This window comes from Callorhinus ursinus, unplaced genomic scaffold (genome assembly GCF_003265705.2).
Source record: "Callorhinus ursinus isolate GAN/ISIS: 27379988/994484 unplaced genomic scaffold, GSC_fseal_2.0 scaffold78, whole genome shotgun sequence".
Classification (NCBI taxonomy): Eukaryota; Metazoa; Chordata; class Mammalia; order Carnivora; family Otariidae; genus Callorhinus; species Callorhinus ursinus.
Genome location: NW_027397140.1, coordinates 2,396,383 through 2,540,561, shown reverse-complemented (window position 1 = coordinate 2,540,561; position 144,179 = coordinate 2,396,383). Strand labels below are relative to the sequence as shown.

Genomic DNA, 144,179 nt, shown 5'->3' with positions numbered 1-144,179 from the left:
TCATTCCTTAATTTCTCTTTCTGCTGTTTCATTATTGGTGTATAGAAACACAACAGATTTCTGTACAATGATTTTGTATCCTGTGACTTTACTGAATTTGTGTATTAATTCTAGCAGTTTTTTTGTGGATTCTTTCTGGTTTTCTATGTAGAGTATCATGTCATCTGCAAATAGTGAAACTGTTACTTCTTCTTTACTGATTTGGATGCCTTTTATTTCTTTTTGTTGTCTGATTGCTATGGCTAGAACTTCCAGTACTATGTTAAATAACAATGGTATATTCCCTCTAAACCCACTTTGTTGAGGGTTTTGATCAATGAACGGATGTTGTACTTTGTCAAATGCTTTTTCTTCATCATATGTTTCTTATCCTTTCTTTTATTAATGTAGTATATTCAAAAGGATACATGTACCCTGATGTTTATAGCAGTGTTATCTACAATAGCCAAATTATGGAAACTGTTCAAGTGTCCATTGGTAGATTGATGGATAAAGAAGATATACATATATATAAAATATATTAAATATACACCATATATATAAATATATACGGAGTTTGTGTGTGTATATATTTTATATATATACTTATATATAATAGAATATTATTTAACCATAAAAAAGAGTGAAATCTTGCCATTTGCAATGACATGGATGAGCTAGAGGGTATTACACTAAGCAAAATAAGTCAGAGAAAAACAAAACCATATGATTTCACTCATGTGTGGAATTTAAGAAACAAAACAAATGAACAAAAGGAAATAAAACAAAGAGAGAGGCAAACCAAGGAGCTGACTCTTAACTATAGAGAACCAACTGATAGTTACCGGGGGAGAGGTATGTGGGGGGGAAAGTTAAATAGTTGATGGGGATTAAGGAGTACACTTGTTGCAATGAGCACTGGATTTGTATGGAAATGTTGAATCACTATTTTGTACACCTGAAACTAATGTTACACTGTATGTTAACTAAATGGAATTTATTTATTTTATTTTTATTTAAATTCAATTATCCCATATATAGTACATCATTAGTTTTTGGTTTAGTGTTCAGTGATTCATGAATTTAAATAAAAACCTTAAAAAATATGGCAGTGACCTTTTAAATCTCCTGGAAATTACTTCAGCCAGAGGAACCGGGATTTGAAACAATAACGGCACTGCAAAAGCCATGGCCTCTACTTCCTCATTGGCACCTCTGTGATCAGAGTGGCAATCAAGATCAGAGTACATACCCTCAATTTTTGTAGGACACAGTGCTTTTTGCCCATCATGGCTCTTGCAAGCTATGTGCAAGCTACTACTGTAACATGCACATCTGCCCGCCATGTGGCTGAGGGATGGGAGATGAAGGCTGTTACTGTGCTAAGAGCTGGATTGACCAAAATTAACCAATATAGCAACCAAGTTTTTCCTTGGAAATTGCAAGTCTTCAATCGACTCCAAAATTCCAAAATAGTTACATCAGACAGATTCTGTCAGTTCAATTGTGTATATGCAAAGAAAGATTTCTGGTACTTCCTACTCTGTCATCCTCCCAGAATCTTCTTCCCTTAACTGAATCTTTTAGAATCAATTCTCAAGTCACATACATGCACACAATCCTGTTGGCATGTTGATGGAGATTGCATTGAATTCTAAAGTACTTCGGATAGAATTACTCTTTTACAATGTTGAGTCTTCTAACCTATAAACATGGTTTATTCCTATACTTTTTATGTCTTTTAAAATTTACATGAGTAATATTTTATAACTTCTATATGAAGTCTTTACACATCTTCTGCTATGTTGATTATTGGATATTGGAAAAAGAATTTTCCTTGTGAATTTTGTTTTTTAAATTGTATTGCTGGAATATGGTAATGAAAGTTAGTTTTGTCTTTTATTTGACAAATTTTTAAACACATTTATAAATTATAATAATTTATATTTAGATGCTTTGGATTTTCTATGGACATATAAATAATGACAGTTTTATTTCTTATTTTCTAATATTTTAATTTTATAATCTTGCCTTATGCATAATGTTTAACAGAAGTGAGAATAATGACAATTCTTTTATTGCCCCTCAATTTGAAGGAACTATTTTATCTAAATATGAAGTTTTCTGGACGCCTGGGTGGCTCAGTTGGTTAAGCATCTGCCTTTGGCTCAGGTCATGATCCCAAGGTCCTGGGATCGAACCCAACATCAGGCTCCCTGCTCAGCGGGAAGCCTTCTTGTCCCTCTGCCCAATGCTCCCCCTGCTTGTGCTTTCTCTCTTTCTCTGACAAATAAATAAGTAAAGTCTTAAATAAATAAATATATGAAATTTTCTACTGCTTTTTAAGAGATTACTTTCAAATTAAGTAAATTCACTTTTTGTTTTCTCTATTCATTGAGATAATCATATAATTTTTCCACTTTCTCTATTATGAAGTGAATCACATTGACAGATTTTCAAACGTTATGCCCAGTTTGAATTCTAGAATAAGTTTTAACATTAAGTATGATCTTGAGTTATCAAAGTCTAATGATAATTGGTATATTTGCTCTTTTCCAGGCTGATCTCCATGGGCCTGGATTGATTGTAGGCTGATGTTCTACCCTGATTGACTTTGTCATTCTTCAATCCTTCATCTCCTTTAGCTTTGCTATCGATACTGCACTATTAGTACCTTACTGCATACTATTTTATCCTTTGATTGTCTGTTCCAGCTCTTTATTAGATAATTCTGTTATTTATAATAGCCTCTCCTTTGGCTGTGTGTGTGTGTGTGTGTAAACAAGGTTCATGTTTTTTTATAATTAAATGGTGACATTAAAGATAGGTACCAGTTGTTGAGTGTTTTCTATGCATGTGCCATATTTCTCAGAACCTTCCAAATATATTATCTTGCTTTGCTTTAATTTGGTCATTGAGATAATTTATTAGATGCTCCCATATTACTTTTTGATAAGATAATTTAGAAAGCTGACAATTTATCTCCTTAACCAGGAAAGAAAATATGTTTTGGAACTGTGAACTAATTTGCTTGCTTTTTGAAACCTTTGTGGAAATTTTAATTTTAATTGGGATAGGACTACTCTGTACCACCTTTGATCAACACAATTTTAAACATAAAAATAAGGCTATGAATTAAACAAATAATTTTCTTCCAAAATAGAACTAAATTAAAATAATTATATCTTTAAAAAAATGTTACTTCAAACACACACACAAACACACAAACACACACACACACACACACACACACACACACACACACACACACCAAAATGGAACTAAAGTAAAAATAAGGTACAAAACTATTCCCAGGAACCAAAGATCTGAACTCTGCTATAGATGGAGCAACATCAGTCTTGGATAGCTGAGTGACACCAGGACAGTGTTGTGTCACAGCAAATGTTTTCTGATGGCATAAAATAGGAAAGGCCTTCTTCTCTCCACTACCTTCACCTGCATAATTTTGTTGTTGCTGCTCCTTCTTCACTCCCTAAAAACAGAGGATCTGAGAAGGCAGATGGTATTAGAACTGTGAGGACTCATGGCTGAGAAATAAATCTACTCACCATGTCAGTTCTATAACCTGAGACGATGCAAGCACTCTTTCAAGAGTGTGCCACTTCTACCTGGCCACTGTTCAATAATAATTTAATAATAGTTTAATTTTCAAAGAAGTATAATGCTTTGAAGGGCAGAAAAGAGCTTTTTTGCAGAATAAAGAGCAACTAATTTTCTTACTATATATTTTGTTAAAAAATAACAGGGTCTTTGTCTTTTAGGTTTTGTTTTCAATTCATTTCTCCCTGTGTATAAAAGCATGACAAATGTTTTTATTTTGCTGTAAGCCTAACCAGAAAAATGGATTTTGTTAATTTGTGTCATACTTTTTCATCTTGTAACTTGAAAATACTTATTTGGTATTTTCTTTATCTGTAATAGCTATAGACTATTAAATGCTTTATTTTCTCTTTTCATATTACAGGGAATATTTACAGAAAGATGTAGTCTCAGAGCCCAAAGTGATCAAAGACATTACGATTTTGTTTAAAAGATAAACTCCTGCACCAAGGATTTTAATTTAAATATAATCCTTGATGTCTCTAGGATTCAAAGTTGGGCATCTCTAAAGCAATGGTAAAAGAGGGTCTGCTGAATACCTGTTACTCTGGGGAATTAGGGAATTCTATGAAGCATGTTGTTGTGATGCAAAAAGCGCTTAGGTCTCTGGGAGAGAGCAGAGCACCAAAACTGCAGAAGAGAGAGGATGCCAATCACAAGATTTCCAAGGATAACCCTTGGGCTTGATCTCTATAATCATAAGTCTGAGTATGTTGAGTGCAAGCATGCAAAGCATGTCAAAGAGTACACAAACCCACAGAGCCATGTTTTAATAAAACTAGACACAGAAAGGGCAGCTTGTCCAACTGGCAGCAATCTCCATCAGTAGTGACACAAGATGGGGATCATCGGACGGCACAGGGAAATCAGAAAGGGGAAGTGGAAAATGGTAGATTCTTTGATTGGTGAGGTTCCATATAAGGGTCTCCAGATATGGGCAGTGGTGCTAGTGGTCAAAGTCAGAGCCAAGAAAAGACAGTGACGGGGCGCCTGGGTGGCTCAGTTGGTTAAGCGACTGCCTTCGGCTCAGGTCATGATCCTGGAGTCCTGGGATCAAGTCCCACATGAGGCTCCCGGCTCAGCGGGGACCCTGCTTCTCCCTCTGGCCCTCTCCCCTCTCATGCTGTTTCTCTCTCTCTCTCCCTCTCTCTCTCTCTCTCTCTCAAATAAATAAATAAAATCTTTTAAAAAAAGAAAAGAAAAGAAAAGACTCAGTGACTGTTCCCGGACACTCTTTTGTCCCAGGGTAGGAACAGCCTGTGAAAATGTGGATGACAGCCTGCTTTGTCCCAAACTGTACTATCTTTATTTGTGCATTATAACATTTTACTCCTCAGAGAATGGCTCTGAAAGTAATTTAATGTCTTCTTAATGTAGGCATTCCTCTCAGCTAATTTCTTAGGCAGCACTTTTTTTTAATCAAAATGTATTACTGTTCCCCATAATAGAAGAGTGTACATAGATGCTCCCCAAAAGAAAATGAATTAGTAACCAGAAGTTTAATCAAGTGCTAAGAGATGACTACCATTCTATTTGGTATATTGTTGTGTCTATTTTCTTAATCTGTTCTTCGGTCTTAAATCCATCCAGAGTTCATTAACCATCCTTATTTCAGAACTACACTTCCTTTATAGTATGGGGTTAGTGATGTTATTCAGTTCACTAAGGCACTGTCCAGCAAAAGCATACTCAAAACACTTGTTATTAATACCCATAAATTTACAGTTATATGGAATTCACTGTATTTTCTAGCAGAGAACTGTGTCGCTTCTACACAACTGTAGTTACATGTAATTATTTCCAATAATAAGTAAATGGTTTTTGGAAGGAACATCAAAGAACAGACTCCAAGCCAAAAGGAGCCCTGATTTAGAACAAGGATGCAACCACCTTTGCCACATAACTTTTGTCCTCTTCTGCCTACAAAGCAACTAGCCTATGCCCACATATGGGTAGTGCTTCAAAAATTAAGGGTTTATAAAAATTACAAATATTGTTATTTTTAAACACAGCTTCACATCAGTGGACTTACATAAAATTTTGGGAGGAATTATTATACCAGTGGTAGTAGACATCAAGATCCAACACGAGCTCATGTCCACAAAAAGATATAATAGTAGAGTGATCTATGAGAAACTCATTCCCACCTCATAGAGAAATATAAAGCTCTGCCCCATTCTCACTATTTAATCGTTTCCTGTCAGAAATTATATAAAGTTCACTGGTACTTTATCTCATTGCTGGCTTTATGCATTTGTTGCACTTATTTATTTTTATACCTTCCTCTGTCCCAGTAAAATTTTTGAGGTAGGGTCCAAATTATGTTATAAATTCCTATTTAATATTGATCATCTTCAGTTCAGAAGTAAGAGTTCATCTATGATACTATAGGAGACATTCATCACAATGTACACCATGCTTCATTGACCTTATTCTAAGAGTTTTTCTAATCCCAATAAATGAGCATTTGAAAACTGAGAATGCTTCTCCTTTAAATAGGTGAGTAACATAAACAGATCAAGACAGGCATCTTTTATTCACATTTTAAAAGACACAAACTTCTGAAAAAGATGACCAAAAATTTACTAAAAGCACATATAGAAGACCAGGCTTTGGATCTGATCAAAGGTTTCCTGAGTCTTTTAGTTTCGTCTATGTTTAGTATTTCTCAAGCATCTTTAAGGTGGGAATTGCTTGGTAGGGGGAGCTAAGATGACAGCATAGTAGGAAGACCTTAGGCTTGTCTTGTCCCTCAAACACAACTAGATAATCCCTCAAACACAACTAGATAACTATCAAATCATTCTAAATACTGAGGAAATTGACTTGAAGACTGACAGAACAAATCCCATATCTAACAGGAGAGGAGAGGCCACATAGAGGATGGTAGGAAGTATGAAGATGTGGTTTGGGGGAGAAATGGACCACAGGTGCTGCGGAGGGATGAAGCCATAGTTGTGGAGAAAGATGAGAGAGAGGAGCACACAGGGAATGCACAAAGAGAACGCTTCCCCAAAGCCATTGGCTGGGAAAATGACAGAGGCTGATTTTCATGAAATTTTGCAACCAGTGAGCAGGGCTTGAAGACTGAAGTTTTAAAGGTTGGTGGGCTTGCCTGGGATAGAGCCCTGAGTGTGCTGCCCTACTTCTGGAGAGAAGGCAGGCAAATAACCCTGAGCAGACAGCACAATCTGAGGAATGCCTAAGGCACACAGGGGAGAGACTGTTCATTCTTCTTGGAGTGCATCTTTGAGAGGTGGCATTCACAGAGATGCCTCTCCTGGGATAAAAGAACCAGTAGACACCATTTACCCCCTACCACCCCGCTGAGGGTGGCTTTCCCCAACACTGGCTGCCTAGTCTTCTTGCTCCAAGTCCCACACCCCTGCAGTCTGGCACAACTGCTCTTCTTGATCAAACGTGCATCAGTTCGAGCAGAGTGAAACCCTCCCCCAGAAGATCAGCACAGACCCCTCCACACACCACATCCCTAAAGTTTGGAGTTTTAAAAAAGTCAGCAGGCTTGTTTGGGATAAAGCCTGTAGTACACTGTGCTGCTCCTGGAGACAAGGCAGGCAAATAGCATGGAGACAGCACGAAAACGGAGATCTGAAAAATACCTGGGATGCAAAGGGGGGAGATGATTCACTCTTCTAGGAGTGGTTTCCTGAGAGCAGTAAGCACAGAAACCCCTCTCTGGGGTCAACGGAGCTGGCTGCGGTCATTTCCTTCTCCCACCCCGTAGCGTAAACACAGAGCCACCTACCTGCAGTAAATAGCACAGCGCTGACACTAGCTGCCTAAACTGCTTTAACCAAGTCCTGCTCCTTGCACTCTGCCATTACTGCCCTTCTTGGGCAAGTGTGCCTCAGTCCCAACACAATGGGCCCCTTTCCCGGAAGACCAGGAGGAACCCCTGCCCACACCATGTCTCCCGACCAGAGTTCTGCAAGGCTTCAGTTCTAGTGGAAATAGCATCAGGTCTCATTTAACAAGCAGACCAGATTACATCTGCTAAGACTTGCAACACTCTGCCCAAGGTCGGAAAACTGCCCCCTGTAGGTGAGGAGAGCCTCTGCAGGTGCCCTGGGCTGGAGGAGAGAGCAAGCAAAACAGACTAGCAGAGTTCAGGCAGCACACACCAGAGACACTTTCTGAAGCTCCAGGCCCTAGACATTCTATGACCTCTTTTTCATAAAACCATTACTCTTGAAGCAGGAAACACACAGAAGACAGAGACTTAGACAAAATGCCAAGACAGAGGAATTCATCCGAAATGAAATAAGATAAGGTCACAGCCAGAGATCTAATAAAATATATATATAAGAAATATGCCTGATGGAAAATTTAAAGCAACAATCATAAGGATAATATCTGGGCTTAGAAAAGCATGGGAGATACCAGGGAGACCCCATATAAAAGAGATAAAAGAACCAAAACAGTCAGAAATGAAAAAATGTAATAATTGAGATTTGAAACAGACTGGATGTAATGAACACAAGGATAGAAGAAGCAGAGTAATGAATACATGATATATAGAAGATAAAATAATGGAAAATAAGGAAGCTGAACAAAAGAGAGAAAGCAGAATTATGGATCATGAGAGTAGACAGGGAACCCAGTGACTCCATTAAATGTAATAATATTCATATCACAGGAGCCCCAGAAGAGAGAGAAAAGGGGGCAGAAAATTTATTTGAGGAAATCATGGCTGAAAACTTCCCTAATTGGGGGAAGGAAACAGACATCCAGATCCAAGAAGCACAGAGAACTCCCGTCAAAATCAACAAAAGCCAGCCAACACCAAGACATATTGTAATTAAATTTGCAAAATATAATGATAAAGTTAGGAATTGCTTGGGAATTTGCAAATTTCCCTAGCAACTACTTGACAGATTTTTAAAAATTAATTTATTAAAGTAACAGGAAGTAGTATAAATTTATAGAACTACTCAATAATTGAAATATGTATTTTTATTCATAAGCTAAGTATTTTATAACCCATTTAGTCATTTTTTGTGGCATTTATACTAAAAGGGTTCAGAGTTGAGAGAACTCAGGAAGAAGGCAGGGTATAAGGATCTGAGCTCACCTTGTCCCATGTTTACAACTACATATCATGTACAGCCAAGTCAATAAACCAGAAAGCGATCCAACACTGACAGAACAAACTCTACAACTGAATGTAGAGAAAAAGATGTATCTCAAAGATTAGGAAGATCAGAAAGGGGAAAGGAGTCTGTTCACAGGGAGGAGGGAGCTATGAGTGCAGAGAGGGCAAAGGAACATGCTGTTGCACCCGGAAGCTGACATGGAGAAGACTAATCCTCACTGGCTTTAAAACCAGAAGGGCTGAATTCTGTAAGTTTGTAAAACCAGTGGGACATGGAGCCTGGAGCTTTAAAAGTCAGCTGACTTAGCACTGGGTGCCTGGGAGGCAAAGAGACAGCAGCCTGCATGGAAATGGAACACAAAAATGGCAATTTACACAATGCCAGGGGCAAATGGGAGATAGATCTGTTCATACTGATTTTGGAGTGTGTTGGGGGACTTCTTTGAAAAGGAAGGAGCTGACATTTTCATTCCCCATACCCCAGGATAAGCATAGAGCCATCTGCAGGAGGCAGGGCTGCACAGACACTTGTAGCTTCAACCCAGGCCTCAGAGAAAATTGTGTTAAAACTGTGCACACATCCTGTCCAGCTGCAACACAGAGCCTGTCTGCACACCCCCAGCCATTGCAGTGCACCATGTCCAGCCACCATGTGGAAAGCCCCCACTATGTGCCATGTACAGCCAAGCACCCCAGCCACCACACCCATCCCATGCTAGAACCATTTGCACTCAGCCATCATGCATGCTGCACACAGCCTCATACCCACAGCCACCCTAGCACGGAGCTTCCAGTTGCTGCAGTGCTTTGGGGAGCCCAGCATAGGCCCAGTGGCCCAATGCAAATTTTGCTATACTGTTGCCTGCTCCCAAGCTTCCCAGTGGGCATACCCACTCAGAGCTGGCCTGCCTGGGTCCCACTAACACCACAGAGAGCAAACAAAACCCACAACATGCAGACTGTCAGTGCAGAAGCATGCACTGAAAGTAAAAGTGACTCAGACACAATAGCAGGGCATAAGAAACACACATAAGATATTCCCCTGACATGCCAATTACTGGTGTACAAGGGACATGGCACTGCAGGGCACTCCAGGACCTCTTCATAAAGTCACTACTTTCAAGAGAAGACACACCTGACTTTCTTAACACAGAGATACAGATGTAGAGAAGTAGACAAAATGAGGAGACAGAGAAATTTATCTCAAATGAAAGAACATGATAAGGCCATAGTTAGAGATCTAAGTGAAAGAGATATAAGTAACATGTTTGATTGAGAACTTAAAGCAATGATCATAAGGATTGAGAAAAGGGTGAAAGACATGAGTGAGACCCTTAACACAGGGATAAGGAATAACATAGCAGAGATAAAGGGACATAAAGGGCTTAATAAATGAAATGAGAAACATGCTTGATGGAATGAATAGCAGAATAGAAGAAGCAGAGGAATTAGTGACTTAGAAGACAGAGAAATGGAAAGCAGTCTGCTGAAAAGAGAGCACAAAGAGGAGAATAGACTTAGGGAACTCAGTGATTCCATCAAACATAATAACATTCATGTTATAAGAGTCCCAAAAGAAGAAGAGAGAGAAAACGGGCAAAAAATTAATTTGAAGAACTAATAGCTGAAAATTTTCCTAATCTGGGGAAGGAAACAGATATCCAGACCCAGGAGGCACAGAGAACGCCCATAAAAATCAACAAAAGCAGACATACACCAAGACATATTGTGGTAAATAAAAAACCTTACAAGCAGTTAGACAAAGAAGAGAGTGATTTCTAAGGGAAAACCCATAAGAGAGAGAAGAGATTTTTCGACAGAAACATGACAAGTCAGAGGGGAGTGGCATAATATATTCAAAGTGCTGAATGGGAAAAATCTGCAGCCAGGAATACTCTTGTCTGGCAAGGCTGTCATTCAGAATAGACAGAGAGATAAACAGTTTCCCAGATAAACAAAAACTAAGAGTTAATGACTACTAAACCAGACTTGCAAGAAATATTAAAGGGGACTGTTTGAATGGAAAGGAGAGACCAAAAGTCATAGTATAAATTTTGGAAATACAAAAGCAGTAAAAATGAATGTTTCTGTAAAAAAACAAAGAACTCACAGAAAAAAAGAATGCAAAATATGACACCATATACCTATAATATGGAGAAGAGAAAAAAGTAAAGAATGGGTTCAAACTTAAACTATCATCAACTTAATAATATGCACTGTTATATGCAAAAGAGGTTATATACAAACCTAACAGTTGCCATATATCAAAAACCACTAATAAACATGCAAATAATAAAAAGAAAGAAATCCAAATATATCACTAAAGAAAATCAGCAAACCATGAAAGAGAGAAAGACAAGAAAAGATCAGAGAAAATCTTCAGAAACAACCACAAAACAAGTAATAAGATAAATAAATACATATCTATCAATAATTACTTTGAATGTAAAAGGACTAAATGCTCCAATCAAAAGACACAGGATGAAAGAATGGATTAAAAAAAACAAGATCCTTCTATATGTTGCCTATAAGAGATTCATTTTAGACTAACAGACACCTGCAGATTGAAAGAGACAGGATGGAGAAACACCTATCATGCAAATGGATGTCAAATGACGTCAGAGCAGCAATACTTATATTGGACAAAATACATATTAAAACAAAAGACTGAAATGGGAGACAAAGAAGGATACTATATAATAATAAAGGGGACAATCCAACAAGAATATATAACAACTGTAAACATTTATGCACCCAGCATAGGAGCACTCAAATACATTAAACAGTTAATAACAAACATAAAGGAACTAATCATAAAAAATTAATAATAATAATAAAATAATACTAGGGTCTTTAACACCCCACTTACGTCAATGGACAGATCATCCAAACAGAAAATCAAAAAAGAAACAATGGCTTTGAATGACACACTCAATCAAATGGATTTAGATAGAACATCCCATCCTAAAGCCGCAGAATACACATTCTTTTCAAGTGCACATGGAACATTCTCCAGAATAGATTACATATTATACCACAAAACAAGCCTCAACAAATACAGGAAGACCAAAGTCATACCATGCATCTTTTCTGACCACAATGCTAGGAAACTAGAAGTCAACCACAAGAAAAAATCTCGAAACAGCACAAATACATGGAGGTTAAATAACATGCTACTAAACAATGAATGGTCAACCAACAAATCAAAGAAGAAATCAAAAAGTACATTGAAACAAATGAAAAAGAAAACACAATGACCTGAAACCTCTGGAATTTGGCAAAAGTGGTTCTAAGAGGGAAATTTATATAACAATACAGGCCTCCCTTGAGAAGCAAGAAAAATCTCAAATGAAAACCTAACCTTAGAGCTAGAAAAAGAACAACAAACAAAACCTAAAAGCAGAAGAAGCAAGGAAATCATATAGATTAGAGCAGAAATAAATAATACAGAAAGAAAAAAAAAACTGCAGTAGAATAGGTCAATGGAACTCAGGAGCTGGATCTTTGAAAAAAATTAATAAAATTGATGAACCTCTCACTACACTTATCAAGAAAAAAGAGAAATGACTCAAATAAATAAAATCCCAAATAAGAGAGGAGAAACAACAACCAACATCACAGAACTACAAACAATTCTAAGAAAATATGAAAAACCTTATGCCAACAAATTGGACAACCCAGAAGAAATAGGTAAATTCCTAGAAACATATAAACTACCAAAACTGAAACAGGAAGAAATAGAAAATCTGAACAGACCAATAACCAGCCCTGAAATTGAATCAGAAATAAAAAAAACTCCCAACAAACAAAAGTCCAGGACCAAATGGCTTCACCGGTGAATTCTACCAAACATTTAAAGAAGAGTTAATACCTATTTTCAAACTACTCCAAAAAGTAGAAAAGGAAGGGAAAACTCCAAATTCATTCTATGAAGCCAGCATTAATCTGATACCAAAATCATTTAAAGACATCACACACACACAAAAAAAGAACTACAGGGTGGTATCCCTGATGAACATAGATGCAAAAATCCTCAACAAAATACTAGGAAACTGAATCCAACAATACAGTAAAAAAAATCATTCACTACAATCAAGTGGGATTTATTCCCAGGTTGGTGTTTCAATATATTCCCAAATCAATTAAAGTGCTATATCACATAAATAAGAGAAAAGAACTGTATGATAATTTCAATACATGAAGAAAAATAATTTGACTAAATACAACATGCATTCATGATCAAAAGTTTCAACAAAGTGGGTTTAGAGGGAAAATACCTCAACATAATAAAGGCCATATATGAAAAACCGACAGCTGACATCATACTCAATGGTGAAAAACTGACAGCTTTTCCCCTAAGGTCAGGAACAAGACAAGGATGTCCACTCTCACTATTTTTATTCAACATAGTACTGGAAATCCTAGCTATAGCAATCAGACAACAAAAAGAATTAAAATGCATCTAAATTTGTAAGGAAGAAGTCAAACTATCACTATTTGTAGATGACATGATACTATGTATAGAAAACTCAAGACTCCATCAAAAAACTCCCAGAACGGATAAAAAAATCAGTAAATTCACAGGATACAAAACCAATGTAGAGACATCTGTTGCATTTCTATACACTAATAATGAAGCAGCAGAAAGAGGATAAACCTAACCAAAGAGGTGAAAGACCTGTACTCTGAAAACTATAAGACACTGATGAAAGACACTGAAGAGGACACAAAGAAATGGAAAGAGATTCCATTCTCATGCATTGGAAGAACAAATATTGTTGAGATGTGTATACTATTCAAAGCAATCTATAAACTTAATGCAATCCTTATCAAAATACCAACAGCATTCTTCACAAAAAACAATCTTAAAAATTGTATGGAACCACAAAAGACCCCAAATAGCTGAAGCAATCTTGAAAAAGAAAAGCAAAACTGGAGACATCACAATTCCAGACTTCAAGTTATATTAATCAAAACAACATGGTACTTGCACAAAAACAGACACATAAATCAACAGAACAGAACAGAAAACCCAGAAATGAACCCAGAACTATAAGGTGAATTGAACTTTGACAAGGCAGGAAAGAATATCCAGTGGGAAATGGACAGTCTCTTCAAAAAAAGTTATTGGGAAAATGGAACAGCAACATGCAAAAGAATGAAAGTGGAACACTTTCTTACACCATACACAAAAATAAACTGGGGTGCTTGGATGGTGCAGTTGACTAAGTGTCTGACTCTTGGTTTTGGCTCAGGATGTGATCTCAGGGTTGTGGGATCAAGCCCCATGTGGGGCTCTGTGTTCAGCATGTCTGCATGAAAGTCTGTCTCCCTCTCCCTGCCCCTCTTGCTTGTGTGCACTCTCTCTCTCTCTAAAATAGATAAATAAATCTTAAAAAAAAAACTCAAAATGAATTAATAACCTAAAGGTGAGAACTGAAACCATAAAAATTAGAGGAGAACACAGGCAGTAACTTCCTTGACATCAGCAGTAGCAACTTCTTTCTAGATATGTTTCCTGAGGCAAGGGAAACAAAAACAAAAATAAACATCAAACTGAAAAGCTTCTGCACAGTGAAGGAAACAATCAACAAAATAAAAAGCAACCTATAGAATGGGAAAAGATATTTGCAAATGGCATATCTGACAAAAGGTTATTATCCAAATTATATAAAATTTTTACATCTCAACATCCAAAAAACAAATAATTGAATTTAAAAATGGGCAGAATGTGCTATGGTGAGTGCTGTGAATTGTGTAAGACTGTTGAATCACAGACCTGTACTCTGAATCAAATAATACATTATATGTTAAAATAAAAATGGGCAGGGGCGCCTGGGTGGCTTAGTCGCTAAGCGTCTGCCTTCGTCTCAGGTCAAGATCCCAGGGTCCTGGGATCGAGCCCCGCATCAGGCTCCTTGCTTGGCGGGAAGCCTGCTTCTCCCTCTCCCACTCCCCCTGCTTGTGTTCCCTCTCTCACTGTCTCTCTCTCTCTCTGTCAAATAAATAAGTAAAATCTTTAAAAAAAAAATGGGCAGAAAACATGAATAGACATACAACGGCCAACAGACATATGAAAAGGTGCTCAACATCAGTCATATCAGGGAAATACAAATCAAAACTACAATGAGATACCAGCTTACACCTGACTGAGTGGCTAAAATCAACATCATAAAAAATGACAGGTGTTGGCAAGGATGTGACAAAAAAAGAACACTTGTGCATCGGTGGTGAGAATGCAAAATGAGGCAGCCACTGTGGAAAATGATATGGAGGTTCCTCAAAAATTTAAAAACATAACTACCTTATGATTCAGCAATTGCACTATTGGGTATTTACTGGAAGAATGCAAAAACACTAATTCAAGGGGATACATGGACCCTTATGTTTATAGCAACATTATTTACAATAGGCAAGACATGGAAGCATCCCAAGTATCCATTGATAGATCAACGGATAAAGAAGATATCTTATATATACAATAAAATATTATTCAGTCATAAGAAAGAATGAAATCTTGTCCTTTGCAACAACATGGATGGAGCTAGAGAATATATGCTAAGAGAAATAAGTCAGTCAGAGAAAGATAAATATAACATATTATTTCACCCATATGTGGAATTTAAGAAACAAAATAAACAAAGGGGAAAAAAAAACAGAAGAGAGAGAGCACGCAACAAACCAAGAAACAAACTTTAATTATAGAGAACAAACTAATGGTTACCAGAGGGGAGGTAGCTGGGGAGATGGTTTAAATAGATGATGGGAATTAAGGAGTGTACTTGTTGTTATGAACACAGGGTGAAGTATGTAAGTGTTGAATTACTAAATTCTATACTTGAAAGTAATATAACATTGCATGTTAACTAACTGGGATTAAAATTAAAAATTTAAATAATAAAAAATAAAAGGGTTTAGAATTGTACTTACTCTATATACAGTTGGAGAGTGGCTTCCAGTAAGATTCAAAGTATTGCTACTAACTCCTGTGTAATTCATTAGATAGAATTTTCATTCTACAGATGAGAATAACCTCTAATAAAATGTTGGTTTGTGTACAAAACAGAAACATAGTTGTGAGGTTTCTGTCTTGCTTTTTTTTTCTGTTTTAAATTATCATTGTGGGCTAAAAAGAAGCAAACTTAATCTGTATGCTACCTGCTGACTGTCAGGCCGTGGACAGTGAGAGACCTGTCACATGTTTGGGCACAGGATGGATTGGACACATGAAAGCAATTCTATGATGTTATAGCTTAAGAATCCAGATGATTAGTGCTCCTCACAGAGGGTCCATGTTGGGTCTGCTCTTTGCTTGTTAAGTGATTGTGATTTTTGGTGATTAGACAACACTCAGAGAACAAAAAGATAATAAATGAACAGAGTACACTATTGATGACCAGTGGTCTAATTCACAAATATATTTCATCATTTTGAACACTATAACAAGTTATTAGTTATGAAAACCCCTAAATAATCCAAGATAAAATGGCGATGAACATGAATGGGTGACCTGAGGTTGACAGCAATGTCTTTACATTTATGTTTTGCCTTATATCTGTGAAAGGGCTTTCATATACAGCATTGCGTTTGATCTTCTAGGTACCTGTACAGAACAGGTACGCCTTTCACTTTTACAGAAGAGGTGGTGGAAAAACAGAGAAATTAAGTAATATGTTTAAATTTTTGAGGTTAATCACAGGGGAAAGCCCGCACTAAAACCCAGGTTTTTCTTTCCAAATCAAGCAATCTCTCTAGTGCCTCATTTTAAATGACTTCTTCAGACCAGATATAATAGAAATACTACCTTAATTAATTTATTATTCAACATTCTGAATTCACAAAATATGCTTTTTGTTTTTGGGCCCTTCAAACAAGCCAAGAAAAGTAAATGTTGAACATTTTATATAATTAAATGAGGATTGTCAAAAATTTTGTATTTCCCCCAGCATATCTGGGTGATATCAGAGATGAATCCAATACACAGAGAGCAAATATTTATAAATTTTTATCTATCAGATCAATTCAAACTCAAGTTCACCCCCAACCCACAGGCATGTATGTACAACTTTGTTTTAATTTTATAGTCTATTCTGTTGATAAGCCAGATTGACTTGAGGATAAAACAATAAACTTAGATGTCACTGGATGTATTTTCACTAAATACAATAGAAAAGAAAGTTTTCTTTTTTTATTTTTCTATAACACAGAATCATAAATGTAGTCCCTGCACTTGAAATTGCATTCCAGGGGTTTCAAGACCCAGACTTCCTGGTCTTTTCAAGGTAATTCTGATAATGGGTTATTTTAGTTTCCAATGCATAACACATTTATATGTGGAATTATCAAATTTAGTATTCCACCAAAAGCTGTCTTTTACAGTCAAAATTTAAACTTCAGGTATTAAAAGAAAAAGTTAAAATTTATCTAGTGTTTATATCAGACATGAATTCATTTAATCCTTCCAATCACCTTATGATAAAATATAATTAATCCATTTTAACAAAGTGAGTACAAGGGGCACCTGGGTGGCTCAGTCGTTAGGCATCTGCCTTCGGCTCAGGTCATGGTCCCAGGGTCCTGGGATTGAGCCCTGCATCAGGCTCCCTGCTCAGCGGAGAGTCTGCTTCTCCCTCTCCCACTCCCCCTGCTTGTGTTCCCTCTCTTGCTGTGTCTCTCTCTGTCAAATAAATAAATAAAATCTTTAAAAACAAAACAAAACAAAACAAAACAAAGTGAGTACAAGAATCTGAAAGGGGTAAAACCGCTTGCCCCAGGGCACATACCTGTCCCTGGCTGTGGAGTCCTTCCTTCCTATGTTACATCTAGTCCACGCTCCTGTGGGAACAGATTCACAATCCCTAAGGCAGATCCAGGCTCTGAGATGTAAGTGTACTGGGTTTGGATCACAAATTAGAGACACTGGGGAAGTGACAGAGTCTGAGAAGGAAACAGCGACCCATCAGGTCAGGATAGATGTTGACTGAGAATCATACTAGCACATATATCCAAGAACATTCACTGCCTGGCTGGATGCTGGTTCTCCCAAACAGACTTCTGAGCCAAAATTTTAGCAAATGTATTCTTCTCTTCATATTTATCTGAATTTTAAAATGTAATTGCAAAATCCACTGGGAAATTCAGCAGCAAAGCTAACTTCCAATAACAACCTCCATAATGTCATGGGCATGTACTGAAGAGAATTCCACTAGAGTAGGCCTTTATAAATGTGCAAAAATATCTTTCTGAAGCTCAAATGTGGCAGTCTAATGTTTTTAAACATTCATATAGATGTATAATCATAAGAGAGAAAAGTGTACAAACCATAAGCATATAGGATGGTCACATCACAAAATTAAAAAAAAATACCATGTAACCACCATCCATCCAGACAAATAAATAAAGTGTTAACAGTCTGCAAAAGTCCTCATGTACCTTTCCCAATCACTAATCCTTCCTCCTTCCCAAAGGAAACCACTATGGAGACTTCTAAAGTTGTGTATCACATTTATCTGTTTTTGAATATTATAAAAATGGTATCACACAATAAATATTGTTTGTGCTTGGTGATTGTTTAGAAGATTTTTGCATGTTGTTACATGGAGCAGTTATTCATTGCTGTGTGGTATTTGCATGAATATACCATCATTTATTTATTCAACCTATTATAGATGGACATTTGTTTCCAGACTTGTCTATTATAAATAATGCTGTTAGGAATATTTTTATATATGTCTTTGGGGCACAGATGCACCCATTTATATGAAGTATTGAAAGTATTGGGTCATAGAGTATATGGATGTTCAATTTTAGTAAATTTTAGTAAATAATGTCAAGCAGTTTCCCAAAGTAATTATACTTTATTTTTTTAATTTTTAATTTATATTTCAATTAGTATATAAGAGTATATTAGTATATAAGAGTTTCAACTGAAACATATCCTTGTTGATGCTTAAGATTGCCAGTATTTCAAATTTAAGTCATTCTCAGGCTATAGGGTGGTCCCTCACTGTGGTTTCATGTGTATTACCCTGGTAACTAGTGACACAGAGCATCTTATCAGATCTTTACTGACCATTCAGATTTCATCTGTCGTAAACAAACAAACAAAAACCCCCCAAAAAACAAAACTGCTAAAACTGTTGCTGATTATTTTTCTATTGATTTTAGGAATCTTAATATATTTACCACATAAGGCTTTTGACAACTAAAATTATTGCAAATATTTTTCCCACTCTTTGACTTTTCATAAACAAAAGTTTTACATTTTAATATAGTTCAATTTATTGGTCTTTTGTGTCTTTGATATACAACTTACCTAGAATTGATTTTTGTGAGTGGTATGAAGTTGGGAGCAAGTTTTTTTCAATATGAATGTCAAATTGAATCAGCAACACTTATTGAAAAAGACTATCTTTCGGGTGCTTGGGTGGCTCAGTTGGTTAAGCGACTGCCTTCGGCTCAGGTCATGATCCTGGAGTCCCGGGATCGAGTCCCGCATCGGGCTCCTTGCTCAGCGGGGAGTCTGCTTCTCCCTCTGACCCTCCCCCGTCTCATGCTCTCTATCTCATTCTCTCTCTCAAATAAATAAATAAAATCTTAAAAAAAAAGACTATCTTTCCTCCACTGCACTACAGTGTCCCTTTGTTACATACGAGGTGATTGTGTAATCGCTGTTCCCTTTTGTCGGTTTCTCTGTCCTTGTGTCATTACCCTATTATATAAGTTACTATACTATTAGGGGTTCTGGTTCAAAGTAGTGAGGTAGGAAGAACCTGAATTTACCTCCTCCCATGAACACACCAAATCTACAGCTATGAAGAACAAGTTCCTCTAGGGGAAACACACACACACACACACACACACACACACACACAAAGTAAAAACTGGCAGAACAACCCCTTCACATCAGATAGAAAAGAGGGAAACCACCCTGAAGTGGGTAGAAAATCTGAGACACAATCTTGCTAACCTTCCCCCCCACACACACAGGGTGATCCACAACCTGGAGGAAACTCACAAAATCAGAGCTTCTCTCTAAGGAATGAAAGGTTTGTTCAGCACACCAGACACCCCAACTTTTAAGACCAGTACCTGAAATATGAACCCTTAAAACATCTGTCTTTGAAGACCACAGAGTTGTGCTGAATTAAGCAAAAGCTCTTCAAGGGTCCCGGGGTAGAATAACCTGCCCCAGGGTCCAGTGAAGAAACAGCCCTTTGAAAAGCACCCAGACTCCATGTGAAAGAGACAAATTTGTTAATTTTAAAGCATTGGCCTTAAGGGCAGGGTCCTGCTGCGATACTCTCTGGAATCTGGGACCAATGTGCAACATCTTCCTGATCTCCCTCTGACTTGCTAAACCTGGTGGGCACCATTTTTTTCTTCCTGTTCTTTCTTTTTAATGTCCCTTTTTCCTTTTTTTCTTTTCTTTGTCAGTTCCCACCTTGTACTCTTCCTCTGCCTCACTGCAACCACTAAGTTCCACCTATGCACTTTCCCTCTGTTGCACTCCAAAGCTGAAGTGTCTCCAAGAAGGGAGCTTCTACACATGTCTGATTTTTATGTCCGGTGACCCAGTTTTTATGGCTGTTACTCCGAGGACACCTCTCGATTGTCTGACTCTGGAGAACAGGGGTCTTGTATTCCTGGTCCCAGGATTGTACCAACCAGAGAGACAGTTCTTGGCAGACTCCCACTCCTAGGGCACTACACAGACAGCAGACCGAAGTACACACCAGTCTTTCTGAGAAAGAGGCCTATTTGTCTGTATAGGAGCTTTGACCTCAGGGGCAGGCTTCCAGTTTGGCAAACTTCTAGGAGCCTCTGGAGGGGCTTTAACAGAATGGAGACCAGTGGACACAATCTCTGCACTGTCCTTCTGCCTCACTTTGGCCCACTGGTATCTTACAGAAAGGAACTTATTCCTTTGACTGGTGCCATGATTTTTGTGGTTATTGCCAAGGTAAACCTCCATATTGTCTGGCTCTGGTGGTCAGTGGGGCTTATGTTTGTGGGTCCACAAGGTTACAGAACCTACAGAAAAAAAAAGTTCTACAAATGGTTACCAACCCAGGGAATAGCAAGCAGCAACAGACCTAACAGCTCAATCTTTCTGTGAAAAAAGCTTATTCACTTACCATCATAGCTGCAGCCTAAGAGGTAGGCTTCTCGTTAAACACATATCTAAGGATTGTCTATAAGCCTTCCCTGAGACCATGGAGGGTGGGCATTATCTTCACTATCTCCTTCTGCCATGCTCCAGAGTGCCACTGTCTCCTAAAGGGGAGCTCTTATATGTGCCTGGTACTCAAGTTTTTATACCTGGTGCCCTGGTTTTTATGGCTATTGCCCAGGGAATATCCCTAGATCTTGTGGCTCTGATGGCCCCGGGGGGCTTGCAATCCTGGGTCCCACAAGACTGTAACAATAGGAGAGACAGTTCTTGGCAGGCTACCACCCCCAGGGCATTGCACACACAACAGACTAAAATACACCTCCAACATTTCTGTGAAAGAGGCCTACTTGCTGGTCCTGGAGTTTTGGCCTTAGGGGCAAGCTTCAGGTTTGGCACACATCTAGGGGTTACAGAGATGATCTCAGGAAATGTAGGCTGAGGATGCCACCTTTGCATTTTCTCTCTGCATCACTACAGCTCATAGTTATCTCCAAAAAGGAGCTGGTACTCATCTGGTGGCCCATTTTTTGTGGCTGCCACTCAGTGGACACATCCAGATTTCCTGGCTCTGGAGACTATGGGAATTATACTTGTGGTCCCACAGGACTGCATATACTTGCATTCTTTAAAAACTGCTGCCTGAGGTTTGGGCTTCCAGTCAGCCTGAATCTAGGTGCTGACTGAGATCTTCCCTTTTCAGATACCATCTGGTCTTGGTACACCTGAACTTCTCAGAGATATTAAAAATGAAATAGGCTGCTTGGGCCAGCACAGGGTTTTAGAGACAACCAAGAGCTAAAGCAGGATTGAATAAGTTTCATCTCCTACATAAGGCTAACACTTCAAGACTGGGAGGCATGGTTTTTCATCTAATGCATAAAAACCAGCACAGAGAGCCATGCAAAATGAAGAAATAGAAGAATATGTTACAAATGAAAGAACAAGATAAAACCTCAGGAAAAAAAACTAGAAATGGAGATAAAGAGTTCAATGTAATGGTCACAAAAATGCTTACTGAACTCAGGAGAGGAATAGATGAACACAGCAAGGATTTCAACAAAGAGACAGAAAATATAAGAAAGTTCCAAACAGAAGCCACATTACTGAAGAGTAAGTAACTGAAATAAAAAAAAAAAAAAGTACACTAGGGGGATTCAACAGCAGACTAAATAAAGCAGAGAAAAGAATCAGTGAACCAAAGACAAGGACTCACCAATCAGAGTAACAAGAAAACAAATGGAAAAAAAGGAAAGACAGCTGAAGAGGTTTATGGACATTAAGTGTACTAATTATAGGGATATGAGAAATAGAAGAGAGAGAGAAAGGGGCAAAAATGTATTTGAAGAAATAATGGCTGAAAATTTGCCTGATATGGAGAAAGAAACAGACAACCTGATCCAGAAATCCCAGAAAGTTCGAAATAAGTTGACTCTAAGGATACCCACACCAATACATTTGATAATTATTTTTGCCAAAAGTTAAAAACAAGGAGAGAATCTTAAAAGAAGCAAGAGGAAAAAAAAACTTTTTATGTACAAGGGAACCCAAATCAGACTATCAGCAAATTTTTAAGCAGAAACTTTACAAGCCAGAAGGGAGTGACATGATATGTTCAAAGTTCTGAAGAAAAAAAATTCCAACGAAGATTATTATATCCAGAAGAGTTATCACTCAGAATTGGAGAAGAAATAGTTTTCCAGATAAGCAAAAGCTAAAGAAGTTCATCACCACTAAACCAGATTTACAAGAAAAGCTAAAGGACCAGTTTTAAAGCTGAAAAGAAAGGGTACTAATTATCAACAAGAAAACATATGAAAATATAAATTGCACTTGTAAAGGTAAATATAGTAAAGGTAGTGGATTAACCACTTATATAGCTAGTATGAAGACTAAAAGACAAAAGTAGTAAAAATAACTGTAACTGTAATAATTAGTTAAGGGATACTCACAAGTTAAAAATAAGTAAAATCTGACATCAAAAATGTAAAACATGGAGCAGGACGAGGAAAAATGTAAGGCTTTAGAATGAATTCACATTTAAGTTGTTATCAGTTTAAAACTGACTGTTATAAATATAAGTTATTTTACATAAGCTTCATGGCAACCATCAAGCAAAAACTTAGAGTAGATACACAAAAAATAATGAGGAAGGAATCTAAACAGACCACTAAAGAAAGTCATTTAAACACAAAGAAAGAGATCAAGAGAAGAAAGGAACAGAGGAAATATAAAACAGCCTAAAAACAATAAGCGAAGGGGCAATAAATATATACCTACCAATAATTATCTTAAATATAAATGGACTAAATTCTTCAGTCAAAAGACACAGGGAGGCTGAATAGATAAAACACAAAGAAACAAACAAACAAAAAACCCAAGATCCATCTTTATGCTGCCTACAAGAGACACATTTGAGATGTAAGAACATACACAGACTAAAATGGAAGGTATAGAAAGAGATGTACATGTAAATGGAAACAAAGAGAAAGCTGGGATAGCTATACCTATATCAGACAAAATCAACCTTAAAACATTCTGTAATAGACAAAGAAAGGCTATTCTAATGGTAAAAGGCTATTCATAATGATAAAGAATTCAATCCATAGATGATATAACATTTGTAAATATTTATGCACCCAAAAATGTAGCACCTAAATATATAAAGTAAATACAAATATACCTAAAGGAAGAAAATGACAGCAATCCAATAATAGCTGGGGTCTTTAACATATCACTTACATCAATGGATAGATCATACAGACAAAAGGAAACATTGGCTTTAAACAACAGGTTAGACCAGATGGACTTAACAGATATTTATAGAACATCCCATCCAGAAGCAACAGAATACACATTCTTCTCAAATGCATATGGAACATTCTCCAGGACAGATTATGTGTTAGGCAAAAAACCAAGTCTTAACAAATGTAAGACTGAAATCACATCAAGCATCTTTTCCAACCACAATGGTATGAAACTGGAAACCAATTACAAGAAGAAAACTGGAAAATTCACACATATGAGCAGACTAAACAATATACTACTGAACAACTAATGGGTCAAAGAAATCAAAAAAGAAATAAAATATTACCTCGAGACAAATGAAAATGGAAATACAGCATACCAAAATTTATGGAACACAGAAAAGGCAATTTTAAGAAGGAAGTTTAGAGCCATAGATACCTATGTTAAGAAACAAGAAAAATCTCAAATAAGCAATCCAACTACACCTAAAGGCACAACAACTACAAAAAAAAAATGCATTCCAAAGTTAGTAGAAGAAAGGAAATAACAAAGATCAAAGCAGAAACTAAAGAAATAGAGACTAAAAAGACAATAGAAAAGATCAATAAAACCAGAGTTAGTTCTTCAAGAAGATAAACCAAATTGACAAAACTTTAGCTACAGTCACCAAGAAAAAAGAGATGGCTCAAATAAATGAAATCAGAAATGAAAGCAGAGACTTTACAACTCATACCACAGAAATGCAAAGGATCATAAGAGACTACTATGAACAATTAATTATACACCAAATTGGAAAACCTAGAAGAAATTGATAAATGTCAAAAAAACATACAACCTTCCAAGACTGAATCATGAAGAAATAAAATACTAAAACAGACCCATTACTAGTAAGGATATTGGATCTTAATAATAATAGTCCAGGACCAAACAGCTTCACTTGATTTTAACCAAACATTCAAAGAGTTAATACCAATCTTTCTTAAACTATTCCAAAGAATAGAAGAGGAAGGAACACATCCAAGCTTATTTTTGAGGCCAGCATTACCCTGATGCCAAAACCAGAAAGGACACAAAAAAGGAAAACTACAGTTCAATATCCCTGATGAATATAGGTGAAAAAATCCTCAACAAAATACTAACAAATCAAATTTAACAATACATTAAAAGGATCATATACCATGATTAAGTGAGATTTATTCCAAACTTGCAAGGATGGATCAAAGTCTACAAATCAATCAATGTGATGCACCACATTAAGAAAATGAAGGATAAAAATCTTATGGTATCTAAAGCTGAAGAAATAGCATTTAACAATATTCAACATTCATTTATGATAAAAACTCTCACCAGGGTAAATATAAAGAGAACATTCCTCAACATAATAAAGGTCATATATGTCAAGTCCACAACTAACGTAATATGCAATGATAAAAAGCTGAACCTTTTCCTCTATGATCAGTAGCAACACAAGGATGCCTACTCTCACCAATTTCACTCAACATAGTATTGGAAGTCCTAACCATAGCAAATAGGACAGAAAAATAAATAAAAGGCATCCAAATTAGAAAAGAAGTAAAATTCACCATTTGCAGATAACATAATACTTATGAAGAAAACCCTAAAAACTTTACAAAAAAACCCCAGTAGAATTAATGAATAAATTCATTAAAGTTATAGGACAAAAATCAATATAGAGAAATCAGTTGCATTTCTATACACTAATAATGAACTATCAGAAAGAGAAATTTGCTTGTTTGTTTTAAATCCCATCTACAATCACATCAAAAAGAACAAAATGCTGAGGAATAAATTTAAACAAGGAGATTAAAAACCTATATGCTGAAAACTATGGGCATTGATGAAAGTAACTGAAGGCACAAATGAATGGAAAGATGTTCAATGCTTATGGATTAGAAAAATTGATATTGTTAAAATGTCCATACTATCCAATGTAATCTTGAGTATAAATTCAATGCAATCCCTATCAAAAGTCCAGTGGCATTTTTCACAGAACTAAACGAAACAATTCTAAAATTTGTAAGGGACCACAAAAGACTCTAAGTATCTTAAGCTCTTGAAAAAGAAGAACAAAGCTGAAGGTATCACACACCCTGATTTCAAACTACATTATAAAGTTATTTATTCAAAGCAGTATGGTATTGGCATAAAAACAGACACATAGATTGGTGGAACAGAATAGACAACCCGCAAATAAATCCATGCATCTGTGGTCAACTAACTTATGACAAAATATCCAAGAGTAAAAAATGGGAAAAAGATAGTTTTTTCAATAAATGGTCTTGGGGAAACTGGACAGCAATATGCAGAAGAATGAAACTGGAAAACTATGTTCATACACAAAAATTAACTCAAAATGGATTAAACAATTGAATGTAAGACTTGAAACCATAGAATTTCTAGAAGAAACAGGCAGTAAACATTAACATTAGTCTTGGTTATGAGTTTTGGGATTTATACAAAAACAAAGTCAATAAAAACAAAAATAAACAAGTGGATCCATATCAAATTAAAGCCTTCTTCACAACAGAGGAAACCATCAACAAAATGTAAAGGCGACCTCCCAAATGGGAGAAGATATTTGCAAATCATATGTCCAATAAGTGGATAACATCCAAAATATATAAAGAACTCATGCAACTCTGTAGCAAAAAAAAAAAAAAAAAAAAATTCTAGTTTAAAAAAGGCAGATGATCTGAACGGACATTTTTTTTTCCCAGAGAAGACATACAGAAAGCCAACACGTACATGGAAAGATGATCAACATCACTAATCATCAGAGAAATGCAAATCAAAACCACAATGAGATGTCACCTCACACTTATTAGAACGGTTATTATCAAAAAGGCAAGATAACAAGTTTTTTTTTGCAAGATAACAGGTGTTCTTGAGGATATGGAGAAAAAAGGAACTTTGTGCACTGTTGGTGAGAATGTAAATTGGTGCAGCCACTATGGAAAACAGTATGGATTTCCTCAAAAAATTAAAAATAGAATGACCATAGGATCCAGCAATTCCACTTCTGGGTATTTATCTGAAGAAAACAAAAAGACTAACTCCAAAAGAGAGCTGCACCCCCATGTTCATTCCAGCATTATTTACAATAGCCAAGATATGGAAGTAAACTAAGTGCCCAACAACAAATGAATGGATAAAGAAAATGTGGTTTATATATATACAGCAGAATATTATTTGGCCTTAAAAAAGAATGAAATCTTGCCATTTGCAACAGGATGGATGAAAATGGTAATGTATCTTCTCTTCCTTATGATTTTCTTAAAAACATTTTCTTTTCTCTAGCTTATATTAGTATAAGAATACAGTATATAATACATATATCACACAAAATATGTGTTTATTGACCATCTACAATTTCAGTAAGGCTTCCAGTCAACAGACTATTAGTAGTTAAGTTTCAAGTAAACTTTCACTGCATAGAAGGTTAGCAACCCAACCCCTGTGTTGTTCAAGGGTCAACTGTCTTACTTTTTCTATGTACATTAATTAAACTTTCTAATCAAAAGACAGAAATAGAATAGATAGAATAGGTAGAATAGATAAAAACATGATACAACTATATGCTAGCTACAGGGGATTCATTTTAGATTCAAAGACACAAATAGGTTGAAAATGAAAGAATGGAAAAAGACATTCTATGCAAATAGTAACCAAAAGAGAGCTGAGGTGGCTATATTGGCATTAGAAAAAATATACTCTAAATAAAAAAAAAAGGTTACATGAGACTAACAAGGTCCCTATATATCAATACAAAGTTATATACAACAAGAAGATAAATTAATTATAAACATTTATGAACCTAATAACAAATCCTCAAAGTATAAAAAGAAAAATTGATAGTATTGTAAGGGGAAAAAAAGACAGTTCTTCAACAATAATTTGAGATTTCAATACCCACCTTCAATAACAGATGAAACTAAATGTTGGAAAGGAAACATTTTTTCCAAACCTTTAAGATTCCTCTAGCTAGTCTAATAATTAAATTGACTAAGTTAAATTAATTAAATTAAATTAAATGGGGCAGATTAACAGGAGAAAAAAAAACAAAGTTTATTACATACACACAGGGAACCAGCAATGAAATTGAGACCTAAAGAAATAACCAAGGCAGGTAGTTTTTATTCTTCCTAGACAAAGAGATAATAAACTTGTGAGAAGTTGACAGGAAAAAAAATAAACATATATCTAGGAGCTTCAATTAGTAAGGAATTCTAAACAGAATTTGGGCTGGGGTAGTAAATTACTAAAAAGTAACAAGGGTTGTTTATACAGCCTTCTTAGCTCTAATTCCCTATCTTTGGTGATAAGGATGTCCCTTTACCTCCTGGTACAGGGAAGGTATCTCTTTCACATGGGAGATTTATTTCCTGCTCTCTGGAGATTTTTTTTTTTAATGTAACTTTTAATTCAAAATCATCAATATGCCAAAGTGGGACTTCTGGGGCAGCATACCCTTGGCCCCTACATAGACAGCAGATAAGTAAGAAAATAGATGACTTAACACAATAAAACAACTAGATCTAACAGCAATATACAGAATACTCTACCCAACAACAGATTGTCTCCTGTACATGGGGCATTCTCCAGGATAGACCACAAATCAAGTTAGGCCACAAATCAAGCCTCAATAGATTCTAAAAAGATAGATATCATAAAAAGTATCTTCTCTGACCATAACTGGGTGAAATTAGAAATCAATAATAGAAGGAAAATTGGAAAAGTAAGATATGTGTGGAAATTAAACAACACACCTTAAAACAATCAATGGTTAAAAAGTAAATCACAAGGAAATTTGAAAGTATTTAGAGAAAAAATAAATTGGAAACACAATATCTCTAAAAGTTATAGGATGCAATGAAAACAATACTGACATGAAAATTGATAGTCCTAAACACTTACTTTAAAAGAGAAGATCTCAAATCAACATGCTAATTTCACAGCTTAAGAAACTTGAAGAACAGACTACACACAAAGCTAATAGAAGAAAAGATAAGTGAAATAGAAAACAGAAACAGAAAAAAATCAACACAACCAAAAGTTGACTCTTTGAAAAGATTAACAAATTTGATGAACTTTTAGTTAGACAGACTTTTAAAAAAGTAGAGTGAGGGAGAACTTAAATTACTAAAATCAGAAATGAAATGGAGACATTACTACCAATTTTAAAGAAATAAAAATGATTATAAGAGGGCACTATGAGCTATTGTATATCAACAATTGGGTAACTAAATGAAATTGTCAAATTCCTAGAGAAACAAAATCTACTGAGACTGAATCAAAGAAATAGAAAATCTGAATAGATCTATAACTAGTATGGAGATCAAATCAGAAATCAAAAACTTCTAAAAATAAAAACAACTCAGGATAAGATGGCTACTCTGATAAATTCTAACACACACTTAAAGAATTAACAACAATCCTTGCAAGATGTTCCAAAAAGTTGAAGAGGAAGGAACACTTTCTAACTCATTTTGTGAGGCGAACTTTACCTTAATACCAAAACCAGATAAAATCCCTATAAGAAAATAAACTATAGACCAATATCCCTTATGAATATTGAGCAAAAATTCTGAACAAAATACTAACAAACCAAATTCAGGTGTATATGAAAAAGGATTATATACAATGACCAAGTGGGATTTATTCCTGGAATGCAAGGATGGTTGACGTCAATCAATGCAGTACACTAAATTATCAGAATGCCTAAAACAAAAACAAATAAAACCCTATTGGTCATATCAATTGATGTAGAAAAAGCATTTGACAAAACTCAACACCTTTTCATGATAAAAATACTCAACAAACTAAGAATAGAAAGAAACTACCTCTACAAAATAATGGCCATATATGAAAAACCCAGTTGCCATCATGGATGCATAAAGAAAATGAGGTTTATATATATATATACAGCAGTGATGAAAGACTAAAACTGTTTTTCTAAGATTAGAAACAGAACAGTGATACTCACTTTTGCCCCTTCTTTTCAATATAGTATTGAAAATTATACCAGAGAAATTAGGAAAGAAAAATAAACAAAAGTCATCTAATTGGAAAGGAAGAAGTAAAATTATCTCTGTTCACAGATAATATCATATTGTATTAGAAACACTAAAGTTTACACACACACAGATAAATTGACAAAAAAAATTCAGCAGAGTAGCAGGACATAAAAAGCAACACTTCAAAATCAGTTGCATTTCTACACACTAACAATGAAAAATCTGAAAAGGAAATTCTAAAAAATTCCATTTACAATCATAGCAAAACTAATAAAATACTTAAGAATTAACCTAACCACGAATGTGAAGGACTATACAATGAAAACTACAAAATATAGCTGAAAAAAATTACAGAAGACTTAAATCAATGGAAAAACATTCCCTATTCAGTGATTGGAAGACTTAATATTGCTATGATGTCAATTCTACCAAAAGGATATGCAGATTTAATGCAATCCTTATCAAAATCCCATTGCCATTATTTTGCAGAAATAGAAAAACATTTCCTCAAATTCACATGAATCTCAAGGAACACTGAATAGCTAAAACAATCTTGAAAAAGAAGAATGAAGTTGGAGGACTCACACTATTTATGAATTTACTATAGAGCCACAGTAAACAAAATAGTGTGGTATAGGCATAAAGAAACTCTAAAAAGCCCAGAAATAAATCCTTGCATATATGATCAAATGACTTACCAAAGGGTGCCAAGACTATTCAGTGAGAGACAAAAATAATCTTTTCCACAAATGGCATTTGGAAAACTGGACATTCACATGCAAAAGAATGAATTTGAACCTTTATCGAATACCATATGCAAATATGAACTCAATATAGGTCAAAGACGTAAATGTAAGAGCTAAAACTATCAAACTTGAAGAAAACAACATAGAGGAAAGCTTCGTAACTTTGAATTTGACATTGATTACTTGGATATGACAACGAAAAAACAAGCAACAGCAACAATAAATAGACAAACTTCATCAAAATTTAAAATTTTGTGCATCAAAGGGCACTATCAACAGAGTAGAGAAGCAACATAAATAATGGGAGAAAATATTTTCAAATCATATATCTGGTAAGGGATTAATATCCAGAATATATTAAAAAAAAACTCCTATCACTCAAAAATGAAAAAAAAAAACATTTCAAAACTGGTCAAATCTGTATAGACATTTCTTGAAAGAAGGTATACAAATGGCCAATAAGCACATGATGTGATTCTCAACATCACTAATCATTAAATAAATGCAAATCAAAACAACAGTGGCTATTAAAAAAATCAAAAATAGAAAATAGGTATTGTTGAGGATGTGGAGAAATTGGAACTCTTGCTCTTAGGAATGCAGAATCCTGCAGTCACTGTGGAAAGCAGTAGGCTGGCTCCTCAGAAAATTAAACATATAATTACCCTATGATCCAAAAATTCTACTTCTGGGTATACACAGAAAAGAATTGAAAGCAGGGGCTTAAACAGGTATTTGTATACCAATGTTCATAGCAACATTATTCACAGTAGTTCAAAGGTGGAAACAATCCAAATGTCCATGGACACATGAATGCATAAACAAATTTTGGCTATATGTATACAATGGAATACTATTTTGCCTTAAAAAGGAATGAAATACTAATTACATGCTACAACACGTATGAACCTTGGAAACATTATGATAAGTAAAACAAGGCAGACACAAAGGGAGAATTATTATATGATTCCATTGATATAAGGTACCTAGAACAGTCAAATCCTTTAGTGACAGAAAGTAGAGCAGTAGTTACCAGGAACTGGGGGTAGGGAGAGTTATTTAATAGTTACAGAGTTTCAGCTGGGGATGATGAAAAAGTTCTGGAGATGGATAGTGATGATTGTTGCACAACAACATGAATGAACTTAATGCCACAGAATTGTACACTTAAACAGGGTTAAATGTAAATTTTATATTCTGCATAATTTACCACAATTAAAAAAAGATAATTCATTGTTAATGTAAAAGACAATTGAGTAACAATTAACCTATGTAGAAGTAACGTGTGACAACAACAGCAAATAGGACAGAAAAAAGAATAGAAGTATATTGTAAGATTCATATACCATACATGAAATGGTATGTTACTTAAAGGTAGACTATGTAAGACTTTAAAGGTATCTATTTTAAACTCTAGAACAACTAGTAAAAACAAAATAAAATAGATATAACTAACAAGCCAGTAATACAGAGAAAAATGAAATGAGAATAAAAAAATTGTAAATCTTTATAAAAACCTCAGTTGGTTCCATTTGCCAAGTAATTTAAGTGAAGGGGTCAGGCTAAGTGTAAAAATAAATAGACTACACTGTTCTAAGAAGCCCATTCCCAATATAAGTGGAGCGGGGTAGGGTGAGAGGATGGGAATGTATGCTTATTATTGCTAAATCTACTTTCAATTTTTTTCTCTTTTAAGAAAAGCCAGAAATCTAGAGTATTTGCTTACTCATTCCTTTGCTTACTTATTCATTTATTTATGTGAAACCTGGTTTTTAATTGTTGTTTCTGATTTATTTTAAAACAGTACTGGCTGATTAAAACATGGTCATAGTCTATATGTAGCCTTCAGATGACTATCATGAGAGTTCTAATTTAAGTAAAGTGACTGCTCGATTTGGCAACACATATACTAAAATTGGAATGATACAGAGAAGATTACCATGGCCCCTACCCAACGATGACACACAAATTCACGAAGTGTTCCATATTTAAAGATAAACAAACAAACAAACAAATAAATAAATAAATAAATAAGTGAAAATAAAAGAAATAAATGATGAATTAAAAATACAGAGTGTGCTTTCTATGAATGGAGCGTTTATTACATAGCGCACCTTGTACCTTCTACCCTGTTCCTACTCTTTCTTTTGTTTTTTCTGATATTTTCTGTCCAAATACTTTTTTCAGAGTCCAAATCAAGTGCCATCTTTCCCTCGGAATTTTCCTTCTTCTTCTAATCAGACATGACCTTTCTTTTTTCTTAACAATCAAGATTCTTTTGTTTCTGTTTGGGCAAAACACTTAAAAATCTGCTTCGAATACCTGAGAATCAATCAGTTTATTATTCCATTAATGAAATAACTCAAACATTTATTAAATTCCCGCCATGGACTGGCACTGTAATGTTCTTACCTGCTTTTAGCCTGGATTTGCTTCCTCCCAACACTCTTTCTCTATACAGTTGCCAGGGTGGGTCTCTTCTAGAATCATGTCTTTCCCCTGACAAAACTATTCAGTAGCTCCTTCTTGTTTGCAGGAGGAAGTTAACTCCTTCTCCACATTTCCTGTCTTCTTGTACCTGGCCCTTGTATATCTGCTTCATCTTACCTCTTGGTTTCTTTACCCTGATTCTTCATAAACACAAAATTACCTACAGTCCCATAAAATTGCCTTATTCTATACAAGTAGGCTCTTGGTTTAGGACATCCTCCACTCAACTTGTCAAGTTCTGCTTCCTCATAGTGACACTCGTTCTGGGTTTTAGCCATCTCTACTACACCTACCCACATAAACAGAGCCTCCCTTCTTGGTCTCTGTTTTGGATGGTACAGAGTGGGTGTTATTGGGGCAAGTGGTCCACCCATCGCCCAGTTTCCCCAAGTTCCACTATTTTAGGCTCTCACACTGGAAACTAAATTCTTAGTGAGACTGGTTAACCCTGAGGTTATGTGGAACTGGGGTGCCCTCTACTGCTTTCCAGAACTGTAACTATTTTGCTTTATGTCATTCAATAAAAGGGAAAATGCTAATGGAACAAATGGGAATTCAGCTGATAAACTGTTATTTCTCAGGGCAAACATTGAATTCTATATCAAAATAAACAAACACATTAAAATGGTAATAAATATTCTTCTAAATATGAGTTTCTATATAATTTCGATATGTCACTATTTCACTATCCCCTCAGGCCCACGTAACCTAAGGCTCTGTTATATGTTCATAAAAATTAAGAAGAAAGACTGGGTTATCATTTCATCACATGGAGGAGGTAAGTATCTAAGCGACATGCTTAAATACAATTTTAAAGATTAGATTTTATTTAAGATAATTTCCATATGTTCAATAATATGCACTGAAATTAAACTGATAGAAAACATACCCAAAACATGGAAATTTTAAAATTAATTCATCAAAAGAACATAAATTCACTTACAGTGGATATTTCATTATTTGTCAATGATACCCTGATAAGGTATTATTGTGAAGATTCAATGTTCATACCTCTCACTAATCCAAAAGTAATCTCTGACTTGTCTACATTTTCTTTTTTTTGCAAAAATTTCTGAATAACCTTGTTTCATAATCTAGAAAGCTTTAAATTCACTAGTTATTTGAACTCTTTCATTTGCCTTATGCTGTTTAATCCTGAGAGAAAAGTAGCTGTCACTGGTATATCTAAATCTAGAATTCTAACACCTAAAAGCTGAAAATTATATTAAGTTGATTCTGATTGTTTTTAACTTAATGATTTTGACTGTCAACAAGCCTATCTCAGTGATTGGTCTTTTGAAAAATTAGAAAATGAAGAAATGTATGTGTTTAAGTTAACCAGTTTAGAATCAGAAAAGTTCAAATGAGCATCTTATCTAATTTATATTTCATGCAGAACCACTAAAATCAGAATTATTTAACACTGTGGCTAAATGTATATCCAGAGTAACACCTCCTGTATATTTGTGATATTCATACATTTTTTTATGTCCTGTTCAGAAATATATTTACAATTACCCATTTCTGAAGAATCTCAGAATTTTTGAAATGTGCAAAAGTACCAGCAGGTAACTTAGATTTGGAATACATGGTATTAGGCACAACTGAAGAATAAAGTAACTTCACATCCTGGAAGATTAAAGATCCTTTCCGGAGCAGAGTTAGAGATTTGCCTTTTCTCACAATTATTCTGTTAAAAGTGACTATTAACAATGCAGTGTCACAAAAGCTGTGGAACGATAGTATAAGTCTCATCATTTTCTTGGTGGTTTAACTTTAAATCTTGATCATTTTCTCTCGGATGTTTTCATAGTCAAGAGGCATCCACCTCCTGAGGAAACAAGATGCTGCAATCTGAAAATTAAGGACTGTGCTGGCTTTTGCATCCATCTTGTTTGTGCTGCTTTAAGGGGACCCTATTTCCTTACAGTTGTCGTTAGTGCCACCTCTCAGGATCTGCACCTCTGAGACAGAGACAGACATAACCCCACAACCCCAGTACTGAAACCTACATGTGCATGGGTACCAGCGGCAGTGCAGTGCACCCATGTCCTGGTCCCAGGAGCGCTCCTTGGGGGAGCTTCCTCCCGCTTAACCCCAGAGCTGCTCTCAGGTCTTCAGACCCACAGCCCCTTGCTATCGACACACGGTTTCTTGTCAATAAATAACACTACAGGAAAAAAACAAAAAACAACAAAAAACAAAAAACAATGTATATTGCGATTAGGTAAGTGTTTAATTCTAATTCTAATCCAGTTTTGCTCTTTCCCTCCCTTAGCAATAAATTACAGGTAAAAAAAAAAAAAGAAGCCTCATAAAGGAGTTTCTTCCTTAAGAGAATAGGAGATGAGAGCATGACGGAGTGTGAGGACTGAGGAGGAACACCAGGTTAGGGAGGTACTCAGATTTGGACCTAAAGAGAAAAACTCGGAGCAACGGCCTCAGTCTACCGCTTTGCTGACAGTCCCCCTCCACCTTTGCTGTAAAAAAGGGAAGCCAGTGGTTATTACAGGAGGCACCAAATATGCTCCTGAAGGCCTTCAAGAAACTTCAGATATATGGCCTATCCCAAACCAGGCCAAGCGCGGGCCCTGAGCCCTCCCCCTCTGCTGAGCCGGCTCGAGGGCGCATTTGGTGAGAGTCTGGCGGCCTCTACCGGAGCGCCTCTGCAGAGGAACGTTCCTCAAACCCAGAGACGACATGTGGCGCTCAGGAGAGGTGAGAGCGAGCGCGCGAGTGCACTGGGGGCGCGGGGGGATCTGCAGCGGGGCAGCGCGCGGCCTCGGGCGCGGCGCAGAGCGGAGCCGCAGGGCGGCGGCGGGAGCGCGGGGCGGCGGATCCGCTCGGCCGGGGAGAACTGGGCAAGTTCGCGCTGGCAGCATGGGGCGGTGACGCCGCACTGGCCTTCCGCGCCTGCCAGCCGGATTGAGAGCAGGCGGAGGAGGAGGAAGACGATGCACCCTCGCCGACGGCTCGCTTCCCTGGCAGTGGGGTAAGAAGATGCAGGCGAGGGTGAGAGGAAGGGCGGCCCCAGCGCGGCGCGCACCCCTCCCCTCGGGGCTCTGGAGCCTCGAACTGCATGGCCGGGGAGGGGAGGTGGAGAGCGGGCGGGGCGCCGCGGGCGGCCGGGAGCGCAAACTTTCCCCCGGCGACTGCGGGGGCAAAGCCAACGCGGGAGGGCGGGGGCGGGCCTGAGCTGTACAGCCCAGCCGGACGGGGCACCGGGGCTCACCGGGCGCGGGCCCGCTGGTAGGACTTGGGGTGTGGGGACACCCGCCGCCGCCGTCCCTGGAGCCGGAGGGGCGAAATAAGCCCACCTGGAGGGCCCCGCCAGCCCCGGGGCTCTGAGGCGCGCGGCGTCCCGGCGCTGCTTGTGGGGTGGGCGCGGACTCCGCGGGGGTATAGCGGGTGGGTTGGGCCGGCTGCTCGAGGCCGGGGGTCTCGGAGCCGCCGCTGCACAGAGCGCTCCTCGCGGAGGAGGCTCAGACCTGAGGCTGGAGCAGTGGAGGTGTGAGAGGGCCAGAAGCGAGAGGGGAAGGGTCGGCGAGCAGGAGGCACTGGGCGCGCTGCAGCTGACAGGGTGGGAGGCCGACGCTGCCCGGCCGCCGGCGCCAGGTTGGCCAGGCTGCGGCTCCGCAATGCCGCCCCCGCGCCCACCTGCGCCGGCAAGCCCCCGCTTTGTGGTCAGGGGGCGGTGGGAGCGGAGCCTCTCTTTGGGGGTCCTGGCTGAGGGCTGAGGGCAGCAGGAGGCGCCGCCCCGGCTTCCCGCATGCAGCGCCGAGTGCTCGCCGCCCGGAGTACGGCCCGGGTCAGGCGACAAGCCCCAGGACGCGCCCAGGCGACCACCGCATGGCACTCTGCCTTTCTCGACATGAGGGCTTTAGCTTCTGAGGTGGAAGTACCTGTTGTATGTTTCCCAATTCCGGAGTTTGCCTGGGGTCTCCTTGGGAAAATGTTCCTTGTGAACACGCGGTGTTCCTCTATCTTGTGCACCTATTTGCGTTATGCGCATATTGAGAAATATGTGCCTTAGGTAAGGTTAGTTGCAGAGCCCAGGGACTGTGCCTGCCTGGACTTCAAATGCATTAATTAGGGCCCAGCACAGAGATGAGAGACTTCCCCAAATGCAGTGATTATTAAGTTATTTAGTTATGGGGACCGAATGCTGAGAAAGTGGCAACCCTCTCTTATAAGCAGTTCTTATATTATCGTGATCCTGTAGATTTGTTTCTTAAATGTGCCTTTTTTCCCCTCTTTCCACATACTTTCTCTCAGCACCTTGCAGAACAAGGAGTAGCTTGCTGGCTTTGAACGCGTGGCAAATATTTCAGAAAGGTAAAATGATTCCACTTGTGGATTTGACAGATGCAAAAAACAGTTAATCAGATAACTTCAAACATTTATTCTAATAATAGGAGTAATGGGTCATTTGGTAATATGCTGAAAAGTAAAACACAGTATTTAAAACGTGTAAAAAAATTAGAATGAGTCTGCACTCTGGGTAATACTCAAAGTGGAAACTGAGCCATATTGTAACTCCTTTTCATGCCCCAACTTACTGCCCAGTGGACATAGCTAACAAGCCCATGTGGAGCTGTGCTGGGGAAGGATGGCCAGGTTCCTTTCTTTGTAAATTGTGCATGCTGGCCGTATGATTTGATTTCAGGAACTGTGACACAAAAACATTCATGTTATATGCTTTCCCCCTTTGTGTACCTTTCAGCTTCAAGATCAAGTTGGAGAAAGGAACAGTTATTCTTACAGATTCATCTGCTTCAACTATTATTCTCATTGGGAATGGACAATGGAATGTTTTCTAGCTTTATCATGATAAAAAACCTCCTTCTCTTTTGTATTTCCATGAACTTAGCCAGTCACTTTGGGTGAGTTACCATTTATGCTTTCATTTTATGGGTTTGGTGCACAAGTGCCTTTAAGAAACTTTGTTGACTAGTACACCAGCAAACCCTCACTTGCATCTTTGCAGTCCCCTGCCCTTCCATTTGTTGTAAATAAATAGTACTTGCCCTACCCCACACTCTCGTTTTGAGTAGGGCTGTGCCACGTGTGGGGTCTCTGAAGTGAGTCAGAGGAAAGAGAGATTATGTTTTCAGAAATGCAAGCAGAAGTGGTTTCAGAGTCAGCTGTGTTCTCTCCTACTCAGGTTAAAACAAGATTCCTAAGTTCACATGCGTGAAGGACACTTACTGATTGTTAGACAAGACTGTTCAATGTTTTGGTTGCCCTTCTTGGTTCCATTATGCAAAGGAATTGCCTTGAAAGCCAAATCCATACTATGTGGCATTGACAAGGACTTGCAGTGGGTCCTGGCCTGAGCCAAAGGCCTTAAACAGTGACCACCTGAATGCAGGTGCAGATACTAGGAACTACACGTGTCTGAAGATCTGCAAGATACACCAAGGCATCAGGCATTATCGATTCCTTTAAGCTCTTTCACATTGACCTTTAGTATTGGCATACTGATTATGATCCTTTTTTGTTTTGTTTTGTTTTCATCAAACTAGGGGTAACCAACATTCCAGGCAAATGTTCTTATAGGTACTGATGTTCCTCCTCTCCTCCCTAAAATTGTTCTGGCTAATCAAAAGGATTATAACTTGAAGTTGATGGGGTATAATTAAGAAATTAAATTTCATGACAAAAGTTGCCCAGCACTTGTTCTGTAAAAATCAGTTCTAAAAGTTCCACAGTGTACTCCACACTCAGTGTAAATCATGGAGGGATCTTGAGCACACAGTGGCTCTTCTACCCCCCAGAGACCCCTTCTCTCTGGCCAGTAAGGAGGACCCTCCCAGGTATATGACATTCTCTGTCCTGTGGACATTTTCTGCTCTTCTGATCTTTCCAGGTCTCTGCAGAAGAGAGAAACTGACCATCCCCAGGTGCCATGGCTGGTAAATGCCCACAGTGGGACTATAATCCAGGTCAGCCAGGGACAAGCCCATCCCTCAGCACTGTGAGGGGGGCAGCACGTGCATGCTGACAAGCACAGGACATCCTGTGCTGCAGCCCTTTCAGCCAGAGTACTCCCTTGGGACAGGGCATTCGTTGTTATTCTTGCCTTGCTGATCATCTTGACTTGACATCTCCCCTATTCTGCCTTCAATTTCCTTATCTGTTCAATGAAACTTTTCCTTTCCAAAGTCTCTCCCAGCTGTAAAATCCTATAAACTGTGATGTTCCTGGTCTTCCCCTGAATGAAGACTTTGTAACTGAACTCATACACAGTATTCAGATTTCCAAGTTAATACATTAGGTAGTTAGTATGTTTACTGACATACTGCATCTATTTAGCAATATTTCAGAGGTGAGGAATATGCTAGGATTGGAAACATTTTCTTTTTAAGATTTGGTTGAATATATTATCATGAATTTGCATTCTGTAGGCATGAAGTTTCTACACTCCCTGGTGGCTACAAGTCTGAAATACGAAGTAATGTGCATATATGGAGGTTAGCCATTAGATGCAGCTATGCTTTATTTCTTATTTAATTTGGCGGCTTTCTGAGGTCAACTTCCAAAGAAACATAATTGTTATTTTCCAGAAGCTAACACTGAACAAGTGGTATAAGACCCTTCAACCTTCATAGAGAATTAGCCGTGGGAGAAGTTCTGAATTTTAGAGATATGCTCAACAGTCCATCCTAAAACAATGCCTACTAACTGCAGAAAATCTGGGAGACACAGAATATCACATAAAAAAAGAAAATGTCCTTAATTCCACCACACAGAAACAATCATCTTTTATATTTTGGTGTCTTCTTCCATTTGCTTCTATGCATATTTTTATACATTTGGGCTCATATTGCACCTTCAGTTTCATACTGTGCTTTTTTCATGCTTTTTTTGTTATTACAGTTTCTTTAAAATATATGATTTAAAAATGGATGAATATTATTACAGTGCATGAATGCTTCATCATCTGCTACATCTCTAATTTGGGGTGTTTACATTCTTTCTGATTATGCTGTTATAAGTTTTCCTATAGCGAACATATTTGGCTTTAACTGTTTTAAGTATTTGAGACCATTTCTATTAGAAGATATTTCCTATAAGTGGATTTTACATCAGGTTCCCTGAGTGCTTTTAACTCGTGACCGTGTGTGTCAAGTTGGCATTCAGTGAAGTAGGGTCTCTAGCAAAGTGGAAAGGTAGGTTTCAAAAAGTCTGGCTAGCCGCAAAAGCCATTTCAACATCTGGGAGCACAAGTTTCTATTGATTTTCCTTCTTATACAAGGAGCCTTCTTATACAAGGTTCCTCTCACTTGCTTATTACTCTAAATGTACTTAAGAATGACTTTGTTAAATTGCAAAGAAACTTTCATTAACATTCATTTGGCTTAAAATCTTGACAGAATAATAGCTATTGCAATATGGAGCATGTATTGCTTTGTTATCTGTTTTAGGTAAATCCTAGGAGGAGCCTTAGGAGCTAAGCACCATTAGCCCAATCTTAGACTCTGGGAAGGTAAGAGGGAGGGAGAGCTAAGCCAGCCAGGAACTGCTAGGATTTCTTACTTAGCACTCCTTAGTGATTGCTCCCCAGAGCTTGCTGGGCAGGTCTGAGTCAGTCCAATCTTTAGAAGAGGGGAACGTAATTCTGGAAGGCATTCTCTGCATTGGGGTAGAGAGAGTTTTCTGTTCTGAGATTGGGGGGGGAAAGAGTGGTGGTAAGCTCTGTCATTTCTCCCTAAAGAAAGAATTTGTTTGATTGGGTTTCAGAGAAAGATGAAAGGGGAAGCATGCAAGGCCCTAAATTTGAAAGTTTCGGGACAAGAGAAATACTGACTCCTGCAAATGTATGAAAGAAACCAGACAACTGGTGGAGGGTAAAGAGGGTTACAGAAGACCAGTCAGGGAGCAAAAGGAAAGAGGCAAATGTGAGCTTTTGTGCATATACTCAGTGTTTGTGACAAGTATGTGGATTTAGCAATCAGAAAATTTATAAATGTGATAAGTAAAATATATTTGGTGATTATGTAAGATAATTAACGTGAAATTGCTTTGAAAATATACGAGTATTGTTTCTTTTGCTTCTCCCGATTTGATCAGAGTCACCAGAGTCACCAGAATAGCCTTTATAATTCTTTTATTGGTTTTAAGTTATATAACAGAGCATGAGTCAAACATATAATGGGACAGAGGCCTTATTTGACTGTCAGCCTTAAGCTATGTCACGTTTAGAGACGTGGTATTATTTGAAGCATTATAATTATTTTAACAAAACCAGTAATCGGAAGTGCACGGTATCAAAAAACTAGCACAGAAACGATATTTGAATCAACGTAATGTCCAAATACATAATATTAAATTTAAACTGGAATTAATTTATCATTTGAAAAATCACACTTCATCGGACTTGACTGACCAGTGATAATTATAAGATAAATTTGAGGATTACCAACTTAATAATAAAGTAAAATCTCTTTCCATTCATTTATTTGTATTAAATATATTTAAGGGTTTATCTATTGGAAAAGAACAACTGCATTAACATTTTATTACATGGGAGCTACAATTCAAATATACTTTAGAAACCATGTTTTATAATTAGCAATTAAAAGCAGATTCTTGTAGAAGTAACTTATGAACACGAACAGATAAATTTATTCTTTATCTGTCTACACGAGTATGCTAACCTGGACCTTTGGTTTCGTGAAGAGAGCTTTCTCATACACTCTCTCAAGGACGGTTCTTTTCTTTTAACTGGAGCAGAAAGTACATTCTCTCTGAATCATTCAAGTACTCACAATGTCTTTTTAAATGGCAAGTTCTCTCTTGTGAATCCCCAGATGGCAAGTTCTTCCTGCACCGTAGCTGCAGGTTCATGAGGCCCAGGACAAACGGTCATTGTAACAATTATAAAAACACATCAAAGCATCACCTAAGCAGTTAGACCACCTGCAGGTGGTGGGACATCTAAGTGGAGGCCCCAGGGATGGCCAGAGATCAGAAAGGTAGCTCCCCCATATAGCAAAAATTTTAGGTGACTAGGACCTTGTTACAGGGTAATACCCAAAAGTTTTTTAAGACAAAAAAAAAAAAAACACTTCCAAATTATATGCTTTAGAGAGGAAACTTTTAGCATGTTTGTCATGCCAACAGGCAGTGAGCTAAGCAAAGCTTAGAAGGACAGTCGGCCAGTGCTGACCCAGCCGACCCGGTCTGGCGATCAGCTCCAAGATGAGTCACTGGCTTGGTTCAAGGGGAGAAGGAGAATGTGGGCTTTTGGATTTTTACAAAGGTGCAATTGCATAACATGCATATTTTAATTGGTGTGAAATTTCAGAGAAAAATATTAGAATCAAAAGTGAAAAGAAATCTTATAGAACTCTGTTGGTAGCAACAGTAATTAACAAAAAAATGTACTATTTAATTTTCTACTACAAAAAAACTCCTTTTGTAGATGAAAAGAGTTCAGGCTGAAGAGCATAGGGAATTGTGTCTAAATTTCATGAGAAAGTGGGAGAATCAGCATCCGTATTGAGGGTCAGGGCCTGGGCCAGTGTTCTCCATTGCAAGGCCTTCTCCAGAATGTCCTGATATGTCGGGTACAGTCTAAAGGGAAAGAATGGGGGTGGAAATCTATACATCAGAAACAAAAGAACGTCCTAATCTAGAACTCAGATAACACCATTCTAAAGATAGTGTGTCTACTACTGCTTGAATAAAATCAAACACAAAATATGTCCTATAAAATAAAAATATTATAGAGAAGCGATCACGTGAGGAAAAGAAAGGTATGCTAGGAAACAAGCTTTAGCAGTTCATTGAAAACTATTTTATTTGTATTTATTTAAGAATTCATTTCAAGATCAAAAAGCAAACCTAAAAATAAATTAAATCCAGGACCAGATCATTTTCAGTTTTAACAAACAAAAAAATTGGACCATCGCTGTACAATCAAATTGGTTCCTGTTTTAGGTCCCCTGTCAAGTGTATAGGGATAGCGCCAGGTATTGCTTTGACAGAGTGCAGTCACGCTGCTCTGATCTCTGTTGCTGCACACTTGCTGTGTGGCTACAGAAGAATTTCTGAACCTGCCTACGACTCAGTTTCCTAATCTCAAAGTGGAGTTAATAATGGATCCCACGTCACAGGGCTGATGTGGAGGATATGTTGCTGAATGTATGCTAAATGCTGAAATAAGGCCAGGTAGGGAGGGGGCGCTAAGTGTTGGCTAGCTGTCTTTTCAGATGTTGTGACAAGAAGGCACCCAAGGTTTACTAGACCTGCAGGGCAAGCACGGTGCTGGGCCTGGGGCCAGAGCACCGCAAAGTCAATAACCTCAATCGTGTCCGCAGAATTTCCCTTGTCATTTAAAGTAGCACACCCACAGTCACAGACTGGGATTAGGGTATGAGTATCACAGAGGATGTCGCCTCCTGCTGCATCAGTGTGCCAGGCACTGTTCTAGGTGCTGAGATCCTGCAGTGGGCAGAGTAGAGCCTGCCTTCAAGGAGGGTGCATTCTTCTGTGCAGTGAACATACATGTCAGTTGGGACACATTTGTTGTGAAGAAACATTCAGAGTAAGAGACAGTGAATGTGCTGGAGACAGATGCCTTAGCAAACATCTGAGGGAAGTGAGGATATGAGCACTGCTGTGTGGAGAAGTTTGAACAGGTGAGAGGAAAAGCAGATGCACCAGTATGAATGGCATGGAGGGGACAACGAGAGCAGTGTAAGGAAGGGCAAGATGGGAGGCATAATCAGAGAGGCAGCGGGGAGGGGAGAGGGTCAGATAGTGAAAGACCTTGTAGGTCATGCTAGGTAGTACCAGGAAAAGCAGTTGGCTGTTCTTTTCTAGGTCAAAGAGGGTCTTTGAGTGGTTTTAAGTAGGAGTGAAGTATGACCCAATTGAGATGTGACAATAATGTGACTTAAAGTTTAAAGGTTGCTCTGGCTGCTGAGTGGAGGATAGAATAGAATCTGGGGCGGGGGTGGTTAGTAAAGGAAGGAGCAGTGAAGGCAGTTGAGAGGACAATGCAACGACTCAGGAGAGGGATGATTTTGGACAGCAGGATTTGTTGGTGGGTTGATATGGGCGTGAAAGGAGTCAAGGATGACACCCCCTGCCCCCAGGTATTTGACCTAAGAACATGACGGGTTCAATTGCCTATCATTGAGTTGGAGAAGGCAGCAGGAGAAAAAGTTTTAGCAAAAGTCCTGAGTGCAGTTACGGACATGTTAAGCCCCATTAGATATCCAAGGGTCCAGACAGGCTCTTGGACATCGAAGTCCAGAGGTCAGAAAAAGCCTGGGCCTGGAAACATGAATTTCAGGTCTTTCATCTATAGGCCATTAGATTGGATGAGATCAATTAGGATTGATTGTAAACCGAATAAAGTTCCCTGGACTGTGCCCTGTCTAAGTTTAGGAAGGTAAGGGGGTGAGGGCAAGCCAGAGGAGAAGGCCAGTGAAGATAGGACAGAACAAAGAGGGTAGCATCCTGAGGCCAGGTGGAGGAACTGTTGTAAGAAGGGAGACGTGGTCAGCTGAGGACTGAGACTTGATCATCAGATTTGGCAGTGGTCAGTAACCTCCGGAAGAGAGGCTCCTTTGGGATGCAGGCAGTGAAAGCCAGACTGGAGTGGGTCCAGGAGAAGGGAGGAGAGGCAGCAGAGGTTTCTAGTGTAGACAACTCTTCAGCGAGTTTTGAGAAGAGAGGTAAAGAATGGAATAATAACTGGAAGGGAATATAAGGTGAATGAGAGATGTTTTAAAGACCTGCTATGTTACAGCAGATGTAATTACTGATGGGAATGATTAAGGAGGGAGAGAAAACTATGTGAGATAAACACCAGGATCGTTTTTGTGCAGCATAATCACACATATGGGGTATGCAGTGTGGTTGGGGAGAGTCTAGGGAAGTGTGGGTAGGGTTAGATGAAGGTGGTGTGGCCTGCTAGATGGGAGACCTGTGTTTTACCCTGTAGGCTGTAGGATTCTGAGCTGCGCTGCAGTGATAGGGATAAGAGTAGAGACTACATGAAAGGTGCAAGCAGGGGTAAGCTGGAGCACTATGCAGGGAGCTGAAAGGCAGAACTGGGGAGTAAGGCCCATGGCAGTGGAAGCAATCTAAGAGTTGTGGCATACTGTTTCGTGTCCACGACTTTGTCCACATGAGACATATTTCAAGTCCACGTTTCTACCACAAGGGGGGACGACTCTTATTTGGAAACTTGGAATTGCCTTTCATTGTCTAGCTAGTGTCTACCATGTTTGTTATTTTCTTTTACATAGTTTTTGAAATGGTTAAAGTGGTGTGCGATGGAAATTTCAGGAAAGCATCACAAAATGGTGCCACTTAGAGGTACTTATTTAATGAGCTGAAAGTGACAAACAAATAACCTGAAGATCTATTTCTCAGAAGTCATTAAATACTGGGGAAAGAATGCAGAAATGCAATTTAAGAAGACAGAGAAGCTGCCACTTAAAAGCAATCTAGTTCAGTTCCCAAAGTTCATTGCCATTATTGATCCCATTTTATGTAAATCAAAAATGGCTGTCAACATAAGCAGAGATAACATCACCAAGAAATGCATCACGCCTTGCCTTCAGTAGCAACATTTGTGGTACAGTTCTCAACAGATTTTTCTAAACCCCAGAAATGATGACATAACTGTTTTACTTGTACTCTTTTAGGTGCCAAAATAAGACACCATCAGGTATCACCTGATAAAATGAAGTACCTTTAAAGCTGGAATCTGCAGCATATTCTTATTACTATCATTATTATCATTAGAAATTATAATACTGATAGATAAATAGATAAAGGTATGTTGGAGTAAAATCCTTCACAGTTCCTCAAAAAGAAACTTACTCTGACATTGAACTAATAATACAACTCCCCTTTCGAGTAATGTTTGGATTCTGCTGCAGGGTTAACTCTGTGTGGTAACTGGCTAATTAGGGTGATAGCTTGCTTAGGATTCCCTATCCTGCTGTATTCAGACCCCTCCCTGTGTCCCACCTCAGAAACCTTGCTGATGGCTCCATCCATCCCCATCTCTCTCGCCACTGCTGTGGTCTGAGTAACTGGCCTCTGTACCTCTGGCCTTGCCCCTGCCAAGTCCATCATCCACAAAGTGCCCAAGGGCCACAAGAAAAGAAAGTGCACCCTGTTTAAATGCTCTGAAGCTCCCACTACCTTCAGGACTGATCCTAGGAGTACAGCGTATGGCATGTGATGTCCTTTATGGTTTAATGTGTGCTGTCTCTCCACTGACATGCATTACTTCACTCACCAAGGTTCTTTCTTAACCTCTGCAAGCATCATTGTTTTCTTTCCCAAGGCCACTGTTCACAACCCCTTCAACATCCCCTTCTTTGGCTTGAGACTCAATTCTCATACTTGAAAGCTCAGGTCGGTTCTCTTTTCTGCTAGCTCTGGACAGAGCTCCGTCTCTTTCCTTTGTGTTCCTAGAATGTCTTGTGTATCACATAGATCCCCACACTTACCGTGTTCTATTGAAATACTCTGAATATGACTGATTCTTTTAGAACACAGCTGTGTCCTACAGGTTGGGGATACTATCTCTGTCATCTTCACATACCCAGTACTCACCACAATACCAGAAACATATGTGGTTGACATCCAAAATACACTGTTGAGCTGAGCTGTTGGAATAAGCACTAAGCCCAAGTGTATAGCCTCTTAAAGACATAATGGGGGAGAGAAGCTTTCTGATGCATTTAGAGTCACTCTGGCAGTTGGCTTACAGAGCAGCCTTTTCATTGGTAATCTAGTTAGGCCTAGAGCCACCATGGCTGCACATGAAGATCACTTGGGGACCTTAAAAAAATACTGGTCCTTGTTTCTCCTGAATCAATTAAAACCAAGTCTCTAGGACCCAGAAATCAGAAAGAGTTAATGTAGGAGTCCAGAATCAAATGCCTTGAAAAAGCCAGATATAAGACAACAGGGCGGGAGGCGGGGGGATTCACACAGTTGCAAGAGTTTACCCTTTCTGGAGACATTCATATTTATTTTTCTTAAACGCTCTGTTAAATCCATTAGTAGACCAAATTTCTTGAGCTTCTCATTCCCCACTCCACCTCATCAGAAGTCCCTGAATGACCCAGAACTTCAAGTCTGATGGAGGGCCATTGCACAGCTTTTTGAGAAGCCCTTCCATACCTCTAAGCTTTACTCTGCTGTCCTACTGCCCACCCATGTCCCTGCGCATTTCACGGCCACTGCCTTCCTTTCTCAGCTTAGAATATGGGGCTCCGTGGCCTTATTTCCTTATTTTTCAAACTAAAATCATTGTAAAAGAGTTTAAGTTTAGTAATCAAGTCCTTGTGTCTTTTGTATGGACCAATATTTGAGCAAGGAAAATCTCAGGATGTTTTAAGAAGAATGGTTGGTTCTACATTTCGTTTATTTTATTTTTAAAAGATTTTATTAATCTATCTATCTATCTATTTATTTATTTATTTATTTATTTATTTGAGAGTCGTGAGAGGGTCAGAGGGAGAAGCAGACTCCCCACTGAGCAGGGAGCCCGATGTGGGGCTCGATCCCAGGACCCTGAGATCATGACCTGAGCTGAAGGCAGATGTTTAAGCAACTGAGCCACCCAGGCGCCCCCTACATTTCCTTTATGATCCCCTTTCTAGAGCATCAGTAATCTGGCAGTGTTGGAACTATTCACATGAACTAGATGTGACATGTTTTTGTAGACAAAATGCACTAAATATAAGGAAACAGTTAATTAGGATTAATACTGAAGGGTCAGCCCCCAGACTTTTCAAATATTTCTAGTATGTCCAAGGCTATGGTCAATAATAATGGGGATCTGGTCTCAGCTCACAAAAATCCACTCCCCCAGAGAGCTGAGCCTTTAGCTTATCCTTGAAGCAATTGTGTACTCACCATTAACCTAAGGATCAGCAGAGCTCCTCGGTTATAGTCAATACATTTAAGAAAAACTGAATTGGAATGTTGGCAAGCTGGAGCCTCCCTTCTGAACCTAAATGGAATGAGTGTTCAAAGAGATGAGGGCATCTTGTGTTTCCATCTGGAGGGAGGCCTCATAGATGTAACTGTGCATTATTGCTCACTGAAGGCATAGCCCAGTGTTTTTGTACTATTTTTCAAGTGGTTTCAACTAACCAAAATGGAACAAAGCAAACTGAAGTTACTCTGTACCTTAGAAGTAGTCCTTAAAGATTATGCACCTTGAGAGAGGCACAAGTAAGTTTGCCAAACAGCTGTAAGATTCTCCTGTGTGCAGGCATATCACATGCATTCTATGAGACAGGAAGGGCCTGCAAATTAACCATTTTTGAGGATGATCTGTGACCTCAGAGGGCTTCCCAGTTGTTCCTGAGAGAACTTCAACTCTTGCCCTGACAAGCATTTTCAGATATTCTTTTAGAATTTGTTTCCTACCTCCTAGGTCCTAACTTCTATAAATACAGAGAAGTCATACCAAATCTCCAGCAATGGCCTCTATTGTAGATAGGCCCACAAATAATTACAAGACACCGTTATGGCAGAACGGGGCAGATATTGAAATTGATCAATAAATGGAAGGTTAGATTTGGAATTCTTAAGCCTTGTATTCATTGCATTTCTGTTGGCAATGATTTGGGTATTTGTGAAGTAGGATTCAGAGCCAGATGGGCTGGTGTTTCTTTGAAACTGTGGTGAAGCAGAAGAAGCACCAGAGGGCCAAGGGAAGCAGTGGTCATGGAGATGACCCCTACAAGTACACAGTGTCTGGAACATCTTGGATGGTCAGTGATGTAGTCAAGGTTTGTCTCCTAACAGCCAGGGCTGTTCAGATCAAATGTAACTTAAGAACACTTCACAACAGATAACAAACAGCTTAGAAAAATATACTTGAAACATTGATATCCTTTTTCTTTTCTCTTTTTCTGATCCATAGTGATATTTTTATTTTTAATTAAAAAATTGAGCTATAATTGATTATATAATATGTTGATTTGATACATTTATATATTACAATGTGATTACCATTGTAGCCTTAGCTAACACCTCTATCATTTCACATAATTATTTCTTCTGGGACACCCGGGTGGCTCAGTCAGTTAAGCGTCTGCCTTCGGCTCAGGTCATGATCCCAGGGTCCTGGGATCGAGCCCCAGGTCGGGCTCCCTGCTCGGCGGGAAGCCTGCTTCTCCCTCTCCTTCTGCCTGCCGCTCCCCCTGCTTGTACCCTCTCTCTCTCTAATGAATAAATTTTAAAAAATTATCATTTCTTTTTCGTGGTGAGGATATTTAAGATTGAATCTTTTAGCAATTTTGAAGTTTATAATACAGTACTATTAACTGTAATCACTATACTGTGCTTTAGATCTCCAGAACTTATTCATCTTCTAGTTACAAGTTTGTACTCTTTGACCAACATCCCCAGAATTACCCACGCCTAACCCCTGCTAACTGCCATTCTACTTTCTATTTCTGCAAATTTGTCTTTTTTAGATTGCACAAGGAAGTGATATGCTTTTTCTGCTACTGTGTATGCTCTCCCCTAAGTTAAAGAGCCAGTGAAGCTCCCCCATCCAGACACTTAGATATAGCCTAAAATTAAATAACCAAACTTTTTGATAAGAGTTACGAATACCATAAGAAGTGGACAGTGAGGCCAGATTTAGTTTGAGCAGTTTACTCAACTGGGCAAGTACAAAATGTCACTGTTTCTTTCTCTCACAAATCCAGGGGACAGCTTTAAGGCCTTTTGTGCTGGTATTAGGTCTGTGAGGCTGAGTGCTTCATCATTCTAAAGTGTGAAACTACAGTGGATGTCAGAGAAAAGGGAATTTAATATTTTCAAACACTAAGTCACAGAGTAAAAAAATTGTGTCTGTGGGCTGCATATGAACAGGACTGAATTTTAGCTTGTTAGAGTTTCAACTATATGCTTAATGATGATGTGAAAATTAGATCAAAAGAACTTTATACTCTCTCATTCAAAAGGGAATAGCTTTGGGCGCCTGGGTGGCTCAGTTGGTCCAGCGACTGCCTTCGGCTCAGGTCATGATCCCGGAGTCCCGGGATCGAGTCCCACATCGGGCTCCCTGCTCAGCAGGGAGTCTGCTTCTCCCTCTGACCTTCCCCCCTCTCATGCTCTCTCTCTCTCTCTCTCTCTCTCTCTCATTCTCTCTCTCAAATAAATAAATAAATAAATAAATAAATAAATAAATAAATAAAATCTTCAAAAGGGAATAGCTTTAGAGCAGTAAAGAATTGATCTGTTTAGATGCAATCAATACAAATGACTGAGTTTCAAGAACTGGGTGGGGCAAGCATACATCGATTCTGCCCTCAGCATCCAACAGCTGATGGGCGGTCTCACCCTCATTTCAGACAATTTATAGAAAAGAAATTGCCATTAGTAGAGCTGAGGTACCATAAGAGGCACTTCAGGGAAATTCTAGGGATCTCCTGTTCTTCTCCCAAGTGCCTGGGGTGCTAACTTCTTGGGACTCACAGCTGGCTTTCATCTGCATAAGTTCTACTTGAAGCCAAGCCATATGTGTAGGTTGAGTTCTTGGTAATTCCAAACATCTTGCTTTTTGCAACATTTGAAAGCAGCTCTAGAAACCTGTGGTGGGATCCATGTTCTTGAGGTGTATTACCGTCTTCTAGACTTAGGACTTTCTTTCCCCCCAAATAACTTCCTCATCTGCTCAGGGCAGTTTCTCATTTCCAGCTGCTGCAGATCATCTACACAAAGTTTTGGGGCCTAGATAACTGCACTGAATTGGACAAACCAGGACTGTTCTTGGTTTTTCTTGGAAGGTTCAGCCTACTTTTCTTGGGGTTTTACTGTAAGTCTGACATGCTGGGTCATTCAGAACACTGTGCTTCCTGAGTCCCTGATCTGAGGTGATGCTGAGTAAACCCTAATAAGGGTTTTCAGACTGGTCTTTACAATTCATGGCCCCTGGGTCATATGCCTTGGCTGGAGCTGAATGTGCCAGCAACAAGCAGTGCTGATGAGTGAGGAAGCCCAGAGACATTTCACAAACTTGATTGTTTCTATCTCCATATGCTCTAATTCTGGCATACTGCTCATGGCACAAATGCTCCCGATTAGGGATGCAGTGAAATTTGGGCCTACCAGTCTTTCAAATTGCATCACTTTTGAACATCCTCCCCACACCCCACTGCTCATTACAGGTGATTCATTAACAATATGAAGACTCAGTTTTTCTGTGTTTAAACCAAACTTCTGAACTCCCCTAGGAATTGATTAGGTTCTGCTAGTCTATGTGTAGTGGCTAATGTTTTAAAAATGGCTATAATCTTAATATAAACTATGCCTCAGAATCAGGAAAGATGGATTTTGAGCATCATGTTAGGTTGATGGATGACCAGCCCAGAGCCAGCACACTCTGGAAATTCAAGAATTAAGGCTTGTCTATGAAAAACAATAGCCTAGATTAGTAGAGGAGATGGTTTTCAGGTGCCCTCCCTCCAGGACAAGTCACCATATCATTTTCTGGTTTCTATATTTTGAGAAGAATTTGTAAAAAATACTTAATGCAAGTTTGAATTCTTGTTTCTCTGTTTAAAAGCTTTTCACAGATGCCAACCAGTTCAGTAAAAGATGAGACCAATGACAACATCACAATATTTACCAGGATCTTGGATGGGCTTTTGGATGGCTATGACAATAGACTGCGGCCTGGCCTTGGAGGTGAGTAGGTTCTCCTCAGCTGCAGCCCACTAAGTGCTTGCTTAAACTCAGTCTCAAGCTCACACCTGCTGTGATTCAGAGGATTCATTCAAGAATTCCTTGCCAGGAGTTTGAACTGATGGTTTTGCAAAGGCTCCTGCATCCTTTATTGTCATTTCCCAGGTACAAAAAACCGGGGGATGTGGTCTTTCTGCAAACTCCCTTTTCCTCAGAAAATCTATCCATTCTGCTTTGCTTAGGGAGGAACCAGTTCTTAAGTGTTACTAAAGCCAAGATTACCTTATGTTAAGAAATAATGCATAATCAAACTGTCTACTCCTATATTGATGCAAATCCTCTTCACAAATCCTTTTCACAATCCACTGTTTAATGCAATTGCTTTTTACATCTTTATATATTATGTTTAACTTTTTCACTAGGACCATAATCATTGTATTTACTTTAATCCCATGGAAGTTGATAAAAATAAGTGGATAGCAAAATGCACTTCCAGGGCACAATTAGAACAACTTAATTTTGTGCTGAGACTCATGTGCTGTTTCCAGGCATGTGCAATGCCCTTGGCTCTAGCTGATTTAGATGTGGTGCATTTGAACTTGCTTCATTAGGTAAGTCAGAGACCCTCTAGCAACTACATTCCTAGAGGAAAAAGTTATTTTCTATTATTGCATGTTTAACAGGGAGATTCACGTAAAGCATGAATTGCCATTCTCTACCTTTTTGGCAAGAAAAGCCCACAAAGCCTCCTTGACACTGTCTTACTCCACCCTCTGAGTTATACCCCTGGGCCTCTTTTGTCCAGCAGCCCCTGTCCCTTTGAACACATCCACAAGGATCAAAGGATGTAGAGATCCAGAGAGTTGTTGGTATACAATATTCTCTCATCCACTCAGCATGTGGCACACTTCTATGGGGCAGGATCCTGAGAACACCACAGAGAGCCAAAGGAGCTGCCTGCTGGGGCTAGAATCTCAGTGGGCACCGAAAGCACACAGCATCATACTAACACCTACACACACTTAACTACACACCATGCACATATATGATTACCACACAACGAGATGTCCAGAGAAAAAAGTCCCCCTCTACCCCCCGCGGCCCCCCAGCTGTGACTGAACAATGCTACCAGTGGTGTGGCATTATTTATAGTGAACTGTAGTATACTGTGAATGGTCCCCATTCATGACCACAGGGGGTACAGGGCCTGGGTGATGCCCAGGGAACACACAATTCCCCCCCCAATATTATTAGCTACTTGGATTGCTTTATAAATTTAATAATTGTAACTGATATAATAGTCTGTCATGATAGAAATTTCTAACAATTCAAAATGCAACATAAGGTAAGATGGGTCTTCTCAAGCGGTCCTGTCCCAAGCCACGCTGTGGACACCTTCTCATACAGCCTTTCCCAGAGACCACCCAGTGCTGCAGTTTTGACTAGACATTCCTTCAGATCTTATCCCCTCATCAAAACTGCCTAACCCTTTTAAAAGCCAGAGATTGTGGGAGAGTGGGTATCGCATTGTGAGGTTGGGAGTATTGTTCCAGGTTTAGGGAGGAGGAAACTAAAACCCACCCAAGGTCCCATAGCCAGGACCCCTTTCCTATCTGTTCATGACAGATTCTCACGGGCCAAGAAGTACAATGAGAGCCAAGACCCTTTCCTTACACAAGGGGCATTTTATTTCCTGCTATAGTTCCAAACAGTTTGGCTTCATTTGGTGTTTGTCAAGTTTTCCAAATTCAACAAACACATTATCAAAGCCCTGTGATTGCCAAGAGTGAAACTGGTTCCTAGACTAAGGACATAAAGATGCTGTGATGGGTGGTTCCCTGTGAGCTCCATGCCCAGGCAGGAACCTGTGTCTGTGTTTCAGAACGAATCACTCAGGTGAGGACGGACATCTACGTCACCAGCTTCGGCCCGGTATCCGACACGGAAATGGTAGGTCTCAGGGCATGGCCCCATCCAGACTGTTCTAAATAGGCACTGAACCATCTCCCCTGAGGGGTTTCTCTACTGACGCATCACCCGGTTGCCTTCCTTTGCATTAGGAATATACCATAGACGTGTTTTTCCGACAAAGCTGGAAAGATGAAAGGCTTCGGTTTAAAGGGCCCATGCAGCGCCTCCCGCTCAACAATCTTCTTGCCAGCAAAATCTGGACCCCAGACACATTCTTCCACAACGGGAAAAAGTCCATCGCCCACAACATGACCACACCCAACAAGCTGCTGAGGCTGGAGGATGATGGCACGCTGCTCTACACCATGCGGTGAGCACGCACAGCTGTGGGGAGAGGGCACAGCGCCCAGGGCAGAGGTGGGGCCGCCAGGCGCATGACTGGCCAGGGGTGCAGCACGGGGCCCATGTCCCTGCCTGTCCTGCCCCGAGGGTCCTACAGCCTCATGGGGTCAAAGAGTGCTTCGAGTTTTTGAGGGCATGCGGTTTGGGGTAGTTTTTACCTTTTGACCTGTCCATTCTGGTGTCCATGTGGATTATTTACCTGAGCTGCTATAGGTCCGTGTGTTTGCTATCTATACTTGTTGGTTCAAGATAGAAAGCATCTTTGGAATAGTGACCTAGGTAATGGAAGTTAGGGAAAATTTATTTTATACAAATTTTATTTTAAAAGCTCTAAGGAGAATTTTTTTTTTATTGCAGTTGTACACCCTTGTAAATTTTAAAAGCCCATTTCTCATATGTTTTGATAACATTCCAATGCTGAGGTTAAATTTTAGTATTTCTAATTTAAAATGATCAGTAGTCATTTTTTAAATTCTGAATTATTCATTACGTTTGAGTAAATCAATACATTGGCGGCGAGAAAGGCTCCTTTTTATAGCTTTCCAGTTTCCATGGTGGGTCTAAGTATTTTTAAAAAAGATTTTTTTTTAATTTAAAAAAAAGCACTAAAGCTAAGTTAAATTTAAAAAAAAAACAGCATATATTTGTATGGGCATTATTGGAATTTCTCTCTCCACCTAACTTATAGTCTTTATAATAAACTATGTTTGAAAGAAGTAATCATAGTGGAAATACCACTGATGCTGTCATCTTGCGAGGCTACATGCCCTAACATATGTTCTGAGGAATGTTTTGACACATTGTGTCCCAAAACTATTTGACAATAGATTTCGATTTTTCTTGTAACAGTCCAGTAAGGATTCTGATAAATGAGCCTATAAGACACACCTTAGCATTTTGTACTATTTCTCACCCTTTCCTTTTCCCTACATTGGTCTTGAACATATTTTGCCCATGGATGGAAACATGAGTTGTGAACATCAGTGCCCTGGGACAGCACATTCTTCATGCAGAGAATTATGTTGAAAAGCTACAAAATATCTCAAGTGTTGAAAATTAGTCCATGGTCATCATTCTTGTAAAAGGGAGTCAGTCTGTGCAGTGAATCCAAGGGTGCTTTGTTCAGCCTTGTGAACAAAGAACAGGTGTGGGAAGAGTCCCGGGTCTTGGAAGATGCTGGTTGGGATGAATGATTGGATACTATTAATGTGGGGGCACCATGTGAGCCTGCTGTTTGCCTTAATTCTGTTCATAGAATAAAAATACCTCTAGTCCCCACAGATTATTGACCTTGATTCATGTCTGGTTTCTAACACTGAAAGAGTGTATTTAGGCCCAAGACAGCGGGATGCTTTAATCTTGGTGCATGATTTCTTGAACAGGGTTAGGTAGGCTCCCTGTTTAGAAGGGAAGGGGCAGCATAGGGGCCTCTTACTGAGTGTCTACGTACCTGGCAACTTCACAAACAGCCTGGCCACTACATGATACTATTTCCATTAACCAACAAAGAGAATGAGGCTCAGAGAGGTTTGGTAATCAGCCTAAGGTCACACAACTAGTGAGAAAGGCAGCAGGAATTTGAATTCAGGTCTAAGCAATTTCCTTGTTTGAGCCACCATACTTGAAAATTGGAGGATGCAGCATTACTAGACATATACTAGCCTTTTTCTTATTCTTGTCAAATGTTATGCCCAGAAGGAAGATGGTGAGAACCAAAGCAACTTGTCAGCAGTAATTTTTCCTTGTTTATGCAGAGGAAGTCTGCTAATGATTTGCAGAGTTGATAATGAGTTTTCTCTTTCAGTCATATACATTTGGAAAGTGTACATAGTTCCACTTGAAAGTGTTATGAATTTTATGTGGTAGAACTATAGCTATAATTTGATAGCATTTTGCCTGTTGATTTAGCAAAGATGGTGTGATAGGACTAATCGCACAGCTGTTGGTGTCTCAGCGCCCCCACCTTGTCATTGTCAGAGCCTTTCTGTTTGGCATTTGGGTCACTCCTGTCAAGCCTTGAAAAAACAATGATATACTTAAATCTGGTAATTCCCATGTAATATCCATCTTAAGGAAATAATTAGGAATATAGATTAAGCTTTATGCACAAAGATTTCTATTATTATATTACTTGTGATATCAAACATTGGAAGGAATCTAGAAAATGAACATTTTCCAACTAAAACTATTTTTACTTTTTTTTTTTTTAGGAGAGAAAGCGTGAATGTGCAGGGATGGGGCAGAGGGAAGGGGAGAGAGAGAATCTTAAGTAGGCTCCACGCCCAGCACAGAGCCTGATCTCACGACCCTGAGATCATGACCTGAGCCAAAACCAAGAATTGGAAGCTTAACTGACTAAGCCAGCCAGGTGCCCCTGTTTTTACATTTTTATCCAGACTTTGGACCTAATGAAAAAGATGAAATATGAAAATGTAGAACAAACTGGGGTTCATGTGATGCACTGAGACAAATGTCTAATAAAATACTGTTACCAACTTCTAAAAAGTAACTCCGTAAAGATGATGGTACGTGGATGGGGTTTATTCGTGTAAAATCCCCACCATGCTCCAGAGATCATTTAAAGTAGCATTCAAAGATAACACACAGTTCTTAAGATGGAATTCTTTAAATAGGTGATTCCAAAGAAGCCAAGGGAACATAAGCTGTTGCTGTCATTTGCTCCCAAAATATCTGCCAAAATGTCTTAGGTGCTTGCCTGGAAGTCATTGCCAATTTTGGTTCTGAAGAACTTTCTACCACCAATGGGTTATCTGCTTATAGGATATAAAGGTAAAAATCATCAGCTGCTCAGGATCATTCCATAGAGAGCAACAAACATTTCTAGTTGGACCTCAAGGAGATGACACTTACAGAGTACTGAACAGTTTGTTGAGGACAGTCGTTCAGCAAACAGAGTGATACATTTTACAGAACGATCCCCAGAGTTCTGCTTTAGACATTAGACAAGTAGCCAGGAAACCTCAAAGGGAACCTCAGCACGGCGATTTCCCGGGCCTTCCCTTGCAGGGCTGGAGAGAGGAGGTGCAGAGCCCAGAGCTTGACATCAGTCCATCTAGGGACCAAAGGACTTGTCCATCTGGACAGCCTTGCTAATTATCCCCCCCCCCCGCCGGGTAGAACTTGTGGTTGTCATCACGTAGCAGTAGGTCCCTATTCCATGCCCAGGCAAGCCCATGCAGTATAGGATGACCACGTCTCTCAGGAAGCATGCCAAATCTGATGATCCATTTTCCTTTATGAACACGTGAGCTGGAAGCATGCCAAATCTGATGATCCATTTTCCTTTATGAACACCTGAGCTGGGAGACTGCCCTCCTTCCTCTCATCCCCCTGTTCCCCACATCATCTAATAGTGCAAACTCCTGTGAGACCCACAATGAGGACCACTTTAGGGCATATTCCCCTCGTCTTTGGGCCTCTTGCAGAAGAGCAAGTCTCTCTTAGTTTCTTTTATAAGAAACCACAATAGGCAAGAAAGAACTTACTAGAAGGCAGGCTCTGCTGGGACCACACAGTTCTGCCTGTCTCAGAAAACCTGGCTGCCATTCTATCCAAGATCACCTTGCAATAGATGTGTAATAGAGACATCCGGGCAAATATTTTACAGTGCCTTGGGTCATTGGGGGGGGTCATAGAATGCGCTGTACGTAGTGAAAGTACTGGACAGAGTCATGCGCTGCATGCCACTCCACATTGTCACTTTCACACAATACCTATTTGCCTGTGCTTTTTTTATTTGAGAAAGGCATATTTTTTTTACAACTTTTATAAACATCTTTATTACATGTGTTTTTAAACACGACTCTAAATGCATTTAAAAATGGCAACACTGTTCTTTTGCTACCAAGCAAGTACAGAACTTTTTTCAATTTAGTTATTACAATTGTTTTTAAACGCTTCTTCACATGCATTATGGAAGATCTATCATCTGTTCCCTGAAATAACATTCTTCTCAAAGTTTCCTGCACATACAGATCTCATAAGCATCTTTATCACATGTGTTTTTAGCACTTGTCTTAATAGAAAGGCATATTTTTATCATTGCTTACACCCCATTTAGATTTTCATCAGTAGAAAGCACTGTTTTGAATTGAGGGACTATGATGTAGTGAAGAGAGCATGGGCTTTAGGGTTAGGCTGACTTAAGTTCAAGTCCTGACTCTCTCACTTAGTAGTCATGAGTTCTTGGTCATTTTACCTCTTAGATCGATTTTTGTTGTTTTTCATTTTCTTCCTAAGCACTCTAGCTGTAGAGTCTGAGAAAGTTTGTTTGAAAACTAGTAGTATAGACACTGATTCCTGGAATGGCCACTGGGAGACAGCATAGTCGTAGTTTTGCATAATCATTGGCAGCATCCGTTAAAGTTAGAAGACAAGTAACTGGAAGGAAGTTATTACATGTTTGACTTGTGGATAACATATTTAAAGGAAATTATACATTTATAAGTAGAAGTTTTTAACAGGGCACTGATATGTATACGTACCCTATACACACATGTAGGCATCTATATATACCTGTACTTATACACACATACACACACACCGGTGTGTAGATAAAAGTGTCTTTCGTGATACCAACAGATATGCTGGTTAAATCTTGCAATATTTAAGATAACATTGATTTTAATGACAAGGATCAAAATATGAATTAAAAATTTGTAAAACACGGAAAATCACCAAGTATGAACACAGCTATGATAATGCTCAGACCAAAAAGAATCACTGTTAAAAGTTTGGTGTGTATCATGTGCACATGTTTATGTGTGTGTAGGCACATGTATACATCTGTGTATATCGGTGTATGTCTGCACACATATTCTCCCTATAGCTTTTGAGTGGTCTCACTCTCTGAAAAGTGTTTTGTAACTAGCTTTTATAATTTAAAATATATTGAAAACTTTTCCCCCCATCATTTAACATCATTCTGAAACTTCATGGTCCATCACATTCCATCATGTGGATATCCTGTCATTATATGGTGGCTGACAAAAATTCATGTCATTTCCATTTTCCCCCTGTCATAAGCAACATTGCCATGCAAACTCATAATTATATCTTTGGGATAAATTCCAAGAACTGGCCAAAAGATAAGACTTTTGATACCCACTTCCAAGTTGTTCTTTAGAAGAACTAGCAATTTCCCTTTCACCAGCTGTTAGAGTGGAAATCCTCTCTATTACTTTCTCCTTCACACTTTATATATAAAGATGAAGATGGAGAGTTGCCCCTTTTTGCTACACAAGATGTGATTAGCAACCACTGTCTAAAAGTTGACTCATCCTGAGATTTCTAGTAACATCGGCTTTCTTTTTTCCCTTTGGGAAATGACTCCCCCAGAATAGCCTGTGCACTGTCTTGACTGAGAATGATCTAAATTTGGGGACGTGCAACCTGACCTGCAAACTACGCTCTGATCTCCATCACACACACATCCACACCTTCCCTCAGTTTCCTCAGCCACGGAAAACCAAGACTTTCCCTGACTTCTTCCTGAAGTCTCCTGCTCTCCTTCAGCCTGTTGCACCATGACACACCTGTGGGTCCTTTGTGTTTCGTGGCACCCTGAGTAATCTCTTTCCCTGTGTCTGGCACCTGGGCTGGCCCTCAGGAGGAACGTCCTGCATGTTTATGCAGGGACGGTAATAATGGAATGCATGACACTGCCTTCTCATAATCTAGGCCCTCCCACTTCTCAGACCTTAGTTTGAGGGATTGAGACAGGATACCTACAGAATTTCTCTTTCACAAACATGCTCAGTGCATAGGTTTCCACCAGTTTATAAAGATTTGAGTTGAGGGCGCCAGGGTGGCTCAGTTGGTTGAGCGACTGCTTTCGACTCAGGTCATGATCCTGGAGTCCTGGGATCGAGTCCCACATCAGGCTCCCTGCTCAACGAGGAACCTGCTTCTCCCTCTGGCCCTCCCCCCTCTCATGTGCTCTCTCTCTCTCTCTCATTCTCACTCTCTCAAAATAAATAAATAAATATTAAAAAAAAGATTTGAGTTGATGTTTGGCTAACAATTTGTACTTGTGGTACACAAATGATATTTTAATACATATTTCTTACATATTTGGTTTGAAAACTTGACTGGAATTATCCTGGGTCAATTCAGTCTGGTTAGTCTGGACTTTTGGACTGTTAGGTACACATTTCTTGAAGGACCACCTCATCCTTTGCAAATGGGCCATCTCCAGCACATTTTTGTCTTCTGAGGTCCTGACCCCACAGAGGCTGTCAGACACTCTCTACTAGCAAGAGAGAAGCCAGGCTCCTGGTGCAGCTCTTCACTTTCCTGTCCAGGCAGGGACCTTCTTGGAAATGAGCCACCTGCAAACTTGGGGCCACGTCTTCAGAAGGCTTCCAGGAATCTCTAGTGACAGCTCTTTGGAGGTGATGGTTGCAGGCTCTGGGTGGAAAGCCCCAGGCAGCTGCTGGCTAGGGTCTTGGCTCCAGGCCTCCAGCCCCAGGCCCCCAGCCTCAAAGTGTCTGAAAAGGAAGAACCACTTAAGCTGGTCTGCTAATTATTTTTCTAAAAACATATGTGGCCTTTATTATGTGCTGGGTGCTTCAGAAACGTACACTCCTAACACCCCAAGAATTTAGTATCATCATTATGCCCATTGATAGATGAGGAATTAGACTATCACTAAAGCCCAAATGCCAAATCCACCTGCCTGTATCTATTTTAATATAATATCTAAGAAGTATAAAATCGGAAGCTATGCACTCCTTTCTGCCAACACATGTGAAAATAATGTCCACCAGGTGGTGCTATGCCAATTTAGGATAGATTGTTCCTGAGTGCCCTGCTACTTTATCAGATTCAAGTAAAGCACTGGTTTCACTAAAACACTTTCAGGGAAAATTAAACTGTTGCATTTCTGGGGTGTTTTGCCATGGAAGTGCAGTTGGCATATCTGCAACAGATCTGAGGATGCTCGGAGCCAAGAAATCCATCCTCCGTTTGTGGTAATCTATAAATGAACTTTGAGGGCAGGATTTCCATTTTTCTCATGGGTGAGTAACACTCCATTTTATAAATATACCACATTGTCTTTATCCATTCATCCATAGAAGGGCACTTAGATAGTTTCCATGTCTTAGCGATTGTGAATAATGCTGCACTGAATATGCGAATGCTGATATCTCCTTGAGATCTTGAGAAGTGCAATTGTGAGATCAAATGGTAGTTGTATTTTTAATTTTTTTGAGGAGCCTCCATACTGTTTCCATAGTGGCTGTACCAATTTGCATTCCCACTAACAGTGTACAAGGGTTCCCTTTTCTCCACATCCTTGTCAACACTTTTTATCTCTTGTCTCTCTGATGATAGCCATCCTGACAGGTTTAGTTTAATATAGTCCACTTATTAAGTTTTGCTTTTGTTGCTTGTGCTGTTTGTTGCCAAAATATTATTGCCAAGACCAGTGTCAAGAAGTTTTTCCCATGTGTTTTCTTCTAGGAGTTTTATGGTTTCAGGTCTTATATTTAAGTCTTTAATCCACTTCAAGATATTTTTTGTGAGTGGTATAAGATGGGGTTCCAATTTCATTTGTCTGCATGTGGTTGTCCAGTTTTCCCAACACTACTGAAGAGACTATTCTTTTCCCAATGAGTTTGTTTGGCTTCTTTGTCAAACTTTGATTTTATACATAAGGATTTCTTTCTGGGGTCTTGATTCTGTTCCATTGGTCTATGTGTTTATATTTAAGTCAGTATACCATAGTGCTTTGATTACTACAGCTTTGCAATATAGTTGAAATCTGGAAGTGTGATCCTCCAGCTCTGTTCTTCTTTCTAAGGACTGCTTTGGCTATTTAGGGTCTTTGGTGATTCCATATGAATTTTAAGATTGTTTTTTCTACTTTTTTTTCTATGAACAATGCCATTAGAATTCTGATAGGGATTACATTGAATGTGTAGATGGCTTTGGGTAATATGGACATTTTAACAAGGTTGATTCTTCTGATTCATGAACACAGGATTTGTGTTTGTTCATATTTTCTTCATTCAGTTTCTTTTATCAAAGTCATGTAGTTTTCAGCTTACACATCTTTAACATCCTTAGTTAAATTATTTTTAAGTCTTTTATTGTTTCTGGATACTATTGTAAATGGAATTGCTTTCTTCATTGCATTTTCAAATGTCTCATTGTTAGTGTAGAGAAACAACTAATTTTTTAAAAAATTTTTATTGTTGTGTTAATCACCATACATAACATCATTAGTTTTTGATGTAGTGTTCCATGATTCATTGTTTGTGCATAACACCCAGTGCTCCATGAAGAACGTGCCCTCTTTAATACCCATCACCAGGCTAACCCATCTTCCTACCCCCTCCCCTCTAGAACCCTCAGTTTGTTTTTCAGAGTCCATCGTCTCTCATGGTTCGTCTCCCCCTCTGATTTCCCTGCCCTTCATTCTTCCCCTCCTGCTCTCTTCTTTTTTTTTCTTAACATATATTGCATTATTTGTTTCAGAGGTACAGATCTCTGATTCAACAGTCTTGCACAATTCACAGCGCTCACCATAGCACATGCCCTCCCCAATGTCTATCACCCAGCCACCCCATCCCTCCCACCCCCCACCACTCCAGCAATGCTCAGTTTGTTTGAGATTTGTCAGATTGTCTGAGATTAAGAATTCCTCATATCAGTGAGGTCATATGATACATGTCTTTCTCTGATTGACTTATTTCGCTCAGCATAACACCCTCCAGTTCCATCCACATTGTTGGAAATGGCAAGATCTCATTCCCTTTGATGGCTGCATAATATTCCATTGTATATATATACCACTTCTTCTTTATCCATTCATCTGTTGATGGACATCTTGGCTCTTTCCACAGTTTGGCTATTGTGGACATTGCTGCTATAAACATTGGGGTGCACATACCCCTTCAGATCCCTACATTTGTATCTTTGGGGTAAATACCCAGTAGTGCAATTGGTGTATCATAGGGTAGCTCTATTTTCAACTTTTTGAGGAACCTCCATACTGTTTTCCAGAGCGGTTGCACCAGCTTGCATTCCCACCAACAGTGTAGGAGGGTTCCCCTTTCTCTACATCCCTGCCAACATCTATCGAGAAACAACTAATTTCTATGTGTTGATGTTGTATCATGCAACTTTACTGAATTTGTTTATTCTAACAGTTTGTTGGTTGAGTTTTTAGGATTCTGTCTAAGATCCTATCATCTGCAAACAGAGAGGAGTTTTACTTCTTTATTTCCAATTTGGATATCTTTTATTTCTTTTTCTTCTCTGATTGCTCTGGCCAGTACTTGGGTACTATGTTGAATAGGAGAGGTGAGAGTAGACACTATTGTCTTGTTCCTGATCTTAGAGGAAAAGCTTTCAAACTTTCACAATTGAGTATAATGTTAGCTGTGGTCTTGTCATATGACCTCTTTATGTTATGTTCCTTTTATACCAAATTTGTTCAGTGTTTTTACCATGAAATGGTGTTCTATTTTGTCAGATAGTTTTTTGCATCTATTGAGATGATCATATGATTCTTATCTTTTATTCTATTAATGTATTGTTTCATATTTATTGATATGTGTATATTGAAACATCCTTGAATCCCAGGAATAAATCCTGCTTGATTATGGTGTGTGGATCTTCTTTTTTTAGTTTTGATTTAAATTCTAGTTAGCTAACATACAGTGTTATAGTAGTTTCAGGTGTACAATGTAGTGATTCCACACTTCCATACAGCACCCGGTGCTCATCACAAGTACCTCCTCAATCCCATCCCCCCACCCACCTCCCCTCTGGTAACCATCAGTTTGTTCTCTGTTTCTTGGTTTGCCCCTCTCTCTCTTTTTTCCCCTATGCTCCTTTGTTTTGTTTGTTAAATTCCACACATGAGTGAAGTCATGTAGTATTGTCTTTCTCGACTGACTTATTTTGCTTAGCATAATACTCTCAGTTCCATCCATGTCAGTGCAAATGACAGGATTTGATTCTTTTTTATGGCTGAGTAATTTTCCATTGTGTGTGTGTGTGTGTGTGTGTGTGTGTGTGTGTGTGTGTGTGTGTATAACACATATTTTTTTGATCATTCATCAGTCAGCAGACACTTGGGTTGCTTCCATAATTTAGAATTGTAGATATTGTAGATAATGCTTCTTTAAACATCAGGGTGCATGTATCCCTTTAAATTAGTGGTTTTGTATTCTTTGGGTAAATACCCAGTAGTGCAATTGCTGGATGGTAAGGTAGTTCTATTTTTAACTTTTTGAGGAAACTCCATAGTGTTTTCCAGAGTGTCTGCACCAGTTTACATTTCCACCAACAACGCAGGAGGGTTCCTTTTTCTCCACATCCTCACCAACACCTGTTGTTTCTTGTGTTGTTGAATTTAGTTATTCTGACAGGTGTGAGGTGGTATCTCATTGTGGTTTTGATTTGTATTTCCCTGATGGTCAGTGATGTTGGGCATCTTTCATGTGTCTGTTGGCCATCTGGGTATCTTCTTTGGAGAAATGTCTGTTCACATCTTCAGCCCATTTTTTAATTGAATTATTCATTTTTGGGGTGTTGAATTTTATAAGTTCTGTATATATTTTGGATGCTAACCCATATGTCATTTGCAAGTATCTTCTCTTATTCTATAGGTTGCCTTTTAATTTTATTGATTATTTCACTGTGCAAAAGCTTTTTATTTTGATATAGTCCCAATAGTTTATTTTTGCTTTTGTTTCCCTTGCCTCAGGAGACATATCTAGAAAGAAGTTGCTATGGCTGATGTCAAAGAAATTACTACGTGTGTTCTAGGATTTTTATGGTTTCAGGTCTCACATTTAGGTATTTGATCCATTTTGAATTTATTTGTGTGCATGGTATAAGAAAATGGTCCACTTTCATTCTTTTGCATGTTGCTGTCCAGTTTTCTCAATACCATTTGTTGAAGAGACATTTTTCCCATTGGATATTTTTTTTTATATTTTGTTAAAGATTAATTGACCATATAATCATCGATTTATTCCTGGGTTTTCTATTTTGTTCTAGTGGTCTATGTGTCTATTTTTGTGCCAGTATCATACTGTCTTGATTGCTACAGGTTTGTAATATAACTTGAAGTCTGGAATTGTGATGCCTCCAGCTTTGCTTTTCTTTTTCAAGATTGCTCTGGCTATTCAGGGTCTTTTGTGGTTCCATACTGTGGTCCTTTTAATATAGTGTTGAATTAAACTTACTAATGTTTTGTTGTGAATTTTTGCATCTGTATTCATCAGGGACATTTATCTGCTCTTTTCCTTTCTTATGGTGCCATTGTCCAGCCTTGATATCTGGTAATGCTGCCCTTGTAAAATGAATTTTAGAGTGTCCTCTCCTCTTCATTTTTTGGAAGAGTTTGAGAAGGATTGGTGCTAATTCTTCTTTAAATGTTAGCAGATTTCACCACAGAAACCCTCTGGTCCTGGGCTTTTCTTTTCTGGAGGTTTTGATTGCTGATTTAGTCTCCTTACTCATTATTCACCTGTTTAGATTTTCTTTCTTTCTGATTCAGTCTTGGTAGTTTGTATGTTTCTAGGAATTTGTCTCTTTTAGGTTATCCAATTTGTTGGCAAATATTTATGTATGTTGGGTCCATTTGGTCTAAAATATGGGTCAAGTTCAATGTTTCCTTACTGATTTTCTGTCTGGATGATGTATCCATTGTTGAAAGTGAGGCATTGAGTCCTCTACTTGTATTGTCTGTTTCATCTTTCAGATGTTAGTATTCAATTTAGGTTTTACATTTACATTTAGTATTACAGTTAGGTTTTCCAGGCTTGAGTGCATATATATTTATATACATTGATGAATTGACCTCTTTATCATTATATAATGACCTTCTTTATCTCTTGTTACATTTTTTTTGGCTTAAAATCTATTTTGTCATATGTAAGTATAGCTACTCCTTCTCTCTTTTTGTTTCCACTTTCACTGAATATCTTTTTTCATCTGTTCACTTGGAGCCCATGTATGTCCTTAAGTCTAAACTGGATCTCTTGTAGGCTGCATGTAATTGGGTCTACTTTTGTTATCCATCCAGCCATTCTATGTCTTTTGATTGGAGAATTTAATCCATTTACATTGAGTAATTATTGACAGGTAAGAACTTACTAATGTCATTTTATTAATTGTTTTCTTGTTCTTTTGTAGTTCCCTTGTTCCTTTCTTCCTCTCTTGTTCTCTTCCTTTGTGAATTGATATTTAAATGAGTCTTCCATAAAACATCGTATAGATATTACAATCTATTTTATGCTGATAACAATTTATCCTCAATCACATACAAAATCTCTACTCTCTTATTCCCCCCTTTTATGTTTTTAATGTCAAAACTAATCTCTTTTTTATATTGTGTGTCTATTAATGAATTGTTGTAGCTACAGTTATTTTTAATACTTTTTTTCTTTTAACTTTTATTAAAACACCACCACATTACAGTATTACAGAGTATTCTGAATTTGGCCATATACTTAGATTTACTGGTGTGTTATATATTTTCGTGTTTTTTTTCTTTTATATATATATATATATATTTTAATTTAATTTTATTATGTTATGTTAGTCACCATACAATACATCATTAGTTTTTGATGTAGTGATCCACGATTCATTGTTTCATATAACATCCAGTGCTCCATGCAGTAGGTGCCCTCCTTAATACCCTCCCTGGGCTAACCCATCCCCCCACCCCCTCCCCTCTAAAGCCCTCAGTTTGTTTCTCAGAGTCCATAGTCTCTCATGGTTCATCTCTCCTTCTGATTCCCCCCCTTCATTTTCCCTTCCTTCTCCTAATGTCCTCCATGCTATTCCTTATGTTCCACAAATAAGTGAAACCATATGATAATTGACTTTTTCTGCTTGACTTATTTCACTTAGCGTAATCTCCTCCAGTCCCATCCATGTGGATGTAAAAGTTGGGTATTCATCCTTTCTGATGGCTGAGTAATAGTCCATTGTAGATATGGACCACATCTTCTTTATCCATTCATCTGTTGAAGGGCATTTTGGCTCTTTCCACAGTTTGGCTATTGTGGACATTGCTGCTATGAACATTGAGGTGCATATGGCCCTTCTTTTCACTACATCTGTGTCTTTGGGGTAAATACCCAGGAGTGCAATTCCTGGGTCATTGGGTAGCTCTATTTTTAATTTTTTGAGGAACCTCCACACTGTTTTCCAAAGTGGCTGTACCAGCTTGCATTCCCACCAACAGTGTAAGAGGGTTCCCCTTTCTCCACAACCTCTCCAACATTTGTTGTTTCTTGCCTTGTCAATTTTTGCCATTCTAACTGGAGTAAGATAGTATCTCAATGTGGTTTTGATTTGAATTTCCCTGATGTCCAATGATGATGAACATTTTTTCATGAATCTATTAGCCATTTGTATGTCTTCTTTGGAGAAGTGTCTGTTCATGTCTTCTGACCATTTTTTGATTTATTTGTTTTTTGGGTGTTTAGTTTGAGAAGTTCTTTATAGATCTTGGATACCAGCCCTTTATCTGTAGTGTCATTTGCAAATGTCTTCTCCCATTCTGTGGGTTGCCTCTTTGTTTTGTTGACTGTTTCCTTTGCTGTGCAGAAGCTTTTTACCTTGATGAAGTCCCAAAAGTTCATTTTTGCTTTTGTTTCACTAGCTTTTGGAGATGGATCTTGAAAGAAGTTGCTGTGGCCAGTGTCAAAGAGGTTACTGCTTATGTTCTCCTCTAGGATTTTGATGGATTCCTGTCTCACATTGAGGTCTTTCATCCATTTTGAGTTTATCTTTGTGTATGATGTTAGAGAACGGTCGAGTTTCCTTCTTCTGCTTGTGGCTGTCCCATTTTCCCAGCACCATTTATTGAAGAGACTGTCTTTTTTCCATTCCATATTTTTTCCTGCTTTGTCGAAGATTATTTGACCATAGAGTTGAGGGTCCATATCTGGGCTCTCTATTCTGTTCCATTGGTCTATATGTCTGTTTTTGTGCCAGTACCATGCTGTCTTGATGATCACTGCTTTGTAATATAGCTTGAAATCGGGCAATGTGATGCCCCCAGCTTTGTTTTTCTTTTTCAGATTTTTCTTGGCGATTCGGGGTCTTTTCTGATTCCATACAATTTTTAGGGTTATTTGTTCCAACACTTTGAAAAATGTCATTGGAATTTTGATCAGGACGGCATTGAAGGTATAGATTGCTCTGGGTAGCATAGACATTTTAACAATGTTTATTCTTCTGATCCATGAGCATGGAATGTTTTTCAGTCTTTTTCTGTCTTTTTCAATTTCTTTCATGAGTGTTCTGTAGTTCCTAGAGTATAGATCCTTTACCTGTTTGGTTAGGTTTATTCCAAGGTATCTTATGGGTTTTGGTGCTATTGTAAATGGAATCGTTTCTCTAATTTCTCTTTCTACAGTTGCATTTTTAGTGTATAAGAAAGCAACTGATTGCTCAGATGGTTAAGTGTCTGCCTTCGGCTCAGGTCATGATCCCAGAGTCCTGGGATCGAGTCCCGCATCAGGCTCCCTGCTCTTTGGGAGCCTGCTTCTCCCTCTACTTCTCTGTCTCTCATGAATAAATAAATAAAAATCTTAAAAAAACAAAAGAAAGCAACTGATTTCTGTGCATTGATTTTGTATCCTGCCACATTGCTGAATTGCTGTATGAGTTCTAGTATTTTGGGGGTGGGGTCTTTTGGGTTTTCCACATAAAGTATCATGTCATCTGTGAAAAGAGAGAGTTTGACCTCTTCTCTGCCAGTTTGAATACCTTTTATTTCTTTTTGTTGTCTGATTGCTGTTGCTAGGACTTCTAGTATTATGTTGAACAATAGTGGCAAGAGTGGGCATCCTTGTCGTGTTCCTGATCTTAAGGGAAAGGCTCTCAGCTTTTCCCCATTGAGGATGATATTCACTGTGGGTTTTTCCTAAATGGATTTTATGAACTTGAGGAATGTTCCCTCTATCCCTATACTCTGAAGTGTTTTAATCAGGAAAGGATGCTGTATTTTGTCAGATGCTTTTTCTGCATCAATTGAGAGGACCATATGGTTCTTCTCTCTCCTCTTATTAATGTGTTCTATCACATTGATTGATTTGCGAATGTTGAACCACCCTTGCACACTGGGGATAAATCCCACTTGGTCGTGGTGGATGATCCTTTTGATATATTGTTGGATCCTATTAGCTAGGATTTTGTTGAGGATTTTGGAATCCATATTCATCAGGGATGTCAGTCTGAAATTCTCCCTTTGATGGGGTCTTTGCCTAGTTTGGGGATTAAGGTAACGCTGGCCTCGTAGAATGAATCTGGAAGCTTTCCTTCTGTTTCTATTTTTTGAAACAGCTTCAGGAGAATAGGTATTATTTCTTTTTTGAATGTTTGGTATAATTCCCCAGGGAATCCATCAGACCCTGGACTCTTGCCTTTTCGGAGGTTTTGATCACTGCTTCAATCTTCTTACTGCTTATTGGCCTATTGAGTTTGTCAGTTTCTTCCTGTTTCAGTCTTGGGAGTGTATAGGTTTCCAGGAAGGCATCCGTTTCATCCAGATTGCTCAGTTTGGCATATAGTTGTTGATAATAATTTCTAATAATTGTTTCTATTTCCTTGGTGTTAGTTGAGATCTCTCCCCTTTCATTCATAATTTTATTAATTTGGGTCCTCGCTCTTTTCTTTTGGATTAGTCTGGCCAGTTGTTTATCGATCTTTTTAATTCTTTCAGAGAACCAGCTTCTAGTTTCATTGATCTGATCTACTGTGTTTCTGGTTTCTAATTCATTGATCTCTGCTCTAATCTTAATGAGTTCTCTTCTAATGCGTGCGTGGCTTAGGCATCGTTTGTTGCTTTTTCTCTAGTTCTTTAAGGTGTAGAGTTTGTTGGTGAATTTGGGATTTTTCTATCTTTTTGAGTGAGGCTTGGATGGCTATGTATTTCCCCATTAGGACCACCTTTGCAGTATCCCATAAGTTTTGGACCAATGTGTTTTTATTCTCATTGTTTTCCATGAATTGTTTAAATTCTTCTTTGATTTCCTGTTTGACCCAAACATTCTTGAGAAGAGTGGTCTTTAGCTTCCTAATTTTTATTTCTGATTGAGTTCCAGTTTTAAATCATTATGGTCTGAGACTGTGCAGGGAACAATCTCAGTCTTTTGGTATCAGTTGAGACCTGATTTGTGACCCAGTATGTGGTCTATTCTAGAGAAAGTTCATGTGCGCCTGAGAAGAATGAGTAGTCTGTTGTTTTAGGGTGGAATGTTCTGTGTGTATCTGTGAGGTCCATCTGGTCCAGTGTGTCATTCAAAGCTCTTGTTTCTTTTTCTGCTTGTATGATCTGTCTATTGCTGAGAGCAGAGTATTAAGGTCTCCTACAATTAACATATTGTTATCAATATGACTCTTTATTTTGGTTAACAGTTGGCTTATGTAGATGGCTGCTCCCATGTTGGGGGTGTAGATATTTACAATTGTTAGATCTTCTTCTTGGATAGACCCTTTAAGAATTATATAGTGTCTTTCTGTGTCTCTAACTACAGTCTTTAATTTAAAATCTAATTTGTCTGATATGAGAATTGCTACCCCAGCTTTCTTTTGAGGTCTGTTGGCTTGGAAGATGGATCTCCATCCCTTCACTTTCAGTCTGGGTGTATCTTTAGGTTCAAAATGCATCTCTTGTAGACAGCATATGGATGGGTCCTGTCTTTATCCAATCTGCAACCCTGTGCCATTTTATGGGAGCATTTATGCCGTTCATGTTGAGAGTGATTATTGAAAGATATGAATTTGTTGTCATCATGTTGCCTGTGAAGACCTTGTTTTTATAGATTGTCCCTGTAAATTTCTTTTCTATATCACTCTTGGGGTCTTTCTCCTTTTATAGAACTCCCCCTTAATATTTCTTGCAGGGCCGGCTTAGTGGTCACATATTCTTTCAGTTTCTGCCGGTTTTGGATGCTCTGCATCTCTCCATCCATTCTAAATGTCAGCCTTGGTGAATAAAGTATTCTTGGCTGCATGTTCTTCTCGTTTAGTACCCTGAATATGTCTTGCCAGGCCTTTCTGGCAAGGTCTCTGTGGATAGATCTCACATTATTCTGATGTTCCCCCCCTCTGTACATAAGGAATCTCTTACCCCTAACTGCCCTTAACATGGTTTCCTTGGTTCTAAGATTTGCGAGTTTTACTATTACATGCCGGGGCATTGGCCTGTTTTCCTTGATCTTGGGAGGGGTCCTCTCTGCCTCTAGGACATGGATGTTTGTTTCATTCCCCAGATTAGGGAAGTTCTCAGCTTTGATTTGCTCAAATATATCTTCTAGTCCTCTCTCTCTCTCTCCACCCCCTCAAGGATTCCAATAACTCTCACATTGGAATGTTTCATGATGTCACTTATTTCCCTGTTTCTATTTTCATGGATTCTGAGTTGTTTTTCCCTGGCCTCCTCTTTTCCCTTTTTATCTACTATTCCAGGTCACTAATTCATTCTTATGCCTCGCTTACCCTCGCTGTTAGACTATCTAGATTAGATTGGATCTCACTGATAGCATTTTTAAGTTCTGCCAATTCAGCTTTCATTTCTGCCCTTAGAGACCCTATGTTGCCATTAATCGATTTCTCCATTCTAGCTATTCTCTTCACGATTGCTAGCCTGAATTCCATCTCCGACATCTTGGTTATATCTGAATCCATTTGTAAATCTGTGGCATAAATCATAATCTCTGAGTCTTTCCTATTTTGCGGGTTCCTCCTCCTAGTCATTCTTTTGATGGATGATTGAGGGAATGTATGGAGTCCAAATTATTGACCACAACCCAAGCAAGATGCACCTGTTTTCTAGGGGCCTTAGGGCTGCTGGCCTCTTTTTTCCAGGCCTGTCTTCTGGGGGAGGGCCTGCTGTGCTGTTACTCAGGCAACCTTGTTTTGGCAGAGTTGCCCTGCCCCCTGTGGCAGGGGATGGGCTCAGTGAAAACCGGTTTTTTCGGGCTTTTATTCATTGGCAGCTTTGTCTGGTGGCTTTCCCTGTCTCTTCTGAGAGTCAGAGCAGAAGAGACTGTTTCCAACCCTCTGCTTCAGAGCAGAGAAATCGCAGTCTGTTCTTCAGTGAGCTCTCCAGGTCACACTATCTCCATTTCTGTCTGTGCTGCTATAAACTGCAGCGTCCTGGGTTGTGCGCACTTTAGCAGGGCTCCCAGTCATGGCCTCCAGATCAGGGCACGTCTCTGCCCTTTGTGCTTCTAAAACCGCCAGCCGCTCCCAGTTCCCACACACAGCCCCGCCGCTCCAGGTTTCTGTCCGGGAGGCCGCCCTAAAGTCCTTTCCCCACCGCTACTGGTCTGCAAGTCTGTGCCCTGTCCCCAGCGCAGGAGGCTATTGCTCACTGGTGGTGTAGGATCCCCACAGCCAGGCTCCCTCCACCTTCTGTTTATCCTCCAATATCTGCCCAGGGAATCACGGCTCCCAGCTTCATACCTTGAAACCAACCTGCTGCGATATTTTGTTTGTAGAGATCCAGATCTGTCTTCTTACATCTCAGGCTGTTTTCGTGGGTGTTCACAGTGGTCTGGTAGAGATCCAGTTCAGTTTCGGGGACTGTTGGAATAGGGTCACGTACTCCTCCACCGTCTTTTCCATATTTTTTTCATATTACTAATCATTGTCCCTTAATTTCAGCTTGAAGAACTCTTTTCAGCATTTCTTGTAAGATAGGACTACTGGTGATGACTCCCTCAGCTTCTGTTGGCTAGGGAAAATCTTTATGACACCTTCATTTCTGAAGGACAGCTTTACCTGGTAAAGTATTCTTCACTGGCATTTTTTGTGTTTTGTTTTTTGCTTTAGTACTTTAGTTATATCATCTTATTCTCTTCTGGCTTGCAAGGTCTTTGCTGAAAAATCCACTGATAATCTTATGGGGTTCCCTTGTATGAGAGAATTTTTTTCTTGCTGCTTTTAAAATTCTGTTTGCCTTTGATATTAGATAGTTTTATTATAATTTGTCTTGGAGAAGATTATTTGGAGTTGAAATTTTTGGGTGACCTATTAGCTTCATGAATTGGGATATCCAATTTTCTCCCCAACTTTAGGACATTTTCAGGTATTATTTCTTTAAGTAAGCTTTCCACTCCCTTTTCCCTCTCTTCTCCTTTCTGATTATAGTACCTTTTTCCCTTAATAGTGTCCTATAACTTCCATAGGTTTTCTTTATTCCTTTTCATTCTTTTTTTATTTTAACTCCTCTGATTGGATAACTTCAATTGATTTATCTTCTAGCTCACTGATAATCTCCTTTGCTTGGTAAGTCTGCTGTTGTAGCTCTCCATTGAATTCTTCAGTGTAGTCATTGTCTCCTTCAGCTCCAGTGGTTCTGTTTTTTATTCTTTTTTCACCCTATATTTTTGCTGATCTTCTAATTATGATCTTGTGTAATTTCCCTGATGTTGTTATTTATCTGTGTTCTCCTGTAGCTCTCATAATATGTTTAGAACAATCAATTTGAATTCTTTGTTGGACAAATTCTGGATCTCCATTTCTTTGGAGCCAGTTACAAAAGGTTTACTATGTTCCTTTGGTGGAGTCATAGTTCACTGATTCCCTATGAATTCCATGGCAAGCACTACCACAAGCAGCTGTAATGGCTGTTGGGTCCTTAGCAGTGTCTCCATGGTCTGTGGCTGGGGACCAGGGCAGGTGGCTGTGGTGCACACTTGGTTGTAGGAGCCCGCTGCAGGTGCCTGTGTAGTGGCAGAGACTGGTTGCATGTAGTGGTGGGAGCCAGGACAAGCAGCAAGGCCTAGGGCCAGCTGTGGGCTCACTGGAAGCACAGAGGCCCCGGCTGTCTGTGTGCACTACTGTGGTTTCTGGGTTACACCACAGGCACGTGGTAATGGAGACTGGTGACAGGAATCAGGCTGGGGCATGTTTGTGCACAGCCAGAAAGGCTAGCTGCAGTTCCTGGGCTCTGGTGGGGGCATCGTGGAGAGGGACCCAAGCAGCTGGCATAATGAATGTGAATACCTGTGGGGCCAGAGCTGGCAGAATCCACAGAGGTTCCGTGGTGTCTGGACTAGCCTTTGGTTTCTTTGGTAGTAAAACAAGCTGGGTTTGTCTGCAGAGCATATTACTGTGAACTGCTCTTGCTCATGCTGTGTGGTTGCTACTGGCAGCCCCTGGATTTATTCCTTATTCTTCACCACCTCTTTCTGTCTCAGCTTTGCCAGTCTTGGTTGGGTATAACTGAAGAGGGAACTTAATGTGGTTCTTCGAAAGGCCAGGGAAGCTGGTCACTCACTCAGCTCTTGCTTTCCTGGTGGGGGTACTCTTTCTACCTGGGGAGTGTCCTCTTGGCTCTGAGTAATAGTAGCTTGGGGGGGGGGGTGATGCAGCCAAGCGAAGCTGTTTTCCTTTCTTTTCTGGGTGGTTATTTGCAGTTATCTACTGTGTCACTAAAGTTTCGTAAGTGGACTCCTGTTCTCTAACAGAGCTGTTTTTGTTCATGGATCGCTAATTGTTGATCTTTGTGGGGTTACAGATTCTAGGCTCTCCTAAGTTGCCATTTTAGTGATATTACTTCCCTACAATCTTTTAATTGGGGTGATTTTTTTTTGAAAAACCTTTTAAAAGTATGAATAACCAAATAGACTCTAAATATTTTAATAGACTTCTAATAAGAAAATAGTAAACAGTGCTAATCTAATTTTTATTATTGAAATTATTTTTGCTTAAATTTGAACCTAAATTTTTTTCCATCATGCTTTAGGCAATATTAATAAGGTCAATAAATACACACTAGTAAATGTAAGCCTAGGAAATGTTATTTTCTGTTAGCACTGAGACATAGAGAAGAAAAAGAACATGGGAGAATAATAGGAGGGGACCTTTAGGCTGGGGGTCCCCCAGAATGGCTTCTTTAAGTCACTTTGCAATTGTGGCTAGAAGGATGTAGCAGCATTGAGTGGGTAAGAAAAGGACTGTGAGTAGATGTGCAGAGCTTAGGAAACAAGAGGAGGCTAATGTGGGAAGTGAGGTCCATTCTAATGCATTGGGGACCTCTGTTGTGATTTAAGCTTAGGAATCTGCTGCCTTGTGAAAAAATATGGCTTAAAGAAACCAGGCTTCCAAGTGACATCAAGGAGCTGTTATGGGGTGATTGCCATATCCAGGTAGGAGATGAGGACAACTCTGCCAGAGGCAGAAGCCATGGGGAAAAAAAATGGACAGAGTCATTTTGGAGAGAGAACTGACAGGTTGCTGATAGAACTGAAATGGAGTGATATATGAGAAGTGTCCGAAGTGATTCCCAGATCTGTCTTGCCAAAGTTGTGCTATTCCTCAAGATAATGATTTGAAGGAATGAATGAATGGAAGCACTTGAAGGGCGCTGGGGCTTCTTGAGAAGGTCAGAGAAAGGTTGAATTCTGTTTTAAATAATTTGAGCTTGGGTAGTCTCTGAGACCGCTAAGTGAAGGTATGTAGTGCAGACAAAATACAATCAAACTAGATGTTTCATGTTTTGCTCTCAGCATATTATTAAATCCTTTCCCTGAGTTTGGGGCAGCAGAGACCAAGCCCTGGGCAGCAGCCAGTGAGTGCACCGGTGCTCATGCTTGGCGGGGGGGGAGGTGGCAGACGGACATGAGCTTTTCCTGGAGGGCTCTGGGTGGTGTCCACTGCACTGGTGTTCACCTGCATCTTGTGCTCTGTCAGGCCCCAAACATACAAGCTATGTTTTGCTTACCTGAATAACTGAAAACTTCAGATGCTTCTCAAGGACATACTCCTTCCCCTCCCTGCTCTGCATTTTTGGTGCACAACTGAGCTAGTGAGAACATCCTTACTGAAGATGTCAGTGCTGAAGCTGGAGCAATGTGGGGGGACGTGTGTGTTGAGGGGTGAGAGTAAGGGGATAGGCCTTAATCTCCCAAGTGAAAGTATATTATTAAACAGGGAGAGGAGAGTCAAGACAGATCTGTTTGGACAGATCTCCCTGAGTGTTCATTTAAATAACTAAACAGTGGCCCCAGGAGCTGACCCATAATCTGACTGCTTCCCTGCCTTCACTCAACCTTTCACTTAACCATCATTTTCTCTCTACTTGCTGTATCCCTTCATTAATATAAAATTCCTTAAAAGAACTGTGCATTGAACACCATTTGTAGAACCTGGATGTCACTGAGATGGAGGCTAGCAAATTTGAGAATACAGCAGTGAGTAAGGGGAACCCTGGCTTTGTAAGTGAGAGGGGGAAGAAGATGGGTTCACAGAAGTCACACCTGAGCTGAGTATTGAGGAGGTGCAGCAGTTGGGGTGAGGGATGGAGTTGCAAGGGTGTCCCAGACATAGGGATGAACATGTACAAATGTGAAAGTAGCAGTTGAAAAGTGTGTCCTGCAGCAGGAATAATACCTAAATGGTGGACTGGGACTGATTCAAAGGATCCCTGTATTCAGAGCTAGTTGCTTTTGCTTTGGGCTGCAGGAAGTTTCAGGGCAAGGGTCAGAAGAACCTTTCTTGACAACCCACATAGACCACACATCTACTTTCCTCCTCAGATGTCTGTAGAGTAGTAGGAATCACTGTTTCTATTTAACAGGAGAGGACATCATGAGGTCAGAGGCCATGTCAAAGCCACCAGGTGAGAAAGTCCCGCCCCTCACAGCAGGGTGCAGGAGGCCTGGACCCCTGGCCTGGGACCTCCATGAACAGCAGCTACAGCATTCACTTGGGAAAAAAAAATCAAAACAAAAAACCTTCTAGAAGGGATCCATGTCTCCATGTAATGACTACGATTCTCTCTGAATACTTGGACTACTTAAGGAGAGACTAGCCATGTGTCTGGAGCATCAACCTTGTTCATCAGACTGGCTGGCAGTGGTCTGGCTCTGCCACTTCGCCAGGCACTATCATCTCTCAGAGTCTCAGTTCCCATCAGGAAGATTAGAATAGTCACTGTAGCATCTCCTCGAGATGGGGGATCATCAGTGAGATGGTGCAGGCAAAGCTCCTGGCACGACACCCCATGGGGTGCAGCCTCACACAGGGGGTGCTTCTGTCTGCACCCCCATCCTACACGCGATGATACGTGTTTTCTCACAGCTTCAGACTGTTGCACTTTCTTTGTCACCTATTTATAATAGCTGGTCCAAGGCTGGCAAGGATCTTCTCCCCGTCACATCCAGTTTCCCTCAGTTTTCCTTCATCTTCATCTCTTGGCCTCCAGAACACTGGGGCACTAAAGCATTTGTTGTCCTTCACTGCATGAGCCTTTGTTTTCCTGTAATCTTCACTCACCAACAGCGTTCTTTTCCTCACTCACTACGTAGGATGCTAAAACGTGTTATTCATGGCCACTCAAGGTGTGTTGTGTGCTCTGTCGAAATGAGGTTGGGCATATATTTTGCCCTTTTTTGCACATGATTGAACTGAGATTTGGCCACATGGACCTACAGAGAATAGGGTTCCTGCAGTGTTTTGTCTTCTGGCATCACTCTTGGGTTTCTTCTCTGAAAATCCATCTGCTTCTGTGGATCCAACTACTGTCTGTCTACCTATATGCTTTAAAACACAGTCAAGCCCTAATTAATGGCCTACAGAACACCTCCTCATGCACATTCCTCCAAGGTTTGAAACTCATCCCAGTGTTCCCAAATAGTGACTGCTTTCCTAGTTAGTAGTTAACCAGCTGGGTTTGTATATCATTGCCTGCTTTTTATTATTTCTTTACCATACTGCTCTGGCCCTTCTGAGGGCCACCATCTACCCAGCTAGCACAGTGCAGACCAGTCATCGCCACTTGTAGGGCACCCACTATGTACTTGGGACATGACTGACCCATGGAGGGGCTTTTTACTGCTTTTTTTTTATCACACTACTAAAAATAATGCGCCATTTCTAAGTCGATGACCCTTTTCTGAGTAGCCCTGAGCTCAGTAATTTGCAGAATAGTGAGAGAAACCTGAGATTGATTCACAGAAACTCAGAAACACCAGATAGTCTAGAATATTTGTCTAGCTTTGTGGGAATGATAGAATGTCACAAAATGAGTAGCTTTAGACTCCACATATAAATGAAATCATATGGTATATGTCTTTTTCTCTCTAACTTATTTCACTTAGCACAATACCCTCTGGGTCCATTCATGTTGGCCCAAATGGCAAGATTTCATTTTTCTTTTATGACTAATTCATATTCATATATATGTATAGATATATATATATATATATCACTATTCTTTATCCACTAAAAAAACAAAATAAATGAACAAGCAAAACAGAAACAAACTCCAAATACAGAGAACAAACTGTTGGTTGCCAGAGGGCAGGTTGGTGGGGGATGGGTGAAATGGATAAAGAGGGTTAAGAAGTACAAACTTCCAGTCATAGAATAAATGAATCATGGAGATGAAAAGTACAGCACAGGGAATAAAATCAATAATATTATGATAACTTTTTATGCTAACAACTGGTAACTACATTCATCGTGGTCAACATTTCATAATGTATAGAATTGTTGAATCATTATGTTATGCACTTAAAACTAATAAAATATATTGTATGTCAACTATACTTCAATAAAACAAGGAGGCCGCCATTGTGGAAAACAGAGCATCTTGAAATGTGAAGTGTAAAGAAGAGATTGAGAGTCAAATCATAGTCATGGAAATTGAGAGCAATGACACTGATTGACAGTTTCAGATAGAAAATCACTGTCAAGTCTCCAAGAAAAGGAAATCCCCTCTGCTCAGTGAATAAAGGCCAACAGAAAACTCAGTGCAAGTACTTGCATTATGGAGGATGCAGACTGCCACTCTGATGTGCCTGCCCTTGGGTCAGTCTTCTCAGCATCACTTAGTACATCAAGTGTATGTGCACCCACCTGCTGCAACACCATCCTTTCTATTAGCTCCCCAAAAGAAGGATGGGGTGTCATCATTTGAAAGATTCTGGGTTGTTAAAATATGTTAAATAACATTCTAAAACCAGCTGAAATTTCCCCTTCATTATCTATAGCATTCAGAAATCTGGAAGAAGAGATTCAGGAATTGAAAACAGCACCATCTGTAGTGTGGAAGACCGGCACTGGGGTTGGGATCCTGAGGGATTTCACATCACTACTTAGCATGCCCTATGCCCTAAGACCTCTTTGTAAGCCCAGTGGGCTATTGTTTTTCTGTTCTTTATATAATTTATCCTGTCTTTAGTATTTCTTTCCTTCAATTAGTTTTAGGTTTAATTTGCTTTTCTTTTTCTAGTTTCTTAATATATGAAATTAGGTTGTTTCTTCTTTTTTAATGTAGGCATTTATAGCTCTAAATTTCAACCTAGGGACTGTTTTTGTTGCATCCTGTAAGTTTTGGTATGCTGTGTTTTTCATTTCCATTCATCTCAAAGTTATTTTCTGATTTCTCTTGTGTCTTAGATTTATTTGTTAGGAATGTGGTTTAATTTCCACATGTTTATGAAGTTTTCACTTTTCCTTCTGTTACTGATTTTTAGTTTTATTCCACTGTGGTCAGAGGAGATACTCTGTATGATTTCAGTATTTTTAAATTTATTGAAACTTGTTTTGTGGCTGAACACATGGTCTATCCTGGATAATGTTCCATGTGTTCTTAAAAAATGTATATTCTGCTGTTGTTGGTTGGAGTGTTTTGTATATGGCTGCTTGGTCTGGTTTGTTTACAGTGTCTTCTGTTTAAGTCTTCTATTTTCTGATTAATATTCTGTCCAGTTTTTCTAACCATTATTGAAAGTGAGGTATTGAAGTGAGGTTCATGTATGTGTATAATTTCTATATATTCTTGATACCTTGAGGCTTTTATCATTATATACTGTCCTTCTTTGTCTCTTCTCACAAATTTTGTCTTAAGTTCTCTTTTGGTTATGGTTTGAATAGAATGTCTTTTTCTTTCTTTTCACTTTCAACTTCTTGTGTTTTGGAAACTAAAGTGAATCTGTTGTAGGCTGTATAGTTCATATTTCCTTATTGATTCTACCAATCTCTGCCTGTTAATCGAAGTTTTTATTCCATTTATATTTAATATAATTACTGACAAGAAAAGACTTTGCTTTTTTAAAATTTGCTTTCTATATGTCTTATTTCTTTTTTGTTCCTTAATTCTTCTATTAGTACTTTTTTAAAAAAGATTTTATTTATTTATTTGCCAGAGAGAGACACAGCAAGAGAGGGAGCACAAGCAGGGGGAGTGGGAGAGGGAGAAGCAGACCTCCTATGAAGCAGGGAGCCCGATGCAGGGCTCAATCCCAGAACCCTGGGATCATGACCTGAGCTGAAGGCAGATGCTTAATGTGACTGAGCCAAACAGGCGCCCCATTAGTACCTTCTTTTGTGTTCAATTGATTTTTTTTCCTAGTGTACCATTTCAATTCCATCTTACATCTCTTACTGTATATATATTTTAGTTATTTTCTTAGTGGTTACTCTGGGTATTTAAATTAACATCTAAATTCATGACAATCAAATTTGAATTAATACCAACTTAGTTTCAGTGGAATGAAAAAACTTTGCTTGCATTGCTCTGTTCCCTTATATTGTTATTGTCAAAAATTACATCTTTTTACATAGTGTGGCCACTAATGTAGATTAATAATTCTCATCTTATGCCTTTGTCTTTTAAATCATATAGAATAAGAGAGGGGTTATAACCAAAAAATAAAATAAATCTGGCATTTATATTTATGTATGTCATTAAAATCTGGAACAGTTCCCCAAAAAATGAAAACTCTCAGTCTTTGCAGATAAGTTCTGTGTGTGTTGGGGTGCTCCTTCAATGCTTATCCAGGCAGTTTACAACTTCCATAGCTTTCATGTCTTGCTTTTGCAGTGCTTTTAGCTCAGCTGGAGATAAGAACTTGGTCTTCTTGGGTCTTTTCTGAGCTTGCATCCAGCCCTGGGCATGCACATATTTTTCTAGATTCTCTGGAATATGAGGAGCTTTCAGCCCTTACTTCCCCAAATATCTCTTTCCCTAGCCTCTCCTTCCTAGAATTTTTATTGTGTCTGTTGCTTCTCCCAGCTGTATACATTGCCTGATGGCTGTGATGAATATATTTGTGTTTAAATATTTTGAACAAATGGTCCCTTAGAGGACACCTCAGCCTTGGAAAACTCCGAGTCAGTTGAAACTAAAGCAAACCCTGACTCAGTCCTTCAGGGACCCACCTTCAGCTACTTCAGCAACCTGCAGCAGGAATATGGGCTGCCATTTTCAAGGCCACTGTAGAGCTGGAGAATGGGGGCTGGTGACAGTGTAAGTTCAAATGCCACAGAGCTTGCTCACTGAAATTTGGGTATTCTTTTTCTTCACTAAGCATTTTCCTGGCTGTTGTAAGTTTTTTATTAGATTCCAGTTTTCTAAAAAGAAAAAAAAAAGATGATGCTGACAGTTTTTGTCAGCTTATTCATTGCTTTTGTGGATGCTCCCTAATTCACCACTTTTGCTGATATCACTGTTACTTCTTCCCAAGCATTTTTAAAGCATCTATTATGTGTCAGGCATTGCAGCACATATTTCTATTCAGGACTTAAAACAGCACTGTAAAATAAGCTTTAGAATCCCCTTTAGAAGATAGTTTGGGCCCAGGAATGTTGAGTAACACAGCAAGTATACAGAGCCTGAGATGAGAGTTAAAGCAGAGTCTGTTTGATTCTACTACTTCTTCTCTGTGCTTTCTCCTGTATTATAGTCTTGGTTGCCTTATGCTTTATGATTAAAGACATACTTGAATTTCATTTTGAGAAAAGAACTTCTTTGCATATTTCTGCTGTTCCTTTTTTGCAGCATTTTTTTTTATTGTTCAAGCTTGTCTTTATTTTCCTACATTTGATCTAATAAGAATTATTGATGGGCATGTGAATATGTATAAAATTTTAAACAAAATATTTCCACTCTCAGGTTAATCATTACAGTGCCTTCCTGAGAAACAAGAGTATTAAAAATAGATACAGCCGTGTTAATCAAAATAGATCAATAAATTTTGTTTCCTTTTGATAAGAAATATGCTAACTTTGAAAAATTATCACACATATACTAGTTTTCTCAACATAAATGAGAATTGCTGAAATCTTTCCAGTAGCTGAAGAGGAATGTGAAGTTCAGAAAGAATTTTTAGCCCAGCATAATTCCAATGGTTGGTCTCGTGTACATTCTTTTTACAATAAGAGTACAAAATGAATAAATTAGCCTTCAACTTACTAATGAAATCTGTAACTCAAGCTTGAAGTAAGTTGTAGAATTTGGCACCATTGCTAAAAAGAAGACATTCGTTATGTTAAAACACATTTTTTTAAAAAGTGTGGAACTCTACAATTGTATAAGTCAGAACATTCATCATTTTAGTATATTCTTGAACTTTCAGATAGTTTCCTAATTTTTGCTTTTTACAAGGTTGCCCTTCACTGAATTTAAATTCTATTACATTTTAAGTAAGTCACTGCACACTTTATTCTGTTAGCTCTCCATTGACTGCCCCCTATTCCCATACTTCACTAACCCCTGATGAACATGGCATCTCATCTATTCGCGATCACAGGCAAACCCCCTGCCTGGGATTTGGGTAGGGCCAGTGTTAGTTCTATGGTGAAGATCCCTTAGGAGGTTGGCTAACCAGGACAAGCACAATGGCCAGGTCCTGAAAGTAACTAGGCTTGCAGTTCTGGTCTGGACCAAACACAATTGCAGTAGATCTACAATTATCACAGAAGGGACCAGTACACACATTACAGTTAGTAAAAAGGCAGTGGAATGGAAGATCCTGGCAATGACCTTTGGGTTCCAAACATACACTGTTCCCAACTTGACAATGTTTAGATTCAAAAAATTCCGTTTTTATATAGTTGACTGAGTTTTAGAATACAGTTTTTCCTCAAAACATTATTATAAATTGTAGTTACGTTCCCAAGAACTGGTAATTCCTAACTAACCAATAGTATGCATGGTACATCATGTTAGTGATTGTTCATAACAAGACAAATGCTTTGTTGCATTATTTTATTTAATGAAAAAGTTTGCAGTTTTTTTTTCTGAATGCAGACACACAAGGGAGAAAGCTCCAGTGGGGCAGGCTTTTAGCATCAGGAAGGTATCAAAGGGAAATTTCTGAAGGAGAAGCAGGGCTATGTGTATTCCTAGCACTAGTAAATTATTAAATATATATAATTTATACTTTTCTATAATATATTTACATATTTGTATTAATAATAATGCCAATTCTCTGTAATTGAATACATGAATAAACATCTCTTCATTTGTCAATCTAGAGGTGAGTCAAATAAAGAAGAGGAGGCATATACTCCTCAAAGCTGGGCTTCCTTTCAGACACCCCCTCACAGTGGAAAAGATCCTTCTCACATGCAGTGTGAATCTACAGTTCCATCAACAGTGAGGATATGACTTAGCTATAGAGCAAGGAGAACTCTCCAGCAGCATCCCTACTGAAGGGTTGAAGGAGCCCTTCACTACCCCATGCAGGTGGGAATAAGCCAGAGGCAGCACAGTGAGGCTACAGTACAATAAGGGTGCTGCCTACAGGAATGCCAGGTGAGCAGCGCCCCTTTGCTCTATCTCCAAACCCTGCAGCCTTTCAGATGGGAGCAGCTGTGGTAAATAGAAAGTAATCTACGTTAAGCATTCATTTGTTCTTTACAACGACTCATAGGGCTAGAAACGTATCATGACCAAATTAAGCCTTATTTCTTTCCCATAACACCAATCATTAGATGCTATGTTAATATTTACTTCTAAGAGTCCCCAAATTTATTTCATATATTCATAAATTTCATATATTGCCTGAGAGTCACTGTAGCATCTTTATAGAGTGGTTATGTTTCCACTGAGTGAATCTAGCTGAGGTATGGTGTACAGCTCACAAACTGACCAAGGCAGGACACCTTGCACAAGATGCTATTTCATTAGCAAGGTCTGAATTTTCACTGTAGCTAACAATTTGTGAGCTGTTTATAAATTGGCTAATATTACCAAATTTCTTTCTTAACTTTGGAAAATGATTTCAAAATATACATGGGGCTGCTATTCAGCACACTAACTGACCATTTGACTTATAATACTATCTTTTTAAGGGAAACTATTGCATTAGTTTTCTATTGCTGCTGTAACAAATTAGCATGAATTTAGTGACTTAAGACAACGTACATTTATTGTTCACTGCTCTGGAGACTAAAAGTGTGATGAAGCTTTTGGCAAGATTGTGTCTCTTTCAAATTCTCTAGGGAAGAGTATTTCCTTGCCTTTTCCAGCTTCTACAAGATGTGTGCATTCCTTGGCTCATGGCCCTACATCACTCCTTCCATCACCACATCTCCTTCTCTGACTCTCACACTCCTGTTTTCTTCTTATAAGTAGCCTTATATTACATTGAGCTCACCCAGAAAACCCGGGATAATCTTCCCATCTCAAGAGCCTTAATCCCATCCTAATCTGAAAAATCCCTTTTGCTGTGATAGGTAAGAAGGATTAGGACATGATCAACTTTGGAGGTTATTATTTTGCTTACCACAATCTTGTCTTCTGGTTCTCCCCAAAACTCATGTCTTTCCCACGTGCAAAATATGTTAACCCCATCCCAATATCTCTAAATGTCACAACTCATTACAGCATTGAATTAAAGACCCAACTAAATCTCAGCAGCTCAAAATTTCCAGATATCATTATTGAAGTTATCTAAATAAACTATGTAAGATGACTGGGGTATGATCTACCCTGAGGCACAATTCCTTCCCATTTGTAAATTTGTGGAACTCAAGAAACAAGTTTCTGCTCCCCAAATCAAATGGTTGGACAGGCATATGATAACAGTCACAGATATTCCCATTTGAAAGGGGAGAAAATGTCAGGAAAAAATGAAGCACTCTTCCCTCTCTCTGTCCTTTTCAGTCCAAATTGGCAGTGTTTCTGCTGGTATAAAATTCTCAAAAGTTTTGTAGGTCTCCTGTGTGTGTCTCAAGAATTCATACCACTAGACAAGAGGCTTGTACTTAAATCTTTCATGGATAATCTAATCGTTATTCCTGGCTTTTGCTTACACAGTTAAAGCTTCTTTGCCACTTAAAGTAACATATCTACAAATTTGGGAGTGTGGGGTCCCATGAGTCACATACCTAATCTCAGAGAGTCTGCTGTGTAACTAAATACTCTGACCTTTTGATACTTTTGAGGCATTAGCAAAAGTTTGTCCAACCACACCCTTATCTTTATTTTAAGAACATTCTTTCCTGACAGTTAATCTCCTAATTACACCATCTCTTGCAACCTGGATAGACTGAGAATTTCCCAAATCAAGTCCTGGTCCCTTTTTTTGGCAGGTCTTCCCTCATCCTCTCTTTTTCTTCTCACATTTTACTATAAGCAGCAGGAAGAAAACAGACCACAACTACAACACTTTGCTTGGAAATCTCATCTAAGTATCCAATTTCATCATTGTATCCATTGCATATAACACCCAGAATTCTTTCTGGATTATCTGGGGGTGAATCTGTTCTGTTCCCTGCCTCTTCCAACTTCTAGAAGCTACCCGCATTCCTGAGTTCATGGCCACATGCTCTGATCTCTGCTTCTGTCATCACATCTCCTTTTCTGACCCTCATACTCCTGCCTCTCTCTCAAAAGAACCTTTGTGATTACACTGGGCCCATCTGGATAAACCAGGATAATCTGCCCTATCCCAAGGACCTTAATTTAATCACATCTGTAAAGCTTCTTTGACACTTAAAGTAACATATTTATAGGTTTGGGAGTGTGGAGAGTAAGGACATGGGCATCTTTGTAAGACCATTTTTCTACCTGCCACCACCATACTTTCTGCTGCACTGATGTAGTATTTCCATGTAAGTGAAGAAGGCTCAGATCTGAAGAGATTACTAGGTAGACATCTGGAGGCTAACCCCCTTTTCACACTTATCAACTTTTTTTTTTCAGAAAATAAAAGCAGTTGTTATTATCTTTCTTCTTCAAATGGGAAACTGGATCAGAGAAGTTAGGCAGTTTTACAAAGTTTACACAGTTAGTTAATGGCAAAGCTACCCTAGAATTTGGCTGTTTTAACCATCTTAAAGTGCTTTCCACTGTGAACTGCCCCTGGTCAAGCAGAGAGCTCTCTAGTGAGTTTAGGATCCTAAACCCTTGATTAGTATGATATAAATCCAAGTTGAAGCAAGTAGTTTATCTCACAAAATGCCCTTTCCTGACCCTAAAAATAAAATGTTGTTGAAAATTGAGACATGTGTTTCAATAAGTTAATGTTTGAATATCTTAACAGAAATGGGAAGTATAATAGAAATTTGACCTCGGGGGGGGGGAATGCTGGATTCTTGGATCTATCAGTAATTCAGTGAAGTTTTCCCATAAGGCACATTTCTTAACATTTTAGGTTTTATTTCCTTTATCTGAAAAGTAAAACTTTCTAGTATGTGGCCTGGCTGGCTCCTTTGAACTATGACAATCTATTATTCCTTAGAGTGCTTTGATCTCAATTCTGTATGAAGGAAGTTGGTTATATATCAAGGCATTCTACATTTTAGGGAGCCCATCAATGGAAGGCGTCCTCTTATCTAGAGATATTTTTTGAGTATTATAAAAGTATAGGCTATTTTTGAAATGTTCAAAGAGATAAAAAATTTGAATGTCATTCCCCTACTGAGGCTGAAACATTTGCTATTAGAGGATTTAGCTGAATAAATACATTCATCCTTTAGAAGAAAGATGCTATCATAGATGTGTATTTTTCCAGTGTTTGGAATTCTACTTCTAAGGAGGTCTTTTAAAATGGGGGAACAATCCATGAGGCTTTAATGATAGCACTTATTGAGATGGTAATTATAGAATTACTATCTTTTTATAATGTTTTTACTGGAATTAGTTTTTCTTTAAACATATTCTTCTTTTTAGTTAGATCCAGCTAAATTCTGTCCACCAGTCTCTTCCCACCATCACTTAACCCTCTGGTCTTGCAGCTGTATGCTGAAAGCAGACTCCTTAGTGTATAATCCTTATCATCTTTAAATGTCAGTGCAGTAGCTTTCAGAAGGTAACCAACTCTCAGGGCCAAACAGCCAGAATAGAGCAGGACATGAGATGAACTGAGTAAGTAAGAGCTGAGACCACCATGACAGAAAAGAAGACTTCTCATCCCCCTTATAAATACATGGTGTTGGCCAAGAAAAAAGGAGGGCATGAGGAAAAGGGGAAAAAGCCAGGAGTGGGCAGTGTGCCCAAGGTGAGAAGTCAAGTCTCCTTGAGGGGATCTTCTCTGACAAGTAGGGGCAAACAATAGAAAAGCCAGGTGGTGATGCCTCCAGTGGCCATGGAGATGGAAGCAAAGTGCTGCCATGAGCACGGAGGGAAGAGGCATTGACCAATGATTCACGACACCTTCAAGGACTCAGCCAACACATCTGGCTTCAAGTCCGCCTCCAGACCCAGTGGGCAGTAGAGTGTTTCCTGGGGAACAGAGGCTCAGTTATATGAGCTGGCAGACATGGCTGTGTCTAGAGAGAGGATTCCTCCATGGAGAGACCATCTCCACATCACCCTGATGATGGGAATGGGGCCCAAAAAGTTGTCAGCATTTTGGGAGGGCAACTTAAAGACTGCAGTGCTGGGTCTGCAGTACCTGTGGCTGGACTAAGACAGTCAGGATCACCTGAAGCATCTCCGCTTACACCCTACCTCACACTGCTCCCACTGACTGAGCCCAGGGTCGTCCTTACACCTGCATCCATAAACCATTTGAACAGAGGCTGCAGACCAGCACAGAATCTCCAAATCAAAACTGTTCTCCTTTAAGCTCCTACAGCCCCGTTATTTTGTGTGCTTATTCTCACATTTATTGCTTTGTACCTGGCACTGCAGCTTTATATATTCTTATCTTCCTACTAAAAATTTGCTTCTGAAGAAAATTTTAGATTTTCTGAGTTCATTGTGAATTTATTCTCTAAAACATTTTTGACTCATTTAAGTTCTTTGTCACACTATATGTTTTATTTTAAAAATTTCTTAAATTTGCTAACAAACAAAGTTAACATTTTCTTTTGTGTTGGCTGAATGCTCTCTTCACAGAGATTTTTAAGTCATAATTTTCTTAATTCTAATAAGTAAATACTTTATCCACTTCATAGTCTCTAATAATAATCCTTTTGAAGAGATCCATTGCAGATTATTTATCATGTAAAACAATCTAAAAGTCTAACAATAATTGCTTTAATATATATCCATTATTATGTTATTTATTATTATACATAATTGATTTAATGTTACACATGTTATATTATATATGTGTATATATATGTTATACATATAATATATGTATATACACATACATATAGCCCACACATCTGCATCATAGAATTAAATAGTTCGTATTTCAAAATCATGATTATGTAGAGATTTTCACATCAGAATTACCCTGTTCCTAATGTTAGGTGTATGAAAGACTGAATTTTGTATACCAAGAACAAAAAGAAAATACATGTACATGTCAGAAAACTCTGGACAAAATTTATCGGGTGAAATTATAAGTGAAATGATATCTATTTGTAGTTTTCTCCTTCACAATTCTCCTGTATGTTCCCATATCTTTCTATGAACATATGCGGTGTATCATTTTAAATACCATCTCCCTGCCTGAATGTGATACTTGGTGCTGTGTTCTAGTCCATGTGCATTCCAGCCTTTTAAGCATTATTCCATCCCCTCAAGCCAGAGGCAGCAGAGGATTTCTTCTCTTTGATGGACACAGACCTTTCTTGCACTGACTCATATTTTTGTGTCATTCATTCAGAGAATACATACATTGGGGCGCCTGGGTGGCTCAGTCGGTAAGCGTCTGCCTTCGGCTCAGGTTATGATCCCAGGGTCCTGGGATCAAGCCCTGCATTGGGCTCCCTGCTCCGCGGGAAGCCTGCTTCTCCCTCTCCCACTCCCCTTGCTTGTGTTCTCTCTCTCTCGCTGTCTCTCACTCTGTCAAATAAATAAAATCTTAAAAAAAAAATACATATATTGACCACTCTGTCTGCAGTCGTCAAGTGTGAATTCTGTGCCCAATTTAATAGCAACAGTTTACTCTGTTTTAACAGGAGGAAGTAGTGAAGGTAAAAATAAATGTTTTTACATTTTTATTCTCACCCTGGGCACATAGCCAAGATCCAGACTCAATATAAGAGGGAAGGACCAATAGTGCTAATATCATATCGAATTATTATTTGTCTAAAAATGTAATTATAACATCTGTTTAAGGGTGAATGTTTTATATTATGATTTCATTCTGTATAATTTAATTTCATTTTAAATAGTAGAATAAGAAACTTAAGAAACAGATTAACTCATTAATGAAATTTAGATTCACTATCTAATTAGTAAAGTCTGTCGAGAAATAAAAGCACGACAGTGTGGCAACTTTGGAAGTGTACAGAACCCATTACTACTTAGTGTGTGGTGGACGTGCCATTACGGAGTCACAGTAGTCAGGGGTCTGGGTTCAAATCATGACTCCATGACTTAATAGCTCTATATCCTCATCCTGATCCTTTAATATCTGTGCATCACTTTCCTGCTTTGTAAACTGGGACATTAGCAGCAACAAAGCTCCTAATGTTATTCTGATTAGATGTGTTAGTGCAGCTAAGCATTTAACACAGTGCCTGGCATAGACCTGGTGGTTATTATGTCCATTACTGTTTGAGTGACAGTGGTAGTAGATGGTGGTATTATCTGGAAGACCAGGCTTGGATTAAAAGCAATTAGGTTGTACCAGAAGATTGCTGTCATAACACAATTTCAACTACTCTTCAGTGTCATGTCATCAGTCCAGTACACAATAATTACAGCCAGCTTCTGGTCAAAATTTGGACAGCATTTATTACACATTTATATTTTTGAGCATATAAACTATTTTAGAAAATACTTATATTTTCAGCCTTGTCAAAGGAAGTTTTTTTAGATTACTCTGAGTAAGGGATGGAAAACAAAGAATAAATCATTTTTAAAGGCATCTGAAAATTACTTTACAAGTGGTAACGTATGTACAGACACACACAAAGCCACAGAACTAAGTAGATTTGACTTAAGCCTGTTTCTAAATGATATCCATCTTCAAGGCAAACCTATATAATTTTGTGAAACAGTTTAGACAATTTCATGAAATATGGTAATTGAAATAATGAGTGAAGTACTTAACATGGCTTTATGGAACATGGTGCCGCTCAGTAAATAGCCAGAATTGGAGAGTCATTTAAAGGTCTTTGTCTCTTACTTTTCAGTTTGACCATCTCTGCAGAGTGCCCAATGCAACTTGAGGATTTCCCGATGGATGCCCATGCTTGCCCTCTGAAATTTGGCAGCTGTAAGTTATTTTCACAAGTAAGAACCATGGATATACTTTCGGGGTTATTTCCACATTCATTCAGAATTTAAGTTCCATATGTGAATAAGCACGTTATGGGTGGCAGTCAGCTTGAGAAGACTGGAATGCTGTGGATTATTTATACCTTTGTCCTCGCAGACTAGTTTCCTTGTCTGTAACTGAGAGAATATGAGCGGAGGGACAAACCATCTAGAAGATGATCCTGGGGAAGTGTTTCCAGGCCTTCACCTGGCAGTTCTTAGTTGTTTTCACTTCTCAGATTGCAGGTTACCTCCCGCAAGGGGACACCCATTCCAGACCCACTTTCCAATACCCAGCCAATATCTTTTTTGTTGGATTGTAGTCATTGCTGTCTTAACACACTTCTTCTAGAGTGTTCATGAGAGCAATGACATTGTCATATTCACCCTCACTACTCACCTTGTGCACATATTGGGAAATGTGTTGCTTGAACAAATAATTATTCATTAGGTGAACATCTCTCTGATTCTAGTAGAAAGTCTTGAATTCCAGCCATGCCAGACAGTGCAGTGATGACACTGGCCCCTACATATGTCTGCAGGTTCATACCCACTTCTGAGATGTTGGAAGGCAGGGTTAGAACCAAACTCTTCCCTTCTTTCTTTAAGCTATCCCTTTATGCTCATGCTATGTGAAGTTTTCATTTTTTAAAAATTTTTTTATAGTTATGTTAATCACCATACATTACATCATTAGTTTTTGATGTAGTGTTCCATGATTCATTGTTTGTGCGTAACACCCAGTGCGCCACGCAGAATGTGCCCTCTTTAATACCCATCACCAGGCTAACCCATCCCCCCACCCCCCTCCCCTCTAGAACCCTCAGTTTGTTTTTCAGAGTCCATCATCTCTCATGGTTCATCTCCCCTCCGACTTACTCCCTTTCATTCTTCCCCTCCTGCTATCTTCTTCTTTTTCTTTTTTCTTAACATATGTTGCATTATTTGTTACAGAAGTACAGATCTGTGATTCAACAGTCTTGCACAATTCACAGCGCTCACCATAGCACATACCCTGCCCAATGTCTATCACCCCACCACCCCATCCCTCCCACACCCAACCACTCCAGCAACACTCAGTTTGTTTCCTGAGATTAAGAATTCTTCATATCAGTGAGGTCATATGATACATGTCTTTCTCTGATGGACTTATTTCACTCAGCATAACACCCTCCAGTTCCATCCACGTCGTTGCGAATGGTAAGATCTCATTCCTTTTGATGGCTTCATAATATTCCATTGTGTATATATGACACTTCTTCTTTATCCATTCATCTGTCGATGGGCATCTTGGCTCTTTCCACAGTTTGCCTATTGTGGACATTGCTGCTATAAACATTGGGGTGCACGTACCCCTTCGGATCCCTACATTTTTATCTTTGGGGTAAATACCCAGTAGTGCAATTGCTGGATCATAGGGTAGCTCTATTTTCAAGTGTTTGAGGAACCTCCATACTGTTTTCCAGGGGGTTGCACCAGCTTGCATTCCCACAAACTGTGTAGGAGGGTTCCCCTTTCTCTGCATCCCAGCCAACATCTGTCATTTCCGGACATGTTAATTTTAGCCATTCTGACTGGTGTGAGGTGGTATCTCATTGGGGTTTTGATTTGGATTTCCCGGATGCCGAGCGATGTTGAGCACTTTTTCCTGTGTCTGTCGGCCATTTGGATGTCTTCTTTGGAAAAATGTCTGTTCGTGTCTTCTGCCCATTTCTTGATTGGATTATTTCTTCTTTGGGTGTTGAGTTTGATAAGTTCTTTTTATAGATTTTGGATACTAGCCCTTATCTGATATGTGATTTGCAAATATTTTCTCCCATTCTGTCAGTTGTCTTTTGGTTTTCTGGACTGTTTCTTTTGCTGTGCAAAAGCTTTTTATCTTGATGAAATTCCAAGAGTTCATTTTTGCCCTTGCTTCCCTTGCCTTTGGTGATCTTTCTAGGAAGAAGTTGCTGCGGCTGAGGTCGAAGAGGTTGCTGCCTGTGTTCTCCTTTAGGATGTTGATGGACACCTGTCTCACATTTAGGTCTTTCAACCATTTGGAGTCTATTGTTGTGTGTAGTGTAAGCAAATGGTCCAGTTTCATTCTTCTGCATGTGGCTGTCCAATTTTCCCAGCACTATTTGTTGAAGAGACTGTCTTTTTTCCATTGGACATTCTTTGCTGCTTTGTCAAAGATAAGTTGACCATAGAGTTGAGGGTCCATTTCTGGGCTCTCTATTCTATTCCATTGATAGAAGTGTCTGTTTGTGTGCCAGTACCATACTGTCTTGATGATGACAACTTTGTAATAGAGCTGGAAGTCTGGAATTGGGAAGCCGCCAGCTTTGCTTTTCTTTTTCAATACTCCTCTAGATATTCGGGGTCTCTTCTGGTTCCATACAAATTTTAGGATTATTTGTTCCATTTCTTTGAAAAAAGTGGATGGTATTTGGATGGAGATTGCATTGAATGTGTAGATTGCTCTAGGTAGCATTGCCATCTTCACAATGTTTGTTCTTCCAAGAGCATGGAAAGTTTTTCCATTTCTTTGTGTCTTCTTCAATTCCTTTCATGAGTATTTTATACTTTTCTGAGTACAGATCCTTTGCCTCTTTGCTTAAATTTATTCCTAGGTATCTTATGGTTTGGGGTGCAATTGTAAATGGGATTGACTCCTTGATTTGTCTCTCTTCTGTCTTGTTGTTGGTGTATAGGAATGCCACTGATTTTTGTGCATTGATTTTATATCCTGCTACTTTACTGAATTCCTGTACGAGTTCTAGCACTTTTGGCGTGGAGTCTTTTGGGTTTTCCACATACAGTATCATATCATCTGCAAAGAGTGAGAGTTTGACTTCCTCTTTGCCGATTTGGATGCCTTTGATTTCTTTTTGTTGTCTGATTGCTGTGGCTAGGACTTCTAATACTATGTTGAAAAGCAGTGGTGATAGTGGACATCCCTGCCGCGTTCCTGACCTTAGGGGAAAAGCTCTCAGCTTTTCCCCATTGAGAATGATACTCGCTGTAGGTTTTTCATAAGTGGCTTTTATGATATTGAGGTATGTACCCTCTATCCCTATACTCTGAAGAGTTTTGTTCAAGAAAGATGCTGTACTTTGTCAAATGCTTTTTCTGCATCTATTGAGGGGATCATATGATTCTTGTTCTTTCTTTTGTTAATGTATTGTATCACGTTGATTGATTTGTGGATGTTGAACCAACCTTGCAGCCCAGGGATAAATCCCACTTGGTCATGGTGAATAGTCCTTTTAATGTACTGTTGGATCCTATTGCCTAATATTTTGGTGAGAATTTTTGCATCCATGTTCATCAAGGATATTGGCTGTAATTCTCCTTTTTGATGGGATCTTTGTCTGGTTTGGGGATCAAAGTAATGCTGGCCTCATAAAATGAGATTGGAAGTTTTCCTTCCATTTCTATTTTTTGGAACAGTTTCAGGAGAATAGGTATTAATTCTTCTTGAAATGTTTGGTAGAATTCCCCTGGGAAGCCATCTGGCCCTGGGGTTTTGTTTGTTGGGAGATTTTTGACGAATGCTTCAATTTCCTTAGTGGTTATAGGTCTGTTCAGGTTTTCTATTTCTTCCTGGTTCAATTTTGGTTGTTGATACATCTCTAGGAATGCACCGATTTCTTCCAGGTATCTAATTTGCTGGCATAGAGTTGTTCAAAATATGTTCTTATAATTGTTTGTATTTCCTTGGTGTTGGTAGTGATCTCTCCTCTTTCATTCGTGATTTTGTTGATTTGGGTCATTTCTCTTTTCTTTTTGATCAGTCTGGCCAGGGGTTTATTAATCTTGTTAATTCTTTCAAAGAACCAGCTCCTAGATTCGTTGATCTGTTCTACTGTTCTTTTAGTTTCTATTTCATTGATTTCTGCTCTGATCTTTATGATTTCTCTTCTCCTGCTGGGTTTAGGCTTTATTTGCTGTTCTTTCTCCAGCTCCTTTAGGTGTAGGGTTAGGTTGTGTATTTGAGACCTTTCTTGTTTCTTGAGAAAGGCTTGTATTGCTATATACTTCCCTCTCAGGACTGCCTTTGCTGTATCCCAAAGATTTTGAACAGTTGTGTTTTCATTTTCATTGGTTTCCATGAAATTTTTTAGTTCTTCTTTAATTTCCTGGTTGACCCATTCATTCTTTAGTAGGATGCTCTTTAGCCTCCAAGTATTTGAGTTCTTTCCGACTTTCCTCTTGTGATTGAGTTCTAGTTTCAAAGCATTGTGCTCTGAAAATATGTAGGGAATAATCCCAATCTTTTGGTACTGGTTGAGTCCTGATTTGTGACCTAGGATGGGATCAATTCTGGAGAATGTTCCATGGGCACTAGGGAAGAATGTGTATTCCGTTGTTTTGGGACAGAATGTTCTGAATATGTGTGTGAAGTCCATTTGGTCCAGTGTGTCATTTAAAGTCTTTATTTCCTTGCTGATCTTTTGCTAAGATGATCTGTCCATTTCAGTCCGGGGGATGTTAAAATCCCCCACTATTATTGTATTGTTGTAAATGTGTTTCTTTGCTTTTGTTATTAATTGCCTTATATAATTGGTTGCTCCCTTGTTAGGGGCATAGATATTTACAATTGTTAGATCTTCTTGTTGGATAGACACTTTAAGTAGGATAGCTTGTCCTTCTTCACCTCTTATTACAATCTTTGTTTTAAAATCTAATTTGTCTGATATAAGGATTGCCAACCCAGCTCTCTTTTGGTGTCCATTAGCATGGTAAATGGTTTTCCACCCCCTCACTTTCAATCTGGGGGTGTCTTTGGGTCTAAAATGAGTCTCTTGCACACAGCATATTGATGGGTCTTGTTTTTTAATCCAATCTGATAGCCTGTGTCTTTTGATTGGGGCATTTAGCCCATTTACATTCAGAGTAACTATTGAAAGGTATGAATTTAGTGCCATTGTATTTCCTGTTAGGTGACTGTTACTGTATATTGTCTGTGTTCCTTTCTGATCTATGCTGCTTATAGGCTCTCTCTTTGCTTAGAGGACCCCTTTCTATATTTCTTGTAGAGCTGGTTTCGTGTTTGCAAATTCCTTTAGTTTTTGTTTGTCCTGGAAGCTTTTTATCTCTCCTTCAATTTTCAATGAGAGCCTAGCTGGATATAGTATTCTTGGCTGCATATTTTTCTCGTTTAGCACTCCGAAGATATCATGCCAGTCCTTTCTGGCCTGCCAGGTCTCTGTGGATAGGTCTGTTGCCAATCTAATATTTCTACCATTGTAGATGACATATCTCTTCTCCCGAGCTGCTTTCAGGATTTTCTCTTTGTCTCTGAGACTCGTAAGTTTTACTATTAGATATCGGGGTGTTGACCTATTTTTATTGATTTTGAGACGGGATCTCTGTGCCTCCTGGATTTTGATGCCTGTTTCCTTCCTCACATTAGGGAAGTTCTCTGCTATTATTTGTTCCAATATACCTTCTGCCCCTCCCTCTCTTTCTTCTTCTTCTGGGATCCCAATTATTCTAATGTTGTTTCATCTTATCGTATCGCTTATCTCTCGAATTCTGCCCTCGTGATCCTGTAGTTGTTTCTCTCTTTTTCTCAGCCTTTTTATTTTCCATCATTTGGTCTTCTATATTGCTGATTCTGTCTTCTGCCTCATTTATGCTAGCAGTTAGTGCCCCCATTTTTTATTGCACCTCATTAATAGCCTTTTTGTTTTCAACCTGGTTAGATTTTAGTTCTTTTATTTCTCCAGAAAAGGTTTCTCTAATAACTTAATAATGCTTTTTTCAAGCCCAGCTAATATCTTTAATGTCATGATTCTGAACTCTAGGTCAGACATCGTACTAATGTCCATATTGAGTAGGTCCCTGGCAGACGGTACTACCTCTTGTTCTTTTTGCTGAGGTGATTTTTTTCGTCTTGTCATTTTGTCCAGAGGAGAATAGATGAATGAGAGAGCAAAATGCTAACAGGTTAACAATGTCCCCAGCAAATATACTGTATACAAATCAGAAAAGACCTGAAACCAGGGGAAAAGAAAGGGAAAGAAAGAAAAAAGAAAGAAAAAAAATGAAAAAGTAAAAACAAAAACAGAACAATCAAATATGATCAGGCTAGTGCATAGATCAGTGCCACACACTAGATTTTAGGTGTATTTTGGTCTGTTAGAAAAAAGTGCGTCCTAAAATTTTAAAGGAAGAAAGACTTATATATGTACAAAATAAGGGTTGATACAATGAAGGGGTGGAAGATGACTGTAAAGATGAAAATTATAAAAGATTTTATAAAAGGAATTTATAAGAAGTTGTTTGAAAAAAAAAAGAAGATTTAAAAAAAAGAAAAAAAAAGAATGTGATCAGGCAGGAGAGTAGAACAAAGCCATACACTAGTGATTTAGGGTATATTTTGATCTGTTAGAAGAAACTGTATCTCAAAATTGTAAAGAGAGAACAACTTATATATATATGCCAAAAATAAGGGTAACTACTATGAAGGGATAAAATATGACTCTAAAAATGAAAAATAAAAAATGTTTTTTTTTAAAAAGGGATTGATAAGATGTTTGTTGAAAAAGGGAAAAAGAAAATTTAAAAAAAAAGTGAAAAAAATTTAACTTTAAAAAACTAATGAATCATGGTAAAAAAGGCATGAATTCTATGTGCAGTATTCCCCTAGCGCTGGAGTTCTCCCGTTCTCCTTGATCGGTAAAATTGGTCTTGGCTTGCTGGCTGTTCGTGCTGATCTTCTCCGGGAGGGACCTGTTGCCGTGGTTCCCAAATGTCTTTGCCGGAGGCGCAATTGCCCAGCCCTTGTTGGTCCATGCTCAGCAAGCTGCTCGGGTTTGCTCTCAGGAGCTTTTGTTCCCTGCAAGCTCTCGGTACAGCTGTGGAGGACCAGGACGAAAATGGTGGCCTCCCAATCTCCGCCCGGAGGAGCTGAGAACTTGGGGCCCTGCTCCTCAGTGCGCCCCCAGAGAAAAGCAGTCACTCCCGTTTCCCTGGTCTCTGGCCGCACTCCGTGCTCACCCGGCCTGTGACTGAGCATTTCTATCTCTGGCACCAGACTCCGTGTGGAGTCTCCAAACTCAGCAGATCCCTGTGGTGCGCTCCCGCTCCGCTCCTCCCAGGGGAGGAAGGGGAGTCTCCCCAGCTCTGCCGCTTGTTGGGTCCCTGCTGGAGGAGCAGTGGCCCAACTGGGACGCGGATCACAGTTTATGGCAACCCCGAGCTGAGAACCCGCGCCTCGGCTCCGTCTCTGCAGCCGGCTTCCCTGCTCCAATACCTGGGAGCTCTGTGGCACTCAGGTTATCTCCGGTTTTTCTGTGACCCCGAGGGTCCTGAGACCACACTGTCCCACGAGGGTTCCACCCCCCGCTTAGCCACTGGAGCGACGTCCCTCAGCGGAGCCGACTTCTAAAAGTCCGATTTTGTGCTCCCTGGCTCTATTACTTGCCAGAAGGAGCCGACGGAGGCCCCCTCCCCCGCTGTCTATCCTCCCAAATGTCGCCTCGGATTCACTTCTCTGCACGTCCTACCTTCCAGTAAGTGGTCGCTTCTCTGTTCAGAGAGTTGTTGCTACTCTCTTCTTCCATCTCCTGTTGAGTTCGTAGGTGTTCAGAATGGTTTGATCCCTATTCAGCTGAATTCCTGAGACCAGACGAAATCCAGGTCTCCTCCCCCTCCGCCATCTTGCTCCGCGGAAATTTTCATTTTTGAAAGCAGAAGAATGTGCTCTTTGAGATTGAGCATCAATTTGTATTAAGGTACTACATTTTTTTATAATCTATAAACCAATATTGTTACATTATTATTAATTAAGGTCCATAGTTTATGTTAAGGTTCGCTCTTGTGTTGTATATTCTATACGTTTTGATAAGTTTATAATGTCATGTATACACCATTATATTATTGTACAAAGTCGTTTCACTGCCCTTAGAATCCTTTGTACTCCACTAATTCACCCTCCCTTCCCTCAGTCCCTAACAACTACTGATCTTTTGACTGTATCCATAGTTTTTCCTTTTCCAGAATGTCATACAGTTGGAATCATATAGTATGCAGCCTTGTCAGATTGCTGCTTTTACTTGGTAATATGTATTTATGGTTTCTCCATGCCGTTCATGTCTGAAGAACTTATGTCCTTTTAGTGCTAAGTAATATTCCATCGTCTGGTTGTACCATAATTTATCCATTCACCTGTTGAATGACATCTTGGTTGCTTCCACATTTGGGCAATTATGAAGAAAGCTGCTGGAAACATCTGTGTGCAGGTTTTTGTGTGGACATACATTTTCAATTCCTTTGGTTAAATATCAAGAAGCACCAGTGGTGGATCATATAGTTTCAATATGTTTAGCTGTGTAAGAAATTGACAAATTGTCATTCCCACCAGCAAAGAATGAGAGTTCCTCTTGCTCCACATCTTCATCAGCATTTGGTGTTATCAGTATTCTGAATTTTATCTATTCTAATAGGTGTGTAATGGTATCTTATTTTAATTTATAATATCCTTATGACATATGATACTGAATAGCTTTTCATATGTTTATTTGCTATCCATTTATGGTGTTTTGGTGAGGTGTCTGTTCAAGGCTTTTCCCCATTTTTAATCTGGTTGTTCATTTTCTTATTGTTTAGTTTAAAGAGTTCTTTGTATATTTTGTGTATCAGCTCTTTATCAGATATGTGTTTTGCAAATATTTCCCCAAGTCTACAGCTTATCCTCTCATTTTCTTGACAGTGTCTTTCATCTAGCAGACATTTATAATTTTCATGAAGTCTAGCTTATTAATTCTTTAATGGATCATGTCTCTGGTGTATCTAAAAACTAAGGTTATCAAAAAATCTATATCTAGATTTTCTTCTGTGTTATCATCTGAGAGTTTTATAGTTTTGCATTTTATGCATGAGTCTGTGGTCTATTTTGAGTTAATTTTTGTGAAGATAGAAGGTGTATATATAGATCCTCCTTTTTTTTAAATTTGCATGTGGCTGTCTAGTTGTTTCAGCACCATTTGTTGAAAAGACTATCTTTAATCCATTGTATTGCCTTTACTCCTTTGTCAAAGACCAGTTGACTTGGTTTGTGTGGGTCTATTTTTGAGCTTTCTAATCTGTTCCGTTGATCTATTTGCCTATTCTTTTGCCAATACTACATTGTCTTCCTACTATAACTTTATACTAAGTCTTGAAGTTGGGTAGGGTCAGTTCTCTGACTTCGCTCTTCTTCAGTTTTGTGCTGGCCATTCTTTTGCCCCTCCACATAAACTTTAGAGTCAGTTTGTCAGTATCCACAAAATAACTTGCTGGGATTTTTATTGTTATTGCATTGGATCTATAGATCAAGTAGGGAAAAACTAACATCTTGACATAATTTAGGCCTCCTATTCATGAACGTGAAATAACTCCATTTGTTTAGTTCTTCTTTGATTTCTTTCATTAGAGTGTTGTATCTTTCTTTATATAAGCCAGATTACCTTGGCACCAGAACCAAAGATATTGCAAAAATGGTAAAACTTTGGATCAGTATCCCTCATGTATAGAGACACAAAAAAAAAATCCTTGACAAAGTACTAGTACATTGGATTCAACAATAAAGTGAATAATACACAATGACCAAGACCAAGTAGTTTATTCCAGAGATGCAAGACTGAGTTATAATTCACTATTTTAACATTGTAAACAAGAAAACTAACATAATGGGGGCGCCTGGGTGGCTTAGTTGATTAAGCATCTGACTCTTGGTTTCAGCTCAGGTCATGATCTCAGGGTTGTGAAATCAAGCCTCGTGTCAGGCTCTGCAATGGGTGTGGAGCCTGCTTGGGATTCTATCTCTCTCTTCTTCCTCTGCCCCTACCCCCGCTCACACACACTCTCTCTCTCTGAAAAAAATAAAATCCTAAAAAAAAAAAGAAAACTAACATAATAATGTCAATTGATGCAGGAAAAACATTCTCAGAAAACTAGTAATAGATGGGAAATTCCTGAATTTGATAAAATATTTCTACAAACAACCACAATGAAAAGCTATAAATATTACACTTAATGTAAAAAAAAAAAAAGGACTGAATAGTTTCCTAAGACTGAGAATAAGGAATTGATGTCTGCTTTCACCAATTTTACTCAACATAATGCTGGAAATTCTAACCTGTGCAATAAGACAAGAAAGGGAAATAAAAGTGTGCAGATTAGAAAAAAAAGATGGGATTTTTACTTGTTAATCTTTGTATCTTTCATTTCCTTGTCCTGTCATTACATTAGTTTAGGACTAGCATTTTCCTGTCTAGTTGTTTCACATCAATTCTTGAGAAAGAGGTATTGAAATCTCCAAATATAATTGTGCATTTGTGTATTTCCACTTTCAGTTCAATCAGTTTTTGCTTCACATATTTTTCAGCTATTATTTGGTGAATACACATGGGATTGTTATATCTTCTTGGTGGATTTGTATAATATCCTTCTCTGTCTCTGGTAATTTTCTTTGTTTTAAAGTCAGCCTAATATCCACATAGCCACTCTTGCTTTCTTTTTGAATAATGTTTGAATGGTAATTTTTTTTCTTATTTTTACTCTCAACACTTATATGTCATTATGTGAAAATAAGTTTCTTGTAGACAGCATATAGCTAGCTCAGATTTTTGAATTAACTTTGTCAGTCTGTGTCTTTTAATTGGTGTATTTTCATCATTTACATATAATGTATCTATTGATATGTTAGTGCTTAAGTCTGCCATTTTATTTATTTATTTTTGGTTTTGTTCTTTATTTTTCTCATTTCTCTATTTTCTTTTTTCTGCCTTCCTGTTGGTTAGCTGGACAATTATTATGATTATTATATTATTAAATTTTTATTTGCTTATAGTATTTTTTCTATACAGTTTTTCCTCAATTTATAATGGGATTGCATCTTGATAAACTCATTGTAAGTTAAAAATATTGTAAGTTGAAAATGCATTTATTATACCTAATCTATAGAACATTATACCTTAACCTAGCTTACCTTAAATGTTCTCAGAACACTTACATTAGCTGACAGTTGGACTAAATCATCTAATACAAAGCCTATTTTATTATAAAGTGTTGAATATCTCATGCAATTTATTGAATACTATACAAAAATGAAAAACAGAATGGTTGCATGGGCATAGAATGGTTGTAAATGTGTCAGTTGTTTACCCTTGTGATCATGTGGTTGATTGGGAGCGGTGGCTCAGTGCCACAGCTCAGAACCACATATTGCTAGCCTGGGAAAAGATCACAATTCAAAATTTGAAGTGAGGTTGCTACAAAGTACATATTGTTTTTGTACCACCATGATGAAAAGTCATAAGTCAAACCATCTTAAGTTGGGAACTCTGTATGTTTTTGTATAGCTTTTTTAGTTGTTGCTGTAGTTGTTTACATACAGTTGACCCTTGAGCAATATCACAGAGGTACCAACTTCCCACACAGTTTAAAATCCATGTATAACTTTTGACTCAACAAAACTTAATTACTAATAGCCCACTGTTTACTGGAAGCCTTACCAATAACCTAAATAGTCAATTTACACATATTTTGTACTTACAGGTATTATATACTGTATTCTTACAATAAAGTGAGCCAGAGAAAAGGAAATGTTATTAAGAAAATCATAAGGAAGAGAAAATACATTTATAGTAGTGTACTATACTGATATAAATAAAACCCATGTATTAGTGGACCTACATGTTTATACGCATGTTGTTTAAGGGTCAACTGTATACATAACTTATCAAAATTTACTGGTGTCTTCATTTTGCCAGATCAAATGAAAAATAAAAACCTTATCTCCCTTTATATGTGCTTATCTTCCCATAATTATAATACAGTTGCCTAAAGATGTTCTTTTTGTTTGAGTTACAAACTCAAGACAAGAAGGAAATTCTATTATATTTACCCATATTTTTACACTGTGTTCTTTTTTTATTTTAAGTGTTCCAAGATTTCTTCTTTAAAACTAAGTTATTTTATAATAAAATAATAAAAATAATAACACGATAAAATATTTTATAATAGAACTTATTTTATAACTGCTTAGCAAACTTCCTTTAGCCATTTTTTAGGATAGACTACTGGCAATAAATTCTCTTTGTTTTTCTTCATCTGAAAATGTTTTGATTTTTCCCTTCATACCTGATGGATATTTTCACCGGATATATTCTGTTCTGATAGTTCTTTGACACTTGAAAAATGTGCTACTTTATTCTTGCTTCCTTATGAGAAATCTGATGCCATTCAAATCATTTTTCGCTTATAGATAAGATGTCATTTTTCTCTGGTTGCTTTCAAGATTTTTTTCTTTGTCTTTAGTTTTCAGAAGTTTAACTATGATGTGTATTGGTATAGATTTCTTTAGGTTTATCTTGCTTGGGCCTTGCTCAGTTTCTTGAACCTATAGATTTTTGCCAAATTTAGAAGTTTGAGCAATTATTTCTTTGAATACTCCTCTTTCTCTTCTCTTTTCCTAAATCCAATGTCATGAATATTAGATACTTTTTTATATCCCCATAAGTTCTGAAGCTCTTTTCATTTTTTCCTGTTTTCTCCATTTTTCGTATTATTTAATTTCTGTTGTTTTATCTTTGAGTTTACTAATTCTTTCCTTTTTTCCCTCCATCCTGCTTATGAATTCATGTATTGAGCTTTGTATTATGGTCATTGTATTTTTCAGTTCTGTGAAGTTTAATTTGTCTATCATCTTGACTGGGTCAAGGCAAGCCCAGATATTTGGTCAAACATTATTCTGGGCGATGTCTGTTAGGATGCTTTTGGACAAGATTAACATTTAAATTAATAGACTGAGTGAAGCAGATTGCCTTTTCTAATGTGGGTGGGTCTCATTCAATTAGCTGGAGTTCTGAACAGAACAGAAAGGTTGACCTTCCTATGATAAGGGGAAACTCCTCCTGCCTGACTGCCTTCATCAGGACCATTGGTCTTTTCCTGCCTTTGGGTTCAAACTGTAAACATCAGCTCTTGGGTTTCTGGCCAGCCAGTTCTCAAACTAGAACTATACCATCAGCTTTCCTGGGTCTCCAGCTTGCTGATTGCACTACTTCTCATTTTCACATGAGCCAATTTCTCATAATAAATTTTTTTAAAAAGAATATCGCTTCTCGGCCTTTTGGCTAAGATCAAGTGTAAAAAAGAATATCTATCTATGTTCTATTGGTTCTATTTCTCTGGAGACTAATACATATATTGGTTCTGAGAAGTGGGTGCTGCTGTAACAAATAATTAAAAATGTGGATGTTTCCTAAAAAAAATAAAAGAAAATGTGTACGTGTCCTTAGAATTGGATAATAGGTAGAGGCTGGAGAGTATTGTGGTGCATGATAGAAAGGGTGATTCTGGTGAGAGCTCAGAAGGAAAAAAGGAGAGCTGGAGAGAAAGCCCTTCATCTTCTTAGAGAATCCATAAATAATCATGAACAGACTGCTGGTAGACATATGGTGTGAAAGGTCTTCTGGTGAGGTCTCAGCAGAAATGAGGGACAAGTTAGAGGAAACTGGAGGAAAGGCAGTCCTTGTTACAAATTGACTAAATTGTGTTCAAGGCAGTTGGCTGAATTGTGTTCTAGTGTTTCATGGAAGGTAGAATTTGTGAGCAATGAAACTGGATATTTAGTTGAGATTTCTAGCAAAGTGTTGAGTTCCTCCTCACTGCTTATAGCAAAACATGAGAAGCAAGTGATGAATGCAAGAAGGAATTGTTAAGCAAAAAGGAACTAGAATTTGAAGATTTGGAAAATCTTTAGCCTGCCCATATTGTGAAAAACGAGGAAGCTTGTTATGGAGAGAACACCAACAGTGTGACTGGACAATTACTTCATAAAATTGACACCCATGATGTTGATCGGCTGTCTCAACATAAACCAAGAAGAATGACTCTGAAGTCAATTCAGAGCTGATGGCTGCCAGTACCATCACAGGCCTCAGTTTCTTTTTTTTTAAAGATTTTTATTTATTCATTTGAGACACAGAGATAGAGAGCATGAGCAGGGGGAGAGAGAGAGGGAGAAGCAGGCTCCCCGCTGAGCCGGGAGCCCGATGTGGGGCTTGATCCCAGGACCCTGGGATCATGACCTGAGCCGAAGGCAGACGCCTAACCATCTGAGCCACCCAGGCACCCCAGGCCTCAGTTTCAAAGGGCAGAACTGCCAACCTGCAGAGCTGTATGGGCAGAGCCCTTACAGAGAGCCTTGACAGCAGCACCCCAGTTGGGGTTATGCTGGCACCTCACTGGGCCCGGAGGGCAGAGCACTGAATCAAAGAGGAAGGTTCTCAGGCCGTAAGAATGTGCTTTGCTAGGTTTGGGACTTGCCTGGGACTCATCACCCCTTTCCTTCTGATTTCTTTTTTGGAATGGGAGTGTCTATTCTCTGCCTGTCCCACCATTGTGTTTTGGAAGCACATAATTTGTGTGGTTTCACAAACTTACAGCTGAAGAAGAATTTTACCTCAGGATGAACTGAGTCTCACCATATCTGATTTAGATGAGACTTTGGACTTTAGATGTTGGAGTTGATGCTGGAATTAGTTAAGGTTTTGTGGCTATTGGGATGGAATGGAAATATTTTGCATGCAGGAAGGACATGAATTTGAGGGGGCAGTGGGAGCAGAGTGCTCTGTTCTGAATTGTGTCCTCTCCCCCCATTCCTATGTTGAAACCCTAATCCCCGATATTACTGTGTGTGGAGACAGAGCACAATTAAGCAACAAACACTTAACACAGACAGAGATTAAGATTAAGTGAAGTCATAAGACTGGAACTGTAATCCAACAGGATTGGTGCCCTTAGAAGAAGAGGAAGAGGGAGAAATCTCACTCTCTCTGCAAACACACGCAATGAGGAAAAGTCGTGTGAACACACGGCAGAAAGGCAGCCATTTGCAAGCCAGGAAGAGAACTCTCACCAGAAACAAATTTGCTGGCACCTTCGTCTTGGACTTCCCAGCCTCTAGATCTGTCAGAAAATAAATCGTGGTAGTTTAACTACCAAGACTATGGCATTTTGTCGTGGTAGCCCAAGCAGACCAACACAACTTCTAAAACTTCTGTTTGGTCTTTCCTTATTTCTTCAGTTTCTTTGCAGAGACCTTATAATTTCTCATTTGTTTCAAGCATATTTGTAATTGGTCATTGCAGCCTTTTATGATGGCTGCTTCAAAAGTTCTTTGTCAGGTAATCCTAATATCTCTGCCATATTTGTTTTGGTATGTATTGCTTTTTTTTATTCAGTTTGATCATCCTAGTAGTTGTTGGTATGATAAATAATTTTCTGTTGGAACCTGGACATTTTGTGTATTGTGTCATGAGACTCTTACTCAAGTCTTCTGTTTTAGCTTGCTTTTTTTTTTTTCTTTTTAACACTGCTCTGGCAAGGAAAGATGCAGCATAGCCTCATTACTGCCGGAGGGGGTAGAAGTCCAGGTTCTCCACTCAACACCCATGACACAGGGTGCGCCCTTTATTCCTGCTGGGTGGGTGCAGGATTTCCAGCTTCATACCAGGTCTCCACAGACACCAAGTGGGGTAGGGTGGCCTCACTAGCACTGAGCAGTAGCAGAAGTCTCAATTTTTATTAATTCTCTGCTAACACAGCTCCAGCAAGGAGCAGGAAGGACCTGCTACTCCTGGATTAATGTGGACCTCCAGGTTCCCCACATGGCTGCCAGCACACTATAAGGAATGGGTGTCATTACTTCCTAGCAGGAATGAAGGTGCTGGTTCCCTTCTCTGATGCCACTACACTGGTGGGTTGGGTATCTGATGGGAGTGGAAGTCTGGGCTCTCCACTTTCTTTTTGGTCTGTGGTCAGGCAGGACTGCAATTTTTCTGTGATGTTTGACTGGACTTCTCCAGTTATTGTCTAAAAGTTTTCTGTCTTGATAAGCTGACCCTTTCCTGGTCCTTGGGCTAGAGAGAGCACAGGCTTATGGTAGTGGTGTTACTGTGTTTTGTCTATGCCCGTTGTGTTTCTGGGTTGCTAATCTTCTTGGGCTCCCAGTCTGGGATGTATATGGCAAGAATAAAACCACAGAACCCACTACTGGGACATCCCTTGGGTCCCAAGATCCCAAGACATATCTGCCTTATTCTTTCTAGCTTTCAGATTCTTCGTATATTTTATATCACGTCCAGGTTTTCTAGTTATATTTAGTGGGGGGATTAGGGGAAAACACATATCCATTTTCCTGGAAGTAGAAATCCCCTTACATGTATTTTTATTTTTATTGGTACTTTCTAGATTTCTTGAATTTCTAAATTTGTCTTTCATCAAACTTGAGGAATACTGGCCATTGTTTCTTCTAATATTTTTCTGTTCCATCCTCCTTTTTCCATCTGGAGTTCTAATTATATTCATTTTTTAAAGAATTGTTTTCTTTCTTTATTCTTTATATTGGATAATTTATATCAGTCTGTCTTCAAGTTCACTGACTTTTTTAAAAAAAGATTTCTTATTTATTTATGAGAGAGAGGGAGAGAGTATGAGGGGGGAGGGGCAGAGGGTGAAGCACACTCCCCACTGAGCAGGGAGTCTGATGTGGGACTCAATCCCAGGACCCAGAGATCATGACCTGAGCTGAAGGCAGATGTTTAATCAACTGAGCCACCCAGGCAGCCCCAATTTCACCACCTTGTTTGTCATTTTCAATCTTCTGCTAAATTCATACAGTAGATTTTTTATTTAGTATCTTTGTCAGTTTTAGAATTTGTATGTGGTTCTTTTAAGTAGTTTCAGTGTCTCTGCTAGACTTACTCTTGGTTTTTCATTACAGAACATTACATTTTTTTCCTTTACACTCTTAAGCATAACCATATAAGCTGCTCTAAAATCCTTGTGTGCTAAATCCAGGATTTGAATCCTCTTGGGATCGTTCCACATTGATCCTCTTTTCTCTTGAGTATGGATCATATTTTCCTGTTTCTTTCACATTTAATATTTGAGTTCTTTCCTGAATATTTCAGTGTTATATTGCAGAGACTGGATTCTGTTAAATTTAAAGTGTCTTTTTTTTTTTTTAGTTAATTAACTTGACCAAAGGAAACCTCCAAACTCTGACTTTCCTGCAGTAGGCAATAGCTGAAATGGTCAGGCAGTTCCTCTACCTTAGTTGGGCTGATAGGATTATGCTCTAGGTATGCATAATTCAGCGGTAAGTGTAGATATCTGGGTAGAGTTTACATACATCCATTACATTAAATTTGGGGCTTCTCTGTTGCTCTTTCCTTTCCAGGATTTTATACCTCATTTTTCAGATGTGCTGTTTTGATAGCTCTAGACTCTTTCTTTTGGTTCTTCAAGCCAGTAAGACCAAGGGATGTATCTAAGCCTTAGTTACCTCACAGCTCTGACTCAAAGCTTTTTAAGTAAAAAGGCATTCCCTTCTTCCAAGTGGCAACTCTCTCCAGTTTCTTCCTGTTTGTTCACTCTCCAGGGCCTAACTATTAACTCCAGAGTTAATAGTTGTGACCTGATTACAACCACAGGTAAGGGGAAGTTTGTTTGACTCCAGGGGTTTCCTTTTCTATTACTTCTATCATTTCAAAAAGAGATTTTTGGAATTAGGAGAGGTGACTGTGTGTGATGAGCCAAAGGTTTAGGTTGGATGGAGATAATATATATTTTTTTCAAACTATGAAATTAAATGTACACTTATTTGGGGGAAGCAGTATAATGGAAGGGGATTTTCACCAGGATTTATTTAAGTCATTTGTTGCCATGGGGTGGCTGTGCACATCAGTACTTGACAAAGCCTTCAAAAGATCCCTACAACATCTTTTTTGGGAATTACTGATTCATGTCCCTGAAGGAAAATGAATTGTTCATGTCCCCAAGAAGAAAATGAGTTGTATGACTTAAAATTATACCCCTCTTTGCATATGAAAATTATGTCCTTGATTTGATCAAAGGCAAAACACTGAAAGTAAAATTGTAATTTTTTTCATCATTAGTTAAGTTCAAGTTAATGTGATATTCAGATATAATGACAATGGTGTGCAGGACAGGCAGCACAAAAGCAATGTTTGGTGAAAGAAAATATGTGACCCTCTAAATCCTTCTTCGCTAAATTATCTCATATTCAACAGCCAACCAACTGCAGTTAAGTCATTTATTGCATTCCAAGATAAAATACACATTTGATAGGATCTCATCACTTCTATAGTCAGTCACACCAAATGAGATCAATTAGCATGTGTATATGTGTATTTGCATGTATAAACATGTATTTTGAACTCAGTAGAGAGCCCAAAACCAATATAAACACTTCTTGAACTCAGTAGAGATTTTGAACTCTCATGCTAAATTTCTTTTTTATCTGCCTGATATTTTGAAGATTGGTTTTAGATGTTGGTTGTTTCTTTATATCTGCTGTTAATATCATTACTATAATATACAAAGCAATTGGAAGGATTTTTTTTAAAGATTTTATTTATTTGAGAGAGAGAGCGAGATAGCACGAGGTGGGGGTTGGGAGAAGGAGAAACAGGCTCCTCACCCAGCAGGGAACATGGTGCGGGGCTTGATCCCAGGACCCCGGGACCATGACCTGAGCCAAAGGCAGACACTTAACCGACTGAGCCACCCAGGCACCCTGGAAGGATTTTCTTAATACATCATATTTATATACAGTTGTCCAAGGGCTAGAAAACTGCAGAAACTTCACCTTTCCTCAGCTTATGTGGTTTCAGCACAGGGCTTAATAATTTTAAGAGAAGAAATGTTATTTAATTAAGTGTTTTTCTTACTTGTCTTTCATTTTTTTGATTTACTAAAAATAGCTGCTTGGTCAAGTAGTTCACTTATACCATGGGCATCTAAGCATGGTGCAGAGGCTAAATGTGATAGTATAATGAGTTTCAAATTACCCAATCCAACAGTTTTCTGCTATTACAGACAAAGGAATGCAAATAGGTGTCATTATTCTAATGAGCCACATGCTCTGGCTTCTCTAAAGCAGAACTGAATTAACAGACATTTCTGTTATTGCTATCTCCACTCTGAAGAATTCAAGCAAATGTTGAAATTAGCCCTACTTTACAGAGGGATGTTTCCTAGTCCATGAGGAAATTCCGAGAAGACAATGGCATGGCTTCTATTTGGAAGCAAATGCTTAAATCAAGACTTTTATAAAAGAAAAAAAAACCTTAATTTTTTTTGTTCATCTTATTTGTGGAATGATGCATTAAATAGTAGATTAAGTCGTGAGACAACATCTGGATTCATGAAAATATATGCTAAATTAGATACAGATGCCTCTTTGGTAAACATCCAGTGGAGAGAATTTCAAAATCAGGGTAAATCTCACTGTAGTGAGCTATTAGTTCATTCAAACACGTGGAATTATGACACTATTAACTGCATTCATCATACCCAGCATGTAGCAACTCAGCATGAGTGTGGGTGATGTAGAATAGAGATTTCAGAGTATCTAATGTGGGTATGCTAGTCTGTGAGGTCTTAGAAACACATTGAAGTTGTGTCTAAGTTTAGATGCACTAGTTAACCTTGGTTACTATTTAACAGATACGCTGGGTGTGTTCTCCTTTCTGCTAGGTGCAGTGAGAATCACAGAAGCATGAGTGATGCTCTGCTCCCAACGAATTGATGGACACATTATATAGTAAGATTAAATACCATTGTACAGCTGAAAGCCAGTTGGAATTCAGACAGGGAAACTCATCATGGGGATGATATTTTAAACTGAACCTGGAAGGATTTGGGTAGAAAGCATAACTGACATAAGGGCAAAGCACATAAGGGGTCGGTTAGTGGAGGGGACGAACACGTCCTTTGGGGAAGTGACAGGATGACTTTATGACTCAAATGTGAAAGTATAAAAGTAGTAGGCAGACTGGGAGTTGTTTGTGGAGCAAGGGGAGAATGTGCTGGACTCACTATTTAGGGAGGTGACACCAAGAGCTAGGAATTACCCTGAAGCAGTAGAAATGCTGAGAGTTGAGAGCAGGGTGGTGACCAGATGTGACAAGTGGATATACAGGGTCAAAGGGGGTCATGAGTCAAAGATGGCATTATGATTTTAGGACTTTGTAACTTAGGAAATCTATTTTCTGTGAGGAAATTGAAAGTAATTAGAAGGAACTACTGGTTCCAAGGTTTAAAAAAGCTGATTGGTTTATGAGATAGTGGGAAATTACATGAAGGGATTTCCTCCTGTTACCTCTAAACTTTTGCTCTGCTTCTCACTCCTTTCCACTGCGGGACGGTCTTTTCTGCTGGGTGGGTGACAGTCCTTAGTCCTTCTTTCCTGATTTGTTCCCATTTAAATCCATGGACATGGAGGGTGCAGTCTTTTTGACTCTCTCTCTGTCAGACCAGTCAGGGCAGTGACTCTGTAATTTTACAGACTGGACTGTGGAGTGGTTATGGGCCATTGGACTAGCAAACCTCAACCTTCCCCTGTAATTCCTTTGGTAACAGGGCACAAATGTCATCTGCTCATCTCCATCTGTAGATAGCTGCCCTTATGTCTCAATTGATTCTAGGCAAGGAAAAAAGCATGGCAAAGCCCCTCTGATCTAACTTTTACCTGATGAATTGAAAGCAGGGATATTGGGTATCTAATAGGCTGTTAGAGATAATGTATCTACATACATTTATATCTTAGGAAGTTTGTAATCTAGATTATGCAATTGCTAGGTCAGGTGTTGACTTGGATTTTGGCTCAGAATACTGAGGTTTAGGGAGGTTGAGGATCCTGCAGAAGGTCACACAGGTGATGGGTAGTGAGGTTTTCTGTCAGTTACTCTGCTCATTCCCACCTTCCATTTCAGAGGAGAAAGGAAGGCTGAGGACATGGCTGTCAAACAACTTAAATTCTGTATATTTTCAGATTACCCAAATTCTGCTTTTTGGGTACATCCTAATCTGCATTTCTTCTAACATCATAGGCAATGAATGCACAGAGTAAGACAGATTTCCTACCTGGTTATTGGCAGTTCCTGGTTTCCCAGGTGCCCATGTAGCCTGGCAGATAAGGCTAACTAGTGGTCTTCACACATCGGGTTTGCTTTTGACTGACAGAAAGTGAATTCAGGTAGAAATATCTTTTCATAGGATTGGATCTGACACACACCCAGAATTCTTCCCACTGTATGGGTACATTCCTAATATTTATTAAGCACCTACTGTGTGTCAGGCATATGCTAAATACTTGATATTGATGAATATACTTTGTCCTACAGTACCCCTAGGAGATAGGAGTTATTTCCCCCCAATCTACAGATGAGGAAATAGAGGCTTAAAGCATATATTGCTTGTTGAAGTTCAGAGTTGTGTCACCGTATTTCTCTCATAGTTTGGAAAACACTCATTGCTTTTGAAAGGCCTTGTAAATAAGGATTAATAGTGACATCGCCACCTCTTCATCAGGATTTGCAAAGCTAGACCTAGAAAAACAGAAATTGTTAACCCAGGAGAAGGAGCCACTCAGAAAACTCTGATGAATTCCCAAGTCAGTTAAGAGTGAAAACATTTCAAACCTTCCTGCCTTGCTCTGCTGATATATGGTCAACGGGAGGCAAGCATTATGTTTCTGGAGCTTTAACTCATGACAAATGATAGCAGAACAAACCTGATTGCCTCATCTACCATTGTGCCTGGCTAAGAGATTGAATGCCACGCAGCTGACACAAAGAGAAGAATTTAGTGCTGCTAAATACCCAAGATGAAATGCACATGAGTGATCATTTATTCTACCCTTAATTTGAGGAAGAGAGCAGAACTCACCAATGCTGCACTGACATGCCAGAGGTCACACTGCCTCTTGTTGTTATTATTAATGCAATTAACATTATCAATAAACATATAATACTTCCTAACAGTTTTAAAAGTAAGATAATATGAATTATTAGTATGCATTGTGACACTCATCTATCACTTTGTGATTTTAAGTAACTTTTATCTGGTTAAAATTATTATTGGGTCTTTATTATAAGATAATTATTATTACACACACACACAATGGAGAAAGAGGCCTGTGTGTCCAGCGAGTCTGCAGGTACCAGAGCCAGCCTTGTCCCCAGCCAGTGATCCCTGCAGCACAGACATGCCTCCCTGGTCAACATAACACTTAGCCTCAGGGCCCAAGGAGTGCCATCTGTAACTGGGTGCCATCTCCAATCTCCCCATAGAAAGTGATGTCCAGCACTGCAGTCAGGAGAGCAGATGGCGTGGGGTCTGTGCCTTCCACAGGCTTGTCCCAGTCTCCACACCTACCTCAGTGCCTCCACCACTCCAGGCCTCCCATCTGTATCCTTACTTCCTCACTCGGCCTCCCTCCAGGCCACCAGAGGGGACACTTGCCCCCTAGACCTCTACCACATCCCAGAATGCTCCATGTGTCCTGATGTCCTTTCTCTCCTGACTCTCATATGCTCTTTGCTTCCTTTCCCTTCTTTCTTGAGCAGATTAGGCACCAAGTAGACAGCTCCACAAGGGAAGCATTGTTTCCCATGTTCTATATTCTTTGTAGACACATCTGTTTCCTAGATGTTCTTAACTCTCAGAACTGACCCTGGTCACTCTGACCTGTTGCCTTGAAATTTGAATTCCCTTGTGAGCTTCAGGATTCACATTTTCCAATCTACTCGTATTTCCCAAGGGTTAGCGGGGAGGCCCTTCTCTTGACCAGAGTTCAGACTCACAACTCCCCTGGGGATTGGGAAATGAAATGAGGAGGTATTAATGGGACATGTGCAGCCCTCCTCACTGGAAATGTAGCCACGGGGAGGGTGGGGGGACAGCTTCACAGGGCAGCAGTTCTCCCCAGTATGAGGCAGATGAGCTGGGAATAAGATACAGGGCAGTGCACAGGACAATAGAAACGGAAGCGGCCTGAATCAGTCTGGGGACAGTAAGAAGCCAGGGGATCCTATCTTATCACCATCTACTGTGCTCCACACTCACAGCCTTGGCCAGAATCCAGCGGGGTGCTCTGCTCTAGTCCATGTCTGATTGCCACAGCTCTTTAATATTCAGGGTCCTATAGCATTTACACAGTAGGAAGGAGATAGAAATCTCAGTGTTATTTATGTGGAACTCAGGGCACCTTCACAGTCTTAGCATATGCCCAGTGGTGCCTATGACCAGACATTTGGAAAGCAGCTTGCCAAGGCGCAGGGCATCATTAGCCCCCATGAACATCCTCAGTGCCCAGAGCCACCCATCTCCTCAGTAGAGAAGGGAAATTACAACAGGAAGCACTTGTGTCGGGGGGCTCCAATGCTGCCCATGTGAAAAATACACTTCTATATTACTTAAAACTTGAAAATAGAAGGTCATGTTAATTAAAAAAAAAATACCACTCAACATTTACCTGCAATGTGAGTTAGGTCTAGCATCCTTGATATTTCATCAATTGCTATAACAGTCTATTTACTTCCCTTTCATATCAGTAATATGCAGATAAATATCAGAATTATATCAGTAATTCTCATGGTTCTGACCCCACCCTTGTTTAGCAACTTTCTGATAAGTTGGCCTACCATTTGACCTTTGCTCAGGGACACGGTGCACTGGTTATTGGAAAAGACTACTATTAAGTATCCCACATCTAGGGGGAGAACATCTAGCAAAGGATAGAGAATGATACAACCTTATTGAAAAATATTTCAATATAGAAGACTCTTTTGGGTACCTCTCAGCCTATCAATAGTGATGCTGTCAGCTAGGAATGTCTGGGCATTTGCCTGGCCATATTACTCGTAGTGACATTTCTCTGAGTGGAGCCAATGCTGTGCTGGGATTAGCCCTGTGGTTCTCATAATGATTGCAAGATGCACCTCAGCAACAACCATTAGGGAACTTTGAAAAAAACATATATTATTCACAAGTCCTGCAAGGTACACTGCATGCCTGGGGCCACACGGCAAGGTCACAGGTAGAAAGAGGGAAAGGGAGAGCGCAGACCTAGGGTTCTTCCTTTATAGGGGTCTAGGTTGGGGTGACAAGGGTTTGGCAGGTTCACTCATTACTCTTGTCAAATTTAAAACACAAGAGCAAGAATTAGGGCATAGGAAGGGAAAAGTGGATGACTCCAGTGGCCAGCTATCTAGGTCACCCCAAGCTTTCTAAAAGGGGAACCTCATGGGTGGGGCGGCCTGGCTCTTTATTTAGTTGTGTAGCTGGCAGTGTGATCAAGAGGGATGTCTTTGAAGGGAGTGCCTCCAAAATCAAAAGCTTAACATCAGGTGCTTATATTACAATCAGAAAACCTTATTGTCAGGCACTTTCACTGCGAAGACCTAAATACGTGGAGAGATACATCATGTCCATGATGAAAAAGATGTCATGTCTCAGCATCCCTATATAATCTATAATATATAGATCCGGTTCAGTTCCAATATAAATCTCATCGGAGTATTTTTAAGGAAGCCAATTCTGACATGTATGTGGGTGAGCAGAGGACCAAGAATAGCCAGGGTCCCGTGAAGAAGAAAAGAGGGGGACCTGACCATTCTAGCTATTAGCATCTTCTGAACAGGACAAAAAAAGGGAGCAGAGCAAAAGATCCAGCAAAGAGAAGACCTGTGTGTGATGGAAACCCTACTTGGCAGAGCAAAGTCTGCAAGTGACTGGGTGGGAGAGACGGCTTGATGAGGTTGGTGGCAACACAGAAAACCACACGGAGAAAATGCCATTGGATGCCTTTTGTTTGGAAGATATATATAAATACAATCAACTCCTGGTGATTAAGGCCCTAAGGGTGAAGGATGACGCATTAAAACTTTGATAATGCACGTGTAATATAGTGTGACCTCAGAACAGGGAGGGCCTCTGAAATAAGATGCAGAGTGATGAAAAGATGGATAAATTTGGCTAAAACTAATGTTTATCAAAAAAGAAAAAAAGCCATCAACACAGTGAAATAGCCACAAATTTGAAGATATGTGTAACACATAGAACAAAATGTATCAGAATATATAAAGGAAACGTGAATCAAATGGGTAAAAACATGAACAAATTTCACAAAGAAAACATAGGCAAATCCAAAAAGAAAAAAGCTTCGTTTAGTGACTTCTGCCCAGAAAGTAAAACCACAAAGCAAACTATGCAGTGGTTATCATAAAATTCAGAATACCACCTTGTAAGGAGGAGGTGAGCTTTCAGTGAGTCATGCACAGAGGGTTTTGAAGCTTCTGCTGTTTTCCTCTGTATTAAGTTCAGTGTTTCAACAAAGATGCTGATTTTATTATTTTTCAACTGTTACAGGTACTCTTTTGCACATAAATGAAGAAAAGGTAGTGATGTACATTAGCAAAGAAACATCCACACTTTTCAGTAGGACTCTTGGTTGTTCCTGAGACCATTTTCCTGGCTTCTATCTGTTAAAGATCTCTGATCTAAGTGGATAGTTTTGCTGGTTCAGCCTAACTGCTCCAGGGGTCCTTCATGGTGCAGTGAGCTAGCCCCTCCTCGTGGAGAGTTGCAGGGCATGTTTTCCTAATTAGGGAGGCCTCCCCTGCCAGCAAGGGCAGCAGACCTCAGCAGTTGATCCCTCATCTCGGAGACATCTACAGATTCCTCACCTGGCGGGGGGTGCATGGTTCCTTTCAACCTGGAGTGAGGGTCGTGCTCTGTTTAAGTAGCTAGGAGCAAGCATACAGCTTTGTTCAAAAGGTGTCAGAGTGGTTGGATGTGGCATCTGTTCAGACTCATGGACTTGATTACGGGGCAGGTGTGCTGGTTTACTTCCAGGGGCCTCAAGAGACATCTGGAACAAATAAGCCTGTCAGTTCTTCAAAGCCAACTGCTCTTGCCGGGGTGGCCAGATCCTGCTAGGCCCTGGGGCCACTCCTGAGCCATCATCTGAAGCCTGTAACACAGGCCTCCCGGACAGCACATTCCCTGTGCCCTCCCATGGCAGTGCCTGCTGGTCCAGTGGTTTGCTGTTCTCCCCTCAGCTTCTCAAACTCTAGACCCTGCAGCACCCGAGAAAGGCATGCTCCTCCCTCTCCTTTTCTCCACCAGCACTCCTCAGGTGATCTCACCAGCCTCTGCTTCAGTCACATCCTTAACCTGGGACCATTCCCATGAACTAACTCGTATAACTGTCCGCTCAGCATCCCTAAGTAAAACCCTTGAAGGTCTCAACTCTGACACGTTGGCACTGGCGCTGCTGCCTTTTCACCAAAGCCAGGTCCTTCCAGAATCTTTGCCATCCTCCTACATGCAAATGACCTGTCCAGATGCCCAGCCTGGCCACCTTCTCCCTCTCACACCTCACATGATTCATTAGCGACTGGATGACCCTTTCCTTTAACAGGTATCCCTAATTTCTCCTCTTTTTGCCCCTGCCCACCACTATCATCTTCCACCTGGATTATTTTAATACTGCCCTCGGCAGTTTCCCGTTTCTGTCTGGTTCCCACCTCCGTTCTATTCCCCCATCTCAGTCAGATGGATCCTTTTAAAGCATAAGTTAGAATATGTCACGTATTTGCTTAACCCCTCACCCCTACCTCTGTATTTTCTGACTAGCTCAGAGCAAAAGTCAGAGGCCTTAAAATGGCCTTGAGGCACCATTTTATCTGGTCTTTTTCTCTGCCCTCTCCCCTCTGCCCTGTCCAGCCACAGTGCCTGCCTGGCTTCTCAGGCATTGCAGGCATGCTCCCGCCTCAGGACCTTTGTAGCACCCATTCGTCCGATTGCTTGTCCTCCTGACAGCCACATGGCCAGCTCCTGGACATTTCTTGGGTCTCCTAAGTTAGGCCTTTCCAGACAATGCCATTTAAAATAGTGTGTAGTTCTCTATAGCATTAACACACCTATTACATGTTTTATGTCTTTGTTCTCCATCTACCTGTTCTAGTTTTCTATTGCTCCATGACAAGTTATCACAAATTTAGCAGTTTAAAGCAACACATGTGTAACTAACCTTGTTGTGGTAATCATTTCACAATTTATACATATATCAAATCATTACATTGTACAACTTAAGCTTACACAATGTTACATGTCAATTATATCTCAATAAAGCTGGAAAAAAAGAAAAAAGAAAACAATATCTTTATTGTCTTAGAGTTCTATAGGTCAGAATACAATGTGTTTGCCTGATGTCTCTGTGCGGGGTCCCACTGGCCAGAGTTATAGTGTTGTCAGGGCTGCATTTCTTTCTGGGGTGAATCTACTTCTAGCTTCATTCAGGTTGTTGGCAGGATTCAGTTCTGTGTGGCTGCAGGTTTGAAATCCCTGTTTTCTGCTACCTGTCACCTGGGGGGATCATTCTCACTGCTCACACTCCGTGGCCCCTTCCTCCATCTTCATGACGGTCAAGTACTTCATGCCTCACATCTCTCTGAGCTGGGTCTCTGACTGGCTCCAGCTGGAGGAAGTTCTCTGTTTTGAAGGCTCAAGTGATTATATTGGGTGTACTGGGATAATCCAGGATAATCTTCTGATTTAAAGACCCATAGCCTTAACTCCATCTGTATAGTGCTATTTGCCATATAAGGTAACAGTCATAGGCATGATACCAGGGGGAGGAAGTCTTACCTACCATGCCACCCTCCCAAGGACAGCATTGGACAACAGGAAAGAAGTACCAGTTGCAAATGTGGAACCTTTGTCATAGCTAATGCACTCGGGTGCCACTCATGTGCTCTATGCATTAGGTCATCAAGGAGCTTGTATCATGGTAGCAGGAGCCCTAAGAAGTAGCTGCTATTACCGCCCCATTTTACAGATGGAAGAACTGAGACACAGAGCATAAGTGACTTGCCCAAGACCACAGAGCTGGGAGAGCCCCCAGCACTGTGGTCTCAGTCCATGCAATAGTGTACCCTATGGAGAAAACACATCCTAGGAAGCACCAGGCACTGATTGCTGACCACTCAGATCTTTGAAATGAAAAGGACCTGAACAGTGGTGACGTCTGCCCTGGTTTGACCACCCTGTGCATTCTTCAGGTCCTTTAACTTGGACCTTCCAGTCATCTCTCTTGTTACTTTTATAAACATCTTTGGTTGTGCCAGGCAGAAAATAATTCCATGTTTCTACCACCTTCTCCCCCCCACCCCATACAGATGCATATCCTAATTCCGAAGTTGTCTATGTCTGGACTAATGGCACCACTAAGTCAGTGGTGGTGGCAGAAGATGGCTCCAGGCTGAACCAGTACCACTTGATGGGGCAGACGGTGGGCACAGAGAACATCAGCACCAGCACAGGTGAGACCCAAGTGAATGCAGAATGCCACACCTGGGAGAGCTCAGGGCTCCTGTGGCATGTTTGTGGGAAGGATGCCCCCCAGGCTCATCTCAGTTCTACTTAGCAATCTGGGGCACAGCTCCAGTACTGGCCACAAAGAGCCCTCCAGTTCGGGTCCCAGTCCCTGCAGTGGCACACGGAGGCACCAGCTACAGTGACTGGCAGTACTAAGGGCAATAGGAGGTATAATCTCAGGTGTGTTTGCCTTCGTGTGAGCACACCCCTGTGATTGCATGCTCTGCCTGGAAGCCACATGAACCTGCTTCTGTAGCACAGCCCCTGCTTCAAGCACTGAGACACAGAGGCAGCAGTCTCTGTGCCAGTTCAGTCCCAGGGGCTGAATTTTGGTAAGCACAACCAAGCAGCGTAGAAAGAGCTGAGGCCTTACCAAGAAGGAAGGGGCTCTCGCTCTCACATGCATAGGGCTGGGCTGAGTACCACAGGCCCAGTACAGCCTGGCTTCACCTAATGTAAAATGGGTGAGGTGTCCAAAAGAACAGAGTGTGTTCTGCTTGCTGCACTGCAATGTGTGTCCTTGGTTGACTCCTGGCCACAGGAGGCCCAACCTTAGCAGTCAGGAGGCTTGGCTGTTAGCAGAAGAGGAGACTCCAGGGCCACAGAGTCTCCACAGCAGAGAAGAAAAGTGTAGCAGGGATGGCGTGGGCCCTGTCACGGGGATGAGTTGTAAGCCCCAAAACGTACCCTGGTCAGCACCACTCTTTGTCTGCACTGCCAAACTCACAGCCGGCAGGAAGCTCACGGACGTTGAGTGCATGCCCTCTCTACGTACAGGCTCCCAGAGCCTGCCCACTGGCCTTGTGCTGGGCATCCTGGGGAGAGAGGGAGAGCCTGGCAGGACTGGGAGGGTGGTAGCCTGACCTTATGGGAACAGTGAAAAGGTGGCATGACAGATGTGTGGGGTAAAGAATCGCCATGCTAATGGAGGATGCTACAGTTCAGAATTGTTTCATATGGTTCTTTAAAAATGTGTAAATGGGGTTTCTGCCTCTTTGCATTCTAAAAAGATGGTCTTTTTAAAAAACATTATCTGATATTGTTACCTTCAACTGAAAAATAAAACAAATGAGATGGGGGTGAAGGGATGGGCAAAATGGGTGAAGGAGAGTGGAAGATAGGGGTTTCCTATGAAGGCATGAGTTAGTCACGGGAATAAAAGGCACAGCATAAGGAGTATAGTCAGTGATACTGTAATAAGGGTGTATTGGGACAGATGGAAGCTACACTTGTGGCAAATACAGCATAACGCATACACTTGTTGAATCACTATATTGTACACCCAAAACTAGTGTCACATTGTGTGTCAACTATACTCAAAAAAAAAAAAAAACAGAATGAAAAGAACAACAGTAAAAGCATTATAAGTAAGAGAGTAATATCAAACCCTACTGCAGAGGAATAAAGTGGCATTTCTCCTCTTCTCAGATGTTAAGGAGACGCAAAATTGGATTGCGTTAAAGGTCCGGTCCATGCTATCAGACATATCTCGTCCTCCTCTTTGTTGCTGTGACAGAGCCAGCTCAGCCACTTTCTGCTCTGACCTGCCTTGGAACTATGGGGAAAGTGTGGTCTGCCGCTGCTGGTGTGTGGCAGGCACTGCTGAGAATTTTGCTCTCTATTTCTGTAAGGGGCAGATTTTGCTGCATGAGGTTCCCTCTGCCTCTGACATCTAGCCAGCTGTGAGAAAAGGCAGGGGCACATCCACAGCTGGCCATGCTGAGCTCCGGGCTCTGATTACAAAAGCAAGCGTCAGGGCTGTGTTATCTGGCTCAGACGTCCCAGTGCTCTACACTGGTCTCCAGCAGACTGCCCCCTGAATAGATGGCTCCCACCGGGTCTGCTTCAGGGGGGCCTCACGCCCTTGCTCCCCACTTCACAGTTCCACGCGGCCACACCGTCTACTCCTTGCAATTCAGTGAAAGAACTCTTGTCCTCAGATCAGCTTAACTCTGCCTCCGCTTCTCAAAGCAGCCTTCCCATCTCCCCAGGGCGCAGTCACAGAGATGAACAGTACAGCACAGGGAACAGTCAATCATATTGTAATAATGTTATACGGTGACCGACGATGGCTACACTTATCATGGTGAGCACCGAGTAATGTACAGAATTGCCGAATCAATATGTTGTACTCCTGAAACTTACGTAACATTGTATGTTAACCATACTTCAATAAAAAAAAAAAAATTCTAGCCCTGGAGCCTCTCCAGCTGACAGCCATTCACACGCCCTCCCACCGCAGCCCGTCTCGGCTCCTTACCAGTTCACCATCAAGGTAGCATCATTCTCAGCAATGAACGGAAGGTCCCCGCGGGCCTCCCACACTGCCAGGCAGATCCAGAGAAGGCACTGGGGCATCGCCAAGGAAATGCCCCAATCTCCCTGGTAGGCGGCGGGAGGGAAGGGCTGCCCGGACCTGTGGCTTCCTCCAGCTACTGGTGCTCACCCTCCACCTCGGTCAGGCAGGGAGCACAGAGCAGGGGGGTGGTCACCCCTAGCTTCTTCCAGCCTTCTCTGGCTGGGAAATAGGGAGAAAAATTCTCCACCTGCAGCAGGGCTCTGTGATGTCCTGAGTTCTATCTGGAGAGGCTAAATCCTGAAATCCTGATGGCAGTAGCAGCGAGGGGGTGGGCAGAGAGTGACACAGATTATGACCAGGGATTAGGAAAACACACAAATCTGATTTTCCCCAGGAAAAACATCCACCAGCAAAGGCTCTTCAGAGGCTGTGGCTCAGAAAACTTACTTATAAAATGACAGTTAAGAAATCCTGCATCCCCCATTCTCTCCTTCACCCCAACAATACAAACTAATAGTTTTCCAAGGGGAAGGTGGAGAGAAGGACCACCTCTGGTCCGGGAGCAGGAGTGACAGACAGGATCTAGGACAGGTGGTTATCCTGCATGAATTTGCTTATTTGCAGGCGAATACACAATCATGACGGCTCATTTCCATCTGAAGAGGAAGATCGGGTACTTTGTCATCCAGACCTACCTTCCCTGCATAATGACCGTGATCTTGTCACAGGTGTCCTTTTGGCTGAACAGAGAATCGGTCCCTGCCAGGACAGTGTTTGGTGAGTGTTCCCAAGCCAGACCTGCACAGGTGTTTTGGGACTGCTTCTAACTACCTCCAAACAGCAGCCTCCAAACTCCTAGTGTCTACTGTCTGTTCTGTGACCTGGAAAACAAACAGACCAATTAGTTAAGAAGTCAGTGTAAGGATTAGGATTTAGGATGGCTCTCTAACAAGGGTTTGGGAAATGATGCATGGTCTATTTGATCATTGTTTCCATTTTGAAAAGCCTTTGCTGGTAGCTTTTTTTATAAGATTTGAAACTGCCGGCAATCTGTCTTATGTGAGATTTTGCTACAGTATTTTCACACTTCTCCCGAAGTACCACTTTGTATGTTATCAGGCAGTTTTCTTTGAAATGTGAGTGCCACTTTAAAATGAACTCCCAAGGGGCATTCAATCCATCATATGTTATATGGTAATAATAAATTACATATCTATATATCATATATACCATCATATTTATGGGGTATATGATATGAATATGTGGATATTTGTATATATATATGTAATGCATATATATTATACATAGATATGCACATGTACATATACACATATATATGATAAGAATCTGGAACAACATCATTTGGCATCCCTAAGACATACATTAGGTTTAGCAAGATCTAGTTCAGGAGGTACCTCGGCAGAGTAGACATAACCACCAGTGACATGACGTACTGGGTACTCTACTGATTTCCTAGGGCTCCATATCAAAGTACCATGCCCTGAGTGGCTTAAACAATGGAAATTAGTTGTCTCAGTTCTGGAGGCTACAGGCCCCAAATCAAGAGGTCAGCAAAGCTGGTTCCTTCTGAGGACTGTGAGGGAAGGTTCTGTTTCTGGTCTCTCTCCTAGCTGGTAGCTCCTTGGCTTGTGGCAGATAATTCCAGTCTTCGCACACCGTGTGCATTTCTGTGGCACAAGTCATATTGGATCAGGGCCTGCTCTAACAATCTCATTTTAACTTGATTACTTGCGTAAAGGCTGTATTTACAAGTAAGGTTACATTCTGAAATTCTGGGGTTTAGGACTTCAACATATGGATTCGGGGGAACACAATTCAACCCGTAACAAGTGCATTGCACCCACACCCCATGCACGTAGGTGCACCCTCATGCAGACAAAACTTCAGTAAGGAGGAGGGCACAGAGCATGTGGAAGCTGCATGGGCTGCGAAGGGTCCTGCAGACCTGGGTCCGAATATGGGTTCTCATTTGCCAGCTAGTGAAATGGGGGACATTGCTAAATATTTTTAAATCTTTAAGCTTGTTGCCTGTGAATTGGGATAATGACACCCATCCAGAATGTGGCTTAGATCAGTCTGGCACTTAGTGGATACTAGAGAGATGGCTCATAATCTGCCAGTCCTGGATGTCCCCCTACAACAGTCTGGCCTTGTTGCATGGTCATTGCAGAGTTTCCACAGAAGCCAAGGCGGACAACCACAGGCGCCTCACACAAGGGCTTTGAGTGGACATTGATCCCTCTTGGATAGAGTGAAGTGCTGAGATCCAGATTCAGACACAGTATTTCTATTGCACTTGGCTGCTCGGTTCCTGGAGGTCTGCAAGTTGGGTGAATCATGTAAAAGCAAGTCTGTGTCTTCAGTTTGCCTTGAGCCCAGTACTCACAGGGTGCATAGCAAATTTTATTGAAACACTTCACTAGGTGGCGCATGAATGTCATTACCTGTTCTCAGTTGGGTATCGCCCCGTTGCCGCAGAGGAATACCACCTATTCAACACATCATTCCTGGACACGAGCTCTCTGCTGGGCTTGGTTCGGGACAAGAGGGACACAAAGTATGTGTATATATCAGACCCAGTTCCTACCCTCCTCAGTTTATATTCTAGAGGAAGGAGCCAATTAATAAGATAAATCAAATAAGCAATATAAATGCTATGAGTGTGTTAAATGTTAGGAAAACAGGAGAGAGGGGAAGTTCTGTCTGGGGATAAAAGTAACCAGTTCCTTTCCTGTCTTCATCTGTCAGGGTCAAGGATATTATACTAGGGTCTGGGTGCCAATACTGATTTCTGTTTCCATTCTCTCTGCCTGACCACTCCCCCCCCGCCCCGTCACTAACAACCACAGGGGTGACCACGGTGCTGACCATGACGACCCTCAGCATCAGTGCTCGGAACTCTCTGCCCAAAGTGGCTTATGCAACAGCCATGGACTGGTTCATAGCTGTGTGCTACGCTTTTGTGTTCTCCGCGCTGATTGAGTTTGCTACCGTCAACTATTTCACAAAGAGAGGCTGGGCCTGGGATGGCAAAAAAGCATCAGAAGCAGCCAAGGTCAAGGTAAATTTTCTCCCTTCATTTCCACCTTCCTCCAGAGAAAATGTGCCTGAAATAAAATATCAACTACAAGACAGGTGTTTCTCCTCCGCATCTCCCCCCCGCCCCGCCAATGAAAAAATACCCCCTTCCCTTATGTTCAAGGACCCTATCAAGTCTTTTTTTTTAAGATTTTATTTATTTATTTGAGAGAGAATGAGAGAGAGAGAGAGCATGAGGGGGGGAGGGTCAGAGGGAGAAGCAGACTCCCTGCTGAGCAGGGAGCCCGATACAGGACTCTATCCCGGGATTCCAGACTCATGACCTAAGCCGAAGGCAGTCCCTTAACCAACTGAGCCACCCAGGCGTCCTACCCTATCAAGTCTTATTGCAAGAGGTCCTGTTTCAACTTTGTTTTGAATCATCCGCTTTGATCAAGCAAAAGGTTTGATGTCATGTGAATGGCTTGGGCTTGCGAAGACTTAGGCCTATTATTTTTGCTAAAGTACCTCCTGTCTGTTCAGTGATTACTTGTCCAGTTTTGAATTATACATCTTCTGTTCACTCTTTTGTCACTTCAAAGCAGTAGATCTTCTGCAGGGTGGCTTTAAAGACGTGAGGAGAACAATGTGACCTCCTAGAAGCCTCAAAACATACCCAGTTCCACTGAGGAGATGATTTGGTTCACTTAAATGATATACAGTAATTGTGGAAAGCATTAGTCTGTTCAAAGCAATTAAATGCCAGGTATTTAGAGGATGATTGATGCCTAAATCTAAGGAATAGTTGAAGAAAAGAGGTTACACAGAATTCCAAGCTGAACCAAGTCCTTGGGGGAGATGAGAATAACATATACGGGACAGAAAATAAAACAGCACAGCATAAACTGCTAATTATACCATGCATTAAACAAATAGGTAAAGCTTTTCCTCTGAGACAAGAGCTGGCCAAAGTTAACAGGGTAGACTTGAAGTAAAAATCTGTCCTTAAAAATCAAAAATCTGTCCATGAGAACTCAGCATGAAGGGAGTCCTGGAAGATATTATAGAAGACTGGAATTGTGTGGCCTGACCTCCCAACCAGGGCCACAAATCAGGAATGGCAACCCAGGACACTCTTTTTATTGAGAACATTCAGCTGTGTCTCATTGATGGCTTAATGCTTGCTTTTTGCATTTAACACAGCAATTTCCTTTCTCCTTCCCAGAAGTCCCCTCCCATGCCAGTTTCAGTCTTGGAAAACCCATTTCCAAGTCCACCTTCCCTGTTTGGAGGAAGGCCTAGTAGGATCCATGCTGGGCCCTCTCAAGGGAGAAGGGACAGGAGGGAGGGCCTTGACAAGTAGCAACCTCAGGAGTGGATGTTTTGGGGGTTAGGGACCAAGTGGGAGAATAGGAGTGAGCTGACCACGGTGGATGATTTGTGGTGACCTGGGAAAACATTTGTAGAGGCAGACTGGGGATTCTTGACCAAAGCATCTGGACTTGGTGATGAAGACCAAAGGAGCCATGGAGGAGGTTTGTGGGGGGAAGAACATGAATGGAATCGGGAGAGAAGGCTTCCCAACACCCAGCATTGTGTTGCCAGAAATTAAATGATTACTAAGGGCTGGGTCTTGGTGGCCACGTGACAGTGGACTGGAGATAGCCACATCTGAGTAGGAAGGCAGATGGGAGCCTATTACAGGAATTAAGGCCTCAGGCTCATATCCATGAGTCTAAGAGAAAGGGATGAATGGAGAGCCCCAAAATGTCATGTAGGCTCACCATCTTTGTCAGCCACCACTTTCACACTTGGCTCCACTGTTGTTACTACTTGCCATAGATCCAAACCTGAAAGGAGAGGGAGAGTTGAAGCTAACACGGATTGCCTAGTCCTAAATTAGCACTGATCTTTTAGAATAAGCAGCACACTTCAGTGTCTTGGGCAACTTCAAGACTACATGTTGTTCTCCAGAGGGCTATGGTACTGGGGATCCTACCCCTTAGGCCTGAAAGGTGCTGTGCAGTTGAAGCATCAGGGCATCTAAAGGCATTTAGGCAGGCAAGTCACACTGTTAGACATGGATAGTACACATGAATTAGTAAACATAGTATTAGCCTACTCACATAAACTGACTTTTACTTAGAAGTAGAGAGCTTGAAAAATAGACTAGGTTCACCATTGTCACATGTTGGGATCTCCAGAGGCAAATGCCACCTAAGAGTTTGGGGTGCAGGGTATTTTTTAAGAGTGAACACCAGTGAAAGAACAGACCTTGTTTAGAGCAACATTCAGTGGAGGAAGACGTTGAAGTCAACTTTGAAGGAGTTGGTGCTGGAGGATATCTTCCAGCCACTCTGCCTGCAGTTGGGCAGCAAGTCATCCTGGAAAGGGGACCAGGGCACATCTCCAGGAACACTACAGCCATTGTGACTGTGCTGAATCCTGTGCTGCTGCTGCTCATCTCCCCAAGTAAAACATGCACTACCAGGACAGTTTAGTGTCTCCTAAAGTGTCTGTTCTTTTCTTGGCCCCACCAAAAAATGGGAGCCATTCAAGGTAGTTAAAAAAAAAAAAGTTTCTTCTGGCGGACCAGTGTGGATGCACACATGATCACTGGTATATGGAAGAGCTGTAGTATTTCTGAAGAGTGGCCCAGAGGGTCCCTACTCTGGCCCAGGACTGTTGTGGCTTACCTCACCATGTCCGCAGGTGGTCACCATGCTCTTTGCCTCTGGTTCCACATTTACTCTACCTCTCTTTTCACTTGCTTCTTCTTGCTCCTTGCTGCATGTGTTTCCTTTCTACTTGTTGCATGTGTTTCCTTTCTACTTGTTATCTTTTCCACAGTTTTAATGGTTGATATATTTTTTTCAATTTACTCTCCTGTGTTTTCTTAAGTAAATTTTACTTAATGGCACTATATTAATGGAACAGATTTTTGCAGTGTTTTATCATGTACATTTGCAAACTGACAGCAGTGTTTAAAGAATCTTACAATGAAAATCTCTCTATTATGAACATTTTATTATGCATGTGTCACTACTGTCTGTTTGTCTATCATCTATCTATCCATGCATTCACTCATCCTCAATCCATCTTATGTTCTTATCCATTTCAAAGTAAATTTTAAAGGACAGTACATTTCCCAGTAAATATATTTATATACATATAAATTTATGTATGTCATTAACTACAGTTCAGTATTTACCATTTGATTCTTTCAAAGAAAAATTTGCATAGTGTAAAATACAAGGATATTAAGGATACATTTGCTGCGTTTTGAACATGTTCACCTGTGTAACGCAAATCCCTGTCAAGATAGAGAACATCACTAGCACTCCAGAAATTTCACCATGCCAGTTCCCAATCAACAGAGGCCTTTCCAGTCTCCACCTCAACAAAGACAACTACTGTTCTGATTTTTTTTTTGCCATGAGTTATTTTGCCTGTTCTAGAATTTTTTATTCAAGACTGGCCATGTGGGGTTGTAGGCTTAGAAGTCTGTGAGAGAACTGCCCTCCCCAGAGCTAAGCTATGTTTCTCTATCTCTCTTTTGAGAGATAAACCTTTCGAATCTTCAAAAATGAGTTGACAGTTGCCTGCAAATGTCATGCCCTTACAATCTTATTATATTTTGCAGAAAAAGGAGCGGGAACTCATATTAAATAAGTCCACAAATGCTTATACTACTGGGAAGATGACCCACCCCCCCAACATCCCAAAGGAACAGACCCCTGCAGGGACCTCAAATGCATCTTCAGCTTCAGTAAAGCCTTCTGAAGAGAAGACTTCTGAAAACAAAAAGACTTACAACAGCATCAGCAAGATTGACAAAATGTCCCGAATTGTATTCCCAGTCTTGTTTGGCACTTTCAACTTAGTTTACTGGGCAACATATTTGAATAGGGAACCGGTGATTAAAGGGGCTGCCTCTCCAAAATAACCCACCGCACTCCCAAACTCCAAGAGAGCCATACTTCCAGCAGAATGGTACCAAGGAGAGGTTGAGCTCAGAGGGATTTTCCATATTCGGGCACTATCTTTCAGGAAATTTTTGCATGTTTAATAATATGTACAAATAATATTGCCTTGATGTTTCTATATATAACGTCAGATGTTTCAAAGATGTCACATTGATAAATAAAGCAAACAACTTTCTAGAAAAACAGGAGACAATGGCTCTGACACTCAGATACTCAGTATCTTACACTGATAGTTTACAAACAAGATAAGTATATTTTTAACTGTTCCAAGTGTTACCTAACAATGTTTTTTATACTTCAAATGTCATTTCATACAAATTTTCCCAGCAAATAAATATTTTAGGAAATGCTCCATGATTATTACTTGACCAACTCTCTTGCAAGAAACAAAGATCACAAAGAGCACATTTTTCATTAAAAAGGAAACTGTGGGCATTTATGTACAAAACTAATTGCCTTTGATAATTCTTACTGTTCTGAAATTAGAAAGTACTGCATGATCTTACATTAAGAAATAGATTAGGCAAATATTTATGCAGATAAACTTAATAACAGAAATATATGGTATGTTAGATTAACAGCTAAATTATTTCCCCAAGGAAAATAATCAACTGCTTTAAAAATCTTTTTTTTTGGGGGGGGGAAGAAACATTTCTCTCCCCCCCAACCTCCCCACCCAACTGAATACTGATCAGAGGAAGAAAAGGAAGTGTTAACACAAAAAGCGATGTGATGATAGTCTTGGCATTTGGCCCATGCATTCACTGGCTGAAACATTGACCACCTCTTGCTGCAGCCAGTGCGTAGTGCTTCAGTGGTGAGAAATTGTAATTGAGTTATTTTTCATTTTGTTTCCTTGTACTTATTTCATGATTGACTTATTGCTCTGTTAGCTTTTGTATATGAACCTTAAATGTTCATTAAAAAATAAAAAATGAACCAATCCTATGGATAAATGTCATTTTTTGAAAAAAAAATCCATATTTTGGTGGGCTCATTTCCTAAAAATGACATAAAACCAGTCATGAAATTGCTTGCAAAAAAAGCTCTTGGTGGTTCATGTCTGTTTGAATCTAATTCTCTAGAGTAGCATAGTAAAGAGTAAGCAATTTCGACCACGGGGTAAATGAGTAAAACAAGAAGTCCATTGCCATCACATATGTCACATGGGTCTCTACCTGATAGAATCCTACCTAAGGGTGTTCCCACAGTGGGTGCTTGCTATGGGCAAGGTAACTGCTCAGTCCTTCCTCCTTCCTTTTGCTGTTTATGGATGCAAAGTACTGCATTTGGACCATCTACTTACTGTTGAAGGGAAGTATCCAGGAATGACATGTATAAAATAAACACTTCCTGCCTCCTCTGTGACTCAGTTGGATTTATAAAAGGGAAGTTATGATGGTTAGCAAACAGTATCAAAATTAGGCCTGACTAAATTGACTACATAAAGGTACACAGTTCTTTAATACCAATTTACTTCACTGTGTTTGGTAGACACAGCGATGGCCATGAACACACACATAGGCAGATATTTAGCAACACCTTTCATCTTGAATAACCATGTAAATGCTCCTAACATCCATTCATTGAGAACTCCAAGTATTTATCCTGAAAGAGCTTTTCATGGGATTCAGTTATCATATTTAATCAGAGTAGTAAGAGAGATCATTTTGTTCTTTAAAAAGATGGGTACCCATTTTTCACTATCTCTGCCTGGTTTCAGGATATCACACATAGAAAGGTAAAGGTCAACAAAAAGGTGCTCTTAAATTTTCAAGCAAGAAGCATTTCTCAATTACAAATGGTGCTATATTTGTAGAATTAATGTATGTGCTTTTCCTTATGTCACAGCATAAAATCTGCTATAACAAAAGGCAAACCTAGCTCAGTATGAAGCTTCTGTTTTATCAATTGTTTAGTTATAGTCTGCCTATATAGTCTTTATGGTTTCGCATTGCATTGTAGTTTGGAGAAATATATACTATAATTTAGGTCTGGATGGCTATACATACAGACACCTTAAACATCTAATAGAAAATGATGTCTTTCATATCAAGTTGCAATAATTTTCTTTTTTTTAAGATTTTATTCATTTATTTGACAGAGAGAGACACAGCGAGAGAGGGAACACAAACAGGGGGAGTGGGAGAGGGAGAAGCAGGCTTCCCGCTGAGTGGGGAGCCCGATGTGGGACTCGATCCCAGGATCCTGGGATCATGACCTGAGCTGAAGGCAGACGCTTAACGACTGAGCCACCCAGGCGCCCTGCAATAATTTTCTTGATAAGCTCTAGCCTTTATTACAGAGAATCCTAGGAGCTCTGCTGCATGAATTCCAGTTTGAAGATATGCCTATTGCATTTACATGCTGCTCAGTCTTAAAAATGATTACTATTTAGTGAAAAAGATCACATTAGTTTCTTGCTCTCTGATTTTGTATGGTAGATATTTCAGTGTTTATTATTTTTAATGAGGACATAAGAATCACCCTGGGAAGAATGATAACAAGGCAAGAAATAAAAATTTTTGGAAATAATTATAAATTACAGTGCCCTACTTTTAGAATGAGGGTATGTATTTAAATGTATCTCTTTTGACATTACCATAAATAGAATATTCTAATAAGTCAGCAATCAGTATTACTTCTATATTTCTCAGGAATCCATGGACCTATCTAGGGCAGGCTTTTGCTAAAGCTGGCCTAAACGCTTGTATAAATATTTGGGTTCAATTGCTTCTAGAGTAACCACCAAAGTTAAAATGGTATAGCAAACACTATCCCACCTCATTGAAGGTTGACAAAGAGGTTGTAAATTTTCTAACCTATTTGTATGTGAATGCCTTAGAAATAGTGTTCTATGTCTCCTATGGAACAAGCTATGGGAAATAGGTATAGCAAAAGAGAAATCTGTTTTACAAATAAAGATATTGAAACCCAAAGAGGTTAATCCATTGGCTCAAATCATATCACATGTTAGAAGAAAATGCAGGCCTAGATTTTAGTTCTCATAGTTCACAACACCATGTGATTGCTTCCAGATGGAAGTTGATTTAGAACAAAAATGTAACCTAAAATGAAAAATCTTGCTTTGTGCTCTGGTTGAATGATTATCTATTACAAAATACCTTAGAGGATATTTTTGGTTTTTGTTTTGTTTTTGTCTTTGTCACTGAAAGCATGACGTTTTTTTTTTCATGTCAGTACTGTATTTTATTACACATTCATATATAATAAAATTATAAAAAGATACAAGAGGAAAAACCGTTGATGTGTAATAGTGCATACATGGGAGGCAGAAGGTGAGGAATGGAATGGGACAGAATTTACAGAAGGTTTTAACTACATCTGTAACATTTTATTTTTAAAAAGTTGAGGGGCACCTGGGTGGCCCAGTCAGTTAAATGTCAGACTCTTGATTTCAGGGTTATGGGATTGAGTCCCACATCAGGCTCCATGCTCAGCGGGGAGTCCTCTTAGGATTCTCTCTCTCTCTCTCTCTCTCTCCCTCTGCCCCTCCCCCTGCTCATGCTTGCTCTCTCTCTCACTTTCATTTTTTTATTTAAATTCAATTAATTAACATATAATGTATTATTGGTTTCAGAGGTACAGGTCTGTGATTCATCAGTCTTATATAATACCCAATGCTCATTACAACACATAACCTCTCCAATGTCCATCACCCAATTACCTATCCCTTCATCCCCCTTCCCCTAGCAACTTTCAGTTTGTTTCCTATAATTAAAAGTCTCTCATAAGACTCTTATGTCTCCCTCTCTGATTTCATCTTGTTTTATTTTTTTCTCTCTTCCCCTATGATCCTCTATTTTGTTTCTTAAATTCCATATACTGGTGAGATTATATGATAATCATCTTTCTCTGATTACTTATTTCACCTAGCATAATACCTTCTAGTTCCATCCACTTCATTGCAAAATGGCAAGATTTTACTTTTTGATGGTTGAGTAGTATTCCATTGTATATATACACCACATCTTCTTTATCCGTTCATCTGTCGATGGACATCTGGGCTCTTTCCACAGTTTGGCTATTGTGGGCATTGCTGTTATAAACATTGGGGGTACAGGTGCCCCTTTGGATCACTACAGTTGCATCTTTGAAGTAAATACCCAGTAGTTGAAAGCATGACCGTTAAGTCTGTTCCTTTTTACATAAAAATTCTGTGCTTCTGTGATCTTAGAAACTCCTTTTGATAGAATGGACCTAGTGTAGCACTCTCTATCCCACCTCCCCCATCTAAAAGACAAAGAAACAGTGAGTGGAGGAATTGGTAGAGAGAAGTGGTAAGGAAGGAAGAGGCAGGGAGCGGATGGGTGTAAGGGGGAAGGGAGGGGAGAGAGAAGCCCTGATTGACTGGAGCCAAGTATCTTGATGTGATTGCTCCTTCCAGAGTACCGATGTAAATGATTATGGTTACTGCATTGGGCGGTGTCTACTTCAAGGAGAAAGCGTAACTATGATGACATCAAGTCTTCAATCAACATTAGCTTCCATTGTAAAAACTAGCTTCAAATCAAAAAGAACTGTTTTTTGAAAATTGGAAATACCATAGTTCTTTCAGTAAAAACAGTGTTTTAAATATTTAAAAATTAGTCTCAATGTCTTTTTTACAATACTAGCACATCTGGGACAATCAATGCCATGAGCAAACATGGTGAGAATTTGAATATGAATAACTCTGATCATTGCAATTACTTGCCAGGTTTGCAGTAATATAAGGTAATGCCTCTGAAGTGTGCAAAAGGTTCATTTCATCAAAGATTTGCATGATTATCTGTTTGTCACTGTCATTTTCAATAGACTGTCTCAATCCCAAACTCAGATGCCCTGTATCTTATCTTGAAATGATCATGGATTCTTTATGGAAACCTGTGATTCAAAAATATTTACTGCTTTGAATTTCCTTAATATAAAAGTCTGAAGAAATGAATTTCCTTAGATTTTCTGAGTTCAAATTGAAAGACAAACAAAACCAAAGATCAGATACTATATTTTATAATGTATAATCTTAGAAGGCAAATTTTGAAATGAACTGTAATTGACACAATACTAATTTAAGTCCAATCTATTCTACATTCTTCATGTTGCTACCACTGCCTCTCTAGCAGCCAACACTATTCCAGGGCAGTGACAGGTGCTCAGTGAATGTGAGCTGATAGAGGAATGAATACTAGAAAGTGGATAGACTGGATGTTATGAAACCTCTTTGGGTAAGGGTGGTTGTATCCCATGCAAGGAAAATATTTTTTTAAGAATGTATAAAATAAAAATTTCAGGATTTTTACGAACTTATCCATATTTTCACATAACAACACTACTGGCAACACATCCCCACATGGCAACAACTGGCTTGGTCTGGCTAACAGGCTGACCCTTTAGGTAGAGTGACTGTAAAATTTATTATCTAGGGGTGAAACTTCCAGATGATAAATAATGACAACACTGGCAAGATTATCAAAAGCAATCATTTCAGAACTCTGGAAACTTCACCAAAGACATACAACAAATTAAAAGTACTTATTGAAGAGAAACTACTGAACCTAAGTTGGAATAAAGAAGTCTATGACATTTTAACTTAGGAATACTCCCATCTCCCTACCAACTCTTTAGAATGATAACGTGAAGACCATAAGCCTTGCCGCCACCAGAGGGAGCTAATGTGATTTGGAACTACACACACACACACACACACACACACACACACACACACACACACACAACCTGTCCCTAGGGCTTTGCCACTATTTGACCCGACTTGGAGCTTCATGGAAAAACTTTATTCCCAGGATGTAGCTGATAACAGTAGAAACCAGTAGTAGTCAGGGAAGGTACATATCATGGTTTCGTAAGGCTGTGATATCAGCTGTGCAAGAAGGAGTCCAGACAAGAATTTAAAAGGAAGGTCTGTCTAGGTAATTACATGTCCACAGTGGGCTAGGAACACCTCTGACATATTCCTGGGAGATCTGGAATGCTGTTTGCCTGTTCAGCGTTTAATGAACTGTAAAGAAATTGCAGAGAGAGCTATGCTGATGCAGGAATGACCCCTAAGAAGCCAGGACTAAAATTTAATCAAGAATTAAAACAAACAGAGACTTCACACAGCATGGGATACAAACACTACTGAACTGGTCCTGGGAAGTCACTAAAAAAAAACAAATCTAATTCCCAACAACAAAAAAAAAGTACAATAACAATGAACAGTGGGGAGATGAGAAGGATGATCAGATTTCAAAGTTACTAAAATATACACATAGTTTGTTCAGTTTTCAACAACTATTAGGAGATATGCAAAGAAACAGGGAAGTACAACCTGTATACAGGAAACAAAACAATCCAAAGAAACTGACCCTGAGGGTGCCTAGATGTGTGCCTTAGTAGATGAACTTTAAATAAGCTTTTATAAATATGTTCAAAGAAAAGGAAACCATAAAGAAAAGTGGGACAAGAATATTTCACTAAATAGGTAATAGCAATACAGAGAGAAATCATTTTTACAAAGAAACAAATAGAAATTCTGTAGTTAAAAAAACAATAACTGAAATGAAAAATTCACTAGATGGTCTCAATATCAGATTTGAGTAGGCAGAAGAAAGAACCAGCAAACTTGAAGACAGCTTAATAGAGATTATTGTCAGAGGAACAGAAAGAAAAAGAATGAAAAAAATAAACAGAGCCTAAGATACTTATGGAACACCATCAAATGGACCAACATGTGCATAATGGGAATTCCAGAACAGGAAAAAGATAAAGATATTTGAAGAATTAATGGTCAAAATTTCCTAGAGTTGATTAAAAACATTAATCTACACATCAAAGAGGCTCAATCAACTCTAAGTATAGTAAACTTAAAGAGGTCTACATTATAATCAAGCTGTTGAAAGCCAAAGACATAGAAAGAATCTCAAAAGCAACAAGAGAAGAGACTTCTCATGTACAAGGGATCCTCCATAAGCTTAACAGCTAACTACTCATCAGAAACCATGGAGGCCATAAGACAGTGCTAAAAGGAATTTAAATGGTGCACTAGAAAATATCTAATACAAAAGAAGGCAAAAACAAGTAACACTGGTACAAAGGATATAAGAAAACAAAGAGCAAAGCAGCAGATGTAAATCTAACCATACCAGTAATTATATTAAAGGAAATGTATTTAGTATTCCAATCAAAAGGCAGAGATTGTCAATTGGATTTTTTTTTAAAGATCCAACTATATGCTGTCAGTAAGAGATAGGTTTTAGATTCAACAGCACAGATAGGTTGAAAGTAAAGGATGGAAAATATATACCATGCATGCATACAGTAACCAAAAAAACACTGGAATGATTATACCAATATCAGAAAAAATAACTTTAATACAAAAAATATTACTACAGTCAAGGTGGGACATTTATAATGATAAAACAGTCAATTCATCGGGCATATGTAAAAAATTGAAAACAGATACATACTTAACAACAGAGCCCCAAAATACATGAAGCAAAAAATGACAGAATTGAAAGGCGAAATAAAAAGATCAATAATAATAGTTGAAAATGTCAATACTCCACTCTCAATAATTGATAGAACAACTAGTCAGAACATCAACAAGGATGCAGAAGACAAAAACAGCACCATCAACCAACTTGACTTGACTGACATCTATAGAAGGCTTCACCCAACAACAGCAGAAGATACACATATTCTTTTCAAATGCACATGCAACGTTCTCCAGGATAGCACATTTTCTGTACCATGAAACAAGTCTTAACAATATTAAAGAGATTGAAATCACAAAAGTTTGTTTTCAAAACACAGTGGAATTCAATTAAATATTTATTGTTCAAACCAGGACACTTTTAAGAGGGGCTCAATACTGATAATTACACCAGGAAAACAGACATAAATGAAAACTGACTTAAGCAAATTAAGGTATGTGTTCATCCTACTTTTAGCAGGGAATTGATATACCATTCCCCATAGTTCCCCTCTCCCTCTCCTTCAGTCATCTGCAGTGTGAAACCTACCTCATCCTGTAGACTTTTGAGTTTGTAACACATCTTCTAGGCCAATTTGAATTGGGGTGTTTCAGGGGACATGTACTTTATTTTCAAATGAATTAATCTTGAGTTCAGTATGCCTATTTAAAACAATTTTTAAAGACAAATTTAGTTAGAATTTTTTACTTTTAAGTTAAATCCACATGACAAAGGTGGGCTATGGGAAATTTTAAAGAAAAGTTTGGCTTTGTCCCTTTGTTGCATTTGGCTTCAGACTCAGTCTTGGCTTTGGGAATGCTTAGCATTTTAGAATGGTTAATTTCTACTTATTGTATCTACCTGGAAATTCCATGCTTTACTAGAAATGTATACCATTCCAAACCTCAAACATCGTAAAACCTTGATATGGCAAATAAGAGTGGGGAAAAGAGATATTTTCCACTTTTCTCACCTATTATTTTGCTTACAGGGGTGAACTAATTGAGCCTGATTATATGGAGGGGATTTTGTTAGCAGAAATATTCTAACCTAAAAGTTTGAGTATAAAAGGGGCAGGCAAAATGTAAATGTTTGGTCAAAACCACTCTTCTGAATCCTGACAATTGTCTGTGAGAGAAAGCAGTTTGAATATTTTTGTGATCCTTTTAATTTGCTACTAGAACTAACAGTATACCTCCAAAGAATTTTAATGATTTTGTATTTGTCAGCAGTAAACAAGAGAAGCAAATCAGCAGGATATATATAGATATAAATAATACAGATATATAATTGCTTACACAATGTAGGGGCTGACTAAGCAAATTCAAAGTCTATAGGGCAGACGACCAGGATGGGTGATTGGGGACTTTAATTACATCTGCAAATTCCCTTCATAACAGCACCTAGATTAGTGCTTGATTGAATAACTGGGGACAGTAGCCTAACCAAGTTCACACATCAAAATGCCAACACAGTCTACCCCTTGTCAAACTGTATTTAATATCTCCTTAAACTGTATTCATTCAATCTCCTAATAAAGATAATAACAAAGTTATATCTCTGCATAACATAATACAACTAACCTACCCACAACAAAAAACACACCAACATTTTCCCCAGGTGAGTACACAAAGTCTTTGGGTGCTATTCATTCATCCTGATATATTATATCCTAAATAATGAGATATAAAATTAACTACTATCAACACATTTTATATTAGATGAAGGGATAATAAAGAGAAAAAAACAAAATATTTGTATGTACATACAAAAATATTCACATCAAAATAAAGAAGAAATATTTATAACTATTAGTCCTCATTTCTGAAATTGGCCTTATGGTTGGAAGTATTTATAAATACCTCCTTCTACAAATCATTTCATATTTGCTTTACTCTCAGCAAGCATTTCAGCTGATGGGGTGAACCAGGTCCATTCCTGAAAGGTGTCTGTTATTAGCAGTCCTGCCTTAACTGGGTGGTTGAAGTTTTCCATTGGCTTTAATCACAGGACAAGAGAGTATTAAATGATGCCTTAAGAGATCTCCTGTATTCCAGATATACTCTTTCTTACGTCCATTGTGGGACAATAGTCCAATTTCCCCTTGGTAATCAGGGTTAGTCAATCCAGCCAGCAGTGACTCCTTTTTGGCCTATTGATTCAGAAGCATGAGGAGCCCAAAATGGCTGGTTGCTAGTCTCATCTTTTAGTTTTCGATGGAATCACTGTTATGTCCCTTGGTGGAAGCATTCCTGCCTTTGGAACTGAGACCTCTAAACATGTAGAGTCTAAGATCAAGGGGAAGGGAACCCAAATTTTGCTAGGTATTGCCAGTTAACCAGTGTCATGGATGAGTCTTCAAGGGGTATTTGTCTTAGTTCTGGCTGCTATAACAAATTACCAGAGACTGGGTAGCTGAAACAACAAACATTTATTTCCCATAGTTCTGGTTGATGGGAAGTCCAAGATCAAGGTGCCAGCAGTGTCTGCTGAGAGCCCACTTAACTGGTTTTCAAATAGCTGTCTTCTCGTTGTATTCTCATTATAGGGGAGAGCAGAGAGAAAGAAAGCAAGCCTTGTGAATCTCTTCTAAGGACATTAATTTCATCATGAAGTCTCCACTCTCATGACCTAATAACTTCCCAAAGGCCCTCCTAATATCATCACAGTGGGGTTAATATTTCAACATATGAATTTTAGGTGAATACAAACATTTACTCTATACTACTATTCCACCATTCTATTAAGAAAGCTGCTGCAGGATAATGAGGAACATAGTAAGACCAATGAATTCCATGAGTGTGGGCCCATTATCATACTTTATTTGTTGTGAATGAATTTCTTGATCAGAAGCAATGTTGTCTGGAATACCATGGTGGTGGATAAGGAATTCTGTTAAGTCCATGGAAAGTGCTTTTGGCAGAAGAAGCATTACCGGCAGGGTGGGCAACTTTATATCCAGAGTTAAGTATCTTTTCCAATAACAACAAAACACTGCCCCCTAATGGAAGCAGTTCAAAGTAATCAACCCACCACCAGGTAGCACCATGAGAACTGATCACCATGGGAACTGGTGCCATATTGAGGACTCAGTGCAGCTCTCCGCTGCTGGAAGACTGGGCTCTCAACAGTGGCTGTAGCCATGTTGGCCTCTTTGAGAGAAAGTCCATCTTGCTGAGTCTATGCACAATCTCCATCCTTGCCACCATGGCCTGTTTGTTCATTAGCCTATTGGTCAATGACATAAGTGGCTGAAAAAAGAGGCTATCTAGTATCCCAAGCACGGGTCATACTGCCTACCTACTTATTAAAAGTTATCCCTGCTGAGGTCATCTGTTGGTGAGCATTCTCATGGGACATATATGTCTTCCTTCTGAGCACATATTAAAAGTTCTATCCAAAGGGAGGAAGATGGCGGAGGAGTAGGAGACCTGGTTTTCGTGGGGTCTCAGGAATTCAGCTGGATAGGGATCAAACCATTCTGAACACCTACGAACTCAACAGGAGATCAAAGAGAAGAATAGCAACAACTCTCTGAACAGAAAAGCAACCACTTACTGGAAGGTAGGATGTGCGGAGAAGTGAATCGGAGGCGATATTCGGGAGGAGAGACGGCGGGGGAGGGGGCCTCCGTTGGCCGCTTCTGGCAAGTCATAGAGCCGCGGAGCACAAAATCGGAACTTTTAGAAGTCGGCTCCGCTGAGGGACGTCACTCCAGTGGCTAAGCGGGGGGTGGAACCCTCGCAGGACAGTGTGATCTCAGGACCCTCGGGGTCACAGAAAGACCGGGGGTGCCTAAGTGCAGCAGAGCTCCAAGATATCGAATCGGGAAAGCCGGCTACAGAGATGGAGCCGAGGTGCGGGCTCTCAGCTTGGGGCTGCCACAAACTGTGATCCGTGGCCCAGTTGTGCCACTGCTACTCCAGCAGGGACCCAACAAGCGGCAGAGCTGGGGAGACTCCCCTTCCTTCCCCGGGAGGAGCAGTGCGGGAGCGCACCGCAGGGATCTGCTGGGTTTGGAGACACCACATGGGGTCAGGTGCCAGGGATAGAAACACTCGGTCACAGGCCGGGTGAGCACGGAGTGCGGCCGGAGACCGGGGACACGGGAGTGACTGCTTCTCTCTGGGGGCGCACTGAGGAATGGGGCCCCGAGTTCTCAGCATCTCCGGAGGAGATTGGGAGGCCACCATTTTCACTCTGGTCCTCCAAAGCTGTACCAAGAGATTGGAGGGAACAAAACACCGGAGAGCAAACCTCAGCAGATTGCTTAGCCCGGACCGACAAGGGCAGGGCAATTCCGCCTCCAGCAAAGACATTTGGGAACCACTGTAACAGGCCCCTCCCCCAGAAAATCAGCACAAAGAGCCAGCAAGCCAAGAACAAGTTTACCGATCAAGGAGAAAGGGAGAACACGAGCGCTAGGGGAATACTGCACATAGAACTCATGGCTTTTTTACCATGATTCATTAGTTTTTCAAAGTTGATTTTTTAACTGTTTTTTTTTCTTTTTCTGAATTTTTCTTTTTCCCTTTTTCAACCAACATCTTATCAATTCCTTTTAAAAATATATTTTTTTATTTTTCATTTTTAAGAGTCGTATTTTATCCCTTCATAGTAGTTGCCCTTATTTTTGGCATATATATATATATACATATATATATATATATGTTATTCTATCTTTAAGATTTTGAGATAGTTTCTTCTAACAGATCAAAATATACCCTAAATCACTAGTGTATGGCTTTGTTCTAGTCTTCTGCCTGATCACATTCTCTCCCTTTTCTTTTTTCTTTTCCTTCTTTGTTTTTTAATCTTCTTCTTTCTTTTTTTAAACAACTTCTTATCTTATCAATTCCTTTTATAAAATCTTTTATACTTTTCATCTTTACAGTCACCATCCATCCCTTCATTTTATCAACCCTTATTTTGTACATAGATAAGTCTTTCTTCCTTTAAAATATTAGGAGGCACTTTCTTCTAACAAACCAAAATATGCCCAAAATCTAGTGTGTGGCACTGATCTATACACTAGCCTGATCATATTTGATCATATTCCGTTTTTTTTTGTTTTGTTCTGTTTTTGTTCGTTTTTATCTTTTTCTTTTTTATTTTTTTCTCTTTCTTTTTTCTCTCTTTCCCTTTCTTTTCCCCTGGTTTCAGGTCTTTTCTGATATCTATAGAGTATATTTGCTGGGGACGTTGTTAACCTGTTAGCATTTTGTTCTCTCATTCATCTATTCTCCTCTGGACAAAATGACAGAACAAAAAAAAATCACCTCAGCAAAAAGAACAAGAGGTAGTACCGTCTGCCAGGGACCTACTCAATACGGACATTACTACAATGTCGGACCTAGAGTTCAGAATCATGACTTTAAAGATACTAGCTGGGCTTGAAAAAAGCATGGAAGTTATTAGAGACATGCTTTGTGGAGAAATGAAAGAACTAAAATCTAACCAAGTCAAAATCAAAAAGGCTATTAATGAGGTGCAATCAAAAATGGGGGCACTAACTGCTAGGATAAATGAGGCAGAAGAGAGAATCAGTGATATAGAAGACCAAATGATGGAAAATAAAGAGGCTGAGAAAAAGAGAGATAAACAATTACAGGATCACGAGGGCAGAATTCGAGAGATGAGCGATACGATAAGATGAAACAATATTAGAATAACTGGGATCCCAGAAGAAGAAGAAAGAGAGAGAGGGGCAGAGGTATATTGGACCAAATTAAAGCAGAGAACGTCCTGAGTGTGGGGAAGGACAGGCAATACAGTGGCAATAAATTCATATCTTTCAATAGTTACCCTGAATATAAATGGGCTAAATGCCCCAATCAAAAGACACAGGCTATCAGATTGGATTAAAAAACAAGACCCAATGATATGCTGTCTGCAAGGGACTCATTTTAGACCCAAAGACACCCCCATATTGAAAGTGAGGGGGTGGAAAACCATTTACCATGCTAATGGACACCAAAGAAAGCTGGGGTGGCAATCCTTATATCAGACAAATTAGATTTTAAAACAAAGAGTGTAATAAGAGATGAAGAAGGACAAGATATCCTACTTAAAGTGTCTATTCAACAAGAAGATCTACCAACTGTAAATATCTATGACCCTAACATGGGACTAGCCAATTATATAAGGCAATGAACAACAAAAGCAAAGAAACACATTGACAACAATACAATAATAGTGGGGGACTTTAACACCCCCCTGACTGAAATGGACAGATCATCTAAGCAAAATATCAACAAGGAAATAAAGACTTTAAAAGAAACACTGGACCAAATGGACATGGACTTCACAGACATATTCAGAACATTCCATCCCAAGGCAACAGAATACACATTCTTCTCTAGTGCCGATGGAACATTCTCCAGAATTGATCACACCTTAGGTCACAAATCAGGTCTCAACTGGGACCAAAAGATTGGGATCATTCCTTGCATATTTTCAGACCACAATGCTTTGAAACTAGGACTCAATCACAAGAGGAAAGACGGAAAGAACTCAAATACATGGAAGTTAAAGAACATCCTACTAAAGAATGAATGGGTCAACCAGGAAATTAAAGAAGAATTAAAAAATTCATGGAAACCAATGAAAATGAAAACACAACTGTTCAAAATCTTTGGGATACAGCAAAGGCAGTCCTAAGAGGAAAGCATATAGCAATACAAGCCTTTCTCAAGAAACAAGAAAGGTCTCAAATACACAACCTAACCCTACACCTAAAGGAGCTGGAGAAAAAACAGCAAATAAAGCCTAAACCCAGCAGGAGAAGAGAAATCATAAAGATCAGAGCAGAAATCAATGAAATAGAAACCAAAAGAACAGTAGAACGGATCAACAAAACTAGGAGCTGGTTCTTTGAAAGAATTAACAAGATCGATAAATCCCTGGCCAGACTTATCAAAAAGAAAAAAGAAATGACCCAAATCAACAAAATCACGAATGAAAGAGGAGAGATCACAACCAACACCAAAGAAATACAAACAATTATAAGAACATATTATGAGCAACTCTATGCCAGCAAATTAGATAACCTGGAAGAAATGGGTGCATTCCTAGAGATGTATCAACGACCAAAATTGAACCAGGAAGAAATAGAAAACCTGAACAGACCTATAACCACTAAGGAAATTGAAGCAGTCATCAAAAATCTCCCAACAAACAGAAGCCCAGGGCCAGATGGCTTCCCAGGGGAATTCTACCAAACATTTAAAGAAGTATTAGTACTTATTTCCTGAAATTGTTCCAAAAAACAGAAATGGAAGGAAAACTTCCAAACTCATTTTATGAGGCCAGCATTACCTTGATCCCCAAACCAGACAAAGACCCCATCAAAAAGGAGAATTACAGACTAATATCCTTGATGAACATGGATGCAAAAATTCTCACCAAAATACTAGCCAATAGGATCCAACAGTACATTAAAGGGATTATTCACCATGACCAAGTGGGATTCATCCCTGGGTTGCAAGGTTGGTTCAACATCCGCAAATCAATCAACGTGATACAATACATTAACAAAAGAAAGAATAAGAATCATATGAAAAACTCTTCAAAGTATAGTGATAGAGGGTACCTACCTCAATATCATAACAGCCATCTATGAAAAACCTATAGCCAATATCATTCTCAATGGTGAAAAGCTGAGAGCTTTTCCCCTAAGGTCAGGAACGCGGCAGGGATGTCCACTATCACCACTGCTATTCAACATAGTATTAGAAGTCCTAGCCACAGCAATCAGACAACAAAAAGAAATCAAAGGCATCCAAATCGGCAAAGAGGAAGTCAAACTCTCACTCTTTACAGATGACATGATACTGTATGTGGAAAACACAAAAGACTCCCCCCCAAAACTGCTAGAACTCATAGAGGAATTCAGTAAAGCAGCAGGATATAAAATCAATGCACAGAAATCAGTGGCATTCCTATACACCAACAACAAGACAGAAGAGAGACAAATCAAAGAGTCGATCCCATTTACAATTGCACCCATAACCATAAGATACCTAGGAATAAATTTAACCAAAGAGGCAAAGTATCTGTACTCAGAAAACTATAAAATACTCATGAAAGAAATTGAAGAAGACACAAAGATATGGAAAAGCGTTCCATGCTCATGGATTGGGAGAACAAACATCGTGAAGATTTCAATGCTACCTAGAGCAATCTACACATTCAATGCAATTCCCATCCAAATACCATCCACTTTTTTCATAGAAATGGAAAAAATAATCCTAAAATTTGTATGGAACCAGAAGAGACCCCAAATAGCCAGAGGAATATTGAAAAAGGAAAGCAAAGCTGGCGGCATCTCAATTCCCGACTTCCAGCTCTATTACAAAGCTGTCATCATCAAGACAGTATTGTACTGGCACAAAAACAGACACATAGATCAATGGAACAGAATAGAGAGCCCAGAAATGGACCCTCAACTCTATGGTCAACTAATCTTCGACAAAGCAGGAAAGAATGTCCAATGGAAAAAAGACCATCTCTTCAACAAATGGTGTTGGGAAAATTGGACAGCCACATGCAGAAGAATGAAACTGGACCATTTCCTTACACCACACACAAAAATAGACTCCAAATGGTTGAAAGACCTAAACGTGAGACAGGAGAACACAGGTAGCAACCTCTTCGACCTCAGCCACAGCAACGTCTTCCTAGAAACATCGCCAAAGGCAAGGGAAGCAAGGGCAAATACTAACTATTGGGATTTCATCAAGATAAAAAGCTTTTGCACAGTAAAAGAAACAGTGCACAAAACCAAAAGACAACCGAGAGATTGGGAGAAGATATTTGCAAATGAC

General features: G+C 39.4%; 1 protein-coding gene and 1 non-coding gene across 5 annotated transcripts; both read left to right on the top strand.

Annotated features, from left to right (window-relative positions):
* The first annotated feature begins 32,295 nt into the window (after window positions 1–32,295).
* On the top strand, window positions 32,296–32,406 carry LOC112808850 (U6 spliceosomal RNA). Its single transcript, XR_003204455.1, has one exon. It is a non-coding gene; the product is annotated as a U6 spliceosomal RNA (small nuclear RNA).
* Window positions 32,407–35,373: 2,967 nt separating this feature from the next.
* Window positions 35,374–128,823, top strand: GABRA5 (gamma-aminobutyric acid type A receptor subunit alpha5). 4 transcript variants are annotated; one of them, XM_073887385.1, is made up of 11 exons: window positions 35,374–35,622; window positions 37,180–37,239; window positions 37,628–37,787; window positions 51,479–51,600; window positions 53,480–53,547; window positions 53,658–53,878; window positions 90,199–90,281; window positions 118,357–118,500; window positions 121,479–121,631; window positions 123,725–123,936; window positions 127,537–128,823. In XM_073887385.1, exons 1-11 carry the CDS (start codon window positions 35,463–35,465, stop codon window positions 127,837–127,839), a joined length of 1,686 nt encoding a protein of 561 aa, XP_073743486.1. In that variant the 5' UTR covers window positions 35,374–35,462; the 3' UTR covers window positions 127,840–128,823. The 4 variants fall into 4 exon arrangements, with proteins under 4 accessions (XP_073743486.1, XP_025707882.1, XP_073743487.1 ...); XM_025852097.2 differs by lacking the exon at window positions 35,374–35,622 and adding an exon at window positions 35,662–35,896; XM_073887386.1 differs by lacking the exon at window positions 35,374–35,622 and adding an exon at window positions 36,104–36,153.
* Window positions 128,824–144,179: the final 15,356 nt, after the last annotated feature.

Bases quoted from the DNA above. Each gene is read 5' to 3' on its own strand.
- GABRA5 (XM_073887385.1), top strand. From the start codon at position 35,463: ATGGCCTATCCCAAACCAGGCCAAGCGCGGGCCCTGAGCCCTCCCCCT. The intron at 90,282-118,356 runs GTAAGTTATTTT...CACCCCATACAG, and splicing joins CCCTCTGAAATTTGGCAGCT to ATGCATATCCTAATTCCGAA. The intron at 118,501-121,478 runs GTGAGACCCAAG...GCTTATTTGCAG, and splicing joins GAACATCAGCACCAGCACAG to GCGAATACACAATCATGACG.